The following is a 144179-nucleotide window of genomic DNA, read 5'->3' as shown; positions in this document are numbered from 1 at the left end:
TCTGAGAGGATCATTTTAAGACGTTCATCACCAAGTAGGCGCTCTAATAATTTCTCCGCCAAAAGAAAAGCGTCTTTCATTTCTTCATCTTTTTCAAACATAGAAGACACCGCCTTCAGTTGGTGCGCGTGAAGACCTCAAAAGGACGAAGCATGTCTGTCAGGCTTTTAACTAGGTCCCATTGCGCCGCATCTAGCCTCAGGTCCTTCTGAGCTGTGCCCACTGTTTAGAAATAGTGATCGAGTACAATATACTGCTCATACAGACGCTCAAGCATGTAGAAGGTTGAGTTCCAACGTGTTGCCACCTCCTGGATGAGTCCTTTCACTGTCATTCGACGTTCATGTAGCAGGGTCCTCAGATGCTTCCGGGCCTTAAAAGAATGGCTGAAATGGTTGCACATTCTTCGGCAGATGGCCACTATCTCGCACACTGTCTTCATCACTCAAGAATTTTTTAACAACCAGGTTTATACAGTGCGCCAAACACGGCACTCTGAAATAGTCACCCAGCTCCATGGCCTTAACTACATTGGCGCCATTATCCGTGGAAACATAACCAATCTGGCTGTTTTTTGGGGACAGCCAGTGAAAGACCTTTGTCTAGTGTGAACAGCACTCTTCTGCAAAGCTGCCCCAATCACCTCCAGCACATCTTCATGTAGTGCTGGAACCGCCTCTGCAGCACTCAAGGGCATGGACTTAAGTTGGGGAACTTGGCGTGGTGGTGGTGGTGGCACTGAGCCCAATGGAGCGGGGGTGCTGCTCCCAGCTTGGTCCCCAGCAGATCCCGCTGCTGCTGCAGGCGTACTTTTTTTTTACTCCCAAAAAATGTGGCGGGCCGCACACCAGTCTCCTTGGTAACTTGCTTCTTCTGCTCCTTACTGGCAACTTTCTTGCTAGAGGAGCTACGGGGAACTTTTTTTGGGGCCATCTTCTTCAGAGCAGGTCAGAACAGCAGGCTGCAGTTGCACGAGTTGCAGAGTTGTCTGTGGCCAGACGTGACATCGCGTGACGTTATGCTGCACACACACACCGCTGCAGGACTTCTTCCTGGCACTGGTGGTTCTCTTGAGTCTTGTGCACCTAAAAGCAATGGAAGACAGAGGAACATCAGTTCAGTTATACACCCCAAAAAAACGAAAATCACAGAAAAATCAGCACAATCCCAAGCCATTCAGGCCCTCCATGATGTTTAAATTCAAGACACCCGACAGAAAGACTAGGCCCATGCATCACTCACTACCCCTGGGCATAAACGTTGAAAGCTAGGCAAAATGGTTGCAGACCAAAGAACACTGCCTGCATTCAAAATGGCTCCCTGCCTCCCAGCACATGGCCAGGGCCTGCCTGTAGCAGCACTCAAAATGCCCCCCACCCACATGGCCTGTCCCCATGAATAACCCAAGAAATCGAAAAACACAGAAAAATCAGACCAATCCCATGCCATCCATGCCCTCCATGATGTTTAAATTCAAGACACCCCACAGAAAGACTAGGCCCATGCATCACTCACTACCCCTGGGCATAAAGGTTGAAAGCTAGGCAAAATGGTTGCAGACCTAAGAACACTGCCTGCATTCAAAATGGCCCCCTGCCTCCCAGCACATGGCCAGGACCTGCCTGTAGCAGCACTCAAAATGCCCCCCACCCACATGGCCTGTCCCCTTGAACACCCCAAAAAATCGAAAAACACAGAAAAATCAGACCAATCCCATGCCATCCATGCCCTCCATGATGTTTAAATTCAAGACACCCCACAGAAAGACTAGGCCCATGCATCACTCACTACCCCTGGGCATAAAGGTTGAAAGCTAGGCAAAATGGTTGCAGACCTAAGAACACTGCCTGCATTCAAAATGGCCCCCTGCCTCCCAGCACATGGCCAGGACCTGCCTGTAGCAGCACTCAAAATGGCCCCCACCCACATGGCCTGTCCCCTTGAACACCCCAAAAAATCGAAAAACACAGAAAAATCAGCACAATCCCATGCCATCCATGCCCTCCATGATGTTTAAATTCAAGACACCCCACAGAAAGACTAGGCCCATGCACCACTCACTACCCCTGGTGAAAAGGCCACAACAACAGCCCAAAAAACGAAAATCACAGAAAAATCAGCACAATCCCAAGCCATCTAGGCCCTCCATGATGTTTAAATTCAAGACACCCACAGAAAGACTAGGCCCATGCATCACTCACTACCCCTGGGCATAAAGGTTGAAAGCTAGGCAAAATGGTTGCAGACCTAAGAACACTGCCTGCATTCAAACTGGCCCCCTGCCTCCCAGCACATGGCCAGGGCCTGCCTGTAGCAGTACTCAAAATGGCCCCCACCCACATGGCCTGTCCCCATGAACACCCCCAAAAATCGAAAAACACAGAAAAGTCAGCACAATCCCATGCCATCCATGCCCTCCATGATGTTTAAATTCAAGACACCCCACAGAAAGACTAGGCGCATGCACCACTCACTACCCCTGGTGAAAAGGCCACAACAACAGCCCAAAAAAACGATAATCACAGAAAAATCAGCACAATCCCAAGCCATCCAGGCCCTCCACGATGTTTACATTCAAGACACCCACAGAAAGACTAGGCCCATGCATCACTCACTACCCCTGGGCATAAAGGTTGAAAGCTAGGCACAATGGTTGCAGACCTAAGAACACTGCCTGCATTCAAAATGGCCCCCTGCCTCCCAGCACATGGCCAGGGCCTGCCTGTAGCAGCACTCAAAATAGCCCCCACCCACATGGCCTGTCCCCATGAACACCCCAAAAAATCGAAAAACACAGACAAATCAGCACAATCCCATGCCATCCATGCCCTCCATGATATTTAAATTCAAGACACCCCACAGAAAGACTAGGCTCATGCACCACTCACTACCCCTGGTGAAAAGGCCACAACAACAGCCCAAAAAAACGAAAATCACAGAAAAATCAGCACAATCCCAAGCCATCCAGGCCCTCCGTGATGTTTAAATTCAAGACACCCGACAGAAAGACTAGGCCCATGCATCACTCACTACCCCTGGGCATAAAGGTTGAAAGCTAGGCAAAATGGTTGCAGACCTGAGAACACTGCCTGCATTCAAAATGGACCCCTGCCTACCAGCACATGGCCAGGGCCTGCCTGTAGCAGCACTCAAAATGGCCCCCACCCACATGGCCTGTCCCCATGAACACCCCCAAAAATCGAAAAACACAGAAAAATCAGCACAATCCCATGCCATCCATGCCCTCCATGATGTATAAATTCAAGACACCCCACAGAAAGACTAGGCTCATGCAACACTCACTACCCCTGGTGAAAAGGCCACAACAACAGCCCAAAAAAACGAAAATCACTGAAAAATCAGCACAATCCCAAGCCATCCAGGCCCTCCATGATGTTTAAATTCAAGACACCAAACAGAAAGTCTCAGTCCACCCACCACTGAGTACCCCTTGGCAAAAGGCCCCAAAACAGCCCAAAAATCAAAAATTCCAAAATTGTAGTTGCAGCAACTGTAATGCCCCAAACAAACTTGCTTGTGAAATTTCTAATCCAAAAGTGATCCAAAGAAAGTCAAAAAGGCCTCAAATCCAAATATCCAGCAGCATCCACAAAAAGTAATCCTTCCAGGTGAAGAATCCGAATGAAAGTGACCAGCACATGAAGAAAGCACTGGGAGGAGCCAGCTGGACAGGAACAGGAAGTTGGAGACTGTGGGGCACTTCCTTCCCCCCCCCCCCCAAAAATGGACTCCTTGCAAAAAAAAGTGCAGGCAAATGTCAACCTGAGAAGTTATTCTGATAAAAATCATAATTTCCAGAAGGTTTATGCTGCTTGCTGGTGGATTTCTTGTTCAGAATTCCAAATTTTGTATTTTCGCGAGTGCGAGATTGTTGCTGCCCGCCGCATCTACAAGTTCGCAATTGCGAATTCCCGCAATACGTGATCACGGCGTACTCGCGTTGACAAACTCTCGCTGTGCAAGGTGGCAAGCCGCGATAACGTAATTGCGCTCGCTAAACTCCCGCGGGATCCCGCAGCAAAATCCAAAATGGCGCAGCACTCACAAAATATCGAAAAAAACAACACGGCAAACGCTGAATGACGGTAAGCGAACGCCGCGTGCCGCAAAATTGTATCACCAAGAAAAAAAAATCTGCTGCGTGCGAATTTGCGGATTTTCGGTAAATTCGCGAGCGTTCGCGGATTGCGAATTTACCGAAAATCCGCAAAATCCGCGAGCGGAACGGATTTTCCGCCCATGCTTATAGCAAGCCTTCCAAGGTTAAAGCAAAATGTCAGAAAGTGTCCGCACTCAGTGGTACTGGAGAAACTATCTAATGCATCCCTTGCAGATCATGGGCATGGTGTGCCCAACGTTCGGAGCACTTCTAGATCTAAGTCCTTGTGCAAAAGGGATAATTTGGGTGCAAGGATAAACCTTCTTAATCACATTCTTCTCCCAAAGAAAAGGACCCCTATCCAGTTAAGAGAAAATGCAACACTCTGATAAGACCATGCCGCCATTTCCCAGTGGTCTAGGGAAAGTATAAGGGCCTGATTACGAGTCTGGCAGTCTTGCGAACCACCAGCCTTGTGCAGGCAGTCCACCGTCTGCCATATTACGACTGTTAAAATCATATCAGCAGTGCACCGTTGGCTGCGCCTGGGAACAGTCATTCCCTTCAGTGGCGCAGCTGCACCACAACGCAATATGCTGAGTGGGGACTGGCGCAGTGCCACTCAGCATATTACGAGTTCGTCCACCGCATTTCATGGTGGGAGCCCCACCTTGAAACGGCTGGTGGTGGAGGAACAAAGGGGGCCCTACAAGGCCCCAATTTCCCCCCCGTATCATGGGGATACAGTCAGGGGGGCACAAGATGTGTCCCCTGTCTGTAATCCCACAAGGTTCCAGGACAGCATGGACGTCCACATCCATGCCATGCTGGAAAATGTTTGCAGTTCCCATGACGATGCCTCATTTCCATGGACTAGGCAAAGGACTGCCAACTGTATCACAAGTTGAACTCATGTAACACAAGTTCAACTCGTGATAACGCGCAGCGGTCCTTGTGCGTGTTTGGCACAGCTGAGCCAGCGTTGAGCCGGCGTTGTTGCGTCAAGCTCATAATTGGGCCCCTTGATTTTACTCAATTTCATTCTCCAGCTCTTCTTGCCAGACTGGATTCCACCACTGAAGTCTCAGAATATGTCTAAGCATGACTACAGAAGACAGAGAAGTGCATACTAGTTTGCAGCCCTAAAAACCCAGATCAGCTCTTCCTGGAAAAGTATGTTAAACTCCAGAAGTTAACATTAACATGATCACATTTATGAAAAACTTTTACAAAAACCCAAGAAAGGACTAGACCATGCTTTGCAGTTGTATCAGGATAAAATGTTGGACATGTCTAGACCTCTTACTAAGATCCTTGAGTTTGCCTATTGAACCAAGAAATGGAGGAACTAATAGACCCAGTAATCCGTGTAGGTTAGACGCACCGAGCACTCTGGCAGTTTGGTAATGCCAACTGTGCTACTTTGAAGGAGAGAAATGTTGATTAATACCCTGGAGGATAGATCCCAAAGTTATCAGTCAATCAAAGTTTATTTCAGGAAGAAGCCTATAAAACTCAGCCAACATCATGAAACAATTGTTACATTTAAATATACATTAAAAAATAAATAAACAAAAACACATTTAAAAGCAGTTCAACCAGAACTTGTATAAAAATCCTAACATCAAAGTCTAGATTATGATTAAAGTGCATAGTATGGTGCATTAGGAGCAAAGAGTTATACTAGTCTGTACATGATGACATAGGGAATCATTGGTAAAAAACAAAAAGATAGGATATTTTAAATAGGAAAATGTGCAAAAAATCACAATGTTAGTCCAGCCCTCTTCCTTAATAGCAAACTGCATATAAATAGCGACTGAGGTAAAAAAATATGAGGCGTCTGGTATTGGATCGCGGTATTCTGTAGGCTACCTTGTAGTGCCTCACACCTAAGGAGATACAGGGTGACTTAATCCAAGTCTGCCTAGGTCTAACATATGCGGGACAAAAGAATAATATGTGTTTAACATCCTCAACCTCATAGCCGAAGTACATTCCCTGACCAACTGTGTACCAATACAAAATTTTATAAACAGAGTACATGCCTGCAATGGTTGTATTACATCCATACAGGGTTCTGGTGCAGGCTTAAAACATAAATAAATCTCCCAACAACTCACAGTTTTGGTATTTCAGCGGTGAGCATGGGTTTTACGTTTCCAATAAGCAGCTTTTACTGCAACCTATGTGCTGTTAATAATTAATGAGGGTTACTCCAGTAAACACGTAGACCTTGTTCATTTAAGAGAGATTTAACCTGAGCGAATCAGGGAATAAGATGTGCTTTACCACAGCTCAGTAGTTCTTCCATTGAAAACCTATATTGCAATAATTCGGGTGTAGACCACAACCTAACCAGTGGAGAAGTGTGGCTCAATAGTTAGAGCGGCAGACCCTGATGCAGAGGTCTGGCCCGGGACCAGGGTTCAATTCCCCGCCTCGGCGGGTCTTGGGCTCAAAATTCCACGGACCTGATAATTCTCGCCTCGGCGCCTATTCTAATCATAGAGTCCCACTCTGCAACTCTAGGCAATAGCTTGCTTAATCTCCACAACGGCCCCCACAACGCTAAGGATGCCTGGACTCCACCTTGGTGGTGCCCAGGAGTGGACGCCTCACAGGGAAAGCCAGGATGGGTTCCACAGCGGTATTCGTACAAGCGCCTTGAGACCCTTGCAGGTGAGTGGTGCGCTATACAAGTATCAATTTAACAATTTTTAACCCATTTCACATCCTCTCTAAACAAGCAGTTACTGAATTTCTTCTGCTGCAGACAGAATCTGCTAGCGCAAGCCACTGATACCTTTTTCCAGAAGTGGATGGGGAACGCACCATTTTTGCACAAATCCAGGTTTACTCTCTTCTGTAAATATCATTTTGCATCAAAATACATCAGTGGATGCATGGAAACACCCATTCTCCACCCATATAATTACTGCCCAACACAATCTAACACAAAGCAGCACAAGGAGCTGAGTTGCATTACTTTTTTTACAGAGCCATGCAAAGTGAAGCAAATCAACTCTTGCATGGTATGGTAAATCTTGACAAGCAGTTACGGATGTGGCTGCGACAAAAGAATTTTGCAGCCGCAAGGCAAAATGTTATTAAATGAGTTTCCTATATATATGATGTGCGTCCTATGATTCACCCTCCCAGTTGACATTGAAATAGCATGTTTTATCTAATAACAGTAGTTACAGCTGAGTTTTTTCTTTATTTTATGGAACGGACAGGAGAGAGAGTGAGTATCGATCGCATTGATGCAGACCATGGTCGGAGATGCAGTTGCCACAGTTGGCAGAGTTGATTGGTTGAATTTCTGACACTGTGGACTTGAATGGCAGTTAAAGTTGAAACATTTATTATTCGTTGAAAGACTTTACAATGGACTGCTGGACATATATTTTATGAGGAAGATGAAAGAATGAGGAGGGATCATGGTGTTTCTCTTACTAGTGTACCTAAAGGCTACCTGATTGGTGGATGGGCCATGACAGAGCCTGAAAGTGCTCTAGGGAAATTTGTTTGTTTAATTGTAATGTGCTGGGATGGAAAAGTCTTCTCTGTGGTAATAGATGTGTATCTCTGACCTGAATGCCCAACTGTATAGATGTCTGGATCCCTAGTGCTGATTTTTGTAGTCCACGGCAAACAAGGATCATGTGTGCATGCCATGACATAGGCCTGTATCATGGATTGCGGTCTTGTTGGACTGGAGGGGCACCCATCGGATACCCTTTTATGGGTGGAAAGCTGCTGCATGCACCAGGATTTAAGCAGAACGAGCGCAGTGGTGGCAGCTTACTGTGTACTGATCAGTAGGATTGATAGGTTGTTGTATTGCATTCTTGTGCCACTCATTCCTTTCCATATTGTTATGGTTGCGATGCTTACTTTGCTTAAGAATGTAACCGGTCACGCTGTTAATGATTACACTTGGAACCCCATGTGTCATCAATGACCAGTTGAAGAGCGCCTGCCTGCTAGGCGGACGCGCAGACCTCCGTTAGAAGAAGGTAATGAGAACTCATCATCTTTACGAAAGGTCTCCTGGATTCCATATATACATCATAGGTCCTTTTTCTAACCTGTGTCACTGGAGTGAGGCCTACAGGCTCACTCACTTTTAAATATTATGATGCTGTGTGCTTAACTCGCCTTTGACCTACATCAGATTGATGTGAAATTCTGCGCAGATGGGGTGTATCTGCACTAGGTGTGTGTGTCTCCGGAAGGGTGCAATACAGAGATAGTGTAGTACTGAACAGTGGGTGCATGGTGTATGCATGTGCTGGCTGTACGTGTGCCTATAATTGGGGAGGGGAATGCGAAAGTCAGAGGCTGTGCTGCAGGGCACATGAGGGTCTTCTTCCTCCCTCCTCCCTCCTCCCTAGCTCAGAGTCACTAGAACCTCAGAGGGGCGTTTCTGCTCAGCACCTGGGTCTCCATGGATCAGCTGAATGAAAACAAAGCAGTTTAGCGAAACTGGGGAGATCCAAGGGCTGAATTCAGCCACCTTATACAGCTCTTGCTATCAATTTTTAAGAGCTAACAGTCGTAGCACTGCGCATGTCTGTTAGATGTTGTACAATCACAGCAACAGCTGTGAATCAAAGGAGTTGGAGATTCATGGATTTCTACTCTGATGCCTATCTTTTTAAAATTAGGACATTCTGCCCTCTAGGGGCACAATGTTTTAATAGCCTTACAGCCCTCCATAGCTAGGCTATACCAGCCATTACAGGCCCGCTGACTTTTTAAAGGCCTTCAGCTCAGGCCTTTACCGCTAGAGCGGGCCTTTAATGGCCAGTAAGGCAAGCTATAAGGCTATATTAGTGCAGTTTACTGCAGACCAGCGAGCAGATGAATATAGCATGCATTTAACACATTTTAATCATGAGCAATAAATAACTTTTTTGCTCATGCTTTAAGACTTGTTTTGTTGTTGGCTATCTACTAAATTCTCTGCAAGGCTGACACTGCACAGTATATGTCTGAAGCTAAAGAGTTCTTTGACATTTTATTTCTAAAGTATTTTTTCAGTACCAGTGCATAGGATGTATTTTAGAGCAGCATAGCTTGGGAACAGTCTAAATACTCCCAATCATAAGCATAGAAACAAAAAGCATACACAAAAGGGCACAGCGGACTGAAGACAAATACACTGAAGAAAGGAGAAGGGGATGGGAGATGCTGGGTCCAAGAACACGAAGAAAGAAAAACACTAAACAGAGGAGAAATAGAGGGCCCACGGCGAGGAGGGTTAAATTGTTTAGCAAATTGCTGGAGTTAGGATGGGGGTGTGAACGTGGACTGCTTACTTTTTGAAAATTTCATGTTTATGAACATATAAATCGTGTTTTCACTAACGTAGGACAACTGAGGCCATGTTGTCCATCTTTACCATGATGTTTCATTCTAACACGTGATCTGAGCAGCTGTTTATTCTGTGTTATAATAAAGACTTTGTTTTGGTGAAAAAGTAAGGTTCCAGTAGACACGTAAGCAGAATGTACTTCCCCTGGACAACAAAAACTGTCCCAGACTGTACAACATACTATGTAATATTTCATGCTCTGAGAGCAGATGCAGTGAACACCTGAACGCTCTATATATTTGAATAGTGAGAAAATCTACAAATGCATTATGTTGCAACTGATGCTTTTTGATTTTTTTTATGTTTGAAAGCTTTATTAAGGTAAAAATTGATATTACAATAAGGTGACATCAGCAAATAACAAGAAAAAAGGTAAATGTCAGGAGAAACCAAACAGAAGTAGCCGGTGGCACAATGAAAAAGCAAAGCATTTTGAAGTTTTTTAGGGGAGGGTGGGGGGGAAGGGAAGGGAGGGAAATAAAACACATGCTAATACCATATAAGAATGAATAAAAATAAACACAATGAATATTGGCAATAAAGTACAGTTAATACACAATGTTCAGCAAACACATGAAATAAGAACCTTAGAAAAAACATGAAGAAAGAATAAAAACTGCATTAGTGAAATTGAAAACACTATAAACTGCAAGCAGGAGTACAGGCGCTCAAGGGGGTTTGAAATTATCAGAGGAAAGTGGAGAGTATGTCTTTTTGGTGGATTGATCCAAATACAGGGTGAGAGGCAACCAATAGAGTTCAACATTTCGAGAAGGTTTGCAGGAGGACGCAAAAGCAACATCAAGTCTATGTGAATGGCATACTAGATTCCACCAGCAAGTTAGGGACAGTGTGTTCAGGGATTTCCAGTTGGAAACAATATGTTGTAGTGCAAGGGCTAGCATAAGGTCAAAGAGACCATGTGAATGTGGAGGGAGCTCCAAAGCTTCTGAAAGGCTACCCAGAAAAACGAAAGAAGTGGAAAAAGGAATAGAAAGGCTAAAGATACGGGAGATACGAGACCATATCTGAGTTCAAAAAAGTCGAACTGAGGGACAGAGGAAGAAGAGATGAAAAAGATCAGCATTAGGGGCATTACAGGTCCAACAATTAGCCACAGAAGAGGATAGAAAGCGAGAGACAGAAAGAGGAGAAAGGTAAAGTCTGTGATAGAAGAAAAATAGGGTCTGAGTAAGAGAGGCATTACGGGAAATCCTCAAGGACTTGGCCCAGAGCTTGTCCCAAAGAGAAGTCGGCAAGGAGCAACCTAAGTCCTTCTCCCAAGAAAGTTCCAATTTTGATTTGGGACGATCCGGATCAGGAGCTGAGAAATATCGATAAATAAGGGAAGCTTTAGGAATAGTAGAAAGAATGGTAAGAAGAGAGGGAGACGAGGCGGGTAAAACTTCAGGAGTAAGAGAATATTAACGATCAAGAATGGTTTCCTTAAGAATGAAGTATTTCTTTGCAAAAGAAGAGGGGCAATGAAATTGAGATTGAAATTGAGGAAACGAACGGGGAGATGAGCCATCAAAAAGATGACGCACCCAGATGATACCTTTCGATCTCCACGAGGGCCAGGCGATAGGTCTATTATGTATTAAAAGGAGTGAGTTATACCAGATAGGTAATAATAAGAAGGATTCCCGAGAGACAGAGACAGAGGAAACCAAAGGCCGCAAAAGAGAAGAAGTGTGTTTAAATAGGAGGGGATTAAGACATGGAGCTTTAGCAGTTAAGCGAATTACCTCCTGGAAAGAATAAGGGAGTAATAATTCATGTTCAACAGAGAGCCAAAGGGGAGAAAAAGGGGAGATCTCCTGTGATAACCAGCGAGAAGCTTGGCGAAGCGAGAAGGACTTATGGTAGAGACGGAAGTCTGGAAAATTGGTGCCACCATTAGATTTAGACTTACGAAGAGTTGAGAGAGATGTACAAGCCTTTTTCTGTTTCCAGAGAAATTTGGACAAGACAGAGTCAATGCGACGGAAGTAGAGCGCTGGGATACGGATTGGGAGCATGGACAATAAGTAGATTAAGATCGGGGCAATCATCATTTTGATGGAATCAAGACAACCCCACCAGGAAAGAAATTAAGGATTCCAAGAGGAGAGTAAAGAATCTATTCTAGAGATGACCGCATTCATGTTAAGTTGAATAGAGGAGGAGATAGAGTTAGAGAAAAGAACACCAAGATATTTTATTTTCTTAGAATTCCAAGCAAAGCCGGTAGAAGTGAAAAAATGAGGAAGGCAAAATTTACTTAGAGGAAGAATTTCTGTTTTATCAGAATTTATTTTATAGCCTGAAACCAAGGAAAAATTTTCAAATTCAGTTAATAAAGAAGGAACAGAGGTAACAGGGTCTGAAATGAATAAAAGAATATCATCAGCATAGGCAGATAATTTAAGATGATGATCACCATACGGGAATCCAGAAATGGAGGGATTGTTACGTATAGAAGTTAGGAAGGGTTCAAGAGCTAAAATAAACAAAAGAGATGACAGAGGACAGCCCTGACGAACTTCACGTTGAAGTGTGAATGGGGAAGTGAGGTGACCATTGACGAGAACGGAAGCCTTGGGCATAGAATTTTTTAAGGAAATATAGGAAATAAATTTAGGACTGAAGCCATGCCATTTTAGGGAAGCCATTAGAAAAGACCAGTCAACCTGATCAAAGGCTTTTTCAGCATCGACTTGTGGTATAGGGTTCCCAAGGCCTACATGCTCCACGGAAATACCCACTTACACCAAAGAACTGTTGGCACGGAAACTGAAAAGTACAAAAGACAAGTTTATTAAGACCCCATGGGGTGGTGGTACATTCCTACAGCACCCTTCGGCAATGCAAGAAGTATCACACCGAACGTTGGTGCGAATCCTTCTTTTATACATTTTTACAGGTAATAAAAGGTAGGCGGTACGAGGTTACAGAGCTTTATGTACATATATGGTCATTTTTGGAGCACAGCCAACTCATGGGAGGGGTTACAACTCCACTGGTCAATTTGGCGGAATATTCCTGAGGGGTGACTGGTCAGTTGGAACTGCGCATGCACAGGCTTGACCGTTGCTAAAAATAGCCTGTTGCTGGGCAAAGTCGAGTGGTCAGTGGTACGGACAACGGACTAAAGGGCATGCTGACCACGAGGCAGCTCATTCCCCAAAATGGCCGCCGTAACATACAAAATGGCGTTTTCTAATATGGCCAAGTTAAGGGAAATATCGTGTAGCAAAGCTAAGCGCTAACCCGGCCATTGTCAAATTACGACAGACGACCCTTTTAGCGTTTAGCTGAAGCTACCTCATAGTGGACGTAGTCGGGATACTCATCCTCGATATCAATTAACATTATTTGAGCTACTTCTTTATGAAGCATCATTTCATTTTGAGCAAGAGCTCGTCTGGATGGGATACAAGCTGATAAACACATGGAACATAAGGCAGGGCCACATTGTATACATAAACATACAAAGAACAGTATCCCGACAATGATACATAAAATCGTCAGCAGTTTCCAACCCCAAGCGGTAAGCATTGACCAGAACCACCCTGAAAGAGTCCAAGTGCCATTGTCCGGGTGTATTTCAGCAGCTATTTTGTGGAGCTTTGAGATGGCATCATAAACAGAAGGCGAATTATCAGGCACGTAAACACAACAGCTCCTTCCGATGATTCTACATGCCCCCCCACGGTCAGCTAGAACCACATCTAGAACCATACGATTTTGGAGCGTAACAATTCTAGAAATCTGGAGTTCTTCTGTTATGTTCCCCAATGCAATAGCAGTATCATTGGCTACAGCCTCAACAACACGAGTCAGCCGTCGCATTTTCCGACTATTCAAGGCAGCCCCCACAAAGGAAAACAGTCCCAAATTAAAGTCTACATACTGTTATAAAGCAGTATCGGTCTGGTCAATATCGTCCAACACGTTTAACACGATTTAGTACAAAATCATGGTAGAGTACATAATCATTATGGTACATTGGCGGGGCAATGAATACAGGGGGCAATACAAAAGATACATAACATGTGCCTAACCCTCCTAAAGGGAGCTGATGATAGCCTTTATTGCCACAGATAAAGTAAGTATTTCGAGATGCCACAAATGATATGCCATTCGGACTGTCAAATGTAAGTGTAGTGTTACATTCACTTTTCCCCACCGGGATTGTACCTTTATTACAAATGCAGAGATCTGCCTTGGTAGTGATAACATTAATAACATGTGAACTGGACATATTAATGTTCCTTTGATTACTGTAAACACGGGGTGCAGACACATTATCGGGGCGGTACTCTTCCCATTCAAATCGAGTACCCTCAGCTCGTGGATACCCATCCCGGTCATGGTAACAAACTTTGTTCAAACGGAAGAGCACCCCCCCTTTCGTTGGCCATCGTAAAGTGAATAGAAGAGTGTACCAGGCATTGCAGGAACCATTATGCGAAAATGGGAGTGGGATGAGTGGAGTGCCCCCTTTCTTCTGATGACCAGGCAACATCCCACACACCCAACAATTTGAAGTGTTCGTCATATTGTGAGTATGATGCAAAATCTGAATGAAGCTATTGTTCAAGTAAGTCTGTTGGTGCCGTTCTTCATGGTAGGGCAAAGTGAAGTGAAAATGTTCAGATGGAGCCGGGGTAGTCGGCAGCAAATGTTCACGTACAGGCACCACGAGTTCTACTACCCAGGCTATTACTGCTATCACCACAATTGTCAATACGAACAAGATGGCACCAAGTATTCTTTTGTCTCGTGATGCAGAAGACGCCATATTTCAAAGAGTTCACAATGTCTCAAATGTGAATACCTAAAAAAGAAAAATACGGTGCTGAGCTCCGAGGTAGCCGTTGTTTTCTTCTCCGGGGTCAAGACGGATGTCGCTACTCTTGGCAGAACTGATCCCCCCCCCTTGAGATTCCCGGCTTCCGTTTCACAAACCCCAGAGCGGTAACCAACCAGTCTCGAAAAACAAAAAATCGTCTTCTTATCGTGGCCGCAGATCGTAACGCTGTCGTCCAGAAACAGTGTGGTCCGGGAAGGCTCCCTCGACTTCGGCCGATGTCACAGCTGGACTCTTTTCTTTATCCAGAATCTCCTTGTAGTCGGTCAGCACAGTAGGATTCACCAGATCCGGAGAGACACAGCGGCAGTGAGTTGAGTGCACCCAACGCTTTCTGTTGGTCACTCGCACAGCTGTTCGAGTTGCCAGGAGGACTTGCTCGGGACCACGCCACCTCGGTTCCAAGCTATTCGCCCTCTCAAACGACTTCACCATCACAAAATCGCCAGGACGAAGATTGTGAGCCTCTCCAGTAGAATTGTCAGGGAACGCTTCTCGAACCTGTTGATGAATAGAAAGCAAATCATTTGTTAATCGTGCCAAATAATCGTTCATCATTATGCAAGGCACATCATGTATCAATCGCGGCTTAGGCACTCCCCATATGTTCATAGGCCTTCCAAACACCACTTCATACGGTATGAGGCCTGTTCGAGAGTGGGGCACTGATCTAAGAGAGAGCAATGCTAGGGGCAAGGCATCCGGCCACTTCAATGACGTGGACGCCACAATCTTAGCCAGTTTCAACTTCAACGTAGCATTGTACCGCTCGACAAGACCTGCTGACTGAGGGTGGAACACAGCATGAAACTTCTGCTGGATACCCAACCCCTTCAGTACATACTCCACAATTTTCCCAACGAAATGAGGCCCATTATCGCTCCACAAAAATTTGCAAACTCCAAATCGAGGGAAGTAATCCTTGAGCAACACCTTAGCTGTTGTCAAAGCTGTATTATCTTTCGTGGGGAAGGCCTCAACCCATTTGCTAAAGGCACACACCACCACTAAGACATACTTAAGGTTATTGCAGCGCTCAAGCTGGATGTAATCCATTTGGAGTACCTCGAATGGTGCAGAAGGTGGAACGAACCCTCCTTTCGGAGTATGAGTCCCTTTCGCAGGATTGTGCTGTAAACATATCAGACAGGTCTGCACTACTCTCTTGGCAGTATTGGCAATCTCAGGATGCTCCCAAACTCGTGTTAACAATCGAGTGATTGCAAGAGCTCCCACATGCGCTAATCCGTGTGTCATCTGAACCATCGCCTGCAAGTAAGCTGCAGGCAATTTCCATCTCTCCATGTCATTGCTTCTCCAACAACCCTCATCATCTAGTACCCCTTCTGCTGCCCATGCCGCAAGTTCTGATTCAGTCGCTGATTTTTGGACAACTAGTATCTCCGCTATAGCATCATACCATCGCTCAGCCTGTGATTTTGTTACATACATGGGGGAGTCAGTTCGGTACATAGCTGTTCGTCTTGCTATGCTGTCTGCAAAAGCATTTCCTTGACCCACTTTATCAGTGATCTTTTTATGGGCACTGCATTTAATTATCGCTACTTTCTTTGGACAAAGCAACGCGTTTAGGAGATCACGCACCAGTTCTCCGTGCATGATGTGTACTTCATGAGAAGTCAAAAACCCACGTTCTCTCCAGAGTAGCCCGAAATCATGCGCTACTCCGAAGGCATACCGGCTGTCTGTGTATATGTTCACACATAGGCCAGCACTCAGTTCGCAGGCTCTTGTCAAGGCTATCAGCTCTGCTGCTTGAGCCGATTTCTGTGGTATTCTAGCTGTTTCTACCACTGTCTTAAGTGTCGTGATCGCATATGCTGCGGAAGTCGTACCATCTGGCAGCCTCAAACACGATCCATCAACCCACAGTTCCCCATCCACATCTGGAAGTGGCATATCCTGTAAGTCGACACGACCCTTTGTCTGTTCCTCGGTCAGGAAAACACAATCGTGATGTTTTTCTTCCTGACCCTCCTCAACCGGATAGGGCAATGAAGTGGCAGGGTTCAGGGTAGCGCATCGTTTCAGTGTGATATGTGGTGCCAGGAGTGTAAGCTCATATCCTGTTAAGCGTGCACTCGTAAGATACTGCGTCTTTGTTTGATTTAACAGGGCATCTACTGCGTGGGGAACTAACACCAACAATTTGTGCGATAAAACTATTCCCTCACTCTGCCGTATAGCTACTGCTGTTGCTGCAACTGCTCGGAAACACCCAGGTAACCCTCGTGCTACAGGATCAAGAATGGCTGAAAAATACGCGCATGGCCTTTGTTTATCCCTGTGTGCTTGCACTAACACTGATAACGCGCACCCATCTTCCTCGTGCACGTACAATGTAAAAATCTTTGTATAATCTGGTGTGCCTAGAACGGGTGCAGAGCAAAGGGCTTGCCTCAATTGTTCAAACGCATTCTGACATTCATCTGTCCATTCAAGGGGCATTGGTGTAGTTTTGAACAGTAACGCTAACAAAGGTTTTATAATGTGCGAAAACCCCATGATCCACTGTCTACAAAAGGACGTTAATCCTATAAAGGCACGCACATCTCTCTGAGTGCGGGGGACTGGTGTATCTAAAATCGCCTGAATTCGATCTGATGTTAATGCACGCCCCTCCTTAGACAAAAGATGACCGAGGTAGGTCACCTTGGGTCTACAGTATTGAAGCTTTTTCTTTGAAACCTTATGCTTGTTCTGAGCCAAAAAGGAAAGCAAGGCAAGCGTACTCTCCTCACATTGTGCATAAGTATCTGCAGCCAATAAAAGGTCGTCAACATATTGAATAAGGGCTACTCCAGATTGCAATTGAAAAGAATCAAGCTGTCTTTTTAAAGCCTGGCTGTAGATACTAGGACTCTCAGTGTAACCTTGAGGGACACGACAAAATCTATACGATTTTTTATTTAACGTAAAGCCAAATAAATATCTGCTATCAGGATGGATGGGGATGGAAAAGAACGCATTTTTCAGGTCGATGACACTAAATGTCGTCGCCGTTGGTGGAACCAATGTGAGCAATGTCGTGATGTCGGACACCACCGGATATTGGGGAATGACAATTTTGTTAATTTCTCTCAAATCAATAATAAATCGATAAACCTTGTCGTCAGTATCTTTCTTAAGGATCGGAAGAATAGGGCTGTTGCAAACATTAAAAGGAACTTTCTCCACTACTCCTGCAATGATCAAATCTTGAACAATGTGCGTCAGGGCAATTTAACCTTCCCTGGAAATCTTATACTGTGGTACACGTGGCAAAAGTACTCCCTCCTTTACAGTGATTCGAATAGGTGGAATAAGCATCTGCCCCACATCCGTATCTGAGGTCGCCCATAACGTGTGCGGGAGAGAGGCTAATGCTTCGATTTCTTGTATAGTGCAAAATCTGTCTGAATCTGGATAATTGTCGTTCAAAATAACTCGCACTCCCTCGGGAGCGCAGCATATCGTTGCTCGAAAATATTTGAGCAAATCAATGCCCAGAATGGTATCTGGGGTATGAGGTGACAACAAAAATTGACCAAAACTGAAAAATGTATCAATACAAAGTGCAAGAGGTTTTGATAATGGGCTAGGAGAGGGTGTGCCATCAAACCCTATACATGTTATCGTTTCGCCAGACAGGGGAGCCCTCGGAACCAAGTTTTTGGACAAAGCGCTACGAGTAGCTCCTGTGTCGACTAAAAACTGATCAGTAGAACCCAGAATGCCTGCTGTTACATATGGACCTCTCTGATCTACTGGCACTTCAACTGATTCCGTACCCCATCCTACGCAGTCCTATGCATGCACATAATCCTGATGCTCCACATTCTCACCCTCCGATATCTGATACTGGTTCCGTCTATCAAAGGTATTACGTTCATCCTGGCCACGGCCCCTCTCTTCAAACCTGCCACGATCACCTCCGCCACCTCTCGCTCCCAAATAACTGTTCCTCGACCTTCCACCTCCTCGGCCACGCTGACTACGTTGCTCACGAAGTACCGGACAATCTTCAGCCCAATGCCCAAACTCTTTACAATAGGCACATTGATCCTCCGCTATATCCGTACGACCATACGACGCATTACCCCCTCCTCGTCTACCTCTATCATTCCCTCTAGATTGCGTTCCACGAACCTGTGCCAACATCACCTTCGTTTTCAATTCCTTCACTTTCTTATCAACACTTTCTTTAGCCTCTAATTCCTGCCGCTCATAATACTGAGCCATGGTTAACAAAGACGCAGGGGTCGCCGTGGCCCAGGAACTTTCACTCGCCTTTAATCGTTTTGCAATCTCCGGCAGGAGATTAGCTACATACTTATCTACAAACAAATGCCTGCCCGTATCATCTGTTAACGATTGACCACTGTAATCATGAAACGCCTCTTCGAAGCGTGTAAAGAAATCTGATACCGTTTCATCTAACTTTTGTTTGCACGAAGCTAGCATGGTCCAATCGATCTTTTTAGAAGGAACAAGCGTTTTTAGTTTAGTTAAGATAGCTGCTGGGAGTTCTAAAATCAAATCACATGGTTTACATGCAGGTTCCCTGTCTAAATCAGCCTGGTTTATTTCTTTCCAAGTTCCCCCAAGCACTGTTTCATCATTAGTTTTACGAATCAACCTCCACATATCAGGCCGAAGAATTAACCCAAAGAAGAGATCTATATCAACAAGAGTCATAACACAAGAGGAAATGGCCCCCTCCACCCCTTCATAGAATGCGGCTGGATTTTTACGGAGGTCAGGTAAAGAATTCTTTAATGCCATAACATCTGACCTATTCCAGGGCGTATACACCCAATTATATATAAAGTATCCCTTTGCATCCTTCAATGTTTTATCGTCATCTGTACCCTCTCCCTTTGGGGGAACATACAAAGGTGCGGCTTCACGCATAGGCATAACATGCACTTTAGAATTCTTATCTGAACCCCTGAGAGGACACTCTTTGGACTCCTCCGTCGACCCCGGCACGGACTCTTTAGCATTTCCCTTTTCATCCCGCAGTCTGGTCGCCTCATCCCGCAGATGGAGTAGTCGTTTGAAAAGATCATCAACATCTGAAAGATCAAATAAACCTTTATCCAAATTCTCACAATAGACCGACACAGCTTTGGGTTCTAAGGTCTCTGAATATTTACGAAAGCGAGTAACAACTTCCTGTGCTAAAGTATTTAGGAAACACATTAATTCTCGTTCTGACCACATTTTCCTTTCAGCTAAAACCGTTGCTACAGTTATATGGGCCATGTTTAATTTCCTAGCAAGGCTACGCAAATCCGCGGCTCTTTCCGCAGATAACCTGACACTCGAGTTGTCTTTTCCATCCGACTTATCCCGACCTTCATCACCGGAATCCTCGGACGGAGCCGTAGGGTGAACATACGGAGGCGGAGAGCGATCTAGTAATGAAAAATCATCAATTTCGTTATTAAGGACAGGATAAAGCGGACGACGAATAGGAAATTGACCGGTCGTTTGCAAATTACGTTCCCGTGCCTCCCTCTCTTTCTTCTCCTGCGCCTCCTTTTCCTCAAGCTGTAAAGCCTTATCTCGAGCAGCCTTGCGATGCTCTTTATCCGCCAAGGCAACCTCACGCTTCATACGCTCACGCACCGCTTTCTCCCACATTCGCACACAATCAAATATATTCTGTCTAGACCTGCGCTGAAACAAACATTGCTCCACAAACTGAACCTTTCGTAAATCAAACGACCCATGTAGTGGCCATTGCAACTCGGGATCGGTTCTGGTATATTTATGCCATAATTTACTGTACAGTATAGGGGGAAGGCCGAATTTCACATACATCTCACGGTTTGGAGTTCCTTCTGGGGGAGCCGGCTGTGATTCCGCTAACCTAATTGTGGTACCGTTTCCAAGACAGCACATCCCTCGGAGTGTGCTTAAAACAGGCATGTTCAAAAAGTATCACGAAAGCGTGATACCATATAAATGGCACTTACAGTACTTCACACACATGTGCCGCTCAGAGTACAAAACAAAATTAGAGAAACATCTCTACATGCCTGCCTATGTGAAGTGCACTACACATATAATTCAAAGTTCACAAAGTCAAAAATGTTAGCTAACTCAAATCATAGACATAATCATAGAACTTCAGTAAGCGTCCGGAGACTACCTTACCGATCACAAATCATAGAACTTCAGTAAGCGTCCGTAGACTACCTTACTGATCACAAGTCTTACCCAATTTCAAATATCCAGGTTCCAACTGCCAAGGTCTTTAATCGAATCAGCCAAACAGGCACTGCACAGCAACGCAGACGATCAGGATCTCAGTCGGAGACCGGCGCCACCTGGAAGGTCAGATCAGTAGGAAAGGAAGAAAACACCGTGGGTGCCAAGACTCGGGTCACTCAGTGGCAGCGTACGGGTCCATGGCGAGTTTCCAATCCTTCGTCACGACCTCTCCTTCGGGCATCCGAGTCACCGATGAGTCCCTTCGTGGTCGCCAATTTGTGGTATAGGGTTCCCAAGGCCTACATGCTCCACGGAAATACCCACTTACACCAAAGAACTGTTGGCACGGAAACTGAAAAGTACAAAAGACAAGTTTATTAAGACCCCATGGGGTGGTGGTACATTCCTACAGCACCCTTCGGCAATGCAAGAAGTATCTCACAGAACGTTGGTGCGAATCCTTCTTTTATACATTTTTACAGGTAATAAAAGGTAGGCGGTACGAGGTTACAGAGCTTTATGTACATATATGGTCATTTTTGGAGCACAGCCAACTCATGGGAGGGTTTACAACTCCACTGGTCAATTTGGCGGAATATTCCTGAGGGGTGACTGGTCAGTTGGAACTGCGCATGCACAGGCTTGACCGTTGCTAAAAATAGCCTGTTGCTGGGCAAAGTCGAGTGGTCAGTGGGACGGACAACGGACTAAAGGGCATGCTGACCACGAGGCAGCTCATTCCCCAAAATGGCCGCCGTAACATACAAAATGGCGTTTTCTAATATGGCCAAGTTAAGGGAAATATCGTGTAGCAAAGCTAAGCGCTAACCCGGCCATTGTCAAATCACGACAGACTGAGATGGCTGCAATGGGAATCGATAGCGAGGGGGCCATACTTAAAACATTAAGGAAGAGTCTGGAGTTGTCCGAGGTAAGGCGGCCCTTAACAAAACCACATTGCTCTTTTCCGATGAGATGTGGCATGAGCGGGTCAAGGCGAAGAGCTAATAATTTTGCAAAAATCTTATAGTCCACATTAACTAGAGATATAGGTCGATAATTCTTACAAAATTTAGGATCTCTACCTTCTTTAGGGATAAGACATATGGTAGCATCTTGAAATGAGCCTTGGGCCAGCCTAGCAGAACAAAAAGACTGAAAAAGAGAGAGAAGTTTGGGTAAGAGGAGATCGGAGGCTTTTTGATTTTTTATTGGTTGTGAGGAGGGGAGCCATGTGCAAATGCAGTAAATGTATGCTGCTTTTGTCTAAACCATATGGGAGTGTAATTTCTCAATGTGAGGAGGAGACACTTTTCCCATTCGTTGAAGGTGAATCTATCCTAGAATTTTACTGAGTTCTTGACTCTACTGTTATTGATTACAATGCTTATTGATTTGACATTGATGGCCCAGCTTCTGCATTTCTGTACCTAAATTAACCGAGTTTCGTTTAAAACGGTTTCTCCGCCTTCCAGATCTCAATTACTATGAGAGATGGGTCCAGCGGGGAGTACCAAAGACCGTCAGGGACTATACCCACTCCCGATCCTGTGCCAGCGCACTCAAAAGAACAACTACTGTATGGGTATATGCCAGTAGCGGATGCTGAAATTTGAAAGGAGTGGGGCAACTCTTGTATGCTCTTGACATGTGGGAGCATTTCACTTTTAGCAAATCAGTTTATATCACTATATTGAGAGGCATTTATTAAAGCAGTTAATAAATGCCTCTCAATATAATTATATAAACTGATGTACTAAAGTAAAACTCCACTGCATGTTTAAAAGCACACAAAGGGAGCACTTTTACATTTGTGAGCTCCAGTTATATGCTCTGATGTGCAACCTGCGGTTTGTTTTTTATTGTTTCAATAACAGTATAAACAAAACACAGGCTGCCAGGCATGATGGAAGGCCTTAATCCACGACCGACATACCTGATGTTGGACTTGGCCCTTTTGGCAGGTTCACCCCTGAACTTTTTGCCTTGAACTCTGACATGATAGAAATGATTTGTGGCCTCTGCACACTTTGGTACTGTGTCCCAGTGTAAAGTACGTGTGCTCTCTGAGTGCGTGTGGTGAGATTGACCTGCCCTCCCATAGGAATGCATGGGGTATATGAGTGTCCATGGTAATTCCTGATGTGAGAGGAGTGCAGGGGCAAGTTTGGTATGTGCGAACTCGTGAGAATAAATGCTGCGCAATGGTGTGCACAGATTTATTGTGACTAGTGGAGAAGTGCCACTTTTAGAAGTTGACATTTCTGTGTGCAGTGTCTGCCTGCCTGATGTGAATTTTATGTCTGGCTGGTGTGCTTGGCTCCAGAAGCCAGGATGGGTCTGACCGGTGGTGAATAGGGAGATCTGCATGTAGATGGGAGGGAGGAGTTGCACCTGGGACCTGAATAGGGCTGGGCCTTCCCTCCACAATGCTGGCTCCACCTCCTGTGGTGCGTCTGATGTCCCTGGCCCGTATTGTGAATAGCGAGGTGAGCTGAGCCAAACAAAGTGCTCCAGAACCAGTTGTATCTGGTTCTCGTCTTGCCCTACAGTTTTAGAAAAAAGGATTTAGCTGTATAAATAAGGGTCTGTGACCCCAAGTAAATGTTCTTGTTCTTGGACTTGAAACTACCAGGGGCGTGCTGCTGCTGGGACTCAGGGGAAGGCTTGCCTCCCTGGGCTCTGCCCTGCCCCTAGATACCTGAAAGACTTCTTCCTGGGACCCTTTTGCCCTGGCCCTGGCCCTGGAAGACTCTTCTCTGCTCCATTTCCTTCCCCAAGAGCCTTGGACTTAATTCCTTTTAGCACTAGGAGGGCTGGCTTTGCTTTAAGAGCACCTGGCTCTTTTAAACACGAGGAGCGCGCTGCCTGCATGGGGCACTGGAGCTTCGCTGCCCTGGGGCTGCACACCACGAACGCAACCCCGAGTGAAGAGAGTTGCTGCCGGGCCGCTGCCTAGTGCGACCCAGAAGCTGTCTGCCTGGTTGGGGGGGCGGGCCTGCACCCGGCCGGAAGAGGAGTGCCGGTAGAACCTTGCCGGCTCGACATCCAAGTCCTGAGTCCCAGGAGGGGGCCCTGGTAAAGCGAAGAAGTGGCGGCCGAGGTCGCTGATAGCAGCACGGGGCTCTTGTGATGGAGGAGAGAGCCCCGCGTCGCACTGAACAAGTCCGCCCCAGAACCTGCCTTCCACCAGTGTGGAGACCCCGGGAGCCGGTGAGTTGTAATCTGTGTGTGCCTCTTCGAAGCACAGTGCTCCCCTACATCATTTCCTGAGCGGCCCCGGTTAGCCGCTCCCACAAGGCTGCTCTCAGGAGGCTCCTTAACTATGAGAGGGCAGTGATGGCTTCAGAGTCAGAGCGGCTCCATGTGTTCAGTGGGTCGCTCCAACGAGGGGGCATTATTTGTTTTAAAGATCCCCGTCAAGTGCCAGTGAGGGCACCATGTCTTTCCCCTGTGACATGTGTCAGGGGCAATTTCGTTCCCTTGAGGGGCCTTATTATTTAGGAGCCTGTGTGCTCCAAGGGACAGGTTTACTTTAAGAGCCAGACACAAGTAGTGCACACCTAAGTTTCAGCTAGCACTTTGTTAGCTGACCACATGTTTACTTTTGAATGCAGGAGCGACATGCACTCCTTCACCCCCATCTTTGCCTGCACAGCTGCGCAGCACTTAATACCAGCTGCAACGTTTAGGTTTGTGCCGTGGCACACCCTTGATCTTCGCTGCCTAGGCAGCAGCCCTGACTCTTTGGACATAGGGCATTTGAGCCCCCCCTTTGGAGATGGCCATTTGGCCAGGGGGGTGGTTACATTTATAGGGCATAAATATAACAAAAGGAGGGAGGGAGAGAGACAAGTGGATTCAGTCTCCCCTGGTAATTCGTTTACACAAAATGGAATCCACTCAGAAAGTGGTAGTGATCCCTAAAGTGATGGGGAGCACAAAGTGTTGTTTAAATGCCCCTCACACACCAACAGGCCCCTTGGTGTCATGCTTCATCATCGGGGCCTTCGCACCCCTCTACGGGGTGCGGCGTGCTAAGACTCACGGATACGTAGGAGCACTTGATAGTGAACTATGTGTAGGTGTGTGTTCAGGGAAGGAGTGTGAGTAGTGAGGTGAGGTGAAAAAGTGAAGGTTAATTAAAAAATACCTGGCTCTTAGGAGAAAAATATTTATTATGTCCTCGGCTGGTATTGTTAAAAAGGTGCAAAGTGAGGTTGACAAATATACGTATTAGGGTATATCAACCGCTAAAAAGTCGACATGTTTCGGAGTACAGCGACTCCTTCTTCAGGACAAGGATATGCACGTTATCCTCACCTTACTCACATGGGTGTAGAATGTCAATGTGTATTCTACCAAAAAACTAGGTGAAATGTACCTATCAGTGTTTATTGTAGATAAGCTCCGTTGCGCCCAATTGGCGTTAGAAGAACCTGTAGGGTAAAAAACATAGTAAACATCACAGTCGGACGTCCAGGAACAAGGAAAAGCAATTGTTTCGAGTTATATGAGGGTAAAAATGAACCACGTACTAAGGTTCAAGGACCCTGTGGAGTAAAAACACTAAAAAGGCCCTAATGTGATTTTTGTGCTAAAGTTGATGTGGTGCTAGGAAATGTATAGTATATAGTATGTTTTGTGCACCCTGTTTTATACCTCTAAATGTAGTTGTATGAATATGAGGTTCTTCTGCATATCACGGTTTGTGTTAGTGAGATTATGCTTCACTGTGTGATGTACGACCCTAATGTGAGTTATACTGAGGAGGTTAGAGTCTAATGTGTTTAGACTTGTGAGAGAATTGCATAATGTGTTTATGCTGGTGAGGTTGGCGCAGAATGTAATTTGCGCCTGATGTGACTGTGCATAATGTAGTTTATAGTACAGGCTGATGCTGAGTACAGTGATAACCAGTGGTTACAGCTTGTACGTTTATGATCTAGTTTATTTTTACTAAGTTCACTTTGGGATGGTTCTGACAGTGGTCCATGTGGCCCTGTCGTGTGTAAATATTTCCCTTGTAGATATTGCCCAGTGCCAGTTAGCACAGTGTACATGAGGTGATTACTATTCTAATGTGTTTTGAGAATACAAAGGCTATTTTTGATATAACATTGTGTGGAGTTGCTTTTGTAGTATGCCTGGGATGTTGTTGCTGTTGTGTGTATGCGCAAATGCTTTACACATGTACTCCGGGTTAAGCCTGACTGCTCGTGCCAAGCTAACCAGGGGGTGAGCAGGGGTTATCTTTGGCGTGTAACTCCCAAGCCCTGACTGGGAACCATGCCCTGTGCAGCTGATAGAAGCCCGACCCTCACACTGCAGAGATGCCCATACTGCCCTCCCATCTCCCTCCCACCCCCAGCGATGCCTGCAGTGCCATCCCACCTCCCTGTCTTCCGCACGCAAATGTGCCCTTTGGCACTCCTGACGCCTGCCTCACACTGCCACCTCCCTCTCCCCTCCAGTGATCAACGCAGTACCCTCCCATCTCCCTCCCACCCCTAGCTACACCTGCAGTGCTCTCCCACCTCACTCCTGCACGGGCTCTTTGGCACTCCTGACGCCCGCAGCTCCCTGTCACCTCCCTCTCACGTCCAGCGATGCACGCAGTGCCCTCCCATCTCCCTACCGCAAGCAAACTGGCCCTTTTTCACTCATGAGACTCGTAGCTCCCTGTCACCTCCCTCCCACCTCCAGCAATGAGAGCAGTGCCCTCCCACCTCCCTCCCGCCTGCAAACGGGCCCTTTGGCACTCCTGATGCCCGCTTCGCCCTGCCACCTCCCTCTCCCCTCAAGCAATGACTGCAGTGCCCTCCCACCTCACTCCTGCACAGGCCCATTGGCACTCCTAACACCCGCAGCTCCCTGTCACCTCCCTCCCATCTCCAGCGACACCCTTAGTGCCCGCTCATCACAGGGAGTTAGACTGAGGTTGAGGAGGTTTGTGGAGGGCTAGGGCACAGGCTGTGGAAAAGGGCAGACTTCCTATGACGTCACTCCCACTGAGTTAGAAGCTAGGCTCCTGCTTTTTACCAATACTAGTATAACAAGTGCTTTAAGTGGGTTGAAAAACTGGGGGGGTCTCTCAAAGGGGAGTGGCCGATATAATTAGGCCATGGCACAAAAAACCTACGCTACAAATCTGTGCTTAGCATAGTGAGCCGTGGGCTACTATTTTGCTGCTTCTGCCATTGCACCCAGATCTATAATACAACGAGTAACATTTATAACACTTATAAGGTCCCAAAGGTGAGACCTATTGGCTATGCCAGTGCTTGTTTATAATTTCAGTGTAATTATAAGTGACAATTTCTTGCATGCAAAATCAAACAATGGGAAACATAAATATCAGAGGCTGTATTATTTCAAAGAGGTTTAGCTCACACTAATCAAATTTAGCAATAGGTGAGCGGCCGACTGCCCAGTAGGAGTCTGGCGCGCTCCTGCTACCGGCAAGTTGAGTGGCACCGCCGTCAATGGCCCTAAGTCATCCCGACCCAAAACGAGTTAGTGCGCTTATGCAGAAAGTTACTGAGCAGACAGACTGTGTCACTGCACAGTTCTCTGTAACAGGGCCAAACGCAGCTCATGACGTCAGCAGCTCGTTTTTATTGCCATAGCATGACAGTCCAAATAGGAAATTACCGGCTCTGTCACTCAGGCGCAGTAACTTACCTTTTTACGGGGCGAGCCGGCACCACAGCACCAGGCATTGCCGGCCCGCACTTGTGGACTACCGCGACAACCATCATGGTTCTGGCCCATACACCGGACTGTTGACAGTGCTCTGAGTTTAGGACAACCACTCCTGCTGTCGCCACTGGCCGCCAACCGGTGCTAGGTGGGATCCAGTCTGTCCAGTCGCAGGATCACATAACACTGCAGTGACATTGCCCACTGCAAACTTCATAAATTGCTGCAGGCTCGGGACACGCGCGACTCGTTCTGATAAACTCACTCTGTTTTTGCATTGGGCTGCCCCGACACGGCTATTGATCTCAGTCTCAGTGAATTTATTGTGCCGCGTGGTTTACTAGTTACATTGTAGCAGATTACTAGCAGCTAGTAGAGCGGATGAGCTAGCCCCAGAGCTGCCAGAACAGCGTGCTCCACGTGCTGCCACTGCAGCTTTCTCCTTATGGTGCATTATAGCAGCGTTCCAGCTCCACAGTATACGCTATAATGCGTGATATTACATTTCAGTGCGGTGATGCGGACCACCACACTCAATTATGTTAGCCTAATGCCTGATGCGTGGTACTTGGCAGTGCTGCCTCTTACCTGCAAATCCTGCTCTGGAACACACACGGCAGACAGCAACAGGGTGTGCTACTGCTGTTTCGGTCCAGAATAGGAGTACCAAGCCTGTCTTCTCAGCCTCTGATGTAAATACTTGCTATAAACAAATATTCTGCACATGCTAAAGCATAGGAAGTGTATTTGGCTGGAGGTCACAGAGTCTAATGAGTATGTGACCTCGAGGCAGGCGCGCAACCCCCATTGGGCTCAAAGGACTTCAGCCCCCGAGATAAGTGGGGATGGAAAACACTAAAGGAAGCTGAAGCAAGGCATAACAATGGAACAATAAAGGAAGGAGGTGGTTAAAAACTTTGAAAGGAGGAATAAAACAACAAGACATTAGAGAGAAAAAATCAACTTGAGAGAGTTGGTGAAACAACCGAAAGGAGAAAAAGCACGGGAGTCAATTCACAAAAAATCCAGAGGTAGCAAAAGTTACATCACAAGACTTCCATTTGAGACACTAACCTCCCAGGAAGTGTCATCCTATGATCTGAAACTGAATCCTCCAAAGAAATGATGTCACATGACCTTAATCTTGAATATGTCAGAATACCTGAAACTGCTGAAATTAAGCCACTCTTAAATGCATATTTATAAAATAACACAAGTTACTACCATAGAAAAATGTTCCCTTTATGTACCACTTACATTTTAAATAGGATACTGACAAGACAAGAACATTGCACATTTCTACTTTTTTTTTTGATAATCAAATTTTATTGAAGTTTCTGATACAAACAAGTTCATAGGCAACAAGTCACACATCACAGTTAAAACCTTTGTCCCTCCCTGATGACAACACAAACACATTTCCACTTTTTATTGAACAAAAATATATGTGCCTTTTGGAAGAAGAAAATATATTGCCATTAAAATACAGAATAACATTGGGAAGACAAATTATTTATACCTCAAAGTCCTGATGTATTAATTGTTGTACTTTGCATGTACCTTAAGCATAAAATGTATTGGTATGTTAAGGAAAGAAATGCAAAAAGATTGTTATAAATATTATTTGTTTTTTCCCTTTGAATTTCTGTAAGTTGGTGAATATGAACAATGCTATTTATATAAATTGATATGTAGCATTGTTAATGCAGTTTGGTTAGCATCACTTGTTAGCCATTTTGATTCACTACAGCACATAGGCGAAGTGTTTATTTAAATGCATACTTTTCTGTATATATTCAAAATAATAAAATTCCTCAACGTTTTGTTGAAAATGTATATATATATATATATTTTAATTTTATTCAGAAGGGTAAACGTTGCACTGCTGGCAGCTTTTTTGTTTTAAGGAGACTGCATCAATTGACAGCCATGGCTGCAGAAAGTAAACAGTGCACTTCACAGCACCTTTTCCCTTCAGTTCTGTTCATGGCATTGCCTTTGCCGCATCTGAGGCCAGGGGTGGCAAGGGGCCAGCCAGATGTGACAGCTGTGACCCCTGGGAGCCCAATGATGTCCAAGGGAGAAAGATGTGAGGAGAGAGAGAGACACTGGACAAATAAGAAGAATATTAACCTGGAGAGAGGAGGAAGAAAGAGAGATGTTACATAGAAGAAGGGGGAAGAGGGAGTGAGCCCGAAGAGATGGTGGAGAAATGAGAAAGAATGGGGAAAAGGCAAAGAAAAAAAACACCATGGGTAGAAGAGGATGAAGAGGAGAGTGAGACTAAAGATAGAAAAAGGAGAGAGGGAACTGTGAAAGACCAGAGAAAACAGGATAATAAAACACAATCGAAAAGCCCCATTGCACAGACTGTCACTTGAGTAGGAGATGGGCTTCTGCCAGTGGCGGCTGCCTCATTGGGCATGGGGGCTCACTTCTTTCTCCCACTGTGAGAAAGCAGAAGTGCCTGGTTGGGGGCGGGCGGTGGGTGGGTGGTCCTGCTCGAGGGCAGGGGGAGTGGCTTACCCACTGTTGTGGGTACTGACAGTTTGGTCGGCCCCAGGGCCGACAAATCCAGTCATGCACACTCTCCTTTTGGATGCAGCCTACATAGAGAAAATGGCCCGGCTGGAGCACTCTCCGTTGCGCCTCACTAATCACAATGCTTCCATTGCATCTCCAGTGTTCACTCATCCCCAGTACTGGGTTTTTTCTACTCAGTGCCTAGAGCCAACACACTTCATAAATTGTTGTCAAACCTGTATCCAGAAGTAAGGAGGTGCCCAAATTGTGTGAGTTAAATGAAATGAAAAAGGGATTTATAGAGCACGTGGCTACCCGGAAGTGCCCCAGCGCTAATCAATCATAGGAAGGAGCACGATAAAGGAATTAAGGGAAGAGAGAAGTCTTTAAGTGCTTCCGGAAAATGAGGTGGTTAGGTTCTCGACGGAGGTGCAGTAGGAGGGCATTCCACAGTCTGGGGGCATTGTGTGAGAAGAGCCTTCCTCCACTCCTTGCCTTTCTGATCCAAGGAACTACGGCTAGGTGAAGTGAGTCTGAGCGAAGGTTTCTGGTGTTTTTATGGGGGCGAATCAGGGCTTTCAAGATGGGGGAACTAATCCCTGCTAGTGACTTGTGGGTGATACATAAAGTCTTAAAATGGATTCTTTCTTGTACCGGGAGCCAGTGCAAAGCACAAATAGCTGGTTTTGCGTAGCAGCGGTGGCTGGTACTGGTCAACAATCTGGCCGCTGCATTCTGGAGAATCTGCAACCTCTTGATCACCGGGCTTGGTGTCCCTAAATAAAGAGCATTGCCAAAATCAATCCTGGAAAGGATCAGGGCCTGGACCAGTATCTTTTTTGCTGGGAACGGAGGTAGTGAGAGTACTTTACGAATCATTTTCAGCAGGCCGAAGCAGAAGGCCACAGTTTTTCTCGCTTGGGTTTTAAAGGAAAGATCTTGATCTAACTATATGCTGAGGCTTTTTATTTCTGGTTTAGGGATGGGGGGCCCATGCATACGGGCCACATTGAGTTGATGTTAGAGCTGATCTGATTTCTCAGCAGCATCACCTCAGTTTTGTCGCCATTTAACTTCAGCTGGGAGCGGCTCATCCAATTAACCACTTCCTCTAGACAGGAGTGGAGATCAATGGGAGACTGGTAAAATTGGTTCAGTGCTACAACCAGTTGCGTGTCATCGGCGTATGACACAATATGAATCCCGAAGGGGGCAACAATGTCTGCTAAGAGAGACATATAAACATTGAAGAGGGTGGGGCTCAGGGAGGAGCCCTGAGGAACACCACAACTCAACGGCATAGGGTCTGCGATTACATCGTCCTCAACCACTTTAAATGATCTTCCTTCAAAACCGGATTGGAGCCGCTTAAGAGCACAGCCTGACACACCGATGTTCCTAAGACGTTGGATCAGGGTTTGATGGTTCTCCGTGTCAAAGGCTGCGCTGAGGTCACGGAGGATGATGGCAGAAGTACCTCCTTGATCGAGAATCTTTCTTGCCTCCTCTACTACCATCATTAATGCGGTTTCGGTTCCTTGGCAAGGACGGAAACCAGTTTGAGATGGGTGTAGCAGATTGTGGGATTCAAGAAATTTGGAGAGGGAGCTGTTGACATGTTTTTCTGTGATTTTACTTACTCCAGGAAGGAGCGAGATGGGTCGGAAATTGGCTTGGTTCGTGGGATCCAGATGAGGTTTTTTAATAAGTGCTCTGACCATCGCTTTTTCCCATTCCGCGGGGACCCGACTAGGGGAAAGAGAGGTGTTGATTAAGGTGAGGATTGTAGGAGCGATGGCGGGTGATGCCTTTTTTAAAATATGAAGTGGTGCCCGATCACGGGGCGATCCACTTTTTACCACGGCTAGGATAGGTAAAAGGGAGTTCAGTGTGAGGGGTGTAAAGGCTTCTAGGCGGGGGGCATTCTCTGCAGGGCATGTCTTTTCTATTGAAGATAGAGGATTCATGTCTTTAGTAGGGAAGAGGTTAAGAATGTTCTGGATTTTGACAGAGAAGAATTGCGCCAGTTTATTACAGCGGTTCCCTGAGGGGTCAGGAATCATAGATGGGTCTGGGACCTTCAAGATGGTTCTGGCAATCTTAAAGATTTCTCTGGGGGCATTTGCTGCAATGGAGATCATTCTCTCAAAAAAAGAGGCCTGAGTTTTTTTTGTTTCTGCCTTATATATGCGTAACAAGGTTCTATATTCTATTTTCTTGCTCTGGGAGAAGTCTTTTCTCAATTGTCTTTCCAGCTTTTTACATTGTTTTTTAAGTTGCTGAAGTTGCGAGGAAAACCAGGGTGATTTATGGTGTCTGTTTTTTCTCCGCATAGGTTTCCCTGGTAATACTGAGTTCAGTGACTCTTTGATCCAGGAGTTGAAGAGATCATATGCTACCTCCGGGTTGGGGTCTGAAGTCGGTGTAGATCTACCAAGTTCCTGGGACCACTCCTCAAGCGGGAGTTTCGACCAAGGGCGGTTAAAGGGGCGAGGAATGTGGGTTAGTGGGGTCCTAAACATAGGGGACCAAGTAAAAGGAACTAAAAAGTGGTCTGACCAGGGAAAAGGGATAGGAGGATCTCCAATCAGTTCGTCTAGGTTTGAGAAGATCGGGTCTAGGAGATGGCCTTTAATATGCGTAGCATGGTGGACCTTCTGTTGTAGATGATAGGATAGCAGGTCTTGAGTGATATCAGTGGCTGCCAACGGATCATCAAAATGAAGATTAAGATCACAGAGAAGAGTGAAGTTTGCGTTTGTGTTAGCCAGGTCTATCAGTGTTTAGAGCAGAGAAGTACAGAATTGACCTGGCATCCCAGGGGGGCGGGGGGGTGATAAATGAGGATACCTGATAGTGTGAGTGACAGAGTGAATTCTATGGAGAAACGGATGTCCCCACAGTCTGCCGTTGTGCTACCAAGTAGGCGGCATGTCTTATCGTTTTTGTATATGATAGCAATCCCGCCTCCTTTGCCCGTCGTTCGATCAGCCCTTTGGATAGAGTAGCCTGTAGAAGGGCACTGACAATATCGGGATCAGAGTTAGCTGTGAGCCAAGTCTCTGTCAAGAAGAGTACTTCGGGATCAAATTCTGTTAGCAGCAGGGAATTTTCAGTAGAATGTTTTGGGAGTGATCTATAGTTGAGTAGCAGTCGCGGCAAATGGAGGGAGTTGCGGTGGGGCAGACAGACGGGGCGTGGGAGGGGCAGGGTGGGGGTTGCTAAACACCGGAATCTGGATGATTGCAGGTAAGTAAACAAGTAAATTAATAAAAACGAATTTCATTGCGCACCCTGCATCGCATTTTGAGATGCAGGGCACGGAACGAAATTTGGTGTAAGTTTGGGGTATTGAGGAGGAAGATACAGGGGTCGTGGCCCCTGGTCCGGTCGGGTGTGGACGGGTGCAGACAGGCTTCCCTTTGGCACGCCAGTGGCGCGCCCGCTGTGCGTACACAACCTTTCTCCCCTTTTATTCAGTGGTTTCGATTAGGTGCTGTGAAAGAACTAGACCGCTCGGTTGCAAAATGGCGGTTTTTGGTGTCGAGCAGGAAGTGAGTCACCTCTGTAAATTAAGCCAGTATCTCTTTCCACACAAACAGCCCGCTAATGACTGCAGTGGACCGGGGAGATTACAGGCATATGAGGTGCTGTTCGCCTATTAGGTGCTGTTCGCCTATTAGGTGAGGTACAGAATGTGCATTATTAAAAGAGCAAATGGCACAGTGTTACAGTCCTAGCAGTGCAGTTAAATTTTGGCATAAAAACGAGTACAATTTTAAAAACGACCTGCGTAGTTGGAGGATCGCTAAGGTGATCCACAAAGTCTACCTGTATCGCTGTGAATTTCCCTTGACTAATTTGCGCGCTCGCGCCGTCTCTCCACTTTTATTCAGTGGTTTCGATTAGGTGCTGCGAAAAAACACTATATTAAAATATTTTTGGTTTATTACAACATTTACAGATTTATGATGCAAAACCGGGTGGCCTATAAAATAATCACTTTTACATATCTAAATTCTCCGTTTGTTACAAAGTGTGATTCAAAGTATCACACATAAGACCTAGAGATGCCATACACAGACCCAAGGAAAACATGAAATTGCCACGACTGAGCAAACTAACATCTTGCCAGTTCTGACGAGAATTCACAATTCTTGACGAGTCAGCCAGAAAAACAAATATTTTACAAGAAATAGATGTATAACATTCATACATCTTCAAAACGTTTTAATAAACATTCGTTTATATATTAAAAAACAACATATCGGAACTGTTACTTTAAATGCTCTCCTAGTTAGGTCGTATAAAAAAAGCATGTGCTGCACAAAGTGTTTTTTGATTGGGTGGCTGGAAGGGGCTTGTCTACCAGGAAGGGGAATTCCAGACTGGGAAGAAAGTGCGCCACAGCTGTGAGCAGGCTGGCCTGCGAGCTCCATGGCGCACGGGCTGCAACCGAGAGCAGGGGGCGGCGATGGAGAAGACACGGGGGACCTTGAGGTCACAGAGACCCTCCTGGCGAGCAACGATCCAGGTAGGTCTTGGTGTGTGACCCTGAATCGATCTGCCCCACCCCCTCCCCCCACAACTTATTCATCGGGGGGTGGGGGCACAAAGTATATATACTTCGAATTCAACTCGCTCTTTATGAATGGCCTGGTGATGATGCAGGCTTTGAAGTTTGGCGAATAAGTCGTGGTTGTGAAATGGTGTTGTGAGAATCGTTCCTAGAGTGTTGGCCGATGGTTGCATCACATTACTTCGCATCATCCGAGGCGTGGAAAAGTCACATGCCCACAGGTGGGAGTCGTCGTATCCGGGCAGAATGCATATGAAGGGTTTCATTTTTTTTTATTTTTTATTTATTTATGCGTTTTTATATAGCGTGGACTTTACCCGAAGGTGTCAGAGCGCTTCACAATAGGAACAGAACTGATACATGAGACATTACAAGTGAGCAAAATACAAAAGTAAACGTTACATTACAATCGTGAGCCAACAAAATACAAGAGGTAGCAAAAGGTGCATTACAGGAGGAAAAAGTGATGTGTGCAGGTTACAAAAGCGTACAAAGTAAACATAGAGGTAAAATACTGCAATATATGGAGGACACTCAAGCACAAGAACAAACGTTACGTAGGCACTGGTGGCACTTGTGCAAGTATCGAAAACAAACAAATGTAAGAGGTAGAAAACTGTGTGTTGCAAGAGAAAGTGACGGGTGCAAGTTGCACACGAGTACCAAACACAGGTAGAAGGATAATACTGCAATAAATGGCAGACTCTCAAACCACAAGAACACACTGGGAAGACACTTCCCAGTGTCGTTTCGTCACGGGGGCGCCGTGCTAGGGAGATTACTGCTCGACAGAATAAGCCTAGAAATGAATCATGTGATTTACTTTCCGTTCAAGCAGAGAAAAAAGAATCCATGCCCTCGCGGGGCGCTCTATAAACACCTGTTCAATGCAGAAAGTGTACGAGAGAGGATGTGGCGTGCCGGCCACAGCTGTAGGCTTTGGAACTGTAGAAGCAAGATCCAGTGTTTGCGTTGACTCAAAATCATGTGATTCTGGGCAAATCAATTGCTCCGTACCTAAAAACAGGAATGTGACATTGTGTGTTGTAACTGGCGCTCACTTACAGCGCTCTGATTTCATCTGGTCACGTTCCCGCTATATTCATTTGGAAAGTAAATAATCACATATATCAGAGTTATATGGATAGTGGGTTTGAATGGGACACCGGTTTCCCTCTCGGGCGGCACCCGCTGCAATTGTTCAGTGAGGGTGCCTGTCACGGTGGTGTGGGCTACTACCCAGAGACGCAACTAGAGCCAAATTTCGGGGGCGGGGGCTAAGAGAACCTTTGGGGGGGGGCTGAATCTTTAGGCAATCGGCAGAGTTGCGCTGCAGGGGCTCTTGGAAGGGGTGAAACAACAACAAATCCCCATTCACATGCACAATGTCTTTTAAAGACCTGTGAATGCGGCCCCGGCGGAAGTGAAGGTCGCAGCTGAAGGACAAGGTAGGGGGCGTGGCTAGAGGGGTTAAAGGAAATGGTGGGATTGGGAGGCCATTTAAGGTGTCAGGAGAGGAAGATCCGACCTCCTTCCTGACACCTGAGCATCACCGCGAGGCTTTAGAAAGTTTGCCCACCCACCCTACAGGTTTTCAGCGAAGGACTAGGGGTGGTTTTTAGGTCTGGGGTGCCAGTTTAGGGCAGGTTGCGGAGCAAAGGCGTTACGGTACTTTGGAGGGTTGGGGAGTCACATACGGGTGGATCCACCCTTCGGGTGGGGGGAGAACGGTACACAAGTGACTGATAGCGGGGCACGGGAGGCAATGAGCAATGAAGACAAAGTCAACAGAGGATGCTTGGAGGGCAAGTGAAGGTGAGAATGGGGAAAGGAAGGAGGTTATCGAGTGAATGGAGAAGGGTCTAACAGATGAGATGGTTTTGAGAAGGCAGAATGGAGAATGCGTGGGGTATGGGATGGGAACGTACATTTCTTGCATTGATGTACTGTTAATAAGTCTAAATGATTGCAACCTTGTCCTAATAAAATGGCCTTTTACGCTTCAAGTAACAACGTGGAGTGTAGTTATTGCGCGAATACTCGGTTGCGGCTGTGAGCAGGCCCGGGAAGTGTCTCATCCCGGGCTGCCACACACGACGGGGGGGGGGGGCTGATGCCCTTTGAGGCCAATGGGTGTAGCGCGCCTGCTACTACCTAATCAACATCTGTCTATGCAGAGGATGTATTTGGAAAGGGGGTTGACGGCATTACTTTTCCTTTCTGGTGTTTCTAAACCAGTTTTTTTATGCTAATGTAACCACAATGAGCAGTGAGGTCCTGGAATTTGCATCAGACTGGTGATGTCTGCCTTCTCACCCTCTAGGCCAGAGGTCTTCAAACTTTTTTCTCTAAAGCCCCCCGAAAGCAAAATATTTTAAAGTTGCCCCCAACTCAACACTATGGCAGGGGCAGGACTGAGAGCAGGGGGTCGGGACTAATGGGATCATTTCATGGATACTTTTTCAGTAGCTCAAAAGTCACAAAAAATCTGAAACCTGCAAAGAGCAAATTCATCAAACAAAACGCAGAAACTGACCAACAAATTCTGCTCCCCATAATGGGTGTGTTGTGTTCACCAGGCGCCAATGCAGCAACGCCTGTGTCAAGTCAAGGAAAGCTTTATTCAATTGTTATTGTACAAATCACATATCATAAAAGCACAAATACAACGCCTGTTGCACTAGTGATAAATATCTGCGGCCCTGAGTAGAAGGGTATCTCCTCTGTCTCCTTCAGCCGTCTCCCACTAATGCCTGATGATCACTACGGTCTTGAAACAGGCTCTGTAGCTTTTACTTATTTGGATTTCAATTCTGCGCAAACTCGGCCCAAGGGTATTGGAGCGTTCCTTTACAAGGGCACCAGTTACATTACACACTCAGAATTTTTGTTCTTTGGCACGTGGATATGGTGATTTGCCCACGGGTCGGTCAGTTATCAGGAGCCAGTATAGGCTTAACCTATGGAGCCACTTGTGGTTCCACAAAGGTTTTTTTATTTTTGCGATGGACTGAGCATGTCACCAGCTGAGTTCTTGAATAGTTCTTTTTAACGAACACTCATTAAAATTTTTGTAGGGGTGGTCTGATTACTTATTACCCGAATATGTAGATACAAATGATGACTTTAATATTCAGTGTTGTCTGTCACTGGTTGGACTTTGTAGCACTATATATACACATGCCACTATTCTACACTGTGCCATCTAGAGTTCAGTTTTGTGATTTTCTGGCAGGACCACTGAAATTATTCAATCTGTGGAATTTTCCACATAATTATGCATGTGCCACTTAATTAATCATCTGCTGCATAATCTACAAATTTAAAAAATGTTTCTAGCTGAAACGGATGAAAAGGTATGAAAAAATGTAGCAGCATGTTGCCACACAGAGGACAGCCCTTCACAATAGGCGATTTGTCATCTTTCAGTTGCTGGTTGGTGTATTTTGGTGGTAATCTGGTACTAATGAAGTGAAATCTTTGCCCAGACAATATTTACACGTGTACAAATGGAAACACAATGAAATACTCATCATAAAAGGTGCCACATTAATTTGTATTGTGCATTTTCCTGCAACATAATTTATTTAACCTTGCTGCATAAATTTGGTCCTTTCCTGCTGCATAATTCCAGCGGTGCTGCTTTCTGGTCACAAACATACATCTACTTTGATTGCAATAGGCAACTGAGGTTTTGTAGTCAAATTGTTTTGTTAAATCTTCATTTATTTTCCATTTAACATGTGCAAATTTTTTTTGTATGCAATTTCCTGAAGTTTGGGAAAATAGCAAACCTATTAAAGAATAAATTGCTCTTTTTAGCGATATCCTTCACCCTGCCATGCCATGCCACACTCACTGACCCTCACCTCAGGGCATCCAGGATCACAGTTCACACTGTCTTAAAGCCCTTCAGCTTCTGTATGTAAATCAAGATGGCCTGGAAACGCACCAAATGAATAAAATCGCGCTTCCAGGCCTTCCTCATTTGCAAGTACTTAAAGAGCCATTTGCGCCCCTGTGAATACAGCCTCCGCCCTAAGGGGGCTCATCCCACAGTTTGAAGAACTCTGCTCTAGGTGCATCTCCCTTCCATTTTTTTTTTTGCTGTTGCCTCCTGTGTTTTTGCTATGTTTTTGTTGGTCTAGATACTTTGGGCACTCTGCCACTGCTGTTCAGTGCCAAAGTGAAAGTGCTCCCTATTGTAAACTGTTGTAAGGGATTAGTGACTGCATGATTGGCTATTTGATTTACTTGTCAGACCCTAGCATAGTGCACCATGGGTGCCCAGGGCGTGTAAATCAAATGCTGCTGGTGGGCTTGTAGCACTGGTTGTGCCACCCACAGAAGCAGCTTGTAAAGTGCGACTCAGGCCTGCCATTGCAGAGCCTGTGTACAGTCTGGGACTGCCATATCAACTTGGCAAGTGCACCCACCTGCCAGTCCCTGCACATTCCATTTTCTACAGGTTAGTCACCCCTATTGTCAGGGTGCATTGTATGTGAAAGGTAGGACATGCTCTGATGTGTGTGGCTGTCCTGATAGTGAATTACAGCCAATTTTGTTTTTCACTATTGCAAGGCTACCTGTTTCCATTGGCCAGATTGGGCAGTTTGATTATAACATCTTATAATCCTAACTGACCAGGGAGCAAGGTAGAAAAATGAGTTTTGTATGCCTCAACTCAGAATGTTAAAATAAATCTTTTGGTGTGGGTTATTTTTACATGCTGTGTTTGAAAATACAATTTTTAGAAAGTAGGTATTTTCTTGCCCATTCATCTAAGGTACTTTGAGATTTAAGTGTTGCATTTACCATCTATATTGAACTAAGCTATTTCTACAATTTTAAAGTCATATTCGTGATACTGTATTGTGGAGTTTTGTCATTTGGTCTTGTGTTAAGTCTAGTAAAGATTACTTATTTTTCACAAATGCTTTACACAAGCTACAAAGGGGGTGAGCAGGGGTTATTTTAGGAGTGTATACCCCTCTTCCTAACTAGAAGCAAGGGTCCCTATTTGGACAAAGGTGTAAACCGATGCCAATTAGAGGCCCCCATTACTAACCGTTCTTAACCCATGTTTGTAGGCAAGAAGGAAAGACAAAGCCTGGAACTACTCTATTTTGCTTTCACAATTTTGCACTTTGGCCTAATGACCTAGGATGAAATCTATACATTATTTTTATTCCCCAAATAACAGTATATTGCATTCTGGTTATTCTAGTTTTGCTTTTAAAACGTTCATCCTAGGAGGAGCTCCTGCATTCAAAGTGTTGTGGCTAAATGCCAGAATTGGCCAGAGGTATCTTACATGACATGGAGCTATCAGTCAGCGATGTTTTAAAATTTTGCAAAGTCACCTACTCTAGTTCAAAAACTGCTTGTTTTTTACGTAAAACCTAAGGATTCCCTCCTTTTTTTTTTTGTTGTTTTTTTTTTAAATCATTGAACTAAGCAAGTATTATCAGTTTGAATCATTTGTTCTTCCGTGTAGTGTAAAGTTTTATGCCTACCTCCACAACACAAGAAGGTGACATGGACGTCAGCAGTGCAGCCTTCCGTAACGCAATGTATAAGTTACATATAGGTGGCAGTATGAGAAGGAAGATCACACAGTCCTCTCACACATAACATAACAAAACAAGTGCAACTTCGGTAACTAACACACAAAAGATTGAATGAAAGACATTAAAGGACTGTTGTATGCTGTGATAAGATCAAAACATTTGATATAGTGCACAAATCACTCCTGAAGAAGCATCTTGGCGCTGTACTGCTTAGAGAGGGGAGATTTCTAAAATAACCAAGTCTTCAGCCCCTTCCTGAAGAAGGTAAAGTCGGAGCATGAGCAAAGGCTAGGGGGAAGTTTGTTCCAGTGATAGCTGGCAGGGTATGAGCACGATCTGCTCCCTTGTTTTGAGGTCCATATGCACGGGATAGCCAGAAGTGACTTATCAGCGGACCTAAGGCATCTGGAGGGCAGCTAGGGTTTTAATTGGAGAGACATGTATGCAGGATGTGATTTGTGAAGTGCCTTACGTGTCAGACAACACAGTTTAAAGATTAGGGGCCAGATGTATCAAGATACCATTTTGCGAATCCTAAAATGCGATTTTTTGCGAATCGTTATTTAGAATTCGCAAAACGGTATGTATGTACAAAATCGCAATTTTTTTGCGATTCCTTATTCTATTTTTTATTTTTTTTTTTATTTTTTAGTTCAAATCATATTTTTATTGAAAAATAACAGAAATGGTAACAGAAGTGATAGCGGCAAGAAGGCATCAGAAGAGTTAGTCATGTTTCAAAGATACCGCAATCAGACATGGATTATACATAAAACAATGCGTATACATTAAAGGGAAATAAAGTACCAACATTGCATACTCACATTTGTATATAGTTCCGTAGAGCCCTCGGTCTAAATCAAGTCATATAGTACCATTTACACTTCATCGTTCCCGCTTTATGGTTATAAGATTGTCAAGCCCGTGAGCACAAGATATAGCCATTACAGTTCATGCAGCATGCACCCTACAATTCACTGAGTAAAGACCTCATCATTTAGATCTTCAGGGTGGGTCAAAGGTGAAGGAGGCCTGGTCCAATGAAGACCATAATTTTTTGTTGGTGACCTGCCATGGTGATGAGTGTAAAGCGGGATTGTCAGTGCCCCTAATGCAGGACAGCCACTCCTTCCATGCATTGAAGGAGACCTCACATGTTGATTTCCAATTGCATAGGATCACCTTACATGCTAATGTTAGTAGAAGGTCCAAGAGCTGGCGATCATGGTCCCCCTTTAGTGATGGATCTAAGGCTCCTAGGAGAATGTAGATGAATTCCCTTGTGGGATGTATGTCAAACGTGTGTCCAATGTAGTCAAAGATTTTTGTCCAAAAGGTGTGAAGCATGGGGCAATCAAACAGCATGTGTGGGAGGTCACCAATACCAGAGGAGCAGTTCCAGCACTTCGGTGTGTCCCGCAGGCCAACCTTAAATAGTCTCTGTGGGGTCCAAAACGCCCTGTTAATAATCATATATTTGGTCTGTGATAGTATCGGTGATACCTTGTGTGTGAGTGCTGATGCATGTATCCTGACCCAGTCTATACTTATTCCAGTGTTGTTTATTTCTGATTCCCATTTTATCTCATTGCGCCTCATCGACTTGTTGGCCGTTGGCGTGAGTAGTTTATATATCTTTGAGACAAAATGTCCAGAGGATTGAAAGTGTGGTAGCATAGCTTTTAGCCAAGGCGTCACGAGCTTGAATGCTCTAGTGGATAAGGCTGACTTTAGCTTTAAGAAAGCATAAAAGTCGATCGGTAGCAGGGAGTGTCTAGCCTGTAGAGTCGAGAATGGCAGCGGCATATTATTTTCGTATAGGTCAGAGACCACATTAATACCTTTATCAGACCAGTGGTCCCATATGATGGGCGATCCGCCAATTTTAATAGACGGGTTATGCCATAAAGACGCAGAGGAGGAATTGTGGATTTGTTGACCAGTGGCGTGAACGCGATCTATCCGCAGAAGTGCTCTCTTGGTATTGAGCATGATGTATTTAGAGTTTGTGAGGTGTGAGAGGTCCATTGTTAGGACAGCGGAGAGCGGGGCTTTGCCTATGATGGATTTCTCAATATTGACCCATAAGGGCGTGTAAACAGGGTCTTCGATAAACCAGGAGGCTCCCTGCTTGCAGAGAAAGGCGGACTGGTAGCTTCTGAAATTTGGTAATCCTAATCCCCCTTTAAGCTTTGGGAGTTGCAATTTTTTCATGGCAATTCTCGGTTTCTTCCCTTTCCACAAGAAACCCGAGATCAATTTATCAACTTTATGTAAAAAGTCCTCCGTGAAGGTCATGGGGAGCATACATGCCATGTAATTTACCATAGGACTGATCATCATTTTTAGTGTTTCAGCCCTACCCCACCACGATAGGAATTTAGGAGACCAGCCGTCTAATAGCTTTTGTATTTTTTTGTAGAGCAGCTCTTCATTAATTTTTAAGGTGGATATCAAGTCCTTTTCAAATTCCAGTCCTAAATATTTAAAACTCTTCGACTGCCAGGTAAGCCCAGAGTCGCCCAGGATGGTTTTATCACATAGGTTATTCAATGACTTCACCTCAGTTTTATCCTTGTTCAAGGAGTATCCAGAAACAGCTGAGAATTCTTCTATTGTGGACATTAGCGCCGGGATAGCCTTGTCAGCTTGTTCACTCATGACCAACACGTCATCTGCATAAGCCGTGAGTTTAATTGTACAGTCAGCGAACCGGATTCCAGCGATGTCAGGGTTTTCCCTTATGTAGTATAGAAAAGGCTCAATCGCCAGGAGGAATAAGGACGGGGATAATGGACAACCCTGTCTAGTGCCCTGTTCTAGACCAAATGGGGAGGAAAAAGCGTTCGTTATTCATATAACACAGCGCACGTGTGCATTCTGTGAATCTATACGGTCTCCTCTCCATGCTAAGACACACTGACGGACTGTGTGCAAAACGGAATTACAGAATTTATAACTTTATGTAGGCGATTCCTTATTCTTTATTTGCGAATTCGCATTTTGGGAATTCGCAAATAAAGAATAAAGAATAATTTCCAATGCATTCCTATGGGCCAGGAGGCCCATATGAATGATAGTGCAATAATTCTCAAATTGCGAATCGCAATTTGAGAATTATTTCAAGGGTGCAGGGGTGTCTCAAAGACACCCTGCTGCACCCCTCAAATCTACATGTGTGTGCATGTGGCACACATACATGACCTATGGGCATGTATGAGTGGCACATGCCACCCTTACAAATGCCTATTAGGGCATTTTTAAAAGAAATCTACAAGTTGGTGGTAAATTGTGATTTCTTAACACAAATTCGCAAACCAAAAATGTGTCATACATATCATTTAAGGAATCGCAAAATTTGCGATTCCTTAAATGCTATGGCAAAATAAGGAATTGCAAATAATTGCGATTCCTTAAATAGCGATTTTTTTGATACATATCAAAAATCACAAATCGGCCGTTTGCGAGTCGCAAAGGCCGAAATTCTGCGAATTTCGGCCTTTGCGAGTCGCAAAAGTCTTGATACATCTGGCCCTAGGTGTTTTCTAATTGGCAGCCAATGAAGCTTCCGGAGTATAGGGAGGAGGGCAAGCCAGGAGGAAGATTAGCCTAGCAGCAGTGTTCTAGACCACTTGCAACTTGGACAGCAAGGTGTAATTTACTGATGCCAGCAGGGCATTCCCACAGTCGAGGTTGCTGGTGATGAGAGCCTGGACAAGAGTGTTCCTAGCGCTGTCGGAAAGCCATGGAGGGCCTTTTTGAAAAGCTTCATAGTTGCAAAGCGGGTGCCACAGGTGGCATTAACTTGATCTTTCATGGAATGCAATAGATCCAACTTCACTCCAAGCATTTTCACTGCCTGCTTAGGCGAAGCCTAAAGCATAATGTCTGTCTTTTCGCTGTTTAATTGGAGGTAGTTGCTTGTCATCCAAGGAGACACTTCCCTCATGCAATTAGTAAATTTGCTTTTTACTTTTTCTGGATCGGGCCACATGAAATAAGGAGTTTGGTGTTGTCAGCGTAATACATGATCTCCACACCTAAAGGCTCTCATGATCTGGGTAAGTGGAGCTAAGTAAATACTAAAGAGGGTTGGGGTCCGGCACGAGCCCTGGGGCACTCCTTTGTTCACTCTCATCATATGTAACTTGAAGGAGTTCAGGCAGACTTGTTGTGTTTGGTTTGGAAGGAATGCAAAAACAACAGTTGATGGACAGAATGCAGAACAATATCATACATTCACCCCAGTACAGAGATCTGGGCCTAAATCCATCGTTTTTTTGCTCACCATGCCTTTCCAGTTTGAACCCAGCCATATGCAAATCAGTCTTGACCCTCTTCCCCATGGGAACAGTCCAGCCCGAACTGCCAAGCCAGGTCTTCCCTGGACTGGAAACAAGCATCCAAGGACCGGTTTCGGGCTATCAGCCCTCATCAGCCTGGATAGCTTGATTCCAGTGGCATGGAGAGCACGGAACTCATGTCTGAGCATACCCGTCCCACTCACGGTGGTTTGGAAGGAAGTCACATAGCCAGTGTAGTGCCCTGCCATGCAGCCCAGCCCCGTGAAGCCTGCGGATTAGGATGGAATAAGAGAGCGTATCAAACACTGCTGACCGATTCAGCAGCACCATCATAAGTGGGGTACCTGCATCTAGAGTGATCCGGATATTGTCAACCACAGCCAACAGTGCAATCTCAGTGCTGTGGACCTCTCTAAAGGCAGATTGCGAAGAGTCCAGGATGATAGCCTTTTCTGCGTCCTCCTATTGACTCTCTCTCCACAGCGCGGGGACACGCCGGGAGGCGTCACCAGGCGCTTTATAAACCCCTGTAATAATAATAATAATAATAACAAGCCTTTCCAGAGATTTTGCAAGTTGAGGTAACGACAAGATCAGTGGATAGTTGAAGAAAACCTTTGTATTTGCTGTTTTTTTTTTTTTTTTTAAAGCAGCGGAGATTCCAATGCACTCTTCCATTCCTTAGGCACTTTGGCTCTAGTCAGAGAAAGATTGTATAGATCTTTAATTGCAGGTTCAGGACAGGTTGCTAACCTAGCTGCTACTCTGGGAGGGTAGGGGTCCAGAGGTGAGCCACACTTTGTGTGGGATAGCATATCCAACACCTGAACATCAGTGCAGTGTGTGAATTTATCCAGGCTACACGTGGCTGTAGGATTAGGCTGATTTAAGTGAATCGTACTGAAGGCAACCAGGGACAGCTGACAGATTCTTTAAATTGACTTAATTTTGTCTTTAAAAAAGTCAGCTAAATTATCACATACATCCTTGGAGGCTGCAATGGTAGTGATACAGGCACCAGGTTTCACAAAGTTATTTAATGCTCTATAAAGCTCTTTAGTTGAGTTCTCTGCTTTCTCAATTGAGATTGCTCGGAAAGCTTTCTGGGCTGACCTGATCAAATTATGATAAACTCCAAGCCTGGTCTGGTATACCGCTTGGTCCTTAAGGGAATTAGTGGAGTGCCATTTGCATTCAAGATTTTTGAAAACTGACTTCTCGTGGCTCAGGGCATCTGAATACCATGGGGCAGAACTTTTAGAAGAGACAAGGAATGATTTCCTGAGAGGTGCAGTATATGCTGGAGATCATTAAGAAGTCATGACAAATACAGTTCTCTGTCCACATCTGCAAAGGAGGAAGGTGAAGTAAAAATAAGATCCAACATACGAACTGCCTTTTGTGTAAGGCCACACACCATCTGCTGCAATCCAAGAGATTAGACATCCACTAAAATTGGGTGACGTAAGGATCATCAGAGTTTTCGCCGTGGTAATTAAAGTTACCCAATAGTAGGAACTTCTGAGAGGCCAAGACATAAGGTGCAATAAACACAATTAATGTCTGCAAGAAGACCTCTTAGCACCTGGAGGGTGATACTTCAGTTCAGTTCATACGCCTTTATTCAAAATATTTCATCATAAAAGACATCACACATAAAAATTATACATAAAGAACAATAGTCTTAACAGTATTAAAAGACAAGATGGCCCAGATAAAAACATTAGAAACTAATTTCATACAACCCTAGGGTGCAACAGTTAATTTCGGCACACAAAAAATCACTGTGTAAGGGGTCGAACATATTTTACAACCAGATGAAGCATAAAACATTATTAAATTACAATTACAGACGTACGATTGTATTAAAAAGGTAAAACTGTCAGTTAATCAACTCGTATATGGGTGCCTAGCTCTGATAATCCAGGCCTACCCCAAAAACTTTGCAACTGCTATAGTCACAATCTCAGATGTGTTAGTTCTTAAAAGCCAAGCGTCTCCGCGCTCACCCTCGTTCTCAATTTAGAACAGATTGGTTTTACCATTTTCTCCGGGGGGCGAGGTAAGCGGGGCAGGCAAAGAAAATATGTCCTATTAATTCCCTTTGATCCCTACACCAAGGGCAATACTCAGAAGACTTTGCGCGCCACTTAATTGTAAAAGTCCTCACAGGTAACGTCCCAACTCTCAGCCGATGACAAAGCTTTCTATCATTGCTCTTTGAGATGACGTCCCAGTATTCCTCCAATGAGGGGTCAAGCTTGTGGACCAGGAAACTGTCAGTCAATGAGATGGACTCTGTCTGGGCGACAATTTGATATTTTATAGACGCCCAGTATAATGCCTTAAATTCTCCTTTTGAAGGAAAGGCATTATTTCCGGGGTCCGTCCACAACAGACTAAGGCCCTTTTTTCCCAACATAAGCTTAACTTCTCTAAACCAGGGAAGATTGCCTGAACCCGCAATTGATCTTACATATGAGATCTCGTTCGCAAAAAGAACCAGTTCCGGTGTTATCCATAATTTCCGCCACAATGCTATCATCCTATACCGTGCTACATCAACAATTGAGCGGCAGCCCATATCGAGCAATAAGGGTTTCATAGGAGTAGATTGTGGAAGACCAACCAGATTTCGTAAGAATTTATTTTGAATCCTTTACCAACTGGGAAAGATCTGAAAAACCCCATAGGTCTACGCCATACATGATTGCAGAACTTATTTTTGCATCATATTTTTTTTAATGCCGGCGCTATCCTTTTAGTTTGTGAGGTTCTTTGCTCCTTGATTAGGCACCCTGTAAGTCGAGCTAATTTTAAACAGAGTGCTTTGAGTTGGGGTTTCCATTTTAACCTATATTCTAAGATTACCCCAAGGTAGGTCATTACTTCCACCTGTTCTAATTCCATGCCATTCATGCTTACATGACTCTTCAGCAGTCTATTTTTTGTTAGAACCATAAATTTCGTTTTACTCACATTCACCTGTAGGTCATTCGATTTGCAGAAAACCTCAAACTTATCGCTGTCTGGAGTCCCTTGCGTGTTCTAGAGAGAATGAGGGTGTCCTCTGCAAAAATAAGAAGGGGAAACTTTGTACCACCCAGGACAGGGGTATCAGTGGATGAGTCTGCAAAGAACTGCACTACTTGATTTATAAATAGCAGGAACAAAGTCGGGGCAAGAACACACCCTTGTCTAACACCGCGATTACCTATAAATCGCTCGGTTACCTGCCCCTGTCTGCCCCATCTTACCCTTGCAAAATTATCCTCATGTAATCTTATGACTAATTCCAACAAATCGCAGGGCATTCCCATTTTTCTCAAGGCAGCCCATCATTTTTCTCTTGGGATGAGGTCAAAAGCAGACCTAAGGTCCACGAACGCTGCGTATAAGGTTCCTCCTCCCAATAACACCACCTTCCAATAAATCATGATGAATCTGAGCACCTGGTCTATAGTGCTAATGCTTGATCTAAAGCCAGCTTGCATAGGGGATAAAATAGTCTCATTATCAATCCAAATCTGTATTTTAGCCAATACCATTCTAGAGAACTTTCTGAATAGCATCTATTAAGCTTATCGGACGATAATTGCCCGGGGCCGAACGATCCCCCTTTTTAAAAATCGGTAGGATTTCAGCCCCTTTCCATGAGACCGGGACCTGTGCCCTTTTGCAATGGCATTTGCAAGGATAGTGATATATGGCACCCAAATCGACGGATCATATTTGAATAAGTCGACCGGGATACAGTCCATACCCGGAGCTTTGCCGGCTTGGACCAATCCCAGCGCAGCCTCCGCGTCGTTGTGTTCAAACACTAGAGGCAAACATGGCAATGGGGGCACAGGCGCGGAAATGACCAAGCCACACCCAGGATCTGGATCAGGGCCCTTAAATTGGGGTGCATAGTACTCATCCCAGCTCTCAGCGGGTACATGGTTCGCCGGAGTTTGCGAATCCAGGTTCCCACCCCATTTTACGACCTGCCAAAACGTAATCTGATTAGAGGACCTACTCGCTTCGTAAAAATCCTGCCAGCGATTTTCGTCCCATACTCGTTTGGCTTCCCTTTGGGCCTTCTTATACGTGAGCCTTGCCTTTCTAACATAGTCTACCACCCTGGATTTTATGCTTTAGTCAAGTAACTGTAAGCCTGTCGACATGATTTATTATACCATTTTTTTACCTGGCGGCACTGCCAGAGCTTGTCCGGATTTAACGGTTTTGGTTAATAGAACTTTTAGTTTACCAAATAGCTGTTCATGGAGAACTATTAACTGGTCAGATGACCCTGTGGAATTAGTCAGAGCCTGAATAGCATATTGAGTAGAAGAGACCCATTTTATCGGAGTTTGAGTGGCCATTTGCCGCTCTCAGCCCCCATTCGAGACAGTCCCAACCAATGAAGAGCTGCCTCCGTCCCCTTCTTAATTGTGCTTAGTTCAAGATGTGGAACATTCCATAGCACATCTTCTTCGGCATACAAGTCCTCATCCTCACCCTCACACTAAAGTGGGTCGAATGTACAGTTTAGGTCCCCCGCCACAACTAAAAACTTGACCCTTCCAATTGAATTCAGGAGTGAGTCTAATGCTCCAATAATTGTCGGGCACCGCCCTCCAGGTAAACCACACGCATATATATTAATAAAAAAAATTCCTGGTATTTATCCTTACTGAGCTTAATCCCAAGAATATCTGGGTTGGTCACTGACACTTCAGAGGGCCTTTAGTTAAGGGACTGCCTCACCCAGATTGTTAGGCCACCATATGCTCTGCCTTTTTTACCCCTGATGGCGGGTTTTAAAAAATTAAGATACCCCAGTTGGAAAATGGGATCAGGAGCCCAGCTTTCTTGAAAAATCAGGATATCATAATCCTCTACAAAGTCTGCCCACTCTGCTAAATCTATTTTCCCCTTCAGCCCTGCAATATTCCACGAGACAATTTTGAGTAAGGAATCCTGAAGGGTAAGTTGACTTAATTCAGGGGACCCTAGATTGGGCTCTGATGTCCTACCTACATTCAGTGTTTCTCTATCTACTAGGTCACTAAATAGAGGATCGGGGGGTCCTGTCCATCTCCTGTACGTCTTTCAGTCTCACCATAACCATCTCCTTAGTCCTACACTGTGCCAGATCACCATTACTATCTTCCCCAGCCCTCAGTATACACATACCCTCAGAAACCCTTCTGGAGCTCTTGAACTGGGTGTTACAGCCTGGCTTGGACAGAAGTCCATCAACTCCCTCCAAGCCTGAGAGGGGCTCAAACCGGTTAAACAAGCGTGGAAAACATGGAAAGTATGTTGCCCGATCAGGGCAGGGTCCTCTAATTGGACTTCTCCCTCGAGGCTTAAATGGGTGAGACAGAGAGTCGCTGCTTCTTTGGGGATAGAAGTAGTGGAGATCTAAAGATTGAACTTCACCCACCCTTCCAAACCTTGGTTCTCTGCGGATAAAATCCACCACCCATTTGTCCCTGAAGTTAATTATTACGCAATCGCCCTCTAGGTCTTTAGGGCAGTGTCCAACCCAGCTTACTCTTCTGACATTCAAGATCTCCGTTTTAGACTGGGGAGGGAGAGTTCTATTCTTATTTAGCCAGAAGGTGACTTTATTTTTCAGGTCCCTATATGATTCCATTTTATCCTCCCCAATGGCTGGGACTCCCGTCAAGATAATAGTATAGGGAACGGATTCGGGGGGTAAATTTACACATTGAAGCCTCTCTTTGACTGCCTCATTCCCCAGTTTATCATGCCCTTTGGGCTGTCCACTAATGACCGGCACTCGAGGAGCGGGCTGAGTTGTAGACGCCACACCTTCATTCGTGGCCGTGCCCTTAGTAGAAGCCGGAGGATTATTACAAACACGAGGCAACTCCACTCGTGGAAGGCTCGACTGAGTGTTCGATGAATCAGTAATAACTGAGGAAACCATCTTAAGTACAACCCCATTGTTCTGAGAATTAGGCGGTGACTCCATTCATTTATGTTGACCTTTGACTAGTTTATCTAACGTATTGGAATTACCTATAACTTGGTTTTCCAGGAGATCCAATTTAGAATTGATCAGCCTCGTACGTTCTAAGAGGGGTAACATCAAGGACTTCACAAGTATTCCTATTTTACCCAAAAGATCGTCATCTGATCTACTAGACATACATTGATCAACAGTGTCAATGGGCGCCACCGTGGGAATTGGGGGGGCTATTTATGGTATGTAAAGTATGCATAGGCTGTGTTAAACCATTGTTTTTCGACATTTTAGCAGTGCCCCCTTTCTGGAGTTGGCTTCCTCTTTTCCTTTTACTGGGACGAGAATTGTTCGATTTACCCTCAGTTTGGGTTTTTTGTACAGGACTATGGTAGAGAGGCGGATCACCAACACTAATGGATAAACTAGTCGTGGTCGTGCTGGATATGGTTGTATTGGTATTTAGTAAGGGACAGTCCGCCACAAGGTCCAAAGCCATAGATCTAAAATCTCGACTTGGGCTTTGGATCACTACAAGGGCTTGATGGCTTAATTTAATAGGGGATACTGCTGACCCAATTTTGCCCAAGGACGAGCGTTTTCCTGTTATAAGGTCAACGGATAAGCGCTTCTTAACAAAGGCTATCCCCTTTTCTAAAATACCCGATGCTCGTTTAAAAAAATGATCAAGGGTACCAGTACCACCCCATTCTTTGTTGAGACTTTTACAATTCTTTTCTTCCCAGAACGTAAAGCCATAATGGTTAGTGCCCCAAAGCTGTAGTCCACACAACAGCACGGTGATAGGGAACAGAAAGAGAGTACAAAATACCGCTGAACAACAATAAATTACCTCAACTATAACCAGGGTATAAATAAACCGAGGGACAATAAACAGATAGTAACTAATACAAAGATAAAAACCAAAAGATATTTTAAAGGGGGGGCACAGCCCGGCCACGATCGACCTCGGACGGACTCAGACGGCTGCCCTTTGCCCGGCGCCCGCGTGAGTTGGGAATCCTAAATAGGGAGGCGTGGTGGGAAGAGGACCCAGGTGCGGCCGGTGTCGGGGGCGCTAGGCAACCTGGTCCTCGCAGTCCCGAAAATACACCACAAGTGTGCCCAGTAACGTTGTTAACCCCGATAAGGCAGTCAGTCAGCAGGCAAGGTCCCACAAAGTTTTGAGCCTCGAGCGGCACCCCTTCCAGGCTTCTGTAGCTGATAGTAACAACTCCAACATGCAAATCTCCTAACAGCTATAGATACAGATATAGAACAGATATACTCACAAATTACGTAACTCCTTTAAGAAACAGTCAAAACTCTTATGGCATTACCACATTGTCATGTATTCATTCAGGACGAGGAATATTTAATAGCCCTATGCTGTAAGCTTCCTTATCTTGCACTGGGAAGCATTCAAGAGTACTTCTGTTCACTGGTTGTACAATCTCCTTGTTGCGGGTTTCCTAGTTTGGGTGTGGTTACATCACTTATGTCAACATCTATGATTTATCTTTACTAAACTGTCAGACCCATATTAAAAGTGCACTTGGGTGAGCTGAAGATGTTTTACTGATGTCTTCCTACCACAGGATAAAAAACAGCCATTCGAGCCTTGGCCCTGCTTTTCATTTCCATCGACATATTTTTGTTCTCAAATATTGCCCAAGTAAGGTCCGGCATCTTCCAAATTAATGTAGGTATCTCACAAATATTCAAATATTATGAATAATTTCTGCTTCAGAGGCATGTTCACCAGCCTTTGGGTGGCTCGGAAGGTGATCGTGCAAACCTTCCCAGGGCCCACTCCTTGAAGAGGCGTTGCAAAGAAGCACAGGTTCGGCTGTCACCATGTGCAGCATGTTCAGGGCAAACCACTGTAATTGTAGCATGCGTGGTGAAGCAGGCTTGGTCCATGCTGCCAAGCAATACTAGCAGCTGACTGGATGTCGGAAGTGGGATCTTGTAGACTTTGACACTGCAAAACACGTCCAACGTTTCTACAAAACTGTTCTCAACAAATAACAAACAATCTGAATTCGGATGCAATGACAATCAGCTGGGGTGACCCCCACAACTCTGTCTGATCGCCTACACTGTTCAATATATACATGGAGCCCCTCAGCACCATTCCCAACCAAGCAACCCGCCCCATCCATCTATAAGTGGATGACACCCAGCTCTACTTGGAAATTTCCTCACTATAAGTCATATACCAACTAAATGCCACCCTCTAAGAAGTTCAACACTGACTATCTCGCAACCACCTAACACTCAACCAAAATAAGACCGCAATTCTTCTCATGCCCAACCAATCCCCCAAATGGAAGAATGGCTAAACTCCATAGATGTTAATTTCAATCTTACCCCAGCCGGCTCCACAAAATCTCTAGTCAACTGATTTGACCCCAAACTGACCATGAAAGATCATGTTAAAAAGAGTGCCTGCTACAACCTGCAACTTCTGAACACAATCAAACCCTACTTACTGCCAAGTGACCTCAAATCTGCCACATAAGCAATGGTGTTGTGAAGGTTAGACTACAGGGACACCACCCTCACAGGCACCATGAAATCCCACCTCTTAGCACTCTCAATGCAGCTGCAGGAACGGTCACAGGAATCAAAAAATATGACCACCTTTATCCTTTCCTAAAATAACTAAATTTGCTCCCAAATAATGCTCACTGCAGCTTTGCAACTGCTGGTCTCTCAAACAAAGCCCTTCACACTGGGAGACCAGCTTACCTCGTCTCAAAACTAAAAAAGGCAGGCCAGTCAAGCAACCCAAGACGCTCCAATACCCCACTCCTTATTCCACCTAAATCCCACAAACTGAGAACCCTGGCTCACTCCTTCTAGAGCAGTGCCCCTAAAATCTGGAATTCCATTCCAGTACATATCAGAACAAAACTCTCCTTGAGCTTCAAGAGACAGCTAAATGATCTCCTCCTCACCGACTCCTGAAGTAGCAGGATGCCCATCGGCCGCAAATACACTTATCTTCTCCCCCCCCCCCCCCCCCCCCCCCTGCTATTTGTCCGCCCTCTTGATCATCCACTATTTCATCTTGATCTTACCCCAAAAGTATGATTGTAAGATTTTTGCAATGAAAGTGAACTGATGTGATTATACTCACTATTTGTAATACAAATTCACAGATGTAGAGCGCTCTGATGCGTATGGGTCTTGCCGGCGCTATATAAAACTCCTTAAATAAATAGCATCTCCTTCCTCGCTACGAGCGCTGGTCGAGCAATGGAAATGAGGCAGTGATGGCTGGGCCCTATAATTCTATGTGGCCCTACTGTGTTATATGCATATCCTGTCTGGAAAAGCAGAGTTTTATAGACTGAAGAGAACAAATCTTAGCTCAGCCTAAACTTCCTGCCCTGCTGCAAGTGACTGACTTCCACTTTATTTATACCTGCGGTACAAACTTTTACATCAAAAAAGATATTTTGGTTTTTCACAGTAGATTATATCACTGTACGGAATGGGTTTGTTAGAGTTAATGAACCACACCCTTTTGGTGTGTGTATGTGTTTTTTTTTTTTTTTTTTTTTTAATGACTCGAGGCAAGTCATTTGATATATTTTATATTAAACCAAACAGTTTTTGTATAGTGTACATCGTGAACTGAATTATTTGAAAGTGCCCTCAAATGTGACCTCATGGAAATGGAGGCACAGTAAGGATAAGTAATTGCATAGGGTCACTCTGTTTGGTCTAGCTTGGAATCCAGGATTGAAACCAGGTTCCCTGATTAACCACTGCGCAATTTAGATCCAGGATGGGGATGCATTCTTTTCCCTCCTTGTACCCGGGTGACAATTTCATCAGTGGCAGAGTCGAGTCAGGTGTTTTGTGCCGACATTTCCAGATGTTTATTTTTATTATAGATGAACAAACATTATGGTTTATGAAACAGTATACAAGTGAGGTCTTTATTCAGTCACCATCTTGAACTGAGATTATCACAGAAAAGGAGGCAGATGATAAAGTAATTGTCAAGGGTCACACTGTTGGGTCAAGTTGGGAAGATGTGACTGAAACCAGGGTCTCTGGGTCAGGGACCCACAGCCAGTCTTTTTTTGCTCTGGGCCCCACAAAAGCTTCTGACTAACCTGTTCTGATAGTGCATTCAAATACCCTCCTTCATAGAACTGGTACACTAGGGGCAGAAACTTTGCAAGCATCCCAATTTCAGAGGACAGGTAGGGTAGCATCACATGGGACAAGTTCAGATTAGGCAGCTGCAGTGCAAGCTGTATTCCTCACAGAAAAAAGGGACTGTATGGCAGTAGCAAAGCAAACTTCCCTCTCACTGAAAGCAATATTTGAAACCTTTCATTTTCTGCAGAACAGATGCAGCAGGGCAGGCTAGTACTAGGTACTCTCTCGCAGTACATGAACATTTATGCAGAGCTGTACTGGGAACCCAAACAACCCTGGTAATTTTGTTGGATCAGCCCTGCGACTTTTGTTACAGGAGGGGAGTGGGGGGTATTGCAGCACTGTTGCAAAACTGTCCCTCCGTAACAAAACCAGCCCCCACTGCTATAAAAACAGCCTCCACCCTTCCAGCGTCCTAGGAAAACCCCTGATGCCTGCTATGGCCAGTCTGACCCTGCATTTAAGACACAAGTGACAATTAGGTTGCCAACAGAGCTGTGAAATGGGTGCTCAAGTCCCTGATATGTATGCATTGATGGTTGAGTTACTGAATATGGAAGTTCTGACACCATTCTCAATTTGGTGATATTCACAAAGGATATGGTTGGGCAAAAGGTGAGACTTGTTAAAGTTATGGTGTACCGAGCATATATGAAAGAATTGCTTCAGTATTTAGTAAAGGCAGGCTACTTGAAGAAGGTTCAACAAAGGCAGATGCACGGATCCCGTTAAAGCCATTGCCCACAGAATTATGAGTGATGCTCCGTTGGGACCATGTTCATGGTCTATGTATCCTTCTCCATTAGAAAATGGCCTTATAGTCCTCCGATCCCTAGAGCAGGTGCCACAGATTTACTAGTGCTTTTATCTAGTTTAAAAGAGCCTGGGTCACTCTCTTCTCTCCCTTACTCTTTAGTAATATACTTCCCTTTCTGTCTTTTTTTTTTTTTCCCCGCAAATATCTCAGTGCTCGATAGCTTCATCCTCCCGTCTCTTCATGCACGTTCTAGTTTTATCCCTTCTTTTTTTAAAACATTTTTTGCCCTCACTTCCTCTGTTCCTCTCCTTTTCTTTCTTTTATGCTTCTTGCTCCAATCTTTATTTTCATTCCCATTCTTCTCTATCTGGCATTACCAAATATCTTGTTCTGTAATATAAATGCATCAATGTATTGATCATTTAAATATGTTTTTCTACATAAGTCCCTTACCACTTCCTCTTGTTGACTGGAATTTGAATGTACAGGTGCCCACATAATAGCTCTTCAATTATTTAGCACTTTGTTTCAGATTAAACATTCTTGAGGCTAAATAAATAGGCTGCTCCAAATATACAAGATTACCATTGTTGACAAATAAATTGCTTGATTTATCTCCAAAGAGAACCCTTTCTTTGCAATATTTTGTTCTTCATATCTCTAGTGATGGCCCTTTGTTTTAAGAAGTATTAGGCATAGAAAATTATAATAAGTAGATGTATATAGCACTGCTTATCACCTGTGAGGGTATCAAGACGCTGTTCTTTGGCACGGGGAGATGGTGATTTGCCCAGAATCGCAGGATGTTGAGCCAACGCCAAGACTCGAACCGGAATAGCCAGCGCGAGTGCTCAGCCCGCTGTATTACATACTCTCCACTGCCAACCAGACATGCGTACTACAGCTCACTCACTGCATCATTGCTTTAGATGACAGGCTACGTCTCGGTCAGCACTCTAGTTGTGAAGACATCCGAGCATTGTTCGGTGGAGCGCTGGCCGTGGAGCGGAATAGCTTGAGCACAGTTCATTGAAGTTAATCGCAGGCGGTAAGTCATTGAGATGTTAGCAGGCCAGTGTGAAGCCTACTCAGTCTGTAAGGTGTTTCTTCTTGAAACCATCCCCAGTCTCCAGGAGGTATGGGGGCAGGTTATCACCACTCTGGGACATTTGGCCTCCGTCCTGCCAGAAGAGCAACTAGATAATGAGCTTCCATGGTTGGTTAAAGAGGTTGAAAGCCTCCAACTCCAGCTGCCTGCTGATATGGCATTTCGTTTGGTCAAGACCCTTGAGTTATGCATGCAGGCAACTGTTAATACGAGTTGCAGAGGCCTGAATGGAACTGCCATTTGAAAATAGTTTGATCCAGATGGGTGCAGATGGGTGCAGAGTCCCATGCCGTAACAATACAGCTGCTCTGCATGCTTCTTGCTGAAACTGATTCAGAAGGTGCCTCTTATCTGGATGCTGTCTGTCACGTGCTTGAGGATGTCATTGAAAGCCTATGTGTCTATTCAAAACTGGTTTTCCTGAATGTTGAGACCTGAGCAACATGGCTGATGCCCGGTGGAGTTGCTCGACAGCTACAGAGGGGATTGGCCCTAGGGTATCCTTCGGACGCCCCCTACCCAGCCGGACATCGGACACAGTTCATCCTCGTCTCTCTGTTATGGCTCCTTCCTCCCCTCCTTTCCTACAAATTGTTGTTTGTTGACTGTACCTTACTACGCTATTGTAATTGATGTAATTTTTAACGCAATGTTCCTCTGGTATATCGCTCTGGTACCTCCGGATCTAGCCAGTGCTATATAAACCTTTTTAGATGTACCTTGTAATGCAACAATCCTCTGGTTTTGTGCTCTGATACCTCCGGGTCTAGCCATCTGTTTTTCCTCAATGCTGAGACCTGAGCAACATGGCTGCTGCCCGGTGGAGCTGCTAGACAGCTAATGAGGAGATGGGCCCTCGTTTCTCCTTTGACCATCACCTACCCACTTGACATTGGGCACGGTTCCTCGTAGTCTCCCCGCTATTACTCATTTCTCCCCTCCCTCCTACGAATTTGTGAATCATTGTTTGTGTACTACATCTTACTATGCTCTTGTATCTGATGTAACTCTTAAAGTAATGCTCCTAAATGTAAAGGGCTCTGATACCCTCTTGGGTCTAGTTTGCGCTATATAAAACTTTATAAATAAATAAAATAAATTGCATGGAAATCATGCTTTTTGTTCACAATCAGGAGGCTGTCTTTAAAGGCAGCACTGGAGGGGGTGGCTTCACCATTTTGGATCTATTGTTATTGTAGTACAATTTACAGTACAGTAGACAAATAAATTAAAATGTATGATAACCTTGAAGACCGACATAGACTGAAATTATATAGGAATATGCACATGCCGATGTAAAGTACTAGCCTAAATATACCTCGCCATTGTACATTTGTCTGCTATACTACCTTTAGTCGTATACCTACCTACCTCATATCAGTGTGAAATGTTTTTTACTACATAACTTTATACCTACCTACCTCATTCTCTGAATAGGTATGCTGTGCAAGATGTATCTCTAACCTACCTCATGTATTTGTATCTGTGAAGCGCTCTGATACCCAAGGGTCCCGTTTGCGCTATACAAAACTTTCTAATTAAATGTTTGTTTTTTCTATTTTTATTAAAGCAGTCCATGTGACAGGCCATGCAATTCCAAACCATATTGTACAATGACAGGTCATCCCATATCAGACCATAAAATACAATGACAGGCCATACCATACTATACAGTGACGGCCATACCATAGCACACTACATAATGGCAGCCCATAAAACACCATATAGCATAGGTCTTCAAACTGTGGGGCGCGCCCCCCTGGGGAGGCGCAGCATCCACTCAAGGGGGGCGCGCACTCCACCCTACCACTTCACTTTCATTGTTGATTCCAGGCGCGCAACGCCTATTAGGCTGAAAGTGCTTCAGCAGCCCCACGCTGTCGTGTGTCTCAGCCGGGCTGATGCTACAGCTCCAGCTGCTGTGTGTTTGTGCGCATATTTCAGGGGCCCCTTATGGGCTAGTCAAGGTGTGAAGACCAGCGCGTCAACGCCTCAGTATTAAGCGCTATATAAATGCAATTACAACATTACAGTACCATTTTAAAGAATTCTAAGCTGTCAAAAAACGCTTGGTGAAACGAGTCGCCAACTGTGAAGGACAAACAAATCTTTGCTGCCCTCTTGCAGGAGTTCAAGGGGGCTTGGTAAACGGTGCTTAGGCAAATAATGGCAGATTCAGAACTAAATAAGTGGCTGGGTAAATAACACTGTGCCTTGATCAATGGAAAGCGCCACGGCCGGCGCTGCTGTTCATGCATATATTTATGAACGAGGAGGAGATGTTAAGCCCAAAATAGATTTTTTTGTTTTGTTTTATACTGCAAAAACTCGACCCAAAAGCATAAGAGCACTTTGCATGAGCACCAGTTATCAGCAGAGAGGGGGAGGTATGCGGCAATGCATTCAGGGGCGGAGGCGTTTAATGTGTGGCATGAGAAGTGGACACAGTATCATTTTATTATAACTTTTCAACATGATGCACAGCAGCCACACTGCTCTACAACATAGCTTGAAGACATTGCATGTGTGGTAGGCATCTACGTGGAAAAGGCATGCTCTGGTTAAACACTTATAAAGTCCCAAAGGCGAGACCTATTGGCTATGCCAGTGCTAGTTAAATAAAGCAATTTTATTTTAAATGCACCCTGTTTTTCTTAAAGGAAAATGGGATGCATTTCAAAAAGAAAAATGAAAAGCTACCTTTTCATTTTTAAAGAGTAGGCAGTTGTTTATGGTACCACTGACTGCGCTTCAGAAACGTTGGTGCTCACATTCACAGAGGGGAAGGATTCCCTTGGGGACCCCTTGTTTGCAAATGGGTTATCACCTCTTTCACGGAGTCCATAAAATATATATATTTTGCGACCGCATTCCGGTCGCAGAACATTCATACATGCCTGTGATTCAATATTTGGAAGGGATGGCCTTGGCACGCCCCTTCCTCATAACAACTCGCAAACCCGATTGTGCGAGTCAGTTATAGGTTACTGACTCACAAAATAGGGTTAGTACATGCTGGAAGCCATTTTAGCAGTTGCAAACTGCCAGGTTCTCCATTTGCAACTGCTAAAAATGGTAGTACATGTGCCCCTAAGTGCTTTGTTACTTCATTCAGTTCTATTTACTCCTAGCTTCTGCTTTATGGTTGGCCTTGCTAATCCAGCAAACCGAATCCATACCTGTTTTCTGGATATCCACAATGAATCTTTATGATGTTCTCATGAAGACCTGGGTTCTAACTCGTAAGTTCACACTGGTAGAGAACGACTACAGAAAGATTTGCTGTTTGTAAAAAAGGCCTTTGTTTCAGAAGCAACTTGAGTGCACAAACACAACATCCTTCGGTTTAGACATACATTCTAAACTGACGTAACATAACTACATCCTAACCTGGTCAAACTAGCCCATCTCTTCTCCCCTGATACACCACTCACCAGAGGTGCAACTAGAGCCAAAATCCAGGGGGGAGGGGGGAGGTTGGCAAGGGTTGAAGACTAATTCTTCCACCAATAGGCAGAGTGGAGATGCAGGGCCTCTTAGAAGGGGTGAAAACGAAGCCTCATTAACAAGGAAATGGTCTTTTAAAGACCTGTGAAGTACTGAGGTGAGGCTGTGTGTGGGCACCCGGGAAGCTGTCTCAGCCCGGCTGACATACACGACGGGGGTGGGGGGGTGCTGAGCACAATGGGTGTTGTGCGCCTGCCACTCACACACATGAGGTTCTAAAATCCGTCTTAACATCAACTTCAAAAATATGTCTACCTTTGTAGCAGGGCCGGTCGCTTCCCGCACCACGCGGCTCCCCACCCACCCCCCCCCCCCCCCCGTGAGTGCCAGGTCCCCGGACCCCTCCGCTGCTGCCTCGCGCCTGGATTGTCTGAGCGCCTGGACTGCTGTGTTTGTATCTCGTGCCAGCTTTTAGTTCTGTATCTGTTTTTGCCAGTCTCTTGTTTATTAGCTGTACCCCTGCTTCTCGTTGCCCCGTGTACCCGTGATTGTTTTCTCCCGCCGCTTCTCCCCCTCCCTACTCCCCGCCGCTGCTCCCCTGCGGCCCAGCCCCCTTTTTTCGTTCTGTATCCCACCCATTGGCCACCCCGCTCCCGCCTCCCAGCTGCTCCTCCCTCCCACTTCGCCATTTATGGAGGTCGCCGTACGTACGCGCAGCGGGCGCGCCGATTGTGCGCCAAAGGCAAGCCCGTCTGCGCCCGTCCGCGCCTGTACCGTGCCCAGCGCCAGGACCCCTGGCCCCAGAAGTAACCAGCCCACACGACGGACCTACGATGCCGCCACCCTCCACGCACTCAACGCCGGACGGACCCCGCCTGCTACCGAGCCACCCCGAAACGCACCTACGGATCCTTCACCTGCCAAGCGTGCAAGTTCACCTGCTTCCGGACCTGCACCGCACCCATCAAGCCGAACACCAGCAACAACCACCTCAAATGCATCCTGCTCAACACCCGCTCTGTCCACAGACACGCCGTCGAACTCTGGAACCTCCTCGACACAACATCACCAGACGTCGCCTTCCTCACAGAAACCTGGATGAACGCCTCCTCAGCCATAGCCATCCAGGACGGGTACAAGATCACCCGGAAGAACAGCGTCAACCAGACCAGAGGAGGCATCACCATCATACACAAGAACACCATCCGCATCTCGACCAACTCCTACGACACCTTCACCGCCGCCGAACACCTCCCCTTCCAGATACACACACACCGACCCCAAGACCACCCTCATCTACAGACCCCCGGGACCACGCACTCAATTCAGCGAAGACATCGCAGACTTCATCAGCCCACAAGCCCTTGCCTCCTCTGACTACATCCTCCTAGGGGACCTCATCTTCCACATGGAGAACATCAAGGACAGGAACACCACCACCCTGCTGGACAACCTCGCTAACCTCGGACTCAAGCAACTGGTGAACACCCCCACCCACTACGCCGGCCGCACCCTTGATCCCGTCTTCTCCTCAAGCAAGCACATCTCCTTCAGCCACTCCACCAGACTCCATTGGACTGACCACAGCTGCATCCACTTCAGCTTCAAAAGAACCACGACCCACCACCACCCGCAACATTTTCCTCGCCGGAGCTGGAGCAAGATCACCCCATAGCAGCTCACCACCTCCCTCATTCAGAACCCCCTGCCAGCATAACGGACCCCAACGAAGCAGCCAGCAACCTCACACAGTGGCTGACCACCTGCGCCGATGACCTAGCTCCACTAAAGAACCCTCCCAGCAGGCCTGGCAGCAAGAAAACCCCCTAGTTCACTGACTAACTCAAGGACTCCAAGAAGAACTGCCGCGCCCTCGAGAAAGCCTGGCGCCACGACCACACCGCAGACAAAATGACCGCCCTCAAGCACGCCACCCGCAAGCACCACCAGCTTATCTGCACCACCAAGAAGACCACATTCAAAGAACCGCTGGACAACAACGCACACGACAGCAAGGAACTCTTCAGCATCGTCCAAGAGCTCTCCAACCCCAGCGCCGGAAACAATGACATCACTCCATCGCAAGACCTCTGCAACTCTCTCGCCTCGTTCTTCCACCGCAAGATCGCCGACATACACAACCGCTTCAGCGCACCAACCACGCACCCAACCACCGAACCAATGCCCCCCCTCCACCACCCTCTGCAACTGGACCCCGGTGAGCACCGAAGACACCACCCGCACAATGAACACCATCCACTCCGGATCACCAACCGACCCCTGCCCCCACCACGTCTTCAACAAGGCAGACTCCATCATCGCACCCCAACTCCGGGACGTCATCAACACCTCCTTCCACACCGCCACCTTCCCGGAGAGCTGGAAGCACGCCGAGCTCAGAGTCCTCCTGAAGAAACCCACTGCGGACCTCAAGAACTTACGCCCCATCTCGCTCCTCCCTTTTCCTGCCAAAGTCATCGAGAAGACCGTCAACAGACAGCTCGCCGCCTTCCTCGAGACAAATGGATCCCTCGACCCCTCGCAGTCTGGGTTCCGAGCCAACCACAGCACCGAGACCGCCCTGATCGCAGCCACCGATGACATCAGATCCCTGCTCGACAACGGGGAAACTGCGGCCCTCATCCTCCTGGACCTCTCCGCAGCATTTGACACTGTCTGCCATCGCACCCTAGTACAGCGCCTCAGCAACATCGGAAACCAAGAAAAGGCACTGGAGTGAATCATCTCGTTCCTCGCCGGAAGAACCCAGAGAGTCCGCCTCCCCCGTTCAGATCCAAGGCCACCGAAGTCATCTGCGGCGTACCACAAGGATCACCACTCAGCCCAACCCTCTTCAACGTCTACATGAGCCCCCTCGCGGCCATCGCACGCCAACACAACCTCAACCTCCTCTCCTACGCCGATGATACCCAGCTGATCCTATCCCTCACCAACGACCCCGCCGCCAGGACCAGCCTACATGAAGGGTTGCAAGACGTCGCCGGGTGGATGAAGAATAGCCGCCTGAAACTGAACTCAGACAAGATGGAAGTCCTCATCCTGGGACCATCGCCCTCCGCATGGGACGACTCCTGGTGGCCCCCTGCCCTGGGCACCACTCCCAAGCCAACAGACCACGCACGCAACCTGGGCGTTATCCTGGACTCCTCCCTCTCGATAGCCAGACAAGTCAAAGCCGTCTCCCCATCGTGCTTCAACACCCTGTACATGCTCCGTAAGATCTTCAGATGGATCCCCACCGAGACCAGGAGGACCGTCACCCAAGCTCTCGTCACCAGCCGACTGGACTACGGAACACCCTCTACACCGGAACAACAGCACAACTTCAGAAAAGACTGCAACGCATCCAGAACGCCTCCGCATGATTCATCCTGGACATCCCTCCGGCCACCTAAGAGACCTACACTGGCTCCCCGTCAGCAAGAGGATCACGTTCAGGCTCCTCACCCACACACACACAAAGCTCTCCAAGACCTGGGCCCCAAATACCTCAACGACCGCCTGACCTTTTACACGCCCACCCGCCAGCTACGATCGACCAGCCATTCCCTAGCCACCGTACCACGCATCCGCAGAGCCACCGCCAGAGGAAGATCCTTCTCCTACCTGGCGGCCAAGACCTGGAACTCCCTCCCCATCCACCTTCGGCTGACCCAGGACCATCTCTCCTTCAGGAAGCAACTCAAGACCTGGCTGTTCGAGCAGTAGCGGACCCCTCTCCCCTAGCGCCTTGAGACCCTTCCGGGTGAGTAGCGCGCTATACAAATGCTATGATTGATTGATTGATTGATTCTGTGTATTTCCTCAGTCTTGAATTCCTGTCCAGCTAGCACACGCGGGGCCAATGCTGCATCCTCTTGCTTTTTGTTAGGGTCTCTCCTTCACTTTTCTGTTTCTAACCTGCTCCTCCCTCGCTCAGTCTGGGCTCTCTTCCCATTTGCCTCTTGTGACAACTAAATATGCCAATAACCCCCCCCTGCCCAACCAATTTGTAACATAGCCTGACAGTCTGTGCCAGAGTGAGAGTTTGTCTTGGCTCCTCCGAGGTATTGTGAACATCCGTCTGTGTAGGCAAGAGGGCTTTGCTCTGCTGAGGGACTGTGATAATCTATCTGTGCCTGTTTGGGCTTCACACACATGTATAGATGTGCATTCTTTGAGCCCTCGCATCTCTGTGCTGAAAAGGCAATTCCCCCCCCCTCCAAAAGGGACCAGCCTTTAATGAGAACAACTCCAAACATGTTTGCTGCCTCTAAAACAAGCATTGGCAAAGCCAATAGGTCTCCGCAATCGGTGGTAATACATTTGTGGATATCAATAAAAACAGCCCCTGAGCCATACACAAATGCACATACATTGCCATAGTCTGTAGCTATCTGATTGCTGAGACCTATTGGCTTTGCCAATGCTTAATCGGATATCTTGTCTAGGGCAAGGATGTGGCGCAATAGCCAAAGCTGATGACTCTGGAGCTGGGGAAACAGGTTCAATTCTTGGTGTCTGCTCAACATCCTGTGATTTAGGGAATATCACTTTATCGCGCTGTGCTTACAAAAAATGAATATGTGCTTGTGTAATGTGAATGATGCTCCTGTAAAGCGCTCCAATACCTTTGGGTCATGTTCGCACTATATAAACCTGCAAAAAATGTATTACAAAATTGTAGGCACTCCAGTTTCCAGGTACCACTCAAAACTGGAAGTGGAGCTCTTTATATCATATTATTTGCCCTTACCACCTGGGCTATGCAGGAGGGAATGGTCATCAATGATGCAGAGTACTAGCTTCCAGAACTTTTTTGTCAGGTGGTGGTTGGGGGGGGGGGGGCTCGACGTGTAAAAAGGTTTAGATGGGGAGGCTCAACTGACAAAGGTTTGAAGACCTCTGCCATATAGTATAGAATGACAGGCCATACTATACTGTACATTGACAGACCATACTATACAATGACATGCCATAAATTCCCATATCCTACTCTACTGAGCAACATGCCGTACCATAGCATACTATAAAATGACAGGCCTAACCATACTGTATAATGATAGGCTATACCATACCATAATGTAAACTGACAGGAGATTCCATTGCTATAACAAACCATACTATACAAAGACTGGTCATACCATACTATTCAAAGACTGGTCATATCATACTATTCAAAGATGGACTTTAGCATATCAACTATACTATACAAAGACAGGCCAAGCCATACCGTGCTATACAACGACAGGCCATACCATCCCATTTATTAGCACACTACAGAATGACATGCCGTACCATAACATCTCATGTAATACAATGACACGCCTTACCATACTGTGCAATGACAGACCATATCGTACTATACAATGACAGGCCATAACTTCCCATATTATACATTTTTATACAACAAGCCGCAGCATACCATGGCATATTATACAGAAGGGTTGTAACATACTATACAATAATGGGCCATACCATACTATACAATGACAGGCCATACTGTACTACACATTGTCAAGCCATACCATACAATACAATGAAAGGCCGCTCCTTAACTTAATGTACAATGACATGCCAGATCCAGGGCCACTGGAATTATGCGAGTATGCTGTCGCTGTGTTTATTGTGAAAAATTAGGGATTTGACACATAATCCATTCTCTGCTGCATAATTTGCATATTTGAACCAAAAAAAAAGAATGTTTCTAGCTCAAACAGATCAAACGATGGTAAAGATGCAGTCATGTGTTGCTTCACAGTGGAAGGCACTTTGCAGAGGCTAATTCATTAGCTTTCAGTTGCTTATTGCCGTACCGGAGTGTTAAACTGGGGCTAATTACAAGAAACCTTTGTTTTGACAGTGTTTACATGTGTAAAAATCACAAAATTACCATGATTTGGAGCAAAATTTGTATTTTCCAGCTTATTTTAGTAAACCCTGCTGCATAACTTGGCCCTCCCTTGCCACATTATTTAATTGCTCTTGTCCAATCTATACCATTCTACGCTATACAATGACAAGCCTCACGATACCATAGGATGACCGAATATACCGTACCATACAGTGATGGGCCATACCATACGATGACAGGCCCTACTATATAATACTTTACAATGACATATCATACCATGCCATAATGTACAATGACCGACCATACTACACAATCTGTACCGTACCATACAATAACAGATCAGACCATACCCTGCCATATACACTATAGCTAGAAAAGCAAGCATTTGCAATAAGTCTTATTAGTTAAAGTTTGAGATATTTGTGTCTCAGTTGATAATGTTTCATAGATTTATTTTGTGTTAAAAAATATCCCAGCAGTAGCATAAGTAATAAAAGAAACATGCGTTACTTATGCTACTGCTGTGGTTTTTCTTTGGAAAAAATTCTAACCAATATCATTTGCAACGCCAATCGCTCATACTTCTGCTAATGTGTCAAGGTGGTGCAGCTCCTTCTCAGACTTGCACAGGAACGCACAATAATTAATACTCTCAATCCTGCCTCAACCTTGTTCTAACACTCTCTTGGCTACTACCCACCAATTCTTCCTGAATTCTGAGCCTCTCTCCTATTTCTTTATTTAAATCTTTGCTCTGTCTGTTCTTTATTACACTCCGGCTGGTTATTCTTCAAGAATTAGGCACATCAAATACTTTATTTGATTGTTAATCTTTACCCTTGAACTTCGTTATTTAATAGTGCTTTTTATGAATGATAACCTACCTAGTGTTTTTCCTGGATGTTAATTTTTTATTAAGTAACTCTCTTCTGAAGTGATTGTATTTATTCTGAATTAACTGTCTTCAAATTTATTTTTAGGTATTTCAGGATTCCCTCCTCGAGGTAAGTGTAACTATTTACATGAGCTATGAAATTACAATGTCCTTGTAACCATTTCTATTACTGTCAATAATGTCTCAATAGTCTTTAGAAAAGTAACATGATAATACTCGCAAATGATTTGGCTGAGGGGAAGATATTCTTTCTCTGATGAAGTTGCTTGTTGACACATTCACACTCTACTTCCTGGGGAAGCGGAGCACTCGAAGCCTCCAAGGTTTGTCTGGCTGACAGGAACTTTCCACATAAGTTTTTGTCATGAAGTCGAGGCACTCAGGCTTGAAAATTGTTGTAGAAAGGAATTCCCTAAACCAGACGGGCTAGAAAATGTCTTAGAACTGTAGAATACAAACCGCCACACTCTACGGTGAATTCCCATTAATTTTAACGGAGCGCTTCGAGAATATACCGATACCTGGGAACACCTCAGTAAAGTGCGCGTTTTTCAGTCCGCGTGCACTTACCAACGCTCAAGGGGCTCGAGAGACAACAACTAGACCGCAGAGGCAAATGACGGCTCAGCGGCCATCTTGGAATTCTTATTGTGCCACAGTTGAGTCCAAGAGCGACTTTTGAGCCAATCATCTTTTCTTTTACGTGCTTTTTTTTATCTAGCAAAGCACAGATGTGAGTCGCAGGATGATCTTGGGTTCTGACATAATGCGAGACCTATTGCTTTGCAAATAGATGGCAACTGGAGAGTAATATAAATGGCGTGGGGGCACAGTCTGGAGATGGTGTACTCCCCATGTGTTGGCCTGCAAGAAATTACTGTGCTAAGAACTTCTTTACTCCTTGCATGCGGCGCGAATTTTCACGCTGTGCAGGCATTTTTAAAAGTGGGCTGGATTCGAATGGCCCCCGGCCGTCCTCTGCACATGCCCACCGTGATGCATGATGGCCAGGGGCTGTCGTGAGCATGCAAGGGGTTAAAGGATTGTGGCAGAGAGGAATTGTAACAGGATTTTGAAAATACTAAAATGTAAACTATTGGTGGCTTGTGTTGCTAGGAAGCAGTGCTGTGAAAGTTGCCGATTTCCCTGCATGCTGCCTGGTCTCAGGGTCCCTGTGTTGAGCTCTGAAGAGTCACTGCCCGGCGAGTGGAACAAATTCATTTTAATTTGAGAGACTAGGTGCGATGGAAAGGACTAAATGTGAAGGTAACTGGCCATTAATGTTCCTGCTGGAGACCGTATTAAACCAGGTAAGTGCAGTTCCTAAAAGGTCGATGGAAGGGAAAAAGACAAAACTTTTGTCATGTTGCCCTCCCACACCGCGAGAGGTGTCATGCTTCATCATTGGCCCTTGCTCCTCGTTGGTCCGGCGCTGCAATGCTCGACGGGTTCACCGTTTATGGGGCTCTTTGTCAGAGATGTTTTTTAGGAGAAGCCGTTGGGTGTGATCGGGTGTGGGGGCAGTGAGTTGTTATGTGCACGAGTGGGGTGATCTAAAATAAGTCAGGGTCAATCCTAATCTCAATAAGTTTAATGGTAAGGTAGATCCTGTCTAAATAAAAATAACTGGACGCCTTGTGGGAATGTGATGTTCCTAGCAGGCATTCTCTAAGGTGGGGTCGACCTTTTTCATGCCTAGTTGTTCCAAAGGAATCGGGATGCAGTCCTTCAGGACCTATGTCAAATGTGGTGCACAGCTACAAACAGGCTCCAAGACTTTTGGGAGTAGCCTGTTATAGGGCCCTAGTAGTCCTGTACTGGGCGTAGTCGAAATCCGTAGTACAGGATCTACTGCCCGATGGGGGTGACAGGGAGCACGGTGTTGTTACACTCAGAAGGGTGGCAGCAACTTGCTGATATGCCTACCCTCGCTCCGGTTCCCCCCCTGCTGGAGAGAGATCAGAGTTTTATCTAGTGGATGTTTCCACTCACTCTGAAGTAGCGCAGAGGATTAAGATGCCTGCTGCAAAGAATATGTCCTATGTGTCCAGAGATTTTCAGGCAACAATAACGATGTAGAGGTAACTTCTATTTTGTCTCAGAAGCAGGAGAATGACTTCTGGAGCTAGGCCTGTGATGTTGCCGGCGTAGGCATGTATGGCTATTTTGAGACAATCCAAAATAATGTAAAACATACAACCTCTCTGAACATTTTTGTGCATTAGGAAGTTTTAGAAGAAACAGTTTGCAAAAATAGATACCAATCTCCGACGGTTCATTTTTGACAGTTAAAGAGAGGAGAGTCCGGAGCTTTAAGTGGGTTGAAAAATGCTGATGAATCTCTCAAAGGGGTGTGGCAGATGTAATTAAGGGTGTGGCTTAAACACTTAAGCTAATATGTGCGTGGCATAGTGCGCTACACGACTGGTATTTTCCTGCTTCTGTAAGTGCACCCAGATGTAACATTACACCTACAATAAACCAGGACTATTGACTTTGTCAATGGTTGTTAGGGGCATATGCTAAATAAGCAAAAACTATGGCTTCCTTGTATATAATCTTGAAAATGCTTCAGTTGTTAGATGAGACAATGAAAGAACTATAACGAGTCTCTTTGACTTTACATGAAAGGCAGTGAAGAGAGGTACTGCTGCAGAGTAAAAAAAAAAAAAAAAAGTTCCACCCAGAGGATATGGGAAAACAGCTTTTTCAATGCATTGGTCTTGCATTACTGATAGTTTCAGGTATTGGAGTTGCAAATAATAATGCAACGCTAATAGATCATACTTTCAGAGATGCAAGACCTAGTGCATTGCAAATGCTTGCGTATTGAGCTCGGGATCAGCATTGTAGGTCTCCGTGCATTACTGCAAGCTGCTCCAAGAGGTCCCTAGTGAGCAAGGCACCTGCACTGCATGGCTCAGTGCAGTATTGCAAGCTGCTCCTAGAGGTGCCTAGTGAGCAAGGCACCAGCACTGCGGACAAGCTTCTGATAGAGGTCCCTAGTGAGCAAGGCACTAGCACTGCATGTCTTAGTGCAGTATGGCAAGCTGCTCTTAGAGGCCCCTATTGAGCAAGGCACTAGCACTGCATGTCTTGGTGCAGTACTGCAAGCTGCTCCTAGAGGTCCCTAGTGAGCAAGGCACCAGCACTGCGAACAAGCTGCTGATAGAGGTCCCTAGTGAGCAAGGCATCTGCACTGCATTTCTCAGTGCAGTATTGCAAGCTGCTCCTAGAGGTCCCTAGTGAGCAAGGCACTAGCACTGCATGTCTCGGTGCAGAACCGCAAGCTGCTCCTAGAGGTCCCTAGTAAGCAAGGCACCAGCACTGCGGACCTCTTTTGGTTACATATGGTCCTGCACCCTGCAGAAGATATGGTAAATCTAACCTACCCAAAATGCATTGCATGCTAGACAGTACTAAAAGTACATTCAAATAGCTATGGCCGTATGTGCAATTAGTAGCTTTGAAATGTGACAAAATAATTAATACATTCATTTCGGATTAGGTTGTACTTTGTGGAGCTCATGAAGGGAAATTTACAGACAGTCTCATACAAATGTGAGATATTCTAGTGAGCGAAGTAACCACTGCCAGCCTAGCCTAGGACCAAGTGAGTGTATTGCCTGAAGCCTTTTAAGAAAATAGTGCCTTGAAGCTGTAATTAAAACCTAGGGAGTAACAACACATGTAACGGGGGCGTCCTCATGAGAAGTTACAAGAAGAGACAAGGCAGTACTATGGAGGGACCACTAAGCTTATTGACCAATGAAAAGCTACCATTTACCAAGGACCAGGACAAGAGCTGATTAAAAAGATACTATACTACGGGTACCATCCACTTTTATGCCCTCCTCCCACATGATGTCACACAAAATCCTTGCTTTTGAAAGTGTGGTACTTTGGGATGTCCTTAATGTATGTTCCAAAAGGCAGTACACTAAGCATAATGTCACTAAGGGAGAGCGAGCAGCACTTGACAAACTTGGAAACAACAAGATGATTGTGATCAAGCCGGCAGACAAGGGTGGAGCTATCGTAGTACAGAATACCCCAGACTACAAAGCAGAGATTTGCTCGCAACTGCATGGTGGTGTGAGCTACTCCCGCTCAACTTGGATCCCACCAAGGAGATTAGGACATTAATTTTGAATATCTCTGAAAAATGCAAGAAAGGAGGTTTTCTATCTGATCAGGAATTTGAACCTTAACATGAAACAACCGCAGCTTCCGACCATCTCCACGTTACCTAAGGTACAGAAGAATCTGGACCATCCTCCTGGATGCCCCATCGTTTCTGGATGTGGACCCCTTCTGGAACCGTTGTGAAAATACTTTGACTTCTTTCTAAAACTACTAGCTGAATTGACGAGAGCGTTCTTGTGTGACACGATGGACAATATGCCATTTGACCCTGAACACCAATTACTGGTGACATTGGATATAGTATCGCCATATACTAGCATTCCCCAATGACCAGCTTTGAATCCATGACCAAAGCATTGGATAAGAGAACACATCCCTCTCCTGTCCCGATTGAATTCATAGTGCAGCTATTAGAGGTGGCAATTAACTTTTTTCTTTTTTCAAGGCGAATTCTATCTACAGACCAAGCGTGTAGCGATGGGCGCTGGTTTCGCCCAGATTTAGCTATCCTTTACATGGATGATTTCGAGGATCAATTTATCGTTAGCCAGACCATCCTTTACAAGGATAATGTGTCACATTGGAAAAGATACATAAACAATGTGATACTCCTTTGGACAGGCAACGCGACTGATCTACAGAAACTCTTTAAATGGTTGAAAGCAAGATCAGGTGACATCAAGTTTACTATCCATTGGAGCCAGAATACTATAGACTTTTTGGACACCTCAGTAAAAACTGAGAATGATCACCTTTATATTACCCTGTATAGGAAAGTAGCAGAACGCAAGACGCTATTGAGATATTCCAGCCACCACACGAGCGGTCTACGTGACAACCGGCCAATTCCTCCGGATCCAGAGGAATTGCTCACGGAAGGATGACTACTTAACAGAGTCAGACGATCTCATCAACCGCCTTGTTGAACGGGGCTATCCTAAATGAATGGTTAAGCCAGCGAGGAAGAGGGCTTGGTTCAATGATAGGGACTCCCTGCTAACACCCAAACAACGATCCACGGACCTGAACAGGATGATATGTGTGACTACATATTGGACTTGAATTAATGAGATCAAAAAGACACTGGAAACTGATTTCAGATGATTTAGAGTTATCAGATCCACCAATGCATTCCTTCAAAAAGGCAAAGAATATAATAGATCATGTGGTACAATCTCTTTTCGAACCCCCCCCCACCTACCATTCAGACATTGTGGAAATTACCAGAGATTGTGGGCCATTTAAAATGCAGACCATGCAAAGCATGCAAGCTAACAATGGAAACCAAACAGTTCTGTTACAAACACCACACAATAGACCTACAGGTACACACTAATTGCAACTCAACAGGTATGATCTTCGCCATTCTGTGTCCCTGCAATGAGATGTATGTAGGACAAACCAGACAAAGTCAAGACCAGGATCCTGCAGCATTGTAGCAGGATACGTTAGGGTATGGTGGGTGGACACTTGGTGGACCATTTTCTAACACGGGGACACCAACCAGACTCCATTAGGTCAGTGATCCTTGAAAAATTGTCCTTGGGAATGAATGGTGGTGACATCAACTCCATCCTAAAAATACATGAATGTAAATGGATGTACACCATGGACACAGTCAACAATGGTTTAAATGAATTATATGCTACAAATGCTCAACTCTCCTTTCTTAATATTGAATAGCGCCTTATTAATGGCTCTTTTAGTGGCCTTGATATAATGCGAAACTTGACATATTATGGGCTCTGAGTGTTACTGATGTACCTATTTAATGCTGTATCATATCTCAGGTGATCAACATCTTTTCAAGAAAATAGTATGTATCTAATGTATATATGGCATCTACAGTTTACACTGTGACTAAACTTTATCCCCATGTATGTGGTTGTCCCACTTACATTGTTAAAACTTGTGATATTTAATTACCATCAGATGTTGTTGTCTCACTTAGAATGCTGATTTATGTGTTATTTTTATTACCACCAGATGGGCGACTTTTTAAAAAATGTTATTTTATTTTTCTCTGGCCCCTTCACATACGGCTGACCCTTTCTTACCACCATGTTTAGGTGGTTTAGGAGGCACCAAGTCATTTCTCAAATATTACATATTTTATAGTTGCTTGCCCATTGCCCCATTAATCGCTGGTGTCCGCAGGTGCTATGTCCCTTTTTTCTAGTTGCTTGGTTAGAACTGTGTATCTCAGTAAACACATGGCCTTATTTCGCATACAAACTGTTAAATACTCCGTATCTTATTACACTCAAGGACTCCACCCTTTTCTCTAAAAACAGACCCGATCGGTCGATCCAGAGCCCTGTTGACTGCGTTAAGCGAGTGTGCACGCAGCTGCTCGTGTCTTTATCTAGGTCTCGCGTTGGCCCGCCAGTCCTTCCTGATTCAGATGGCTGATGGAGCTATGTTGTGTTCTCGAAGAGTTAACGTAGCCAGTATTCTTTAAAGATGTAGTGTCCTGTGCGGCTCCACCCAGTCCGACGTTATCATATGTATTTAGACTTATCACCTGAGCCATTAGATTTCTGGAAGGTAAGCGCCAACTGCGGTTGGAACTTTATTTTATTGTGTTCACGAGGTGATACTGACACTACGGGGCATGTATTCAAGACAACCCACCCTGCTTTAATCTATGCAGGGATATTTAACCATTTGCATGCACGTTTTGGAGACCACGACCCGTTTAGATGTATTTCTTGTACTAGGGTTATAGCCATATGCGTCTCCTAATGGCTTAATTAGACATGTGTGTTACCCAATCTCAGTGCATGAATTGGCTACCCATGCTAGCCGATGCCATCTCTATTTTGCGCCTGTGTGTTTTTCTAATCTATGTGTAATTTTCGTTGTAGTAGCTTATCTCCTAAGGATTGGCCCGTGATACTGTGAGATCGTATGACCCATTGTCTTATGTGTTTTGGACGGTCGTGTTAAGGTGAATGACTACACCTTTATCTACGTTTTGAGTAAGTTCAATCACCTAGGTCTGTTAGGCACTGCCACGTTAGACATTGTCCCTCTTTAGACTAATGTTCGCTTTCTCTGCTTTAGGAGCTTTAAGGAGCCCATCCACCGCATTTTCCATCCTGATTTCCCTCGCTGTTTTCAGATTTGGTAAATAACATTCTTTTTCATTGTGCATTCACATCCAGCCATGAGGCTTCACGTAATAAATACTGAGGATTCAAATCCTTTTAGGTGCTCACTTTCTCTGTCGTGATGAAGACCTCATGCTAAGGACTTAACAACCTTGATTATTGGAAGGGGTCGAAACGTTGACTTTTGCTGTCTTTAAGACATGCTTTCACAACTGAGATCTGTTATCAGCGTCCACACACTGCTATGTGTCTGTGTTGTAGTAATTTGCCTGTTACATGCTGGACAAGTTTCATCAAGTAAATATAATGTGTATATATAGCACATTAACTTTCCCTCTTTTTCAACCCTCACAAACGCACATTTATCCTGAGCACGTTATTCTCCCCCCCCCATCCTGAGCACCATTTTCTCAAATGTATAGACAATTGTGATGTTTTTAACAATCCATTGATGTTTTGAGAATAAACTGCATCTATTGCAGACTTGTGAATATGATTCTGTGAATTATTTCATCTTTTTGTTTTGAAATTATGACCACTTTTCTACTGTACTGCAGTTTTCACCCGGATCCAGTAGCATTACGGGTTACCCCATTGATACTTAACACTCATTTTGTGAATACAGCATGTCTCGAAGAGACTGCGCAAGCACTGCCTAGGGGAGACCTAAAAATGGAGAGCCCGATAGGGACCTGTCCGGGCACCTGCTTTTTAGAACTACTGGTGCTGAGCACCATCAGTATACGGTCCATTTAAAGCCCTGGGAGTGTTCCACCATTTTCAGTGGGAAGTAAGGGAGCAGTGCACAAAGGAATGCAGATAGTACAGCCACTTAGCCATTTTTTACCCATATGACCAGTAGTTTAGTGTGCCACCAGGCAACAAAGGAAAATTACGTAAACCTGTTTTTTTCCCCTCTCCTTATCAGTGCATCGTGTAAATATAAAAAAAGCACTTTAAAATGTGTTTTAGGACTGTGATTCCTGACTGACAATGAAAGTAAACTAAAACAGAAAAGTCATGATAAAAAAGATTGCAGACCATTTTATATAATGCTCTATTTAAGTATCATGACTGGGCTTTTTCAGAATCTTAGATTGTAAAAAAATGACAAGTATCTTTCTTCGGTGAAGCTGGCCACCCTTCCTGCAGACCACTTAAAAACTAACAGCCACAGGCAAAATGGAATTCCATACAATGCTAGAATTGAACTATGTCCTGACAGATTACCTTACTCGGATAAAAGAACCCACTGACATGCTTGGGCATCGTCAAATTGCCATGGCGGTGAGGAAGTGAAATCGCTCCTCTTTCTTTTAAGGTTGCCATTGGTATTGTTAATGGTATTGATGGTATAGCTTTGCATTCTTTAGTGTATATTTGTGATATGTTGTAGTTGTATGTAGTTAGAATTGTGTTGATAGCTGTGTGGTAGTTTAAAGCATAGCCTTAGTAGGAAAACAGCAGTGTTTTACATTTGGGAGGTGAATGAATTGAAGAATAGTATGTGTGTTTATTTCGTATAGTGAGGATTACAAATAGCTTGAGGGGAGAGCAAATATATGCACATATAACAAATATACACTAAATAATGCAAAGCTAGAATACAATACCATTAGCAAAGCAATTGGCCGTAACTTAATAAAAGGCAAGACTAATTACATTATTAATTCGGGGCGGGGCGTTCTCCAGAAGGGGAGCACAGTCCCTTTTGGCCAGGATACACCAAGAACAGACGGGGCAGCGGTCTGTCTCGTCCATTTAACAGGCCGTTACCATCACTCCTCAGTTTTTGAAGCCAAGAAGAGAGGACACTGATCGAGCGGAAAATGCCAATAGCCCCAAGAATGAATGCGCCTAGCCCTAAATGGGGTAAGTATTAATAAGATCATTTTTGGCATGCCAAGACCTTAGGGTGTTTACCACTCCTGTTTTGTTATCGAAGGAAACTGAGAGATCGGGAGATTATGTCCTTACTAGACAAGGATCACACAATGTTTTCACACAGGTGAGCATAGATCTCACGTGGCCTCACATCAGGCCTAATTAGCTTGTTTAGCTCCTTGTGAGTGCGTTCTAAGACTGGTTGCTCTGCACTTACAAATAAGCAAAACTGCAAGTACCACAATGCAAAGTGGAAGAACAGGACCGATATTTCGATCCAACATGAGGAATAAGCAGGGATCTGGGGTAAAGGAAAAAGTCTACAAAACAAATAAAAATCCCTATGCGACTCAAAAAAATGTAAATACAGCAAAAGATACAGTGTGATAACATTGCAGCTCTCAGAATACACGTGCAAACAAAGTTTACAAATGCCTGCAGCTCTGTGATGATGCGGTGTGTGTGTGTGCGTGCGCACTGAAGGCCAAGCTCCCAGCCTGCCCCAGGGCAGAGGGAAAGCATTGCCGCCTCAGGGTGGCCTGGGCAAACAAAACCTGCTCGAAACTAGTTGCCACGCAGCATGGCGCCGAGCTCACTGCTGCAGCAGTGCATATGTGCGAGTCCGTAAACCAAACATCTGCCGGGGAAAAAAACTTGACACCGGGCAGCTGATCTCTCATGGATACTACTGCGAATGGTCCAAGTCGGAGGTATCTAAATCTGAATAGTCTGGTAAAGGCACTCTGATTCAGTGAAACGACGTGCTGGGCTAGGATCACACACTGATGAAACTGGAGAAGCTGGTATTAGAAGGAGGAATGCTGTGGGTGTTAGCTAGGAAGCATGAAGAGTGCCTGCAACAGTAGGTAGGAGAAACTCATTTAAGAAAATAGTGTTCATAGACTGTAAATTAAACCTATTGAGTAACAATGCTAGTTAACGGGCCAGTCCTCCAGGGAGGTTACAAAAGCAGGCAAGGCGGCAGTCCTAAGGAGGGACTGCTAAGCCTATTCACAATTCAAAAGATCACATTTACAATGGACAGCAACATCCGCTAATTGAAAAGCTGGGCGGAGCTTCAAGTCCATACCTGAATACAGCATGTCTCGGTTAGGCAAGGTCTATTGGCTTTGCCAATGCTTGTGTTCTTTTTCTTCTAATTTTTTTATTTTTTAAATCTTGCAGTAGGGAGACTCTATTGAAAAAGAAAAAAATCCTACTCCATACAGTTTTATCAGTTCAAAGGGACCAACTGAACTTGCATATCCACACACGAAGGAGAAAGAGCCCAGGAAAAGCCTGCTGAACGACGTTCTATTGCGAAATGAGGAGGAGGTCCACGTCCTTCTAAACAAATGCCTGTACATGGGTTTGCACCTTGCGTCCACTGTTTTAAAAAAAATTCCCATACCTTAGGTCATTCAGCACAGCGTTTTGTTTTATGGACTTTTGGTAGAAATTACTGTGCAGCAATCCTTTTTGCTTTCCTTTGTCATTATGAACATACTTATTTATCAACAGCACATACTACTGTTATGTTTTCTTAAATACATGCTACCGGTCCTTTAATATTTTAAGAAGAACACATGTAATATGCTTTTAAATTTTGTCTCCGTTTCCTGCATAAAAATTATTTATTTATTGAGCCATTTTCTAGGTGTCGCCTATGCAGTGCTTGTGCTGTCTCTGAGAACTGCTTTATTCGGGTATGGACTTTAAGCTCCGCCCATTTTCCACCGATCTTTTCAATTGGCTCATTTTACTGTCCTTTCTAAATGGTTGCTATTGATTCGTGAATAGGCGTGGTAGTCCTTCCTTAGTACCGCTTTTTCACCTTTTGTAACCTATGTCCGCACTATTTTCTTAAATGACTTCTCCTGCCCTGCCGTTGAAGCAAGACATGCTCTCCCACAAAAGTTTTTCTTTTTTTTATAACCAGTGCGGCACCCTTGCGGCCACGTGCCTTTATTTATGCCAATCGTGCCATATTGAGTTTAACAAACAAATGCTTTTTGTTTTTCAAAGCGATGCGGTATCGGGCTTTAACTGAAAAAAAAGTCTATATATTCTGCAATGCACCACACCGCAATTGCATATTTAACATGGTGATCGCAAACCTTTCTTTTGTGCTGCGTGGCTCACCTAGATCAACTTTTAAAATCCCTATTTTGTAGGTCTCGCCTGGCCTTGGAGCGCAAAGTGCTACTCGCTGGGCGAGAGATGTATGTAGGAGAGTAGATTCGAGAAGGGGACTTGAAGCCCGCCCCTCAATTTCATTGGCTGGCGTCACCGTTTATGCTAAACTGTGGCCTGCCATTGGAAATGAGGGTTTTTTGTTGATTCCCTTTCACCTGCGATCTGGACTGGGTCGCTTGCTTTGCCGCTGTCGCCCGACATCCTAATGGGCCCCCAAGTTCTTATTGGACGGCTGGTTTCTAGTTGAGGCTTACAGGCTCTCGCGTGAAGTTTGGTAGATCCGGAGCAGCTTGAGTTGGTGCTTGGCTCCTTCCTGACATGCAAAGGCAAGCAAGGTGGCAAGTTACTTATATATTTGTCCAGTACAGGAAAACACCCCAGCTGGAAATACCTTTCACGGATCCTGGTAAAACATTCGACTACTACCACTGTTGGATATTTTTATTTTCTGTGTAATGTGTACCCCCTTTGCTGAACCAGAGATGATCATGCATTGCGTGATTATTCATTATGTAGAAAGCTAGTAGGATTGCGTAGTGATTTAAAAGCTCACTGCTAAAATATGCACTGTTTTCCAGTTGCCATTAAACTGAATAATATCATGTTATGTACAGCACTTAGAAATTGTGTGGTATGAAGTGCTACATAAAAAGAATGTTGTTTATATGAATTGAAAACCAGTAACGCTGTACATGTTAGAGGTGCATTTGCATATACTGTAAGCGGATCATAAAACCACGCCCTTGATTGATTGGCTGCCAACAAATTTATCGAAAGCGCAGCACAATAACTGCCTATTATAGCCGAGTCAATTTACTAAGCAGTGGTTCTAGGCTTATCTGTCCACCCATCAATGGCGTTTTTTTTTGGGGGGGGGGGGGGGGGGGAGTTCACTCTGGAATTAATTAAAGTGGAATTCAGTTTGCACACACTACGTAAAATAGACTGAACGATGCTTACAAGCAGTTAAAACGTATGACCACTAGGAGGTGCTGGCTGCACGTTTTACTGGCAGAAACAATATTTTAAACAATATTTTATCTAGCACACAATGGAAAACGATGAAAGAATAGAACATGCAGGACTGAGCGGCATAAGATATGAGTGTAACTAAGTGAAATAAACAGAAGGGAAGAAGATGAAAGAGAAGATAAGACAAAAGGAAAAGGAAAGCAGAAACTAAATGAAAGACCGGCAATTAGTGAAAGCGAGCACGATGCATGAAAAAAACAAGTGGGAGGGGTGGGGAGAGTGCGGCCGAGAGCAGGGACATGCAGCGTTTACCTTGCGGGAGCGAGCGCGATAATTGCTAACACATGATGCAGCTCGCTCCTCCAAGGGAATCTCCAAACGTGCACGCGTTGCATTGAAAGCCATGCAACACATGCACGTTTTTGCCTGTAAAAGTGGATCGATGGCTGAAGGTCTTTTTCTTATGCAGCGTATGCCCGCTGCCTAGGAAGACCTAAAAAATAACCTGTCTGTAGGAACGGGAAAGCGACGGAGACGGGCAGAAAAAAAAAGAATTCTTGCTCCAGACTTTCCAAACGCCTCCGGGGCAAAGGATTAGGCTACAGTTAGCTCAGCCCTAGCATTCACTCTCATGTGATATTTCCCCAGGTGTATACGACTAGGCATTCAGTTTCACGTTCTAAATAAGTTAACAGTGGGCACGTTTCTCGTATGGCTCCACACTCATGTAGACAATTAGAGCAGCACTCCTAAACTTGTTGATAAAATGGATTAAAGTTGAAAACAATATGAGGGCGTCCAGTATTTTTTTTTCTGGGGGTAGGTAGAATTTTGCCTCAATTATGATTTTTATCTCCTCCCTGCACTTTTGTTGTGCTAATGTCTGGCACGGCGAATTTGTTTTCTCTCTGCCGCTGGGGCCATCGAACCAAATGCCCTCGACTAGCCCACTGCTGCAAAACACACCTTTTCAATTCTAACAGCGGGCTTAGATGGAGATGTCAGTCGTAAAGAGTTCCCATGCAGGCAGGCCGCTCCCCAGGCACACTGCGGGGTGATCCTCCCCCTCCGGCCTCTCTTGGATAAAAGGATAAAACACAGAAGCATAGCGGACAAAGGAAACCATTTCTCTAAGAGGAACGATTAAATGATGGGCTAAACTTTTAACTTTAACAAATGTCTTTTTTTTCCTCCTGTGTGCAGAAGCATTTTATTTCACACCACACTGATTTCACATGTGTGTGGGTACGTGTATCAGATGCCTTCTGTCTCCATCACGAGGGTCTGAACACTTTGTGCTACACAGACACTAGTAGCCCGTAATGTGTCCACTAAATGTTAGTGTTGGCTTTTTCAAAGATTTTGTTACTTTTTATTTTCAGTCAGCAGATCAGTCCTGTTTAAGGTGAGTCAGTGGGTTAAAACTGTTGTTTCAGTGTGTAAAATGACAAAAACAATTTGAACTGCCTGTTTCATTACTGTCTGTCCTTGCTGTCACTTGCGTGATTTTTTTCTTGCCCACAGAGGCATGCAGATGTGTGCATGTGCAGATGACAGTGGTGCAGCATGACAGGTGCATGCGATGGAAATGATGTAGAAAGGTGTGGGGTAAGGCAGCTTAGCGTTGAAGTGCAGGCGCAGTGTTGACTGTTGTATCTCTCCAGTGCACGTTTTGGAGGTTGGGTGTTCGAAGTTTCTGTGGTTCCGGGGTCAAAAACCCGATGAGGGACACCATTAGAAGCGTCTTCCATTTTCCCAGGTGCCAGGCCATGTTTATTAAGTCGACTCGTAAATAGGGTGAGAAATCTTCTAAATCACTGTCTGTGAAGCTTTCCGCAGCAGTGGAACTTACTTTTCAAAATGCCTAGTTATTGGGTGTAGATTGCAAATTGCATTCGTGTTTGGGCTGATTGTAAGTTTAAAATAATTTAGGAAAATTAAATATTCATACTATAATTTTTGTGCACGGGAAATGCTGCAAAATTGCAGTAATGGCCAAGGTTATAGATGTATGTCTGCTACATTTTCAAAACATGTTTATTGGGTGATTTATTCCTGTTTTAATTTTTTTTTTCAAATCTGAAATGTGGCAATTTCAAAACAAGTTTATTTGTCTGTTGGACGCACATTCTACTGTATCCTTTAAAGCATGTTTTATTATGTTCTTTATTATTACAAATGTGACCTTGTGTGTGGTGTCTCGACAAAATGTATATAGCAAATGTGTTTGCGGATCTAGTGAAGCCACCGCAATTTAAAGTTGCATAGGTAAATTTAGGGGTAGTGTTTTGCAATGCCCATATATATCCGCTGATAGTATCATGCCGCGTTTAGCATATAGCGCCCACATCACTCTCCCTACATTAAACGTGCAGCGCTTGGTACACGTTGTGTTTTTAACCACACCACGCTCAGTGTATCCAAGTGTGTTTAAAATGTGTTTTTAAAAAAAATATTAATAATTGCAATATTTAAATGTTTTCGACTGCTCACCGTACCACGCAGTGTTAAATAAACAGCATATACATCACCGTCCTTGTGTTAAACATGTAGTGCTTGTTGTACGCTGAGTGTTAACCACACCACGTTCAGTACAGCTGTGTGTTTGTTTTGCTTTTTAAAAATATTGCAATATTTATGTGCTTTGGCTCACGATACAACGTAGTGTTAAACCTAAAGCGCCCAGAGTACTTTCCTTGTGTCAAACATGCAGCGCTTGTTACACAAACACTCAATGTTTATACGTCTGTGGCCTACTGTACACTACTTTCTCTTTCTCACACAAAATTTATACTTCTGCCTACAATTCAATCAATCAATCACTGCATTTCTAAAGCGCGCTACATACCCGTGAGGGTCTCAAGGTGCTGGGGGGGGCGCTACTGATCGATGAGCCAGGTCTTGGGAAGTCTTCTGAAGGCCAGCAGGTCCTGAGTCTGTCGTAGGCTGGTGGGGAGAGCGTTCCAGGTCTTGGCAGCGAGTTAGGAGAAGGATCTGCCGCCGCCGGTGGTTTTCCGGATACGAGGAACTGTGGCGAGGGCGAGGTTGGCTGAGCGGAGGCTTCGGGTGGGGATGTGGAAGCCGAGTCTGTTGTTGAGGTATGTAGGTCCGGTCTTGTTGACGGGGAGCCAGTGCAGGCCTCTCAGGTGGAGTGTGATGTGGCTGCGTCGGGGGATGTTGAGGATCAGTTCTGCCGAGGCGTTGTGAATTTGTTGTAGTAGTCTCAGGAGCTTGGTGGTCGTTCCTGAGTAGAGGGCGTTCCCCTAGTCGAGTCTGCTGGTGATGAGGACCTGGGTGACGGTTTTTCTCATGTCTGGAGGGATCCATTTGAAGATCCTGCAGAGCATTCGGAGGGTGTTGAAGCAGGACGCGGAGACGGCGTTGACTTGCCTGGTCATGGCGAGGGTGGAGTCGAGGATGACCCCCAGGTTTCGTGCGTGGTCTGTGCCAAGCGATGTGGGCCACCAAGAGTAGTATCAGGCTGATGGGGTGGATCCGAGAATGAGGACCTCCGTCTTGTCTGAATTAGGCTTCAGTCTGCTGTCCTTCATCCAGTCGGCTACGGCCTTCATTCCTCTGTGGAGGTTGGCTTTGGCGGTGTGGGGGTCTTCGGTGACTGATATGATCAGCTGGGTGTCATTCATTCAGCACTTCATGCACAAAGTACCTACCCCTCTCTATCTTCATTTATATCTATTCTCTGCTGCTCTCAACCCCATCTATTCACCATGCCACATAATTCCACTTCACAATACCACCACACACCATTCCAACTAGCAATTCCAATACAGCCCACATAATTCCACTGCACACCACATGCAAGCAAAACAAAAACACATAGGTAAAAGACATTATCATTCACAACACCAATAGCTCAAACTCTCGTAAATGTGAGACCTATTGCATTGGAAATGCTTGTTATATAGTGCAAACTCAACCCAAAAGTATTAGAGCACTTTACACGTTCCCATGTTACTTTAGACAAGGCCACATTCATTTATTTTAGAATTACTTTAAAAATAAGTGATTTGCTCAGAATCACAGTATGTTAACTCGAGGTAGAGACCGGTTTCCCGACTCCCAAAGTCAGCAGCTCTGGTCGTAACACCACATACTATTTAAAAAGAAAAAAAGAGCCCAGTGTTCAGTTTACAGTTGACTTCAGGTGTTTGCGTTTCCGTGCAGTTTTTTTTTTCTTTTTAGATATTTTTTAACAATGTTTATAAATAATTGTTTGCAAAGTAAATAGCTTGGCACGGGCATTATAAAGGTGCTACTCGATGCCTATGCCAATGCGTTTTTACCTCTCACTTGATCAAACCTCATGAATATAAGCCCATATTGAGAGAAGCCAGTGTTGGCATGGGCGTTATCTCTGAAAACTGGAAACGAGCTGAGAACGGTTCTGGTGTTAACAAACTTAAACAGTGGACATTGGGGTATGCTTGCCCCGCCTCCAACCCCCCCGTAAGTACATAATTAGTTAACCTACGCTTACTTGAGAGAGTGGAGAACCCTCACAGCAAGAACATGTAACACCTGTGCCTTATTAGTGAAAAAAAAAGTAGTGCTGGTACCCAAAGTATTTCTTGGGAGTCCCCTGGCTGCCCAGTCTTCAGTCCTGCTCACGCTTCATTTATGCACCACTCTGCTCTTCCTTTCTCACATGTGCATGTGCTTCCATCCCTGCTTTCTCCTTGTCTTCATATTCTTTTCTATCTCATTTTTTTTGTTTCTGCCTGTCACTCTTTCTGTTGGTTAAAGACTTTGATGAAAAATAAACTGGGCCCCCAAGAATGTGCCCCATCTTCAAACATCGTCACAAATTAAGCCCTGCAGAAGGAAGTATAATTTTCACTGATTATGGATCCACAAACATTTTTGATGCAAATAAAACTATAGTATGGACCCAGTGTTCCTCAACTGTCTCGATTGCACTGATGTTCTGAAATGTATCGATGTGAAGCTGCACACTGTTGCCTGACAACCTCTGGCTACTGAAGCTGCACAAAATGCATTTCTTTTGCCACCTGCTTTAGGGGCATAGCTATGTCAGTGAGATTTGGGGGATATATGTCTCATATTTCTCAACTAAAAGCAGGGGGCTGCAGGGTGGTGGGATGAAATGACCAAGATTCGGGATGGACTGTTTCCATGAGGAATTGACTGTTTCCATGAGGAACAGAGTCTGTACTGATTTGCATTAGGTGAACCTCTGTCAAGAGTGGCACATTTGCAGAAAAACAATGGGATGAAATTCTACCCCAACGATCGCCACTGGTTGAACTGTTTGCCAGCATTAATCCCATCACTTTTTTGGTGTTTCATTGCCAGTAATAGGCCTGGAAACTTGAGACTGATGCAGCTTTCTAAGACTACTGCTGCTGTTAACCGCTTAACCACGGTGGCAATTCCGCCGCGGTGCAGCGGTTTAGCGCAGTGGACGTGCGCAGCACTACTGAGGTAGTGCGCGCGACGGCCGTTGGCCATCAGAAGCAGCGAAGAGGTTAATGTTTGTGAAATCTAAAAACTAGTAAACCTGAACTAATTCAGGTAGTACTTCTATGGGTGCAGAGACCCTCACCTGTTACTAATAATTTTATGAAGTGACTGACCCCATGTACTGACCCCCGTCACAAACAGAGCAGGGCGAGCAGGCAAATTTAGACCCCGCCCCAATCTATGGGTCTGACTTGCCTCTGAGTCCGTGCACGAGCCAAGCCATGAAATGTTTGGCATGTAGATCGTGCTATAAACGCAATATAAAAATATTCTACTATCCCTTCAAAATTTTTAAAAAAGTGTAATTCTTTAACAGGCAGAATTGTTTCAACTTACTACATCATATTAAATCACTGCATAGACAGTCATCTATCAAAAGTGGTAGTTTTTAGATTTCTCCTGCACAACACTTGTGCCATACTTGTGAAGTCTCTTGTATTTAATATATCTTAAAAGGGGGCTCTTGTCAGTTCCCTTAGCCAAATTATTGTGTTCATTTTGCTTTTGTGTGGAACTTTTTTTTCTTTTCTTCTTGTTAACGTCCCCCGGCTGCATGCATTTATGATATTTCTACTAAAGCTGTTCACTCTGTTTAAACCCCATTCACTGCTAAGATAAGATCTCTTTCCAGGGAAAAGGGAGACAGTTTCTAACAGTATGTTGTAATACTTGCATTTTATTACTTAGTTGTGTAAAGCAGATGCTTTAGCCTTAGAACGTATGTTGCATTTCCTATTCATGCTCAGTACCTTTCTTTGCACTTTGTAGGTATTATCAGATTGATTTTTTTTTTTCAACCTAATCTATTCGGTCTATATGATCAAATTCGAAATGTTGTAATAAACATTGCACGTTAAGAGATCTGAACCATTTTCCTTGATTCACTATCTAAAGTGTTAAAATTCAATTAAAAAATGTGAACAAAAAATAAATTGCACGTTTAAAATAAAGTTCATCTACAAGAGCTATGCTATATTTTACTACTGAACAGGCAGCCGCAAGTACAGTTACCTTGCACAGAACAGGGTCATGATTTGAATGGTGCAGCAGGGGCAGTACCACTGGGCCCAAAAGTTGTAAGAACTCCTCTAAACACCTAATATTGCTATATTTCACTACAAAACGGGCACTCACAATTTGCAGTTAAAAGAGATTTGATGTGAATGGTGCAACAGGTGGGAGTGGCACTGAGGCCAAAATATCTAGGTACCCCAGTAAATACCTAAAAATTCTATATTTTAATACTAAGCAGGCAGTCACAAGTGTAGTTATTTAACAAGCACTAGAGTCATGATTTGAATGGTGCAGCAGGCGGGGTGGCAGTGGACCAAAAAGTAGTCAGAACTCCTCTAAACACCGAATATTGCTATATTTTAATAGTATAGTGGCATACACAATTGCTGTTACCTCACAGTTCAAAGAGGATTGATTTTAAATGGTGCAGCAGGTGCAGTGGCACCAGTGCCAAAAGTTGTCATAACTCCACTAAACGCCACATATTGCTAAATTTTACTTCTAAACAGGCAGTCACAAGTGCAGTTATCTTGAAGGCAACAGGGTCATTAAATGAATGGTGCCGCAGGTGCAGTAGCACTGGGCCAAAAAGAAGTCGGAACTCGTCTAAACACCTAATATTGATATATTTTACAACTGAACAGGCAGTCATGGGTGCAGTTATTTGGCAAGCACTAGGATCATGATTTCGATAGTGAAGCACATGCAGTGGCACCGGCACCAAAAGCTCCAGGCACCCCACTAAAAACTTAATATTGCTATATATAACTACTAAATAAACAGTCACAAGTGCAGTTACCATGCATGCACTAGGGTCATAATTTGAATGATCCTGCCGGTGCAGTGGCACTCCCCTAAACACATAATATTGCTATTACATAGATTAATTCTAATATTTCGCTCTTTCATTTCAATGTTCAAAATTTTGCTATTACTTACCCACACCATACCACTAATAACAGTACAATATATTACCTTTTTGTTCATAAACTAGTCATAACACTTTAACCACATGACTGCTAAGCTGATTCCTCTCCTGTGCTGGAAGTTGTTATATCCCATGGTTCATGACGAGCTCAGCTCGTCATGAGCACACGACCAGTGTACTGCATGACGAGCTGAGCTCGTCATGAGCAGCGAAGGGGTTAACAGACTTTCAGTAACTTATATTATACAACTCCTCAGCAAGCTATGAAACAAAAAAATCTTATTATCACATAGGCGAAACCTAATGCATTTACCAATGCTTGTTAGAAACATTCATGGCTCACTCCCCAACAACAATGCCATTAGTGAATGAAGAGGCAAGTCAGTAGTCATGTAAACCCTAAACGTGGCCTAGATTCTTAGTATTGATGGGGCAATATCATAGTCTGATAGATCAAACATAAAAGGTGATTGCGCTGCGCTCATCCTGAACTCAAATATTTAAAGGTGTGCTCAAATGTGATAGGAAAGAAAAAGGAGGCTCTGTGACTTCAAATATGTCCCTATGAGCACACAGTTTGGACAAGCAGGGAATCCAGTATCGATTCCATTTTATCTGGTTTCACATTTTAAAATTCAGTCTCCAGAAACAAAAATAGAACTTGCTCGGGAAGTGGATTTGGGTTGCGTGTGGAGCATTGTATACTTGAAGAAATTCTGGGCAAGATCATTAAAAATGTCTAGATCTGATTCTAACACTCAATCCATGTTCTTTTCATACTATAGATTGTTTTCTACACCTCTATCCATAGCCAAAGTTTCACACAACAAAGATGATTCTTGCTGGTCCTGTAAATCCCCATCGGCTCATTTGTTTCATCTTTAATTTTCCTGTCCCAATGTTGCCTCCTTTTCGTCCGATGTGTGGTCTCTTCTATCCAACATTTTTAACATGCACATACCCCTGGCTAATAATACAATTTTTGTAGGCAGTTTATCAGATTCTGTATGCTTACCCCCACACTAGAAAGGCCTATTTGATCTCATGTTGTCTCTAGCTTCTCAACAAATTACGTTTAACTGGAAATGTTCAGCTAAACTCTCGGTCAAGTCATGGTAGAATAATGTATGTTGTTATAATCATCTGAATATTGTTTTTGCCTCCTCCTATAATCCAACTGTTAATAGAGAATTGTACTGGTTACCATTAATTACCTATTTGAACAAAGTTGTAAAAAAAAAAGTTGTTTATTCTATTCGGTCTGAAAGTTTGAAACCTCCGTAAATTGTTTCTCTACCTTTTTACTCAAGATTATATTATCTTATTATTATACTGCTTCTTGATATGTTAATTTCTTCTTCACTTATCACTAGCATCCAATTTTAATCGCTCTTCAGTTACTGAATCATATTCTACTCTTTTTCCCATCCCATAAAATGTAAAATTGTAAACCACTTTCTACTCTGTTTAATTTTGCCTTTTCATTTTTTTTGTTACTAGTGTTATAATGTGTACGTCTTTTTTTTGCAATTCTATTTTGTTTCAATTAAGCTTTCTAAACGCAAAAATTCAGTCTCCACATGGATATCTGTCTCACTCTTTATTTCAAAGGTCACTGTTTTTAGGTCACGCCTAGCGAATGCAGCGCATGAGCTGCATCGCTTTGGCGAGCCTATAGTGGGTTTTACGAGCGAAGGGATACAAATCATTTGCGCGCCGGACAGGCGATGTGCATGCGCATGGCGTCTCCTCTCTGCCGTCTCCTCTGAAGGGGGACAGTAGATGTGCAGTCCGTACGCATGCACATCTCTTGTCCCCATGTGAACACAGCACGCGTATAGCACGCCTCACTTTTCCTTTCACCCTTCGAGCCTAGCCGCCCCTGTCTCTTTGCCCCGCTGCGCGTTTCACAATGTTAACCCATTATGTTTCTAGTTTAAAATTATTGCGGCCCATTTTTTCTTTTATTTACCACGGCATAGCTGCAAGGTGACATCTACTTTGTTAAAAGCGGGTCCGATAACCTAGGCACACCAATCCAGACCACAACCCCTTCTGCTGCTTCGGAGCGCTGTCGGAGTGCTGTGCAGCACCACTTCACATCGCCTCACATCATCATTATGCACAGCGCAGGCCCCGTCCTCGAAGCACACTAACATCTCCGGTATGAGCCGTACTATATAAATGCATGGGGACCCAAGAGATGTCGACAGTGGACAGCTTGTTTAATTATTTTGCCGAGCGTTTGTTAGAACTGACGGTGGTCCAGTAGGACCCAGCCCACTTAAAGTCCTGATTATTGCAAAGGGGTCGTAACAGTGCAAACACCCATATAACTCGAGAGGCCAAGTGTGCTAAATTAGTACGAGCTGATGCTTTGCTCGAAATGATGCCGAGAACAAATAATGGACAAGAGGAATATTGTGTGTTATTCGCAAGCAAGACCAGCCATTTTCCACAAAATTACGCATTTTACACAGCTTCCTATTGGGCGGTTGTCATCGCGTAAAAGTTTGTACTGGAGTTCAAATTTCTTACAAGACCCGGCTATCTCACCTTTGAGCAGTGAAAGCGGTTTTTGCACGCGGGCAGTTTGTGGCCTTATTGGCGTACAACTTTTTATAAATATCCCGCTATATGCTTTTTTTCCTATTTGTACAATGCGCATGGGAAATGTTCACATGACGCTGCCTTGCTGAACTGTTACACACGTCTATCTCTACCTCTCGCGCTCTCACCACACACACATCTAATTGCACCTTCAACCACTTATCTCAGGAAGCACTAATGAAAGTTTGCAAGCTTCCCTAACAGAAACAAGAGATTTGCAGCACTGAGTGAAGCAGTGCAATTTGTTCTGTCCGCATACTAAACAGCTACCATGGCAGAAGCAGCATTGTGAGTTCCACCACAAACAGCACAAACAGCGTGGATAGAGGTGCCTGCCTGACTCCCCCTCCACCCCGGCGCACCGTTGTATTAAGTGAAAAATTGTTGTAACTGGTCGACAACTGGAATTGCCACCTGTCTACCGTTGTCCACACGCTATACGCACGTCACAGGCAGCCTCATTGCCAGCGACTCCCTAGAACACTGATTACAACAGGAAGCAATAATGCACGTTTGCCTTATTCTGACTGAACAGTGCACAACGACGAACTACAACAACACGGGCAGTCATATGTAAAAAAATACACCAATAGCAGATTATCGACACAGGTCAAGCATCAGCAGTGCCTGTGCTTGAAATGGAAAAATTGAAGTGCTGGTACCCTGTAACAGAGTACCTACGTGTTTCTGAGAAGTGCGTGTACTCCCCAAGTAATAACATTACGTCTCTCTTGAGAAGTGCAGATACTCTCCCTCTCAAAATAAAAAAGTGCTGCTACTCCATACCGGTCAGTACTGGCACATTTAAAGCACTGCAGCGCTAGCTTCACTCAAATAGTTTAAGTTGATGCAGCAGTTTTTACTGCAAGCTTTACTCTCCCTCTGTAATGTGTGGAGCGGAGAGGTGCGGTCTCATGCTCCTTCAGGTTGCCCACATACAATGTCAAGGGAACTCATTTTGATTTATAGTGTGCAATATGTGAAAGACAAACTTGCCTCATGTCTGGACATAAAGGTAGGCGTTGAAGCCGGAAAATCAAAAGGCAATTATTTGCCAAGGAAACCCGGTCATCTGGCGAGCTCTGTTGTGCTGGTGATGCCCCTTCAGGAAATCGTCAGATCTGACATGCCTGTTGAAGCAATGCAGTGTCCCGCGGGGCACTTCTTCGTTGCATCCTCCGTTTTATCTTTCAAACGTGTCGGGCGATTCCCTTGACGCTCCGTGGGGCTAGTATTTTAGTCATTCTGACTGTTTTGTTTCTACAAACGTTTTTTGGGGCCCATTGGTGAAAGGGGGGGGGGGGAAGAAAGCACCGACCCGAGGCTCAATGTAAGTGTGATAAAGGCCGCTTTATTGGAAGCAGGTGCATTCTACACAATAACAGCCTTGGCCTGCGCCGCACAATCTAAACTTCATGAATATGTAATTTCCTGCCTCACCCCCACCCCCTCACCTAACTGCTTACCACAATCCACAACAGTAACAATTGGCATAACATCAATTTGCATCTCCACCTGGCTAAATACTTTATTGTGCTTGACCTACCCCCCGATAATCCAAACAGTTCTCCTGCTTTTCCCCCATATATTAGGAAGAACCGCCCCTACATACCGAATGCACCCCCACACCTGCTCCAGCGACATGCGAAACCCCCCCCCCCACCCAATCCAAACACCCCCTGTATGCACCAGCCTCCAACAAAAACACGGCCCAAAATCCCCATCACTCCCAAACTCCCCCGCAAGAAGAGATGCCGGCCCTTGCCCCCCCCCCCCCCCGAATCATGCCCAGGGAGGGTGGGAGGGAAAAAATTGTCCCAAGCGCCCCCCCCTGCCCGGCGGCCGAGACACCTCACTTTAAAATGGTGTCTCTACCGCGTGGCGTGGCGGAACCCACAGCCCAGCCCAGAGGAAGCCCCACCAAGCCCCACCCCCCAGCCCAAAAGCTACCAAACCAGGAACTGTCCCCGGGCGGCGCCATCTCTACCCCCTTCCCCCCCCCTTTCCCCGGCCCCAAATTTCCCCGGGCGGGGCAGGCCTCCCTTCGGTCGCCCCCCCCCCCCCCCCAGGACCCCATTGGGGCGTGTGTGGGTTAAGGCCCCTTCCTTTCCCCACCTCGCAAGCACACCTGGTAAGGGTTCAAAGTCCCTGGTAGTCCTGGATTCCATGAGGGAATGCCAGACATAAATAACTTCGAATAAAACCTGCCTTCATTCTCTGTCCAACCCAAAAAGTAAATCATAGACTTGCATTTGCTAGTTGACCTGCAATTTATTTTGTGGTTGGTATAGGATTGCTTTTATGCCAAGCTGTTTGCAGCGTAATGGGATACTTTAATTGTGTTCCTCTGCTGTACTGCTCTATGCATAGACACCTCTGCAGGTTGTGAATTGAGTTTTCAACGTTGTTCATTACATGGCAACCACTAGCAATCTCAAACAGGCTTCATTAATGAGCGCTTTTCTGCTCTGAAATAACCAAGAAACCTTTGTCTCGTTCATTTCCAGTTATTTCTAACTTTCCTGCCCCAGCTATGCAACTCCACGTGTTGTTTGCATGCTCGTTGGTAGGCCTCTCACCATAAAACATAGATCTCGACTTATTTTAAATGTACATAACTAGTACATTTGGCAACCAGCAGTGCAAATATATAAAATGAATGTTTAAAGGGAAGTTTCTTATCCTCTTCTTAAACTTAGTTAAAAAAAGGTATTTTCTTGCTCGAAGGTCTCACTTTCATTGAGTGTCCAACACAAACCTAGTTGGATAATTAATATGTTCGGAAGTGTCAAGGTAACATTATAAAATAAACAGACATAAATAACAAACAAAACATAAGTGCCACTTAACATATAGCTTGATTTGTTTCAATGTTTTATTGACGTACATGTGCACTGCAAAGCATTAAAAACAATTAAGTATTTATGAAATAAGTATTATAGTTTTCAGCCTAAATGAGAGGGATTTACTCTTGTTTGCGCTTAGACCATCACAAATATCAACACGGCCATATATAAACTAGGATTAGAGCTATATATATATATATATATATATTTGTTGGTTAACCTTCAGCGCTAAAATTATCCATGGGAATGTTCCAGAGTGTAATACTCGGTGTCCAATTCCACAGTTATTACTGTAAACACATTTTTGCCACCTCGGTTTGCATAACCAATGCGCTGTCCTAGTGAAAACAGATTAGCTCTATCACATGTATCTGATACCACGCTGGTGCCAGCCACTTTCCTGAAGTTCGCAGGTTTTACATTCTGTGTGTGAGTTTTTTTTCTTTTTTTAAATATCTTTTTATTAAATAATGGGTAGCCCCTGTCTCCTGCTATACGTTCCAGCCTGCAATTTTAAACCATTTATTTTGATTCATCCATTCATATCCCTCTACATTAACATAGCCATAGATTTACTGTAAGTTACTATAATAGCTTACAATGTGGTATAGTGTTCATTTTTTCTTTAAATTTTCACTCCACTGCACACAAGAAAAATAAAAAGATCACATTCTCATTTACAATGTCAATAGCTCCAATTCCTAAAATACGAGACCTATTGCATTGCAAATGCTTGTTGTTGGTTCTTGGCTGTTCTTGAAAAAAGAACACCGGTAAAGCAGGTCCTACTTGGGGCCTCCTGACCCAGCAACTAAGCCAAGAAAGCATCTATTTTTGGGAGGAGTCCTATCCCATTCACCCCCTGAAGCGACACCTTCGTCTGCCTGATCAATCAAGTTGCCCCACCTCCCATTCACTGAGCAAGCCACAGTCCTCATGTTAGTTGACAATAGTTTATTTAATAATTGCATTTTGCTTAACTAACCGTTATGTTGTTTACTTCCTTAAGGAAAAAGAGGGAAATTACCCCACCTGTGGGCTCGCATTACCAGACCTAGACGCCTTTTCACCATTATAGGAATTCTGTTCCTGGCTGTCGTGGCCCTGGCTGTTTGTTATGGTGGTAAGTTGCTGTTATTTTTTACCTAACCGATTTAGAAAATGTAGATATAGGTTAAACATGACAGACCCAGTGAAATGCCGCTTTCTCATTGTGCTTTCCCGTTCTGCATTCAAGATCATCATCCCCCAAAAAAGCACTGGAGGATAGCGTGCATCTAATGGTTCTCTGAGACAAGCATCAGATTGCAAGGCATGTTAGATTTGCGAGAGTCCTAAGTTATGCAGGAATGGGCTCTGATGAAAGTCAGACCCATGTGACTGATGTGAAGTTTGATGGAGCTAGGCTGACCAGACAGATTGTTTGTTAGTTTTCATTTTTTTTTTTTTAGAATTTTTTTTATTGCTATTTACAAATTACATTATGCAATAGAAACAGTGAGATATAGCAGTTTTCGCAGTTGGTTATTTAGGGCAATGGTGATTGTCTTATCAGTCTTTGTCTGCCCCGCGAGGTCTAGCTAACATAAAAACATAAAACACATAGGTTGTTACATTTGGGCGCGTGCTAAGTTGGAACATAAAACATAAAGTGAATGTTGGTTATTTGGTGACAGAACGCTGGAGGTTGTGTTGAGCCGGTTTGGGTTGTTAGACAGGCATGTGTTGTCTATGGGGGTTTATAGGTGTTTAGGAATTTGTCTAGTTTCGAGCACATCCCTCTGTCGCCGTGCCTCCCTGGAGTGTGTCTGAGTGCAATGTTATCGGCTCCTCTGAGGAAGGTCACCTAGTTCAACCACCCTTTGAATGTGGCTTTGGAGGTGTCCTTCCATTTGGTTAGTACTGTTTTGCCTGCAGTCGTAAGGAGGAAGTCCAGGAGGTTCCTGTGCTCTTTAGTGGTGATTTCTGATGTGATGTGTGCTGTGATAGTTGTGGCAAATGTTTCTTTTGTGCTGCTGCCTAGGGTTTTGTTTGTGAATTCGATCAACCTTTTCCAGAAGATTTTGACCGTAGGCATATAAAAGCTGCTGAAATTATGCCTCATGGAAAGGCAAATGATGTAGCTACAAATATCATTGTGTAATTAAAGGCCGGTAGGCCCTGTGCCAGGGCGACTGACTCCGGAATCTGGGGATCACGGTTCGATCCCCGGCACCGGCGGCAGATTAGCCCAGCACCATGTGACTCTGGGCAATAGCTTGCTTAATCTTCCTGACGGCCCCCAGCGCCTAGAGACCCTTACGGGTGATTGTGATTGTGTGAAATGTGGATTATTATTATTATTATTATTATTAATAATTGGAACATAAAGCATTACAGTTCTAAAAAAAATGGCATTTGTTTCATAAAGGATAACTTTACTCTTTAAGCATATCCTGAGCTAAAGATTATTAACATTTCTAATTTGAAAGGAGCACGGGACGGTGACATTATCAATTTTCCCCTCCCCCCCCCCTCCCCAGTAAAACGTTTTTGTAACACAGGTAACAAGCATGCATGTACGCATTAATTATATTTAAAGGTGTGCCTCATTTATGTGGCATTTTCGAGGTATGTTCCAAGCCCTGTCTTATGTTCCGGGCTTACTCTGTTTTTACATTAATAAGCACCCTTTTACATTAAGAGAGTCCTACAGAGCAGCCAGGCACATTTCGTATTTATCAAGTAAGTGGCTCACTAGGGGGGGACTTTAAGATGCAAGACCTCTGATCTTGAAAAGAGGTTCAGAAGGACTGGGCTAGTCCTAAGCTATGAAAAGAGGTGCAGGAGGACTGGGCTATGTGCCGAAGCTGTGTTTTGTGGGATAAGGGATGAAAAGGTCCGGATCCTTTACATGGCCGTATATTGAGCAAAAATTCTTGTTGTACTACTTGCCCTTGACAGGGGGAAACCCCTAACCCCCTAATATAGACCAGGTTCAAAAAGGTTGCCGGGGCAAGATTGGTTTTTCGTACTCCTTTAGGAAAAAATTCAGATCAGACAATGGTTCATTTTGTTGATTGTTTACAAAGGTTTTGTCACTATCCGTGAGAGTGAGTGAAAAAAACGAATACCTAACAGGCGTTTCACCCCACATCCACTGACTGAGAATAACTGAAGCGGAATTATGCCGATATTAAGAGAATTACCAGGAACCGAATCTACAACAGACTACCTTTTTGAATCTATACCTTAAAAAATGCCCTGAGGATCATTAACTTTAAAACGTAGCATCTGCTGACTAGCGAGAGATGCAAGCATTCACACTGGTCCAGTTGCTTACGAACCCCCGTCATCAATTTCCCCCAATTGGACTCAACCAACTCAGATGCAGAGGTCCTTCTCCGTACTCCCATATACGTTACCTCTTGTGTCACCTGATCCAGCGCTCCTAATGAAAAACTGTCTCTGTTGGACCCGGGCCTTTATGGCTGGTTCACCCCTGAACTTTTTGCTTTCGATGGCGACCTGGTGTTCATGATTTCTGGCTTGGCGCACTTTTTCCCCGGGTCCCAGAGTGAAAGTGTGTGCGTGTAGTATGGCTGGCCTGCCCTCCCATAGGAATGCATGGGGAATGTGTGTGTCCCTGGTAGTTCCTGATGCGTGGGGAGTGCAGGCTCGAATTTAGTATGTATAAACTCGTGAGAGTGAATGCTGCGAGATGGTGTCTGCGGCATGTGTGTGTCTAGTTGGGAAGTGCTACTTCTGGACATTGAGATATGTGTGCAGTGAGGGTGCTGGAGCGTGATTGGCTGGAGCTGGCTGGCATGCCAGGCTCCAGGAAGTCTGGATGGGTCTGCCGGTGGTGAGTGGGAGTTTAGCATGAGTGATGTGTGGGAGGAGTGTACCTGTGTCCTGGATGGGCTGGGTTTTCCCCACACAATGCTGGCTCCGCCCCCTGTGGTGTGTCTAACGACCCTAGCCTCCCCAGTGAATGAAATGGGTGGTTGGGCCATCAAGAGTGCTCCAGAACCAGTTGCGACTGGTTTCTCCCCCACCCTGCACCTACAGACAAAGGATTTCAGTGTATAAAAATGGGGTTGTGTCCCCACTGAAGTTGTTCTCTTCTAGGATCTTGAGGGGGCTGCTGCTGCTGGGGCCAGGAGGAACCGCCACTTGGACTGCCTCCCTGCCTGGAGGGCCAGTGAGCTGGCCCCTGGCCCAGCCTTGCCCCCCTGCCTACCTAAGGACTTTGCTGGAACTCTGTCCTGCTGAGGGAACCTGGGAGCGCTGTGCTTGTGCTCCCAGCGCCTGGGAGCACGTTGGACTTTCCCTGGAGCGCCTGGAAGCGCTTTGTTGGCCTTTGGCGCTTGAGAGCGCTTTATTGTTGGTCCTAGCGCTGGGGAGCGCTGTTGTGCACAGCCGGTGGCCACCCGGCATTTGGCGGCCTGATCTGCCGATTTGCGGCGCGTAGCGAGTGCCACCTCGCTTTATTTTTAATTTACCGAGCCGGTGCCCACCCGGCATTGCCCCGTACTTCGATGTTGTAAATACCTCGAGGGAGCCCACTCCTCGGGTACTGGGAGCCCGCCTGCCTACCTGGAACGGGCCGCCGCGCTGCCCGCGACGACCTGGAAATATCTGGCCGACCGGCCAATCGCAGCGCGGCCCCTGAGAGGCCGACCGGAAGTCCCGCCTCCGCAACCAGGCAGCGAGGAGAGAGGCGCCGCCAACGAGGCTCCGAGGAAGAGGAGCCCCGCGCTGCAGAGGGGGAGAGCCGGCAGTGTTCCGACCCCCGCAGCACCAGCGAGGTACCGGTGAGTGCGGGGACAGGGTCCTTTGTTCTTTGAGCGGCCCCGTTTGGCAGAGGGCCGCTCCAACGCTGCTGCATTTCTTTGTGGAGCCCCGAGGCTCCTGGGGGTATCTCTTCGAGCCCGAAAGGCTCGTGGGCATTTCTGACCGCGAGTCCCCTGTGAGGGACTCCAACGTGTGTGGCATTCCTTTGTGGGAGCGCAAGGCTCCGTGGGGCATTATCTGACCCTGAGTCCCCGTGAGGGACTCCAACGAGGGGCCATTCTTTGTTCTTTGAGCCCTGAGAGGCTCCTTGCCCATTTGTTCTTGAGCCCTCCTGGCTCCAACGTGGTGCATCGTATTTAACAACTGTCCAGCACTTAGTGGACAGTTGCTACGTTTAGGCTGGGTGTACTTTTGGCTTATTACAGCCTGCCCTGACTTTGGGACACAGGGACTGCCACAGGTTGTGGCTCATGTGAAGTTTTGCGCAATTGCTTGTGCTCGCACCTCTGAATGTGTTCTGAAGCATCATGTGTCTTTCCTTGCATACACCGCTGAATGTAGGTTCTGCATCATGTGTTTTCTTGTGCTCGCACCTCTGAATGTGTTTGGATACATCATGTGTTTTTCCTTCCCTACACCGCTGAATGTTAATGCATCATGTGTAATGTTCCTATGCTGATACCCCTAGATGTTGGTGATTCCTAGGTGGTTGCTTTTCTCCTAGTACAGGTGTCGCTAGTTGAGGTCTTTTGTTCCCTGCGCAATAGTTTCCTAAGGTGGTTAGGGTTGCGTAGGAGGTTCTTATGCTTTACCAGTAATTACTGGTTGTGTGCTAAATTGTGCTACATGTTCTATTTGGTTCTAAAAGTATTCTAAGTGCTAATTACTATTCCTAAAAAGTGATGATTCCTGACAGTGGTCCAGGTGGCCCTGTCTTGTAAATATCCCCCCTGTAAATTCTGCCCGTGCCTGTCGGCACAGTGTAACCAAATGTATGTTTTATCTAATGTGTTTTTGATATAATACAAAGGCTATTTTTATATAACCTTGTGTGGAGTTTCCTTTGTGGTGGGCCTTGGGTGTTGTTGCTGGGTGCGCGCGCAAACACTTAACCTACATAGCCTCCAAGTCTAGCCTTGACTGCTCGCGCCACGTTACCTCGAGGGCGAGTAGGGGTTATCTTGGTGTGTGACTCCCTTGCCCTGACTTTAGAAATGGTGATCCCTGACTGACCTCGACGCGAGTCTTGGCCGGCCAGGGTCCCGTTTCTAACAGTCTCAATAACACTACTCCTCTTCACAATACTCACCATTAATCATGAATCACTACTAAGGTCCATAAACTGAAGAGACAATTTTGAGCGGCTGAATCATGTGACCTAATTAAACACTCTAATCATAAGCTATTTACAAAGATATATACATCTGTAGTTTTATTATACTTCACCATGGTTTTTATCATACGTCATTTAATTAAGTCACTAAGGCGGATGGATCTAATAATCATAACTAGACCATGAATAAACAAGACTAGGTTGTCATTTCAAAAATCACATTTTATTATCTTTATTTTATTCAAGGAAAAAGCATTTTATTCAGAAATCATTATTTTAGTAGCAATATGAAAGCATCAGTCAACGAAAGGCACATTAATCTGAAATTTTAAAAGGTAAATCATTCAGCATGAATTAAAGCAAAATAAAGTTTCCATTCGCTAAGTTCTATTTTTCCCTAACTAAACTCACTTCACCTAAATAAATAATTAATAAAGTCAGCTATCCTTACGTGCACCAGAAGTCCGACAGCACGTCACTCGGGAATCGGGAAGCAAGAGCCCCCTCCTGCCCAAAGGGTCAGATTTTATACCTTTCTAACTAACTAATCTACTAAAAAAGTGTCTCTTTTCGCTTCCATCAGAGCTCTCATTGGCTATCTTATGTCGGACCATCTATGTCATCACCGCTTTCAAACCAAGAACGGGCTCTTCTTTTGCCCTATTGTTCGTAATACTTTGTTTCCTCGAGAATGTTACAAAATCGAGTTCATCCGAGTTACAGTTTCTCAGCTTCCTTACATTGGCAATCCTGCCGCTTCCTGTCCTTGGACATAACTCCATGAGCACAATATGCACGACTTTTATTCAACAGTAATTTCTGTCAACGTGGTAAAACTTTCCACTTCTCATGCGTGCAAGGCTCCTCTCTGGACAGGTTTCATAAACGCCATCTTTTGCGTAGGCCCAAAAGGCCTCTCAGGGAACTAGTATTTAAACAAACACAAGACAGTAATTAATTAGAGAATTGAGACCCATTCTGTTACCTCTTCTAAATATTAACCAAGTTAATTATGTTATCTAGCCAAAACACAAAAAGCAGCTTTTATAAAAACCTTCTTTGAGGCCATAAGGATTCTCCACAGAAAAGACACAACAAATCGGATTGCACATAAATAACAAAGCACATGCCATTAATTAAACAGCCGCATTTAATACTGACCAAAACAAAAGACAAGGTTAGGTTATTATTTTTCCACGTACTTGCTAGTGCAACATAAAAGCACATTAGTCCCGCGTGTAGTGTCTGCAATTTTAAAACTAAGTTGATTATTTATTCAACCCATGCCATTAGTACTGTTATTTTTATTATGGAAGTTTAACTTTGCGAGTTTGAATCTCGCTCCATCACACCCTTTGATCAGTGTAAGAGCCAACATTAAGACAAAGTTTGTGTTTTGGCTGTATTTAGCTTGTAACCCGATACTGCCCCGTATTCTGCTGCAAGTTGTTCTATCTCAAACATTGCCACTGCGGGTTTAGGTGATACAACAGCCACATCATCTGCGTAAGCAAGAACCCGGTGTTGTTGCTGTTGTATTATTACTGGTTGTATCTGCGGGCTGTATTCGATCATTTTTAAAAACGGATCGATATATAATGCAAATAATATTGGGGAGCAAGGGCAGCCCTGTCTGGTGCCCCTCCGGATAGACACTGCCTTTGATTCGAGCCCCATGGTGCATATCCTGGCAACAGGTTGACGATATAACGTTTGTATAGCTGTAATGTATTGTTGCCCAAAGCCACGACGTCGCATCACATCCCATAGAAAGGTTTTAAAGATGATGATCCTCCCAAAAAGTCAGTATTTTTTTAGATGTGTACCGTTGGAGATATCGCGAGCTGAGCTTGCACAATTACAGTCTGTGTGTATGAGATTCATATGGGCGCGTGGGAAAGCTCGTAGAGTTATGCGTTATATGGTTCTACCCAGAGCCGTAGGCGGTTGGGCTGTCCCTGACTTCACTCTTTACTATTACGCCTGTATGTTACAACCCATGAATATACTGCTTACGGGGGTAGGGCCTGTAGACATCGCAGAGTCTCCCTCCATATACAGTATGCTGCTAGGCACTGACGTATAAAATTGCTTGTTTGTGAACCTAGACTGGAGCTATTATAAAGGCACAAGATTTCAAATATTTACAGCCGTGTATAAAGTCTGGAAAGTTATTAATAAGATATGAGGTAGAAAAAAATTCTTGGTATACCACATTAAAAGCTGCGGCCTTCTTTCCGAGTGTATTCTGGGATCTGATTGTATATAATTGGCGTGCTAAAGGCATTATTATGGTTGGGGACCTCTTTATGGAAGGTGGACTTAAATCGTTCGACCAGCTTAGGGAGCAATATCACCTCCCCCGGGCGGATTTTTTTTAAATATCTACAAATTGGAGATTATCTTCTGAAAGCTCGGTGGAACATTCAACCCAATCCCCTTATAGAAGCAAATAGAAAGGCAGCAAGAATAGGGACACTGTATACTTTGATGCTTGATGCAAAACCTAATGATTTGGAAGAGCAGTGTCACAAATGGGGGAATAGATTAGGGTGTCAGGGTATATGTTTGGAGACTTCCATGGAACTAGCCGGACGATTATTTATGTCTGCTAATTTATCCACCTAACATTATGAGACTATTTTATCTGTATATTACACCAGATAAAATTGCTAAATGGGGTGGGGATCAGGAGGAAAAAATTTTTCATTGTGGAAACCCAGCGGCTGATGTGGTACATATTTTTTACGCATGTCCACAACTAAGTAGATTATTTGAGCAGTTAGACAAGTTCCTAACTGAAATTTTGGGAACCCCTATACACTTACCACCTATACAGATTTTGTTGGGGGTAGAGATGGGTGTAGATGCAGAAAAAGTACCCAGTAAGGCTGTATATTTGATTTTCATAGTCACAGCGGTGTTAAGGCTGTGCATAGCTTCTTGTTGGCTACAAAAGGATGCCCCATCCTTTGAGGCTTCGAGGGCAAGGTTGTTGGCCATGTTTAACATGGAGTATAGTTTATATGCTCTCAAAGGTAGGCGTAGTAATTGGGTCAGCAAATTTGGGGCGCAGTTATGTCTTATCTGGACATGGATATGTAAATCCTATTCTTTTTATTTGTTCTTATCTGCTGACTATCATCTTTCAGTATGATTATTATAATTTGCTTTGTCTACGATAAAATGGCTATTTGTGCTTCTTTTGTTTTTCTGTTTTTGTAACTCTCCCCTGTACATATTCAATGCTCATTTGTTTTCCTGTAAAGTTTTAGCAGATGTAATTTCAAATTATTGTTGACTATGGCGCATGTGCCTTGTTTTCTTTGTTACTCATGTATTCTCTATAAATAAATACATCGAATTTAAAAAAAAAAAATGCCCTGAGGAAATTCCTGCCAGATGGCCGTGTAAAGTGGTGAAACACGTGTTGGCTGTTAGTTTGTTTATTTCACTAACTCTCACGGATAGTGTGACAACACCTTTATAAACAACGAACAAAATGAACCATTGTCTGATTGGTTTTTCGTACCCTTTTAGGAAAAAATTCCAATCTTGCCCTGACAACCTTGTTGAACCGTATCAAAGCTGTGGAAAGAGGTGCAGCAGGACTAGGCAATGTGTCTAAGCTGTGAAAAGAGGTGCATATGTCTAAGCTATGAAAAGAGGTGCAGCAGGACTGGGCTATGTGTTTAAGCTGTGAAAAGAGGTGCGGCTTGACTAGGCTATGTGCCTAAGCTTTGAAAAGAGGTGCAGCAGGCCAGGACTGTGTCTAAGCTGTGAAAAGAGGTGCGGCTGGACTCTGCTATGTGTTTAAGCTGTGAAAAGAGGTGCAGCAGGACTAGGCAATGTGTCTAAGCTGTGAAAAGAGGTGCATATGTCTAAGCTATGAAAAGAGGTGCAGCAGGACTGGGCTATGTGTTTAAGCTGTGAAAAGAGGTGCGGCTTGACTAGGCTATGTGCCTAAGCTGTGAAAAGAGGTGCAGCAGGCCAGGACTGTGTCTAAGCTGTGAAAAGAGGTGCGGCTGGACTAGCCTATGTGCCTAAGCTTTGAAAAGAGGTGCAGCAGGCCAGGACTGTGTCTAAGCTGTGAAAAGAGGTGCAGCAGGACTCTGCTATGTGTCTAAGCTGTGAAAAGAGGTGCGGCTTGACTAGGCTATGTGCCTAAGCTGTGAAAAGAGGTGCGGCAGGACTAGGCTTTGTGTCTAAGCTGTGAAAAGAGGTGCAGCAGGAGTAAGCTATGTGCCTAAGCTGTGAAAAGTGGTGCAGCAGGCCAGGACTGTGTCTAAGCTGTGAAAAGAGGTGCAGCAGTACTATGCCATGTGTCTAAGCTGTGAAAAGAGGTGCAGCAGGACTCAGCGATGTGCCTAAGTTGTGGAAAGAAGGGCAGCGGGACTGGGCTTGTCTTAAATGTGAAAAGAGGTTCAGCTGGTTTGGGGTATATCTAAATTGTAGATGCCGCCCTGAAGTAACTACAGCTTTGATAAGGTAGCACAAGGTAAACATGGATTTGTGTGAACAGGTAAAGAAAACATTTGGTTCATTAGGAATCATTTTTTTTCACCCTATTCATATAATTACTTATTGTTTGTGTTTCCTGCACCAGTCAAGAATACTTTCACAACCAGTCAATGTGGTAGGAGTGTTGACACTGTCAAGGGAAAAGTCCAATTATTGTTTTAATGCCTAAATACAGCAGTTAAAGCTGAAAAGTCCTAGTTAACTTTACGGAGAATTGGATGCATTCATTTTACTACATTTGATCCATATAAGCTAAAATACTTTTAATTTTTTTTTTTTTAAAGGAAATCATGCCACTCATGGAACAGATGGTGGGATAAGTGTAGTAAGATTATATTGATGTAAGATCAAATTGTGTATTTCACGGCAGGCACTGAATTGTGTATTTCAATTGATGTTGCATATAAAATTTAGTAACTTTGAGAAAATACGGATGGGGAAATGTACATGTCTAAGCGAATATATGAGTCAATAAAATAATTATTTAGAACTCAAAATAGAAATGCATGGCCGAGCTAATCTGATGGTTTAATATGATGTTTCATCTAAATGGTGGACTGTGGTGATGGTAGAGAAGGTGTCAACATAGTGTAGTCGGACCGCTATGGCAGACCTTAACTGGTTGGTTTACTTTCTTGTACACTTCATACATTTAAATGCCCTGACTTTTTAATTTAGGATAAGATTTTGTGCAGCACAATGACAGCATGAATATTCATATTATGCACAGAATATACACTAGAAGCAATATTATCACACTACTCCCTTCCAAAAGCAAAAATTCTTAGGTGCAGCTTTTTTATTGGGACAGAAACATCACTGCTTTTTGAAAGGCAAAGGGCGGTGTTGGAGCTTGGAATGGTCAGGGGCGTTCCAACGTTCATTAGTTACCTTGAGCTGCAGCTATAGGCACTTTGGCTTTAGTGTCAATGCAAAGAAACAGATTGGCGATGCCGACAGCTGAAGTCTCCCATTGGGAGTGCACAATATTCCAATGTCCTTGTGCCCCAAGTCTGTCTAAGGCTCTGTGATGGGCTCTTGCAGCAGGACATTCAGACAATGCCCACCACTCCTGTTCGAGAGGTACCTCAGAGTCCCAAGGTTGGTGAAGCCTGAATGAGGGGGTGCCTCAACAGACAGTCTGAGTAGACAAACTGAGCGTTGCTGTCTGACCGCTTCTGGGTCCAGATGGGAGCTTCCACAATGGCTTCCGTGCTACTAAGAATCTGAGCGGAGCAAGTATGTAAAATTGATCAGAACATGATTGAGATGATAGACTGGTTTTACCGGGATGGCCAACCATGTAGATGTAGCCAGACAGATATTATCATGTTGAATATTCTTTCAAATGTCCAGGGTGTTTGCTCTTGGATGGCAGTGCCTTCCAAGAAACCTCCATATTTAACTTTCTGGTCTCCACAGTGCTGAAAGGAAGGAAATGCACCGATCACCAGGACCTGACACACCTCAACCATTCCGACGCCCCATGTGCTGTCGACTGGCTCGGGTACCTTGGAACCTGCTACTTTTTCTCTGAGGAGGAAGGCGACTGGAACTATGGCAACAAGTCATGTTGGGAGATGAACTCCTCTCTGGCTTGGATTGATTCAACGCAGCCAGGATTGAAACTGGTAAGTGATGCCATATGCTAAAATACTGCATGATTCACACCTCTTCCCTTGAACGCCATTTCCTTTGGATTCCTAAACTGTTCTCTTAAACCAAACACCCACCTTTTGCCACTTCTCCTATTGATACCTTGTTGAATTTCCTCTTGTTAAAAGTTACATATTTCAGGAGCACGAGTGTAATGTATTAACTTTAAAGGTGCCAGATACACATCAAGTAACTTAATTGCATTAAAGAAAATGTGCTGAAAACTCAACAGTATCCGAAAGAGTAAGTGAAATGAAAGTGGCCAGTGTAAAACCGAAGTGGCAGCTGGAACCGTGATTGCATTTTCAGAAATATCCCTGGGCATGGAGTTGCTTAGTCTAGGGCCTAATTAGCCTAATACTGCAAATGGATCAAATCTTTTTGAGCACAGCAGACACATGGTGAAGTGAGTGTTTTAGTTGTGAGTCTGCAGACACTCGAACCTGCAACACTCTTGTCCACCAAGCATATATTTTTAAAGACAACTGCTTTGATGTGGGTACTAGTATCCCTTTGAAGTAGTATTCATTTCTCAAGGGCAATGTCTTAATTATATATTGCTTGCTCACTGGTCCTTTAGTTTTTGTATTCCAAGAAGGTTAAGTTGCTATGCTCCTAAAAATTGTGTCTATTCCATCCTATTATGTCCACTCTGGTTAGGATTTAAAAGGAATTCTATATTTACATCCAGAGTGATCAGAAGTTTCAATAAGCAAAGTCCATTTTAAATTGTGCTTCAGCCAGAATGTGATTTGCTTCTTTTGATCTGTAGTTGTGGGACTTTCTCAAGGTGCATACGTTATGTTTTCAGTTAGTAGTCCATTAAAAACATAATTATGATGAATATTCATTTAATTGACCACAAAGTTAAAAGTATAAAAACATGTATTTGCTTGTCGTCGTTGGTGTCATACATGTTGGTATAATTCCCAGCTCCTGCCTGGTGCTCGATGTATTTTCAATAGAAGTATCATAGAGTGTGTGTCTATTTGTCCTCCATATAATCAGCACTGTGTAGTTGCCTATATAATCTATAGAATGAAACATTTCCCTGGAAATAAACTGATGATCCCCATATCATATATTTCTTGGCTTCTGGTTGCCTCAGAATGACCAGGGTCACCACCAACATTCACCAAGAAGTGTTTGGGAGTGGCAGGAGTGCAGCAGACCCTCAACCCCCAGATCAACTTTAAGGAATTAACTGTATGACCCTCATTACAATGAGCTGCATTACAAAGTAGCTGGTTGGACCTCAGAGTTTGGTGGTGATGGGACTACTGCCTCCAATAGAGTCAAATATCTTGTTTGGACAGCTGTCGGATTCCTAACCCTACAGTGGAGGGGTGCCTTTGCATGCACCGCTGTAGGGATTAGGATATCCTTTTCCGAGTGCCTAATCATGGCCCACCACAATGAAGGCAGAAGGAAAGGGACTTTGGGGGCTCCAAGCAGGCCCCTCCCCCGTAGGCCACTGTTAAGTGGCCCTGAGGGCACATGTAGTGCCCCCCCTCACACATCCATTCAATGTGTGCTAGGCACTATGTGGTGCCTAGCACACGGTGCATGGATTTGCAAAAAGTGCCTGTTTGTACTACATCCCTTTCCCTGGGCCGTAGCACAAGCCACAGTAGAAAAGAGCACTTTACAACCACCTGTACGGTGGGCGTCTCCATATAGGGCAGGTGGGACCGCCAACTCATTGTCGGACGGTCACCTGCCCGATACAATGGCGGTCGGTGGTCTTGCCGACCACCATCGAAATGAGGGCCTATGTCTCCCAGGTCAGAGGATGCGTGGCCTGGGAGACTTTCCTTCATTTTCAAGCACTTCTAAAGCTGGAACGTTCGTTCTACAGCCTGGGAGTGAAGGGACCTCTACTGGTTGCTCCTGTGACTTATTGACTGTAATGATTGTCCTAAACCTGGTTCTTGATTTCAGTGATATGATAGTGATTTTTAAACATGTGATTGATAGTTTACAGTGGTGACTTTACCACCCTTATAGTGTGAATTTCTATCTGGTATAGGTGAGGGGAGGGGGGTACTGTGAGTTTGTTGGTCTTGACCCATCAGGGGACAAATGTTTTCGAATTTCACGAAAAACATTTTGAATCTGCCCAATGTACATATCAGTGCGGCTCCTCTATAGGGGCGTTTGGGCGCCGCCCCCCTGCTTTTCTTGCCGTGCGAGAGGCAGAAACAAATGGTAGTTATTATGGTAATAACTACCATTTGTTTCTGCCTTCTCGCACGGCGAGGAAAGCAGAAGTTTGTGGTTGAGAGTAAGCAGCGTTACTCGAGGGCAGGGGGGAGTGGCTTACCCACTGTTAATACTGTCTGTTTGGGCAGCCTGAGGCCGACCAAACAGACAGTATTAACAGTGGGCAAGCCACTCCCCCCGCCCTTGAGGAACACCGCCCACTCTCCCTGTTCTCTCTATGCTGCGGCATACAGAGAGAAAATAACCTGGTGGGGCAGCAGCCGCACCAATCAACAACGCGGCGGTGGAGAGGAGGGAGGCTGCCTGCAGCCTTCCTGATAACGAGCCCAGAGGAATTAAAATGCAGCGACGGCGGGAGGCGGGAGTGTCCGGGACTTCGCTAACAGCGGGCGGTAAGTTTTACTTTATCTTATATTTTTTCCTAAAACCCCACCCCCTCCCATCCCCCTCCGCGGCACGACTATCCCATATTCACCCCCCCCCCCCACCCGTAATGCCGGCCGTGACTGGTATAACGGCCAACTGGCGCACAGTAGATTTTGTAATGCTGGCTCGGGCTGCGCAGTTCCCTCATTAACCTCCACAGGTCCCCACAGAGGATCTTCGAAATGATGGTCCTGTTTTGACAAACAACTCTAGTGCTCTGATTATAGGATAGTGTTTATAAAGTGGGGCAAAACAACACATTCCAGATTCACTTGTCGTGTGGGCCACTGACCATCCTGTGCCAGGGCGTTTTCACTGCAGACCTGCAGTTGGTCAGATCGATGGCCAGATAAGATGCAAGCAGACAGCAAGCAAGCGCCCTGTGCTCTGCAATCATAACACAGGAACGGCTCCTCCTAATATCGTCCCTGCAGGTGCCTTTAATGCGATATGCGTGGCAGCCTGCAGACAACTTGTTCGGAAATATATGTGATTTTTAATCATTGTTATTTTTGTCACCACAATACAATGAGGTTTCATGTGTGGTGTCGCGCTCTAGCCTTCGACGGCCAGCGCAATGACGTGCTGCGCAGGAGGCTAGAGCGAGAGACGGATGCATGCGCAGAGAGGCTAAGGAAAGCGCGCGAGCTAAGCTAACGGAGAAGCGGCCGGACCTAGAAAGGGTGAGACGCTCGGCGCTCTATGAGAAAGCGAAGCTTGTTAAACAGTGAATGAAGTAAGCAGTTCATCTACCCATGCTTCATGTGCTTTGTGGGGACTAATATACAACATTACAGTGGCGACGAGGACTGGGAGCACCCCACTGTCTCCACACAGCTTCACTGGGAAACGGCAACCGGAGCACTAGAACTCAGGAGCAGGTCAGAGACGACCTGGTCAGCGCAGCAGAGCTCTTCTCCATAGAGCGTGGCAGCAGCGGAAAGCCAGAGCAGCCGGCATACACGTGGCACCAGACCACTGAAAAAAAAAAAAAGGTCAGTGCAGACCCGGAGCGCAGAGGGGCCCTAAGCCAGGATCCTGGCTGATAGAAGGGAGACTGAGAAGGAGGAAGAGGGACTACTTCCCCCCAGCGCCACACAGGGTGCTACCAACAGCGCCCCAGGCAGTCCCAGAGGCCGAGGAGACGTCTCAGTCGGGGAAGGATCCCAAAGTGTGCCAGGCAGCCCGGGGAACCAGACAGGGGGGACCCAGAACAGAGCCCAGAATGGCCAACCAGGCGACTTCACTAACTGCTCCCGTCCCCTTCCTACCCAGACGGGGTGAACCCCTGATGAAGTGGGAGGACTGGAGGGAGTACTTCAAGAACTACGTGGAGGCCTTAGAGGATGAGAACGGTGAGCCATTCCCCAGTGCTCGGAAGAAAAGGCTGCTACTGCACAACCTGGGCCCGGAGGGCGTGCGAGTATTTGCGAACATTGTAACTAAGGAGAGGCCCGACACAGACGTTGATGTCTTCAAGAACGCTCTGGAAGACCTAGACAACCACTATCGCCCGGCAGTGTGTGTATCCATCGATCGGTACAACTTCCAGCAAAGGAAACAGGAGGAAGGAGAGTCGATAGATGACTACGTAGCAGCCCTGAGACGCCTTGCAATCACATGCAAATACGGGCAGCTTCAGGACGAGTACATCAAGGACCAGATAGTCATGCACACAACAAACAAGTCGGTCCAGGACAAGCTGTGGGCACAAGGAGAAGCGTCGCTCAAAGACGTTATAGCCATGGTGAAAAAGGCGGAACTGTTGAAACGTTGTGCAGATGCATCTAAAAGAGAAAGCGCGCAGAAGCAGATGGTCAACAAGATCGACGAGTCTCCTGCAGCCTACAAGCAAAAGGAGTCCACAAGTGAACGAAGGCGGGATTCGAGGTGGACAGGGAAGCAAACGGTACCAGGAAGACAGCCCACGGACAACAAATTTTCATGCTACAGGTGTGGAAGTACGGCCCACTCGGCGCAGGACAAACGGTGCCCGGCGTTTCGCGCCAGATGCGCCTTCTGTGGCCTGGTCGGCCATTTTGAAAAGGTATGCCGCAAAAAGGGGAAGAAGACCATGGTGAAGTGCATTGAGCTACCCCAGTCGGAGGACCTGACGGAAGAAGACCTGGAGGACGACGACATGGCCTTGTGTGTAGATGATCAAGTGCTGAATGTGACAGGCAAGCGCTCAGACAAGCCGCGCACGGACATGTTCATCGGTGGAGTGAAGGTGCACATAGCAATCGACTCAGGATCCCCGTGGACCATAGTACAGCGATCTGTGTGGGAAGAAGACTTTGTACCCACCCTGGGGCCGATGCTACACCCACCCGATATACGTCCCATTTCATACACCAGCAACGCAATCCCCATAGTGGGCTTCCGCGCACTGAAGTTCGAATTCAGAGGTAGAACAGCCACCTGCAAGCTATACGTGGCGGAGAAGGGGCCCTCTGTACTAGGCTGGAGAGACCAAGGCGACCTGGGAATGAAGTTAGATCCCGGCGGCAAAGAGCAAATCCTACTAACAGAAGATGGCCAATCGCCCCAACGAGACGAACTGAAGCAAGCCTTCCCCAAAGTCTTCGGAGGCACAGTAGGAAAATTAGAAAAGTTTGTACATAAGATACTACTCAAGGAGGGTGCCCGCCCGGTGTCCCACAAGGTCAGGAACATCCCCATCGCCATTAAAGAAGCGGTCCAGCTGTAACTCCAAAGGTTAGAAGACCAGGGGATCATCGAACCGATTGACAGTTCCGAATGGTTGGCCCCCTTGGTCGTAGCCAGGAAACCCAATGGCAAGGTCCGTTTATGTGTGGACCTCCGTGAGCTCAACAAGTGCCTAATAGTGGAGAAGTTTCCGCTACCAAGGATTGAGGAAATGTTGGCGAGAACGAAAGGAGTGTCATGGTTTTCCACTATCGACCTCACGTCGGCGTATCATCAGATCGACCTGCACCCATCGAGCAGAAAATACACCTCGTTCATCACACCCTTCGGGTGCTATCAGTTTCGCCGCATGCCCTTTGGACTGGCCTCTGCGGCCGCAGTGTTCCAGAAACTGATGCATCGTCTATTTAAAGATCTACCGGGAGTCCAGTATTTCCAGGACGACATCCTGATCATGGGAACGAACCAAGAAGACCACAACAGTAAACTGACAAAAGTGCTAACAGTACTCCAAGAAAAGGGTCTCACGGCGGAGTGGAGCAAGTGCAAGCTAGGCATGTCATCAGTCACGTACCTGGGCCACGAGATCGGGAGTCATGGCATATCACCCAAAAGACAGAACGTGAGAGCCATTTGTGATGCCAGGGCCCCAGTCAACAAGGAGGAAGTTCGGTCATTCCTCGGGATGGCTGAATACTACAGCAAATTTGTAAGGCACTTTGCTACCAAGACTCATAAACTTCGTCAGCTCATCAGAGACAAATCGATGTTCAAGTGGGATGCAGAGGCACAAAGCGAGTTCGAAGAACTGAAGAAAGACATCAGTGGGGCAGTACCCCTACATGGATATGACCCCACAGGCAGCACCATATTGACAACTGATGCCAGTGACAAAGGATTAGGGGCGGTGCTCGCACAAGAAAGGAGGAATGGCACAGTAGAGACTATCAGCTTTGCGTCCCGGGCACTGTCCCCCACCGAACAGAAATATAGCGTAATCGAAAAAGAAATGCTGGCGGTCACATGGGCCATGGGAAAATGTAGGCAATTTATCTGGGGCACCCGTTTCAAACTACAAACTGACCACAAACCGTTGGTCAAGATGCTGACATCTTGCGGCCACGACACGGCCACACCACGCATTGCCAAGATGACGCTTAAGCTGCTGGACTACACGTACGATGTAGAGTACCTGCCAGGGACACGGAATAGGGTAGCGGACAACCTAAGCAGAGCCTCCGCCATGGAAGACGCACCTGTGACCCTACCAGATGCGGACGAGATGGTAGCAGACATGGCTGACACTGAGACGACGATAAGCAGGCAAGAATGGACTGAGGCGTATGAAAATGACCGCGAGATAGTGGAAGTCAAACAATATCTCATATCCGGATGGCCAAAAAAGCAGAATCTCAAAGCGGACCTGAGGAAGTATTACGAGATTCGGGAAGAGTTGTCGTTGAGTGACTCAGGAATCTTCATGTACCGAGGTGACAGAGTGATACCACCGGTGGCTATAATCCCAGTGCTATTGAACCAACTTCACGAAGGACACCTAGGCATTGTGAAAACGAAAGTCAGGGTGAAACAGATGTACGGGTGGCCCGGAATGGACAGTCAGATCGAAAGGCAGGTGAGGGAATGCGTCCAGTGCCAAGGAGCTGATAAAATACTGAGACCACTGAGACCTGCCCCGGGTAATTTGAGCGTCCCCAAAACCCATGGGAAGATATTGCTGTGGACATTCTAGGACCCGTTCTCGACAACAGAAGTATTGGCAAATACCTGTGTGTGGTCATTGATAAATACTCGAAATGGCCTGAGATAGATGTGCAGGAATCCAAGGACACGGACACGGTGTTGAAATTCCTCATCTCACTGTTCTTGAGGGAAGGAATACCAAAGACAATATTGAGTGACAATGGGCCACAGTTCACCTCGGACAAATGGACCAGGTACATGAAGAGAAATGGAATAAAGTCTAAGCACACTGCAGTCTATCACCCAGCGTGTAACGGGCAAGTGGAGCGGTTCAACCGCGTACTGATGGGGTCAATACAAGCCGCCATAATGCAAGGGAAGGAGTGGGAAGTAGAAGTCCAAACCATGTTATGGGCATACAGGATTACTCCGACCGTGCTAGGATACAGCCCTTTCCAAATCCTGAGGGGCAGGTTCCCCTTCACAAGAGACAATTTGGTGTGGAGAGAGAAGACAGTGACTAGTAAATGGTCACCGGCAGTGGTGCAGCACAATCTGGAAAAAGCTCAAAAAGTGTATGCTGCACATTACAACTAGCGGCACAACACCAAGGACACCATTCTGGAAAAAGGGGAGTGGGTTAGAGTCAAACTCCCAACTCTCCAAAAGAAGGGCGAAAGCAAGTACAGGAAACCCTTGCAGGTTCGAGAAGTGTATGGAAGAGCGGCCTTACTCAGCGATGGGAGAGTGTGGTCCCAAGACCGCATGGCAAGAGTCAACAGGATAATGCAGTGGCCGGTGGTCAAGGTAGAGGAGGCTAAGGAGCAGCAGCAACCCAGAGGAGAGGGTGAGATGGAGATAAGTGAGGAGGAGCTGAAGGAAAGACTTGTGGTGAAGGACAATGAAGGGAACGGAGAATCACGGACATTGGAAGAAGCAGGAAGCAAGGGAACCCCTGCTGGGGAAATGGAGGAAGTTACCCAGATGGACACTAAGAGTCTCCCCGGTGGAGGTAACAGTGAAGAGTCCAACCTGGTAAGGCGCACCCGTACCGGGAGAGCAGTCACCTTGCCTCCTCGATTCAAAGACTATGATATGAGTGACTATTGAGTTGGGACTCTAGTTGTTGTTGTTGTTTGATTTGTAAAAGGAGGAGATATGTGGTGTTGCGCTCTAGCCTCAATCGGCCAGCGCGATGACGTGCTGCGCAGGAGGCTAGAGCGAGAGACGGACGCATGCGCAGAGAGGCTAAGGAAAGCGCGCGAGCTAAGCTAACGGAGAAGCGACCAGAGCTAAAAAGGGTGAGACGTTCGGCGCTCTATGAGAAAGCGAAGCTTGTTAAACAGTGAATAAAGTAAGCAGTTCATCTACCCATGCTTCATGTGCTTTGTGGGGACTAATATACAACATTACATCATGGACGTTTATTTTAAATCAGCCCTGGCTAGGTTACAATCTTTTAGTCATGCATCGCGCTGGAAACAGTGGTTGATGTTGATAAAATGGCGACGTCACTTGAACAATGTAGTGGCTTGTTTCAGCTGTCCGTTGCGATACAGATAGGACTTCTCTACACAAATTCGACTGTACATACATAATGTCTGAAAGTGAGGGGGAGGGGCACTGAAGTTTTGACATCCATTGTTCAACTATTGCATGTTGCACCAGTGTCATTGTTTCACGTAGAGCAATGCGATTAACAATATGTATGTTCATTGTTTTGGTGTTTGGCTATTCTCGTATATAAGATGTCTCTTTGGAGGTTTCTTATGTTGCACAAAGACCTTTTATTAATGTAATACCTGCACTTTCAAAATTGCTTATTAACGTTCTTGCTCCTCAAATTTGCGTGGAAATGCACTGTTCCCGGAACCGCTCCGTCACGAACCTCGGGCGCGCTGTGCTTGTGACGGAGCGGTTCCGTCACGGCCCGCCCTCAATAGAACGCACCGCGCAGGTGCGAAATCAGCGCCGCGGCGGCGGGGCCGTGACGGAACCGCTCCGTCATCAGCACAGCGCGTCCGAGGCTGGTGACGGAGCGGTTCCGTCACCAGCATGGAAGGGGTTAAGACTACTTCCATCTCTTTGGTTGCAATATGGGCCATTTTCTATGAGCTGGATATACTACTAAATTAACACCTTCGTACATAATTTTCTCTGCCAAATTGCTGCTCTGCACTGCTACTTTATGTACCAGAGGGTTTCACCTCAGTTAAACGTGTGTGTGTGTATATATATATATATATATATATATATATATATATATATGAAACATCCAATGCTAGAAATGTTTCATTATTTCAGGCACTGTACAGTTTACCTATGACCAGTGCTACACGGCACATTCATGAATGTTGGTTCTCTTTTCCTATTTAGGCTTTTATGCTACGCTACAAAGGGAGCAGTGATCACTGGATCGGTTTAAGGCGGCCGCATGGGAGGTGGTGGCAGTGGCCTGATGGCAGCAACTTTAGCAACCAGTAAGTTTGTTAGTTCTTTATGTGATTGTTTGAACGTGAGACCATGTTCCTAGGGTTACTTAAAGATCACCCATTGGAAATATTTCTGCTAACCATAAAAACAAACTTTTCCTCTTTTGCTGTGTGTGGTATAGGGCAGAGATTTAACTTCTCTCAAAGTTAAATATGAAATTTGTCACTGTTATACTATTGGCTTGACATGTGCCCTCTTCATCTCTTTTGGTCTTTGGAAATCCAACAGACAACTAAAAGTATCTGCCAATAAGCTCCTGTTTTCTTTTACTTTACAAAACGTTGTTACCCAGTTAAATGGTTGTGGTTTCATTCTTTTTAGAGCGGTGAATGTTGTGGCTCAAGGCTTAACCACATATCAGTCTGTGATCATCACTTGCCTGTTTCTAATCTTGAAACTTCTCTTTTTTGCTACATGTTTATATAACAAACACGGTGAAGCTGGCTTTTGTTTGGTTTGCTAAAGAAAGCATGACCCCAGGCCTGCCTACATAATCCTTTTCAGTTCTGAAGTGCACAACAGTGTTGATCTTTTAAATCTGAATTCTCTTGTGCAGTGTGTGTTACATCAGGCGGGTAGCTGTGCTATTTGCTGAAACCAGTTTTTCAACTTACATTCAGGGCTCGAATTGCTCTGTTGCATGTTTAATGTCCGTGATAATGTTTGACAGTAAAAATATAAATACTCTGAAAATCGAATTCAAAGTGGTCCAAGCCCTTTAATTTCCAAGTCCTAAAAATGGGCTGTTCAAGTTAGCGGAAGATGAGTATGGATTTATAATGTGCAACAGTGAAATACTTCTCATGATCATCTTAACACAATACGTACCTGTATTGATTAATTAGGTGCAGAATCCGCCTCCATACATAAGGTGGGTGTGAGAAAGCCCCTCTGCGCAAAGTGGTCACCCTTCATTTTTGGTGGACTGATCTTGCTGTTTTGAATTCGCTGCCTCTGCACATAGAGGCACACAGTAACACTACTGTCTAGTCCCCTATGTATGTGATCTGAGACCTAAAACATGGTAAAATTGGCTTAACTTACGTGGCATAGTTCACTTGCCGTCAACGGCATAGTATATAGTTCAGGAAATGCACAAATGACTTGGCAAAGTTAAATGTTACCATATGGACAACAGTAAATCCACTACGCTGACAAAGAAAAAAGGCTATACAAGTAGATATGAAGACACCTGCCACTTTTAAACCTACAAGTGAACTTGTCAAAGTAACCATTTTTGACCAATAAAAACCCATACACGAGCCCAGCCGCAGGAAGCAAGCCAGCCGCTTCAGTGCGGACCCGTGATGGCGCCACACGACGCTATCCTCATACGGGAGACCGGGATCCAGGAGCAGTTGAACAATCACAACAGGACACCCAGCGTTACAGCGCATCAGCCCACAGGGGTTTTATTTTGTTTTAATTTCACTGCTATTTTGAAGAACTCACTAGAAACTAACGTTCACGCACTACAGGATCCAGAATGCCGCAGGTTGCGGACACGCCCACATGGGCAGGCCCTTCAAATTTCAGTGCATGAAGAATCTTCACGATAAGCAGAAGCCATTGAGAAAGGGACCACACTCCCGAAACCGGTCTGGCTCAGGAAAGAGGATGACTGTTTCTTCTGCGTCTCCTGCTGCAGCTTCTCCTAAAAAGAAATGGATGCAAATTCCCGATCAAGTGGCTACTTCCTACTGAGGGCTCAAACTTTACCTTGGGAGATATATATATATATATATATATTTTTTTTTTTTTTAGTGGGCCTTGGAGTCCACAAGGTAGGGTGCCTAGTATTTAAAATTGGTACATGCAAGAACTTGATGTTAGCATTTACCTACAGTGACTAGCCCACAAAAGCTATTTTAGATGTCAGGAACTTCAGTTGTCCTATTAGAAAAATCAGAATTAAATCATAACTCTAAGTTTGGTCTGAGTCAAGCTACCGTAATAGTTCACACACTATATTAGTGAAGTCATAAAGTGACTCTTAAAATGCTTCCCTGTGACTACTTCAACCTCCAGTGGGCCAATTGTCCTTAGGCTGCAAGCAGATGGCCCTGGCAGTTCTTCCCTTTAATAAGGTGTGAAAACATCTTCCAGAGCAGAGACAATGTCTCCGGCTATTTTGCAGGAAGACCAACATGTGAGGTATGGAATAATGCTGCTTGTATCGGCTCAGTTCAGTAATAGCATTAACTTGAAAGGGACAAGGGGCCTAGTGCATCGTTCTGCCTTTGGAGGCAGCTGATGTACCATCTTGGAATTTACCTAGAATAGATGCTTTCACATAGTGCAATAATGAGGCAAACCATTTCTGCGGCAAATGTGGGCAGTGTTGCCCCTCAGAACTTTCTCCTAATTCTTTAAGGAGTGTCCAGGAGTCCCCTCCACCCACTGGCTAGTGAATCCTACAGAAGTGGCACCTCACCCACAGCTCTTCAGAACACTCTCCAGACCGGAGGATGAACAGATTAAGGCTGGCTGTACAGTTTGTGACCGGTGTGGAGATTAGAAGGGCTGGACCTTCTCCTACTTGTACCCAGGACTAATAAGTGGACTCCAAGGGCCAGTTGACTAACCTCCTGTGTGACTACAGAGACCCAACAAGTCACAAGAAACCTTTTTCCTGAAGTAGCTGACTGACCAATTACATATGTCCCTGGACTAAACCCTACTGGTGACCTGTGCTGGACTGGGTCTTCGCCTCTATGTGCTGTCCCTAAGCTCCTGGGACCTTTAAAAGTGACCAAGAAAAACTGCACCAGAAACCCTGAGAAATTGGGACTTCAAAAACCTCTGAAGCATCAGAGGGTTCTTGCAGCAAAGGTGTCTGATTTCAAGGAGACTTGATTGCACCTGCCTCATTGGAGCACCCTAAAAAGACTTAATTCCAAAGGCAGAATCTTTGTCTAGGCAAAGGTGGAAAGAATGTCTTCCTAATACAAGGTCTTGAAATTTGAATTTTTCCTGTTGAGATCTTCTCCTGCCAAAATCAATGGCTTCAGTAGGACCTCTTTTCTGCGGCTAACTGGCTTTGTGAAGAGTTCGGGGACACTGCCTGTAACCTTCCCAACTGGCGGATGTAAGTTTTTTTTTATCCAAGACTAGGGGCCTGATTTAGATTTTTGAGCGGGGGTTTTACTCAGGGTGATGGTGTAAAACACTCCTACACCCTGACATAGTACCTGTCCCCAAATCTTAATCTCCGCTGCCCCAGCAGACCTGACATTAGCAAGGCCTGCACTCATGGTGGTTTCTGTCAATGTATTAAAAGTTTGAAATTTGGCTCTGACAAAAGAAGGGTACCATCCATCAAAAATTACATATTTTATTTTTTATTTTCAAAAACATCCCAAAGCAGGATGTTGTTTTTCAAAATAAAAAAGTTAAGATGCCCACACTATGGGGATTGTCTTCCATGGTGAGGGGTCATTCTTTGGTTTTCCCTGCCCCATACCATTGCTCCTGGCGGTGGCTGACATTGAAAACTGGCCAATTGACAGTTCAATCTAAATAAGGTGGTTAGTCGAATGGCCAAACGTCTGACAGCCCTTACTCTGTCGTGCTGTTGGAGGTGTATATCAGCAATTGCGTTGGAGTAGTCTCTGCCTCTGAAATACTGAAGTTCCACCCAACTTTAAATGAGGTGGGTAGGACTTCCGTTTGGTGTAGTGTAGTATGTCGCCTTAACGACTGAGTACCCTCTGACAAACAAAATCCGGGGTAAATTCAAAAGGAAAAAATCATCAGCTGAGAAAACACAAATGAAGCACATTTGTTTTGTAATTCTGAAGTGTGATGGAATCAAAGATTTTAATAGGATCAGAACAAAACAATACTCTTTACTTAGTGATGCACAAATGATTAATATTCACTGAAACCCGATTATCACATATTATCATTTGTGTGCAGTACGGTTCCATAAGAAAAACTAACTGCATGTTTGTGCAAATTTAGTGCCATTTCAATGGAAATTCGCAGACTGTAAAAAACAACGCGATACCACGCAATGCTTTAGTTAACCGCATCGCTGCTGCAGTTATTTTTGCGCTGTGCGGCTGTTTTCAAATAACCGCGTTACATGACGAGCTCAGCTCGTCATCCGCACAACTGCATACTTCATGGCCAATAATGCTAGGTGGCTCATGAATGTATGTCGTACTAAAACATGGGTTATATTTCTAAAAAGTTCGGGAAGCACTGTTTTATAAGGTTTCTAATTACAAAAAGGGGATAATGTTCCTGGAAAGATAGAGTGGGAGGCACGGTCTATCAGAAGGTGGAGAGTGCCTGGTTCAGAGTACTGAATAGGGACAGTCAGTGAGACTGTTTATGTTGCCCTCACACATCCCCTAGGGGATGTCCTGCTTCATCATAGGGCGGCGCTCCTTGTCGGGCCGGCACTGCAATGCCCTACGGGTCCCAAGTAGGGTCACTTTGGCGGACATCTTCTAAGAGGCTGCTGTATGATGAGTGCGGGTGATGGTGGTACGTAACGTGAAGTGGTGGGTTGTGGAACGAAGGATTAAAACTGGTAAAGGAGATCCTGCACTATACTTTAATGAGGGGATTGTCCTTCCGGGGATAAAAACCTATGGCAGGTGGGTGCTACCTTAAGGTTTTAAAGGAACCCTGGTAGTCAGGGTGCTGAGATTGGATAGGGGAAGTTTCCTACTGTCTCACAGGAGAGACCTAACTATGGTCACACCTTCAAAAAAAGAGTCAATCTGTTTTGCACCTAAACTGGTCATAGGGATCTGTGGTGCTTCATCAGAACAAAAAACATATATAAGGTGGACAAACTACCCCACACGGTGTTAGTGCCCCTGGGTGCTACCCACTGTGTGTATCATTCCGGGTCCGACCTGCAGGGAGGGAAAACAATTAAAAAGAGAAGATTCAAAATCTGGTAAAGCAGGCAGAGATCCCCAGGTGATGTCCCTTAGTCCTAGACCCATGTAGTGGTACCCCAACCATATAGAAAAAGGCACAAAGGGAGTGTATAAAAATGCAAAAACCATTGCGTTTGTGGATAAGAAAGCATAAAAGACACTGGTGCGTAGCACTGTACAGTACCCACAATGAGCCACCACAGTGATGTCCGAAGGAGACGTTGTCACTGTGACTCTGGTACCCACTGTCACAGATTGACTCACTCCTTATTGTTATGGATATGTATCTAGGGCAAGAAAATTCAATCTAGGGATTGTGAATGTCAAAACTAACGATAGTGTTAGTCTGCGTATATTATAGATTGTATGGAACTTTGGATGTGTGGGTCGAAGCAGGTTGCAGTCACTGGTGAAATTGCACCATATGGTAGGTGTTGATCATTGGTACTCACAAACTTTCTGTCGGGGCCAAAATTACAATGTGGTTTGTGGCTGAGGGCCGCACCGGTCGGTGTGGGGCCTGTGGGGGCGGGGTCACTGGGAGCAGGGCTAGAGTAAAAAAAATCAAACCTGTTTCAAAACATTAGACAATGCTGTATTTCAAAAGCAGATGTAACTGCAAAGAGCACATTTTGATAATACAATTTTATTAGCAGACAATTGCAATATTATGAGGCATTGCATAGCTTCATGCACTCTTTGACCCCAATTCCATCACAGTCTCTCTCTCTCTTTCTCTCTCTCTGTCTGTCTCTCTCTCTGTCTCTGCTCTTGCCCGAGGCCACACAGTGGCCATCAGGAGGGCGGGCTCTTAGTCACGGTGGGCTGCCCCCGCCCACCTTGTGACCAGCCACTCATCCCGCACGTCCGGGGCGGCTGGGAGGTGCCTAGAGAGTTTATTATCCCCTTGCACCTTCGTGGAGGCCTCTTTGCCGCTCCGGACAATGAGGTGTGTAGAGTAGCCATGTCAGCCTAGCTGAAAAGCACAAACCAAGAGGCCTGGGCCCCAAACTGAAAGTGTTGCACAGATACTTATGTAGGTATTTCTGGTTGGCTGAAATAACTAATCTGGTTTGTTCCCATGTACCCCGGTTATGAAATCGACAAGCTATTTATAAGGAAGGGCAATGTACGATTTCAATGGGGATCAGCCGTGCTGTGCTACCCTTAATTCATGTTACTTCTTTATAATTTCACCCTGCATCGGTTGTGCCTTCCCTATAAGTCTCTATGAACAGGTCCGAGTGCATAAGCCTTAACGTCGCCAGTATTGCTCATTTTGTAGGATGTGCAGTTAAGAATAATTTCAAATTTGTCAACCCCCCACCCCCCCCACCCCCCTCCCCCTGTACGCCAATTTGGTCCGGTTTGGGAGCTCGGCATAGGGGGAAGTCAAGGCTAATGCGTAACATCCTGTCCCATGGTATCTTACTATAAGTTGTCCAACCATTCCATTACTATGTGTGGCATTTAGGTGGCAAATGACATGCCCACGATCATATTTCCTAAGATAAATTTTGGATATTCGGCCAGCATCATCAGGAGTTTAGCAGGACAGCTTCACTGGCGATGGAGGCTGCGAGTGGTTCTTTATAGACTTATTGAAAGCGATCCTTCCGTCGAGCCCTGCTTCTATTCCTAATAATACATTTCCTTAAGCCCCATGTATGACAGAGATTAGTGCTGTGTTCTTTCTGCTATTATCAGGAATAAAAATGGCAAGTAACCCTCTAACCATGTGGGAACTAGGTAAGTCACAATATTTGAACAAAGTGTTCCCTTGTGGATCCGTATTTACCGGCTCTGAAGATATTATACTTGACCCAATCATTTTCACTCCACATCCCAGCGTCGCTTATTCAGACCTTATGCCCATCACTCTTGGACTTTACCCCCCCTTTTGGTATAAGTGGAACCACCTGATTTCGAAATATTTTCTGCGACTATCGCCTGTCCTATTCTTCGTGTTAGGGAAGGTTTCTCTGCTGCGGCAATGTGCAAAAGTCTTGGTTTGCCTTTGCTAAGAAAATACTCTAGTGCCCTTATCATCCCAGTGTTTTATTCTGGTATAAAGTGACACTAAGTCCAGAGACATTAAATGGTACCCATCTTTCCATTCAAAATTGTTCTGCTTGTCAAGAAGTTGCTGGTGTCACTAATTAGTGAATGTAGGTGGTCGACCTGCTTCTAGTCACGGTCATCACACTTGACCTTGGTTGTGTGTGGCATTTAGGGCTTTGTCCCTTCGCAGGAACTCATATTTATGTGGGGGGCACAGGCCATTTGGTGCATGGGCGGGACTCCGATCATCGTTATCCCAAAATAAGATAGTGCTGTGACGGGCAGAACAGTAGGTATGTAGACCTCTACAGTTATTAATTTATTGCTGTGCGGAAATTTGTATTGGCACCTTATTATCTTACACATGACAGCTTTTACTGCTGTGCTTTTCCTATGGCGCTCTATTGGGACGGGCCCTCACATTTGTGTTTCTATCTGACTGTTTGTCATGGTAGGTCTAGCTGTATGAAAGACAGTCTAGGACGTGCCAAAGTAGGATTATTAGCAAGCTCTAGGCCCAGGCTTAAACTAATGGGAATATCCCCTGGCGCATATCTTCTCCTGGGGCCTTAACCATGAGGAATGGAATTATCCCCTGGCACATATCTCCTCCTGGGGCCTTACCATGAGGGATAACTAGTCCTGTTATCTGTACAATCCTGGGACCGGTACTGGGTTAATTTAAGTATGCAGACCTCTACAGTGTGGATTCAGGGTGCAATAGGTGCGAATTTCCTGTCACTTTTCATGTATTTCACTCTGGGTTTCTATCTTACCGTTCGTCAAGGCAAGGTTGGCCTGTAGGGAAGTCAGTCTAGGATGTGCCTAAGTAGGATTTTTGCACGTTCCAGACCCACCCCTAACTTAAAGGAATATCCCCTGGCGCGTTATATCCCCTGGGGCCTCAACCAAGAGGGTTGGCTAGTCCTGTTATGTTTAAATTCTGGGACCTGTACTGTGTTAAATTGCCTTTGAGTAGGAAAGGTCACAGGACAATTGTCATTTCACCCATTCCAAAATACTGCTGTGGTCTGTCTGTCATCCAAGGCTCTGGAATCAGTAGGCAGCCCACCCGCTGCGCCATCAGTCCGGGAGCTCCTGCTGCCTCTCAGCAGAAGGTAGGGTCAGCAACCTGCAGTGTTACTCCCACCTCATGCCTAAGTGGAGCAACTGGTGCAACCACAGCCTGAGTCTGGACTGTTAATAACCTATCATATTCCTGTGGGGGGGTCGTAAGTCAACCTTGGAGACAAGTCATCCTTGAGGTGGCATGGTATTGCAGCCTTTTGGCAAACTAAGCGTCATGTGATTCCGGCTGTTTCTTTGTCAATCCTGTATACTCATGTATATGCATGTAGTTCACCTCGCAAGTTTTATACCAATATATGCTTGCGCTCTCCATTAGACTTCTGTATCTTCTTGAGTTTAGTTGCACAAGCGTAAACATAGCAGTTACAGTGTATGTAGTACTGCGCTTCAGCTGAAGTCGTACATCATTGGGTGTGTTTGCTGATGCTTGTGGGAAGTTGTGTGGTGTGTCTCAGTGACATGCGCGGTTTCCCCTGTTTTATAATTTGTGTGGGATACCAGCGGGGGAGGCTTCCCATCTCCTGGTTCCTTGCCAGGGGTATGACCTCACGTACCTGGGATAGTCTACGCCATTGCTGTAGAGGGATTTACCCGGGTGGATATGCTGATTAGCGTCAGAGAGGCATTCGTTTATCAGGCGGGTCTTCATGCAGGTCAGGTGCTTAAGGGGCAATTGGTTTCTATACAGCTACCCCTTGGTGGTGGTCGTAAATCTACCCACAGACTAGCCAACTTATTGGTTGCAGGGCCTAAGCTGCTTCCAGACAAAACACATGAGTGCGGTGATGCATGCAGTAATTCTGGTTATATCCCATATAACTTCGCCCTTGTTATGTAGTCTATTCTGTAGTGACCCCCCCCTATCCCCCTGTGCTCTGAGGATAGCAGCGCATGCGTGTCAAGTGGGCACACCTTCTGGTTGACGGTGTAGAGGTCTGCTTGCACAGTAGTGGTAACTTCACCTGGGTGTAGTCCCCTGACGCTTTGTCTGAGGTCTTTTCTAGTACTATGGCCTCTAGAACCAGGGATGGTTACTCTATTGGGGAAGGTTTGGTCCCGGGGGGATATACAGATTAGTGGCAGAGGGGCCTGTCATTCCTTCCGGCATGTTAGGTTCAGGTCAGGAGCTTTGGTCTCCTCGAGGTGGAAAGGGTCCCTGTATTTGCCGTTGGGTCTTGTTCATTGGACTGACGTGAAGCTCTGCGGAGCTAAGGTTAGGTCGGGGATTCTTTGTGGCTGATGGTGTTCATCACGCCTATGGGCTTGCCCTGTTCCTCCTCTATCTGAAGGATTCAATTCTGTGCGAAGGTTGCAGGTAGAAAGTAGTAGCAGTGGTGGGGGGCCCGTGCGGCAGCGGGAACCACCGCACGGGCTGTGGCGGAGTTACTGGGCGATCCGGAAGAAGAGAGGTGCAAACACTGTACTGCAGCGGGCACATAGGGGTGCCAGAGCATAACCTCAGAGCCTAACCTGTAACCTCATGGGAGGTGCAGGAACTAGTGTTGGCGCTCCAGTAGTCCTTCGGGCGGTTGTGGGCCTGTGCAGCCGGGGGTTTGCCTAGTCACGCCCTGCAAGGGGCGTGTGTAGTATAATTATAATAATTATAATAAGTGTGCAGCAGTTGGGTGGTTCGCCACTGTGCTGTTTGGCTCAACAGGCGGGCAGGTGGCGAGAATGCTGCCTGCCCTTGGATCGCCCATAAGTTAACGCACCATCATTACATATGTTGTATGTAATAAACCTGCAGCAAATTTTTCCCAAACTTAACACTTGTGGCTGTGTGTTATTTGCGGGTTTGGGCATCACGGGGGCGGGGGTGCTGTGGCTCTGATGTGACTATGTCTCTGTCTCTCTCTCTCTCTCTCTGTCTCTCTCTCTCTCTCTGTGTCTGTCTCTCTCTCTCTCTCTCTGTCTCTCTCTCTCTCTCTCTGTGTCTGTCTCTCTCTCTCTCTCTCTCTCTCTCTCTCTCTCTCTCTGTCTCTCTCTGTCTCTGTCTCTCTCTCTGTCTCTGTCTGTCTCTCTCTCTGTCTGTCTCTCTCTCTGTCTGTCTCTCTGTCTCTCTCTCTACTCACTCCACACTCGCTCCACGCTCACTACCTCTACTCTCTCTTCGCACACTCTCACTACCTCCACGCTCACTTCGCACTCTCACTACCTCCACGCTCACTTCGCACACTAACTACCTCCACTCTCTCTTGCACACTCTCACTACCTCCACTCTCTTCGCACACTCACTACCTCGGCTCTCTCTTCGCACACTCTCCCTACCTCCACTCTCTCTTCGCACACTCTCACTACCTCCACTCTCTCTTCGCACACTCTCACTACCTCCACTCTCTCTTCGCACACTCTCACTACCTCCACTCTCTCTTCGCACACTCCGGCCAGCTCAGCGAACCCCAGCCAGGCCGCGACAACCTCTCGAAGTGGATCAGCAAATGCGCAGACGAACTCGCCCCTCTGAGGATCCCGCCCAGCAGACCCGGCAATAAGAGAGCCCCATGGTTCACCGACGAACTCAAGAGCTCCAAGAAGAACTGCCGAGCCCTCGAGAAAGTCTGGAGAAAGGAACCCACGCCGGACAACAGGACCACCCTCAAGCTCGCCACCCGGAAACACCACCAACTGATCCGCACCGCCAAGAAAACGGCTTTCAAGAACCGACTGGACGACAACGCACACAACTGCAAGGAACTCTTCAACATCGTGAAAGAGCTCTCCAACCCAAACGCCGGAAACAACGACATCACCCCATCACAAGACCTCTGCAACTCCCTCGCCTCCTACTTCCACAACAAGATCGCGGACATACACAACAGCTTCAGCACCCAACCAACGCACGCCACGACCGCAGCAACGCCACCCACCACCACCCTCCGCGCCTGGACCCCGGTCAACACCGAAGACACCGTCCACATGATGAACTCCGTCCACTCCGGATCTCCGACCGACCCCTGCCCTCACCACGTCTTCAACAAAGCCGACGCTGTCATCGCACCCCACCTGCGGGACATCATCAACACCTCATTCGACACCGCCACCTTCCCCGAGAGCTGGAAGCACGCCGAACTCAGCGCTCTACTCAAGAAACCTACAGCAGACCCCACCGAACTCAAGAATTACCGCCCCATCTCTCTTCTCCCGTTTCCAGCCAAAGTCATCGAAAAGACCGTCAACAAACAGCTGGCCGCCTTCCTCGAGACTAACGGATCCCTTGATCCATCGCAGTCCAGATTCCGTGCCAACCACAGCACCGAGACTGCCCTCATCGCCGCCACTGACGACATCCGAGCCCTGATGGACAACGGAGAAACAGCGGCCCTCATCCTCCCAGACCTCTCCGCGGCTTTCGACACGGTCTGCCACCGCACCCTAGTGCAGCGCCTCAGCAACGTCGGAATCCAGGAGAAGGCACTGGAATGGATCGTCTTCTTCCTCGACGGAAGAACACAAAGAGTCCGCCTACCTCCGTACAAGTCAGAGGCCACCAAAGTCATCTGTGGCGTCCCTCAAGGATCCTCGCTGAGCCCTACTCTCTTCAACGTCTACATGAGCCCCCTCGCGGCCATCGCACGCCAACACAACCTCAACATAATCTCCTACGCCGACGACACCCAGCTGATCCTCTCCCTGACCAACGACCCCGCCGCCGCCAGAGCCAACCTGCACGAAGGGATGAAAGAGGTAGCCGAGTGGATGACGACGAGCCGCCTGAAACTGAACTCAGATAAGATGGAGGTCCTCATCCTGGGCTCCTCGCCCTCCGCCTGGGACGACTCCTGGTGGCCCCCCGCCCTGGGCACCGCACCCAAACCAACGGACCACGCATGCAACCTGGGTTTCATCCTGGACTCCTCCCTCTCCATGACCAGGCAAGTCAACGCCGTCTCCTCGTCGTGCTTCAACATCCTGCGCATGCTGCGGAAGATCTTCTGGTGGATCCCCACAGAGACCAGGAAGACCGTCACCCAGGCCCTCGTCACCAGCCGACTGGACTACGGCAACGCTCTCTACGCCGGAACCACCGCCAAGATCCAGAAGAGACTCCAGCGCATCCAGAACGCCTCAGCTAGACTCATCCTCGACATCCCACGACACAGCCACATCTCCGGACACCTAAGAGACCTACACTGGCTCCCGGTCAACAAGAGAATCACCTTCCGCCTCCTTACCCACGCACACAAAGCTCTCCACGATCAAGGCCCGAGCTACCTCAACAACCGCATCAACTTCTACGCTCCCAAACACCACCTCCGGTCTGCCAGCCACGCCCTCGCCGCCGTCCCACGCATCCGCAGAGCCACCACAGGAGGAAGGTCCTTCTCCTACCTGGCCGCCAAGACCTGGAACTCCCTCCCGGCCGACCTGCGCCTGACCCAAGACCACCTCTCCTTCAGGAAGAAGTTCAAGACCTGGCTGTTCGAGCAGTAGCGGCACCCCCCCAAGCGCCTCGAGACCCTACGGGTAGGTAGTGCGCTCTATAAATGTCTTTGATTGATTGACTCTCTCTTAGAAGAAAATGAAAGAATAATGCTCCCTGACACCGCGCTCGTAACTCTCTTGTGTGGTGTCATTCATAGTCATGCTGCAGTTTTTAATCGCAAAACCGGGTCAGGAATTAAGGGCCATATTCATGAACACATTTTCCCATAGACACAGAATGGGCAAAACCCTTTCATGAATCAGGCCCATAGTGCTTACCTAAGCTAGGACAAATGTTTGCATCATCAGGTGTGCACGGGAGGGGTAAGCAACATTAAAGCCGAGGATGGGGGAGAAATATCATGGAGGGTACAGGCAAAATAAGAAAGAGAGAAAAATGTGGGGCACAGGGGAAACAAATGAGCGGGAGAAAGCAATAGGTGTAGAGTGCAAGAACATTATGCATTGGGGGCAACGTAGAAGCACACAGGTGTCGTAGAGCAGCATAAAGAGGCACACAAGGAAGACATTGGGAAAACATATGCAGTCTCTGAGACTGCTTAAAGAAGACAAAAAAGTAGGACCTGACAAAACGAGAAGTTGAAGAACTCAGTGATGCATCCATACTCCAGGGGAGGGAAAACCCCAAGAAAAGGAAGGATAGCCCACACATGCTAATGAATAAATAGTAAGCAAATGAGTGACAATGAAGCCAACCAATGGGTGGGCTCCAAACCCAAATGATTGCTTTGTGGACCGTAAAGATGAGTCATTTTTTACTTTTTTAGCATCAAATGTACTCGTTGAAACTGTTGCTATACAGGTTAGTAACTAAATCTTCCGATCTTAGCTGCCTATAACCAGTCGAAGGCTGCTAAGATGGGTACTCTGGGACTGAGCATACTCATGCCTTCACATCCATTCCAAGCACATACCAACGTGAAATTTTAGACCATAAGTGAACTCTGTCACATTAGCTGTACAAAAGATGTTCTTGTCTATTTTGGTCTAAGTTACAGACCTGGGAATCTAAAATCATTTGAGCAAATAAAGGCTGAATGCAACCTGTTCTGGGAATGCTTTTTAAAATATTCGCTCTCAACATACAAATGCTATCAAGACATTTCATTTATGAATCTTATTCTTGCTACATAAATTCCATCTAGTTTATATTTTTATATCTGTCTGCTAAATGTCAGACTTGGTGATACACAACTTTGGGTTGGTAACTGATTGGAAGGGAATGGCAAGAAAGTAACAGAAGCAGATTTTGTCTGTCACATTCCCAGCAGCTGCAAAAAAGCTCCACATTACTGCATTTTTTTAATTTTATGATTATCTGATCTCTCCATCTGGATTTTCAGTGCACCAGATGTTCTAGAATGTTCCTAAATAGGATACACGTCTTTGCAATGTGCCCAGCGCCAGCTGGATTTTGGGTGGGAGTCTTCACCAAACATGGATGATAATAGACCTTACTTCACTGCTCCAGGTTATGACTCTATCTTCAAGGGAATATGATGGCTGCTCCACCTCAGGCCTTAAAAGATAGGCAGTGGGGTGATAAGTAACATCCTTCTCATTGGAAAGAGGTGGAGGTGGATTGGTAAAGCCTATTTGAGTATCCAGATGGTTAGTAAGAACAGTAGCTTTCATAAACCCCAACAAACCTGCAGCCAATTTTGTAGGCTCCACCTAATGCAAATGTGGATCATTTGCTCTTGTCTGACCAGTTGTTTTCCAATGTCTTTTCTCTTCTTCACTAAAAAGGTTTGTGCCAGCCCCCAATCCTGTGCTCTTCATTCATTGTTAGCAGGATGTAGGATTATCTTTTTTTTCCCATTTCTTTGTTATTTTTGATTCTCATGAATTGAGACAGTAATGGAGCGTGGTCACATGATTTGGTTTGACATTAACTTTTCTTATTTGGTTTTGTTCCAGGTTTGCTGTTGAGGGTGATTCAGACTGTGCATACCTAAATGAGGTAGCTGTCGGCTCTGGTCGCTGCTATAACAAGAGGAACTGGATTTGCATCAAGAAGCAATGGAAGAATTGAGGATTTATTGGTTGCAGTTATCCACCTTCGAATTCTGTAGGATAATTGGGCAAAAGTTGGTGTGGTTTGGGCATCTGTTCAGTCTTAAACACCATGTCTATTTTTAAGCCACAGCAAAGAAATCATCTGTCTTACATGTCTGCTTCTTAAAAGATGTGAAAGTTTATCTCTCTTAAATGATGAGAATCAATATGTGACTATCTACTCCCTAAGATCCTTAACTTTGGGAGATTAAGTCTTACTAATATGTGAAAAACAGACTGCGGATTCTGTGCATATATTTGCAGTTGCTCCATTTGTACTGGATTTTTAATTGCTTATCTTTACTAGGCTTATCTCCTGGTGTGAAGCAAAAAAAAACAAGTTTCAAACTTTTTTTGCCCCAGAACTAGGGGGCTTATTTACAATGCCATTGCATACCGGTGATGCTTAAATATAGAAAATGTGACATGTTAGGGGAGTAGAAATAAGGCCCTAGGTTTGGTCAAACTGTTCTTGGGTGTGCTTTGCCTGTTTTCAGCAAGTCTGACTTCTGGTAGGGGTCTTTGTTCTTAAACTAACCACAGGTTTGCATTGAAGCTAGATATACCGGTCTGTCTGTCCTATAGTTTCATTTCCTCAGTCTGACGGTTATCATCAGACTGAAAACGTAGGAGTATTCTTACCACTTCTCTACCTGTGTGGGCAATGGAGCAAATTGTTTCTTTGCTCCTTCCCAACATTCGAGCACTCTCGTGCCTGAAACTGAAAGGACATGGGGAGTCATTTAGAGTTTAGCAGAACAGTAGCACCACCACAAATTGTTGGTACTTCTTCCTCCTCAGCCTCACTGTTGCCCCATCCCATTTAAAGATAGGGAACCACTGGGTTTATGTTGAGCTCCAATGGCAGAAACCCTTCACTGGCAGTCCGTGCAAAGCTGGACTGACCGGTCCAAGAAGCACTTTCCCTGCCATTTAGGCCAGGTGAACACATCACTGTTTTTTCTTCCTAGGCATGGCTTTCCATGGAAGGAAAATGTTTAAGTGTTCATGACGCACAGGGATATGACTCCTGTGTGTCCGGGACAGTTGTGTGTTGCAGTGGGAGTTTATTTCTTCAACATAGAAGAGAATACTAAGTGGGGCACCTTCACATGGTAGCTCCCTTGTCGTTCAGCAGTAATGAAAGTGTATCTGTTATACCAGTAGATGCACGCTCATTACAGATATTCCTGCGCAACAAGAGTGATTTCCCCTTAGTGGCCTTTCTTAATTGCAAAACTACTAATGTTTTAAAACAAGCCACAAACTGATGCCAAAAACATAATTATCTAATGAAAAGGTACACAGCCTGCTGTAAAATTCACTAGTTCAATAGAAATAATCTTTAACTTTTTTGCTTCTACCACAACATAGCCTTTAGAAAACTACTTACTGATGGATACTTCTAACTGCAAATTTCTCATCTTTTCGAAAACCCTCTGGTGCCGATCTGGAAACTTTTCCCAGCAATTCCCTTGGGCATTAGTACGGTGCAGTTGTGCGTCTGGTCCACCTTGTCGCAGAAGTTCCCCTACATAGCCACCACCTCTGCACGCTGATGTCAGTTTCTTTCTTTCTCCACCTTCCAAGGTGGATCCAGAACTCTCTCCCTCAAATTCTGTCTGCCAAAAATGTACTTTTACGATTTTCAATTTTTTTCCAGTGTTCAAGGGATTTGTATAGTCCTAACACCGCAAGTCAAACCATGCAAGGGTTGCCACAAACATTTGGCAATGAGAGGCCACTAGGAACATGTCCTGAATACAATGCATGTGGCTGCTGCTCAGTGTTCACTGGGGTACGGCGCACTCAAATCTGTACTCCTCTTCGCTGGGCTGCAAACAGTTGAGGCTTCGAGGTCAGACTTATTCTCTTTCCCGGGGTCAGTCCCACAAGCAATCTCAAAATCATGACTCCATTCTAAGAAGCACAAGAAATCTAGGCACAGCTTCCTCCTCCTGCCACGAGGAGTGAATGGTGCTCATGGAACTTCTAAGATGTGATCTGTCTTGGACCTTGGAACTGATCTCGGCTTTAGTACCCCTTTAATCTGAGTTCCTGGGCTCTTCAGCGATTCTGCAGGCTACATAGAGGCTAAGCTGCAAATCTTCAGTTGCCTACCGGGTTCCTTTGGACTGCCTTCAGGTCCTATGGTTCCAAAAGGGGCCTTCATTTGGTCTCCCTCTCCGGATCTATTAGTCTGTGCCCCTTGACCATGACTCCAGGGCCAAGGCACAATCCCAGGCCCCATATGGTGCCACAATATATGCTTGAACTCAAGGCGTCACCTGACACCGGAAGAGGAGCCGATAGTCCTTTCGTACTCCGAAGCAAATCTGCTGCAACCTCTTCCGAAGTTGCACCCATTTAGTAGATTAGGATATTGCAAGTTGGAGACTCTTCCACTAGATATATCCTGCCTGACCCCAATTATGACCGCTAACAGTTGCCAGTGGCCTCAGTACCTCCCCAAACACAAGCCTGCCATCACCCACTCAAGAGGGCAGCAAACCTCCTCCAAATACACCTGGACACCACTGAGGTCAAGACCAATGACCTCACATAGGTCCTGAAGACTGGGCAGACCTCACAGGAGCCTCTTAATAAAGCTCTCACTGATACCCAGCTGGGAACCTGGGTGAAGCCATCATCTTGCCCACCAGTTAATAGACAGATAGTGAGGAGATACAGACCTGCTCTGGGAAATCCTGCTTTTCTGCTGCAACATCCCACGCCAGGCAGCCTGGTAGTTCAGGCCTCTAGCAGCAGGCTTAACTCCAATGCGTTTTTCACCACTGTGCCAGATATAGACTCAAAGTGCAGGGAGAGGTTCATGAAAATATGTTCTCCTCTGCCAGCCTTGCCCTCGGTTTCATTAATTTAAGCTGCCTCCTGTGTCGCTACTCGCATTTTTTGTGCGACAGTGTGGCAGAGATCTTTCCAGCTGTCCCAGAGCCCCTCAGGGGAAACCTTTAGCAGATCATTTGCAATGGTCCCGATTCTGCAAAGTATGGGCTTTGCTTGAGTTTGGACAATACAGACTGGTTGGGTAGGACAGTCCGGACAAGTGGTGCTTTGGCTTTACACTTGGATTCACTCCACAGGATTCTTAAGTGACTTATACCAATCCCTCATGGACATACCATTTTCTGGCACAGGTCTCTTTGGAGACACTGTGGATTCAGCGTTGGAGGCCTATTTCCACATTTCCATCGTGCAGTTCCACAGGGTTACCTGCAATTTCACATAGGCCTTAAGCCTTCAGTGCTCCCCTTAGGCCTTACCAGTGCACCTCAGGTGTTTACGAAACTGATGGTGGTGGTCACTGAGCACCTTTGGAGGTTGGGAATGCCAGTCTCTCCATACCTTGGTAACCGATTGCTAAAATTTAGCATGCTTCAAAGAGCTGTGGCCACCCTCCATACAAAAAACAACCTTTTTACCTCGCTAGAGTTCTCCATTAATGTACCAAGTCATACCCGACTCCTTTACAGCTGATCCCCCTTCATAAGAGCCATCCTAGACATGGTGGTCTTCTTGGCCCTCCCTCTGCCTCAATGAGTCCAAGACGTTTGAGTTATGATCCTGATGTTTCAGCCTTTGACCTGGGACTCCGTGAGAGAGGCACTGAGGTTTCTTGTCCTCCTGAATCCTGCTTGTGGTCCACTCCAGGTGGCACCTGCAGGCTCTGCAGCAGTTTCTGAAGTCTCAGTGGGCTTAGCACCAGTGGAACCCTTCAGATTCCATTCAGGTGTTGGAGGCAACTGCGAAAGATCAGCAATAGTGGCTGTTGGATCAGTGGCAGATCCATTTTCCTACCCCACCCAGAGCTAACGATTGTGATGTCACATTGTTGCTGGGTTGGGGTGGTAAACTGGTAGAAAGATGGAGATCAGAGACCTCTTGTCTTTATTGAAAACCTGCTACACATCAGCTTGTTAGAGCTGAAGTCGATTCACTTGGCATTGAAAGCATTTCTACGGTCCATCAAGAGGAAACAACACACATACCGCACCACCGCCCTGGGATACTGCAAAAATAGGGCGAAGTTGGGTTTTCGGTCTGCTTCCAAGAGGATCTGTGTCTTCAGAAAAATTGTCAGGGCATCTCCACAATCATACAGCACCTGCCAGAATCTTGAAATGCAGTGACCAACTATGTTGGCGTTGCCTACCGTATCCTGTATGGTGGCTGCAGTCCGAGGTGGCACAGGGTGTCTTTCAGCAGTAGGGAGAACCCTGGATCCATTCTTTTCACCCTGACAGAGAATGTGCAGCTCATGGTTTTGCAAAAGGAGTTCAAAAGCTGTTCAAACGCAGAGGCTCCCTTTGTTTGGATTGGAGTCTGGCACATCTTCCTGCCTTTGTTTCTGAAGTAGATCAGGAATGACCAAGCCCAAGCGTAGCGGCTCCGGATATGCGGCAAGGAGAATGGGGAACCCAGAACCTCTGGCTATGAGCATCTGTCCTCTGATCCGGCTGTTCTTCAGGATCTGTCACAGCAGAAGGGCAGGGACCTGCAGCTGACCCTGCACAACCCACAACACCATGCTTTGGGATTGAGCATTGACAATTGATTACTTCTTCCTACCAAAGTAGTGAGTGTCGTCTTGTCAGCCTATTGTCTTTCAACTAAAACAGCCTAAGCTGGACGCAGGAAAATGGTTGTTGTCTTGTGTTCTTCCTGAAATTTCCAACCTCTACAGGCACAGTTGCCTGACATAATACTGTTATGTTGTCTGCTCTTTCAACCTTATGACATTTACCTAATCAGTCATCCTTATCTAAATCACTTATTGTGATGCGCTTTCTCATAGGGGTTCAGGCCAACACCATTTGTAACCCCTCAGTGGAACATCAACGTGGTTATCACTTTCCTCATGTATACTCCGTTTGCGCCAAGGCCCCGCTGTTCTCTCGACTGCTCACCATAAATACAACATTTCTCACAGCAATAAATTTAGCTTATCTCGTAGGTGAATTACAAGTGCTATCTCTTCTGCAACCGTATTCCACCTTCATCCTGGACCAGCTAGTTCTCAGGGCAAAGCGGCCTTTCTTCCACGTTGAGCGCTCTGTCACCCTGCTAGTTTTTTTCATTCCATCACATCCACACAAAGATAAAGAGTCTTTATCTGGACTTAGAGTGCCCTGAGGTTTACACTGATTGTACCAATTAACATTGGATGGAATATCTATTTTTTGTGGCCTTCACCTGTGGGAAGAAAGAAAAAGCGTTCAAGAGGTGGACTATCGTCAGATACATTTTTCTGTGCTTCCAAATCTGATACAGATTGGCCAAAAAACAGCGTCCAGAAGAATTGCATGCGCATTCCAGCAGAGCAAAGGCTGCTACCACTGGGCTGATGTGTTGTGTGCCTGTCTCTGACATCTGCCAGTCTGCTACGTGGGTGTCAGTTCACACATTCACAGAGCACTACTGTCTGGATATCCAGGTCTGGTGCATGGGGTGCTCTACTCGCTCTGCCCTGCATGTTTCTTTCTGGTATAAGTCTTTCCATAGACCTACCACCTGGGAAGGGACTGCTTTGTTATCTAATCAAAAGTTGAGGAACCTGCGGTTAGAAGTATCCATCCGAAGAATAAGTTACTTACCTTGGTAATGCTATTTCTGATGGACATTCTATCCAATCCGATTCCTCACAGACTCCCCCACCCCCCCTTCTCCAGTGCTATGGATTTGACTCCTCTAGTCATGCTAATAATATTCCAATCTACAAATAAGCACACTTGCACACTATGATTCCCAAGGGCTCAACTCAACTGACGACGCAGATAGATATAAAAAAGAAACTGACAGCAGCACGTGGAGGTTGTGGCTATGTAGGGTGCTAGACATCAGTACCAGGGCAGGACCATCCGGATTCTGAGCCTAACTATGCTACCTGCCAAATATGTGGGGTAATTCTGGTACCTGGTAGTAGTCATAAGGTGAGGTGAGTGAGATTAGATGGAGTATCCACCAGAAAGAGAATTGCTGAAGTTAAGTAACTTGTTCTACTGGGCATTGATCTTTGTTTTATAACAGTGAACTTAAACCGTTGAAAATCTGAAAGAAGACCTGTTACTGAAAATGTAGTGTGCAACTTGTAGAAAGTGCAAAAGGCTTGCCTCGGTTATTGCTTATTTCCTTACTCAATCCTATCTGGGTTTCAAGTATTGAATGAGTATTCATTACCCTTTCACTCCTAGCGACTTACATTTCTTGTTAGTCTGGGGGAGAGTTTAATCCTATCTAACTTGCCCTTGTCCTTTAGAGACCTTTTCCACCTTAGAATTACTCCTTAATGTCCGCTACAAAATCTAATCTGGAGCCCCAGGTACCATGTTGTATTCTTTGATAACTGCTCTGTGTAGTGTCTGTGACATTTATTGGATGGACCAATTTATGCATTGCAGGATTCACTTCACAAGTGCTCCCTTGGAATAAGGGTCCAGTATATTTAGGGAGAAGATATGAGGGTGTCTGTTCTTTTGTAATGAGCACAATTTCTGTATTCAGCTTTATTTGGAAGATTACTGATTAAGGTTTTATCTGCCTTAAGTGAGGTCTGAACATGCTTTGTTGCTGATTATTTCACACTCTTTTGATGATCTTTAAAGGCAAGTTATGTTTGTGTTGCTTTACCTCTTTGTAGCCATTGTATGTTTATTTAGGCAGTATGTAAGTATTTGATCTCCCTTGGCTAGCCAGTTCCCACCTTTCCTCCAGTTAGCACCACAAATGCTGGTGCTCATTGGGTTTTGTTAGTAGTATTGGAGGTTTGGCATGGACCAATGGGTAGAAAATTACTGTAGGGGCAATGAAAATTCAGAGCAATCGTTGTAAGGGAGCTACACTGCACTGATGAGCCTCTAAGAAGGCGAAATATATGCTGTACTTTTTTATTGTTCGTAGTGGCTTTAGGAAGGAATTTTGGATTTAATGATCTAGAAATGACTCTGCCTTAAAATTTGATGTGACGGTGCACTGAAGGGTTTAAAATTCATAACGAGTAGGCGATCATCAAAATGATTCATATTTAAAGAGCAGTGCATAGGTGGATTCATTGACTTTTGTGTCCATTTCATTTCCTTCCTATTTTATAGGCATTGTACACTGATAGTGTTGTGTTTTGCTATGTACGTGCTTTATTTGGCTACTTATTTTTTCGTGCTGTCTGCCAAGTAATGAAAAATATTATAGTGATTGATATATGTGGGTGCTATAGGATTCTTGTCTTTTAAAAAGTCAGATCAAGTAGCTCACAATGATGTAGGTAGCAATGCCTTTAATTTGGTGACAATCCAATAGAAATACTCCAGCTCAGTTTAGGCTTTCAATTCATTTACCTGTAACCTGTTAACTCTTAATTATAGAAATACAATATATATATATACTTTAACATTATATATGAGAAGTTCGTTTTAAACATTGACAATTGACATTGACAATTACCCAGTACAGTACATCATGGAAATCCAATTCACACTGTTTCTCCAATTCTGTGTCCTAAATGTTCTTATCATGTAAAGCATGTTGAATTGTTTTTGGAGTCTGTATGTTATTCTTGTATTTTGACACACAAATCAGAATTGTTTATATTGGGTGAGTTTTTGTTGTATGCCGCTTAAATTCTTGTTGCACCTTTAAATGTCAATAAATGTTAATTAGGTAATTATGAAATGTGTTGATTATAGTGTGGTATATTAATTCACCAGTGTTGTGCTATAGACTGTGTTTTCACCAGTTCACCTCTGTATTTTGGGCCATCAACGATTGTGCTCTTCGCACCAGTGGGTGATTACATACTTCGGTGTAGCTACGTATGAGTTGCAGAAGTAAATGTTACTTACTTGTATTCCTAGTTCTGCATCAAAGATGTCCTCATTGAAGTCCTACACCCCATTTGCAGAGACCTCAAACACTCTCTTTTAAATATTTGAAGTCAATCTGTTGATGGTAGTAAATACCTTATTGTCCCTAATTTGGTGATAGCTCTGTGATCAGCAACACAAGCCAGCTTTTACTGCAGTTTTGTAAACCAGAAAAATGGTATCCTTTTGGACTACTTTGCAGCACCAGACTGAGGGCAATACTGAACTGTATCCAATATCACCAATAACCTAAATCCAGTGTGGGGAAAAAGAAGGAAAGGGTGTCTACCTGGTCAGGATTGCAGAAGCTGCACAAGGAAATAAACCAACTGCTCTCCTTTCTAGCATGTAATATACAGGCAGTTAGCCTGACAGCCTCGGTTCTTTTTTTAATGGAAATATGAGATGTATGATATTTATTTATTTTAGGAGTTTTGTATAGCGCTAACTGGACCCATGGGTATCAGAGCTTCACAGCATATACAATAATGTACAAACAGATGCTAGATGAGAATGGGAGAACATGATACTGGGCATGATAATAGGCGTGAGGCAGGAGGATTGTTTATGAGAAATTGGATTACATCCTCCATCATGTGATCCTCACTGATGGTCATAAACGTAGAATACAGTAGTAAGCATATCCTCATACTACAGATGTCAAAACAAAGCTATAAGCAGAGTAAACTGTACAGATATAACCAGAATCTCAGAATCTCCCTAACTAAAAAGATTTGTTAATGTGCCCGACCGAATAAAGTGTCAGTGCTGGATCCTCATCCCAGCAATAATTCTTGGAATAACTGTGTATTGATTTCTGTGTGGCTGCCATGCAGATTTCTGTTAACAGAAGATGCATGGAAAGGTAAAGAGGACAGCAATTGGCTGAACTCTCTACAAAAGCGCAGTTTACATGCATGACGGACTGTCTCCCTAAATATTCATATTTCTCTGTTCAACCTCCCTGAATCTTAGCACTTATTTCTGGCATCAAATCGTACACAAACCAATATACAAAAATGTACCATATCTTTCTCAGAGGCATTCTGAATCCCACTGTGCTGTTTGAATGCTTGTAAATGCCCTCCGTAGCATGCATGAACTGACTCTTTCAACTCTTCACTAGTCCTAACTATTTTTACCCAATCTGTCTCTTGGCGAAATTTTTTCCTTTCTGATAGGTAATAACCTGACTATATTATTTTGTGAATTCATCAGACGGGGCTCCTATTTTCAGATCTCTAGGATACTCTTTTGTTGGCCAATCTGCAGTAATTTTGCATTCAACTCACAAATCTGTTGCAACTACAATGTCAAACAAAGCATCTAAATCTTTCCACAAAACCTTTACAAAACTTTCCACTTGCTTCTGCCACTCAACAGGTTTTACTCTCAACCTGGGAAAATTATTCGTTAATGACTACATATCCGGTCTTGTCCATGAAACATGAACCTACCCTCCTCCTTGTACCTCTCTCATAGGATATACTGTTACATTAGCTTCCCCATTTCTGCCTCTCTCAAAGGATACAGAGACGAAGGTACTGTTGCTTCCTCCTTCCTTTTAGCCCATCTGCCTTTCCATCACTCCAATTCATCCCAACGCCTTGGAGTGTAAATCAACTCTTTAGTTAGTAATTGTTTTCCTGAGACATTGAAATTCTAAATCCTTGTCACTAAAATCCAATCGATATGTATTTTGTAAAGCCTTGGACTTTTTCTATGTCAACTCTATAATCTTGTGCAATCTCAGCCAATCTCTTGTGTGGCTCTTGCTTTCTGGGTAATATCCTTACACATAAAGAGTAGTTCTTCATCCCGATATTTTACTAATCTCTCTGGATTTATAGTTCCCAATGTCTTCTATTTCCACATTCAATCTGCTCACATCTATGCCCAAATTCTGAGAAGAATTACTCTGTATGCTACAACCAGGTGCAATTTCCCTGATCCATTCATCAAGTTCTTCTGAGGAAGGTCCTAAGGCTGTAGTTTGTCTTGACCTCTGTAATCCCTCACTAGTTCTTCCCGTCTTTGACCCTCCTGATGACTGTGGCAACGGCCTTTCCATCCTTCTTGAATCCATTTGTGAACCTCTTTTTGGGGTTTCAAACACTCTGTCTGAAATTTAAAACAACAACTCCAACTCTCCTACCATGTTTGAATTTCTTCTACTATTCCCTTTAAACCCACTCGTATTATTCCCATCTATGTGCAGTTCCCTGATTTCTCGCACCCACAGTTTTCTACGGATCAGTGTGGCTTTAACTCATATTTCTATTGGGAACTGTTACAGCATGAACTTGTGGAACACCTTGTCCATCATTATAGAACTGAACAATGAGACCTACAGTTACGGAAACAGACCAAGCATCTGGGTTAGTTGGCATTATTATTTTTGGCAACCCTTCTCTCTCTCAGGAGTCTAATTCTGATTGTAATGTGTCCTCCTGTGTGTCAAATCTAAATGTATGGTTGGTCATTTGGTTGTAATCCTACAAGGGGTCTTGTCTCCTCACTGTTCTGCTCTTCATGATTAGGTGGAGGTCTATTCAGTAATAACTCCCTCAAAAAATTCATCATCAACATCCTCAACTCCTTCGCAAATTAAGTTGGTGTCTCCAGATTTTTACAACTCAACATGTTTCTTCTTCTTTTTAGATTTCTCTCCTTCTTTAGTCTCAGCTACCATTAATGAATACATCAGTTTCCCTTCAGCTACATCCTTTCTCTACATCTTTTTCTGTGCATACCATTTTGCTTCCGCATATTGACTTGGTGTTCCTGTACCTATTGTGATTCTCTCCTTTTCTCTCTTATAGGCTTCATATGCCCACCCCCAAGAGCTTCATACTGCATAGGTCTAGGATTGGAGCTCAAGTCGTTCATTTGATTTCTTAGATTTTCCGTAATTTGGCTGTTAGTGAAGTGCTAAGTTACCATTTCGCTCAGTGTATTTCATCCAGTTCTCCCACCAAGGACACTTATAGTATCCTTTCTCTAATGACATAAACAAAGCAGGGGTTTGATCCCGGAGCCACAGGAATTCCTTCCCTAATTTGTTTGGCTTATCTTTGCAAAACAATGTTTAAACAGTTTAAAAAACTTAATTTTTTTTAATGCTAAATCAAAACCTTTACAAGATTATCTTCAACAATTTCTTTTCTGTATTATGATTCTCTATTCACCAATCAAAAGTCGTTCTCATCCACCAATACCAGCGCGGCTTCTCTCAAGCGACCAATACCAGTGCGCCACCTGATGACTTCAGCCTAACTCCTTACTGCGACTGACCCTCCAATTATACTTGTTGTCATCTCTTAAAAAGTCTTTTTAACAAATAACCTAAAACATCTTTGTCTGCTCAACTAAAAGAAAAATGATCGAAGCATACAATCTGAAGTTTTCCTTTCGCTTCCAGCAAAATCTCGACCAGCGAGATTCTGCCCTCACTAAGTCAGGATCTTCAAGATCTCTCCTGATGCACTTTCAGAAGAAACTTTAAAGACTCCCACTTGTCAGGCTTCATGTTTTGCTATGTTAGCACTGGCAAGGTCTGTGTACAGTACTTACTTCCACAACAGACAACACGCTTGGTGTATGCCAAACTAAGATTACCCTTCGGTTTTATCACGGGATCTTAGGCAAATAACGGACCCGTTTGCATCCATTGAGGCCAACCAGAAACCACAACTTGAAACACAAATAAACTTTTTCGTAGTCAGTCAGTCTCAGTGTGAAAATATCACTAGTTATTCCTTTTAACTCCGTCTCTTCACTACCCAGTATATTTAGTCAAAATAACCATCCGATAACTCTACCTGAAAACTGATGCAGCGGAAGACATTGTAATATTTTTCCATCAACAAGTACCTACAACCTCCGTTCGTAGGAAACACTCCTATACACAGTGGAGGGCTAATAAAATAAGTTTCTTCACAATTTACTTTTGAGATATGTCTCCTAATTAGGCATGAGCGGTAAATGTCGCTCCGTTTGAGTTTTCTGCACTCCGCAGAGCTCTTGGAGTGCAGAGAATTCCGCTTCGTAATGTGCAGCAGGGTTTTTCCCTCGCTCACGATGGCGAATGGGAAGTTCGCGATCGCGAACGATAAGTTTGCGAGCACGAGCTGCCTCTCGGGTAGCATTTCTACACGAGCGGTAGGAATACCAGCACAAACTGCAGTTCGCACTGCACTCCTCTACTCGTGGAACTTCCCAGAGTTTTTTTGTAACTTCGTGGAGTTCAGCATAGCAAAACTCCTAAGGAGTGTTTATGCATCCTTTATCTGATCAAATGTTTCCATCAGGCAGGAATTCTTCATCATTAGTATTTAGAATTTGGTATGACTATCTAGGACTGTAGTAGATATTCTATTATTGCATTTGGCATTTTTTGGTGAATGCCTCAGAGGCCAACACCTCCAAACCCAAAGGCAGATTACTCGTTTTTCAAACCAAGGCTTTGTAAATTGTAACCAAGCATTTTAATAGTAGTAGGACTACACTTACTTTTGATGGGCTGCCTTTATAAAATGGTTTATCTAAGTCATGAATAGCAAGAATCCTGGAAAATATACATACTAATTGATTTCAGAAAGAGTATCCTAGGACATTAACAATTAAGTATAGCGACATTGTAAATCAGCTCATCTAACATAAAGGCGTGCAGGATCACCCACAGTAAATTCAGTGAAATTAAATATAATTATCTATCACTATGACTTACTTTGCGTTAACTGATTTACTTTAATGCCACTCTATTTATTTTTAGTTTTTATCTAACTTTTTAAATAAATGCAGATTTTATTAGGCAGTTGTACATAACACGTACAGGCTTCTTCTTGTGTTGAGGAAATACCTGGGGGCTCTCCGATTTACATTTTTTGTACTTTGCTTAGCATGGCATGGGGAAATCATTTTTCTGACTATTGTTTTATGCAGTGAAGATGGATTTAACAAACTTTCCCTAGAAGGCAAAGTGATCCATTTTGTGAATGGGAAGATACAAGAGTCTTGTTTCTTTTGGGAAATAACAGATCTGATGAACAGAATTGTCTCCATTTATCATTCTCCCACCAGCTCACAGTGAGATTTGCATAAGCAGGTGCGAATCTAGCTTCCATTGCTGTATCTCTTGGTGGATCGAGTATGTCATTGCTAAAAAGAAAGATATTCTTATGATCAGTCAAGTGTCAATCCTTTGGTAATAGCCTATTTGAAATAATTTTCTCCACTAAGGGTTGCATTTTTGCTGCTCTCAACTTCGCAATATTCCATAGGGAAACTTATGCACAGCTTATTGATGGTGAATCTTATATGAAATTGAGAAGTAATTAATTAAAAATGATAACATGTATATCGATGAAAAGTAGGCTTTATTAGGTTGTAAGTTGTACGTAACACTTTGTCTAGTCTAAGAACAACTGAGTTAAAATATTTTTTTTAAAAGCTGTTTCATACACTCAAACACTCAGATAATCCTCTAATTAATCTAGGTCCATTAATAAAATAATGCTTCCTATGAAACGTGCTAAAACTTCTCCCTGTTCTTAAATGTTTAAATTGACAAGATCAAACTTCCACTCGCTCAAATTCCCAGAGTCCCAAAGTCCATATCAACACGAAACCAGTACAAAACGAGCTTTGGCAGAGCTAATAGGTCTGGTTTGGCCGCAAGCCTTTGTGCAATTCTTGTTATGTCGTGGTGTTTGCAAAACTTTATTGCTCTGGAAGCTGCTAGGCCTTAATCAATCTAAAAAAAAACCTTAACATTGGCTAAGGTCAAATGTTTTTGGTCACAAAAATACACATTACTGAAGTACTAGCTGGCACTGAAGGGAACGATTTGTGTGTGGATATGCTCCTTGTAAAAAGTCAGCATGCTCCTAGGGAAGTCAGCCAATGTCTGAAGTGAGCGGATGCATTGTCTATTGATTTACAGCAGACACCACTGGAGACGAAAGGATGAAGTGTGGCTGAAAACCGCTAAAAGTATTTATGGCGTACAAAAAATTTTAGCAAAATTAAAAGGTCTTGCTTAACGGAGACCTAAAAAAACATTCCTTCTGCCATTGCCAGCAAGCATTTTGTATTTGAAACAGAATGAATGAAAGGAGAAAAGAAAAAAGGAAATAATGGATGAAAATAGAAAAAGTGGCCAAGTAAGAAATAAGGACATTAAGAAAAAAGGAATTAAATAGGGCAAGAAAGAAAGACCCGAGGGAAGGAAAGTGGAAAAGAAAAATGAAAGAAAAGAAAAAGGATAGAAAGAAAAGATAAGGTCAGAGAAGAAAAATATTAAATAGAAAGAAAGAAGGCATGAAATATGAAAGAAGGAAACGAAGATGAAAAAAATGTACAAAAAAAATAAAGAACGCAAGCGAGATAGAAGGAAAGGGAAAGAAGAAAGAAAAAAGTCTTAGAACTGCTACAAATTAAACACAGTCCAGGCTGTTTTTTTTTCTTGAGCAGAGTCTATTCTAGAGCCATTAGTGAACCGGAGTCCAGAATAAGCATGTACTGAAGAATTGTCAGCTTGAGAATTCACACCCTATAATATTGGAGCTTTCGGTATGTGTATTCTAAGCACAGTACAAAAAGGATAACTTGATACAAAACAGTATGAAATGGAGACAATCTGATGTAATGTCAAATAGATAAACAAAGGACAGTCCAAAAACAATATATAAACAGCATTCACAGGAGAGGGGAACTGATAAATCTGGAATGTACCCTGTGCTAGTACCTAGTAGAAAAAACAGTCCTGCAATTACACCAGGCTCTAAACTCAAAGGCAGCAGTAAAGCAATTATAAAGTAAAAGCAAATATACTGGCACTGAAGGTAACTACTGTGTGCATGGATGTGCTCTTGTGAAAGGGCAAAATGCAGCCCCCAAAGTGAAGTTAACCAGTAGATGAAGTAGGCTGACCCATTGCCTTTGCTGTTGTAGGCATAATGTGAATGACACAACAGACCAATAGATGAATAGAGGTGACTGAAAGCCCCTTTAAGTAAGTATATTATACATATAATTGTAGGGGGAAAAATGCCTTGCCTATTGGCAGACCTAAAAATGGGAGCACTAGGTCTGGTTCATAGAAGTCTCAGTTTCCCAAACTTGAACCCCACTTGTGTTATTGATCTCATCCATTATCTGAACTATCAGTTCTACCGTGAAACTTTTCTGGGAAAACAGATTAAATGCCTTATTCTGGAATTATGTTGTGGATTGCCTAAAATTAATAGAAGTGGTTTCCTTCTTAAAAAAGACAAAAAAGGGATTTAGACAGAAACCAAAGTGTTCAATCCTCTACAAAGTTTCGGAAAGATGAGTAGAGAAGCAACTCAAAGAACCATCTTAGTACCCCAACTTTGATACTATCCTTGGCATCCAGTCCCTGAGTGTCAGACTACTCGGGTGGGGATAAACCAATGGAAGGAAGCGGAAACTGCTCCCTCACGTCAGCATGTCATTTAAATTAAATAACCCGGTATTTGTAAAGCGCAAACTTCTCAACCCTAAGGGTCTCAAAGCGCTGGGGCCAGTCGGGAAAATTAAGGAGCTATTGCCCAGAGTCACATGGTGCTGGGCTGAGCTACCGCCGGCACCGGGGATTGGACTGTAAGCTCTGAGCTCTGGAGTCAGCTGCACTGGCCGGTATGCTACAACTCTCACCTTTATATACACACTTAATAATGCCCAGCCCCTCACCAGATGTCAATGGAATGTTTTCTGACAGTTTTTTTGACATTCCACTGATGACAGAATCTTTGCCTGAAATCCCAACCCTGGAATGGCGGTTCCAGTCGGCTTTAAAATCTCGAGGAAAGGTGCAATGGGATTGCAGTGATTTCAAGAGCCTCTCGGTCTACATTTTATTTTGTAACAATTGTTTATTTTTCTTTTAAAGAGCTACAATAAATGTTTATCACCAGTATGTCAAATCGGACATATGAAGCACTTAGCACAGTATTATTTAACCAGGATATAGTGGACCAAAATAAACTAGTTTCTATGATCATAGTCAGAAAATTGACAGTGCGTGTCCTGATTAACACTGGCAAACTTCATGTATTAATCAAGGCATTGCAATAAAGTTGTTGTCTTTTATAATGCATTAACATGACGCCCATCATTAAGAAAACTACAGCTAAAGAGGCTCCCAAAGGGTCCCCAAAATTCAAACAGGAGCCTAGTGCAAGTATTGTTTGTAAAATAACGTGTATTATGTAAAAATATTTGGATAACTTCAGT

The 144179-nt window shown here is 45.0% G+C and overlaps 1 protein-coding gene across 1 annotated transcript; it reads left to right on the top strand.

Annotated features, from left to right (window-relative positions):
• Nucleotides 1-34145: 34145 nt before the first annotated feature.
• On the top strand, nucleotides 34146-129318 carry LOC147700918 (C-type lectin domain family 2 member B-like). Its single transcript, XM_086929772.1, has 6 exons — nucleotides 34146-34339; nucleotides 66570-66593; nucleotides 92705-92818; nucleotides 103748-103956; nucleotides 113378-113481; nucleotides 127906-129318. Exons 1-6 carry the CDS (start codon nucleotides 34243-34245, stop codon nucleotides 128018-128020), a joined length of 663 nt encoding a protein of 220 aa, XP_086785898.1. The 5' UTR covers nucleotides 34146-34242; the 3' UTR covers nucleotides 128021-129318.
• Nucleotides 129319-144179: the final 14861 nt, after the last annotated feature.

This window comes from Lissotriton vulgaris, chromosome 7, assembly GCF_964263255.1.
Source record: "Lissotriton vulgaris chromosome 7, aLisVul1.2, whole genome shotgun sequence".
Taxonomy (NCBI): domain Eukaryota; kingdom Metazoa; phylum Chordata; class Amphibia; order Caudata; family Salamandridae; genus Lissotriton; species Lissotriton vulgaris.
This window is presented reverse-complemented; position numbering and strand designations above follow the sequence as displayed.

Excerpts from the sequence above, each read along its gene's own strand:
- LOC147700918 (XM_086929772.1), top strand. The coding sequence starts at position 34,243 with ATGGCGCACGGGCTGCAACCGAGAGCAGGGGGCGGCGATGGAGAAGAC. Across the intron at positions 34,340-66,569 it reads CCTGGCGAGCAACGATCCAG|GTATTTCAGGATTCCCTCCT; the intron begins GTAGGTCTTGGT and ends ATTTATTTTTAG. Across the intron at positions 66,594-92,704 it reads TTCAGGATTCCCTCCTCGAG|GAAAAAGAGGGAAATTACCC; the intron begins GTAAGTGTAACT and ends TACTTCCTTAAG.